Source organism: Microcaecilia unicolor, chromosome 2, assembly GCF_901765095.1.
Source record: "Microcaecilia unicolor chromosome 2, aMicUni1.1, whole genome shotgun sequence".
NCBI lineage: Eukaryota > Metazoa > Chordata > Amphibia > Gymnophiona > Siphonopidae > Microcaecilia > Microcaecilia unicolor.
In genome coordinates this window covers 337,572,540-337,713,807 of record NC_044032.1, presented here as the reverse complement: position 1 = coordinate 337,713,807, position 141,268 = coordinate 337,572,540, and the positions used below count along the sequence as shown (strand labels likewise).

The window sequence follows — 141,268 nt, the reverse complement described above, 5'->3', positions numbered from 1 at the left end:
TCTTTAACTTTTAATGTGCGCTAAAAATGCCAGCACACCTATGTAAAAGACCACCTTAATGTTTTATCAGTTTAATTTATTGATTTATTTTTCAATATGTCACTTTTTATTTTGCTTTTGGCTAGTCATCAATTTAGATAATGTTTTATAATCTTTGTTGGTCACATCATGTTGCAGTTTTAATTATTTATATTTATTTAGTGCATCCATTGTGCATGTTAATGTATAGTTATGTTTACATGCACTGGTCTGTATCCTTTTGGGTGCTATGTTCTTATTTAAGGTTTTACTATCTGTTGATGTATAGTTTTACCTATAGCATTTGTTTTTATTTTTTTAAAAGGATTGTTGACCCTTTAGGCAGGCTCACATGCCAAACATTGCCGTGTCAGGCCCTAAATGGATTGAATCTGTGACTAGGTCCTAGATGTTTTAACCTTAAAATCCTTGTCATTTTTGACCTCACTCTTTTGTTACTATCTACATGTTCGTGAGGTTCTGGATTCTCTTCTCCTTTTCTCTTTTATCCTAAAGTACATCATAGGTCCTAATGTGAGCTACATTCCACAATAGCAACCTAGTGGTTAGTGCAGTGGACTTTGATCCTGGGGAACTGAGTTCGATTCCCACTGCAGCTCCTTGTGACTCTGGGCAAGTCACTTAACCCTCCATTGCCCCTGTAACAAAATAAGTACCTGAATATATGTAAACCGCTTTGAATGTAGTTGCAAAAACCTCAGAAAGGCAGTATATCAAGTCCATTTCCATTGCCCTTTCATGCTGTCGCTCGCACTGTCACTGTCACTAAATACAATCACTGCAGGAAACCCATTATATGATAGTGCAGACCTTTTATTACCTCAAATGTGTGTGTAAGTGGGACTAGAAGTGTAACACAACCCTTGCCGTCATTCCCGCATAGGCTTCTGTGCCCATTCGCAATTTCCTAACCTCTGTGTGTGCCTGAAATTCCCTTACGTCTGCCTCTTCCATGGCATTAAAGACATCTGCGGTAACATCCGTGGTGCAAAGTGCCGCACGCCTTTTGCTGTGCGCTGTCATTTTTAGGCATGCCTACTACACAGCCATTTCTCCACCCATTCACCTGCTACCCATTACACTGGAATCAGTGCACAGTAATGCCAATTGCAGCATGTCTGGATCTACCGTGCAGCTGTGGAGGCATTCCCTTGCGCTAATTCACATGGTAAGCATCTACCGCAGTTTAGTAAAGGGGCTCTTTATTATTATGAGTTATATCCTTTTATTATTTTAAACTAGTAAATAAGGCCAGTTTCTGACACAAATGAAACGGGCGCTAGCAAGGTTTTCCTCGGAGTGTGTATGTTTGAGAGAGTGTGTGTGAGAGTGACTGTGTGAGTGAGAGTGAATGTGCGAGTGTGTGTGTGTGACAGAGAGAGTGAGTCTGGGTGCCGAGTGTGTGAGACTGAGAGTGTGTGTGAGACCGAGAGTGTGTGAGAGTGACTGTGTGACACATAGAGAGTGAATGTGTTACAGTGTGAGACATAGTGTGACTGTATGAGAGTGAGAGACAGAAAGACACTGACTTGTGAGAGAGAGAGAGAGAGTGTGTGTGTGTGTGTGGTGTGTGTGTGTGTGTGTGACAATGAGGCATATTTTCAAAGCACTTAGCCTTCCAAAGTTCCATAAAAACCTATGGAACTTTGGAAGGCTAAGTGCTTTGAAAATGAGCCCCAAAGATACCTCCCCCTCCCTCTGTGGTCTTAGCACCCCCTCCTCTGGTCTCAGGATCCCCTCCCCCCTCTCAGGTCTGAGGACCCCCTCCTCCCCTCTGTAGCAGAAGGTGGATTTTCAGCGTGGCTTAGTTATTGTTTTGTTGGGGAGTGTGTGAATTGCATGAGCAATCAGTGCTGCCATTTTGGAGTTGGGGGTTTGTCGGGGGGGAGGGTACCGTTGTTCCACATAATTGTATGTTTCTGTTGTTTGTGGAGGGATTGGGGGGTCAGAGGGTGTGTGTGGGTGATTGAGGTACATAGGTGTGTGTGTGAGTGTGAGAGAGAGATGCTGTCTGTGCATGGCACAGTGTGTGTTTGTGTTTGTGTGTGTGTGTGTGTGTGTGTGAGTGAGATAGATGCTGATTTTGCAAATTAGATGTTTTTTTGGGGGGCGGGAGGGAGGGAGTCTGGTGGAGCTGGGTAACTTGTCTGCTTTCGCTCTGGGGTCTGTCATTGCAACTCAGCCTCTCCTCCTTTATAGCAAGAAATTTTTTTTGTTCTTTTAAAAAGAAGGGGGCGGGGGGAGGAAGAAGACACTATCAGCTCCTATATTTGCTTGTCATCCATGGTGTAATATTGTAGTTGCTGTTGCACTTAGGCTCCCGAAACTAAGCTGCAACCTGCTGTGCTCTCTCGGGGATGCCGCCTAGCGCTTTACTTGCAACGCAGTCATCGCCCCGGGAGACAGAACCGAGTTCACGTGCACACTGTTGTTAGTGTTGATGACCGGCATCCGGTAACTTCTGTTTCAACTCCACCTCCAACCACTCCTGCTTGCTGCGAAGCTCCGCCTTTCCTAGGCATCTCATTGGTAGCTCTCTGCCCACCGAAGTTGCTGGTGGACCTCTGATTGGGCTGTGGCGAAGTCACTTTCAAGATCTCAAAAAGAAGGGTGGAGTGGGGAGGCGGTCGGTGGTGGGCTCTGACTCCGGATTGGCCCGCGTTGGCAAAATCTTGGGGCTCGTTTTTACAGATTCCTGGGGAGCTTTGTGCTGGGGGGAGGGGCTTGGGTGATGCACTGAGGGGGGGGCACTGACAGCTGATTCCTAGGCAGGGGGAGGAGTAGGGGAAACACTCCTCCCCCTGCCTGGGTTGCGATTTTGTGTGGTGCGTCCGGGCTGGCGACGTCATCCGAGGCTTCACCCGAGGCACAGCCAATCAGAAGCACGACATGGTCGGTGAGTGTCTGCTCCGCCCTCGATGTCATCACGATCTACACCACTACAACTTTAGAACGTTGGGAGACTTGAGGCTTCATTAGAACGTTGGAGGTGCGTTTTAAATAGAGAGATTATATGATTTTATTTATCTATTTATGCTGCAGCTTTAACTCCTGACGCAGCCTTAGGGCGAGTGTGGCCACATCAGGTGTTTCTTCTAATAAACCTCATTATTCTTCAGATTGTTGGTCTGCTTTTTGTTTTGCTGCTGCCCCTATTGTCTCCATCCATATATCCACACTTGGCTCCTCAGCCACGGTGGTAAAGCTGTATTGTAGAAAAGCATTAGCATCATATCTATGTTGTTTGAATGTTCTAATATGTGCTTCTATAGCGTCCCACAGATCAATCCAGAGATGAGTGGGTTGTGTCTCTCTACCAGCAGGTGGAGATAGAGAGAACTTCAGAGTTTTACTATATGTAGACACATGCAGCCATCTTACTCTCAGTATTGTTATTCTCTCTATCTCAGCAGGTGGATGGACACATCCTGTGCAGCTCTCTGGATTGAGTTTGCTCCTAGCCTGTTCCCTCAGGTTTAGCTAGGGGTTCGTGGCCAGGTCGGGCCAGTAAGGGGTACACCTTGTGGTGCCAGGTCCCTCCCTACCCCTACGCTGTCTCCATGCTATGGTGATAACTTGGCTCTGAGTTATGGTTTCCCTAACACTCCTGCCTTCAAAAAAAAAAAAAAACGGGATGCACAGCTGAATGAAGTAGCAAAGATGGTGCTAGCTCTGTGTGGACACAGCAATGGTTGGTATTCCCTCCCTTGGGCTCGTTTTCTCCTTTGCGTAAGGTAAGAGTGTTTTATCCTTCTTTTATAGTGGGGAACTGTTCGTTCGGAGCTTGGGCCTCGCGTAGTCCTGGCGGAGATGGCGAGTTATCAGGGACTATTCAGGATTTAGCGAAGCGGGGGTGATACTCTTTGCTATGATTTTTAGTCCGCGATGTGGTTTTGGCGGGCTTTTTGCCGTCGCGGACGCCATCTTGTGCAGGGCTTTTGGCCTTCGCGGTGGTCAGGCTGCTCTGTTCCCCGGACGTTCTCGGTGTCACAGCAGGGAAAGTGCTCCGAGTGGTAGGATTTTGATCCTACCCGGATTTGGTCGTCGACCGTCTGGGGAGAGGGGAACGTGTGTGGTAACCCCCCTCGCTTCTCTGTTTGTTTTTCTGACTCGGAGAGCGGCCCTGTTTAGCTGGCAATTGCCTTCGCCCGATTGTGGGACAGCCGGGGGGCAGCTCCTCGTTTCTCTCGTGCGCTTCCTGAGATCATGGTTTTCGAGGCTGGTGCAGTGGGGGGAAAGTTCTCTTCTTCCTGCTATTTTTCGATGTCGGATTTTACATGCTCTAGGATCTCTTGGTTTCTTTTGGGCTGTGCACGTTGCTGGCCCTTATTGCGGCGGTCCGGGGCACTTTTGTATATAGTGTATGCTGAGTGGCCTCTGGTTCTTTCTAGGGGTTTTATTTCTTACATGGAGCAGGCAGACAATAAATCCGGTAGTCCAGTCTGCTGTTTTATGCAGTGACGATCCAGGTTCCATGTGCCTGGCTGCTATATTTATTTTCGGTGCACCATGGTACTACAAGGCCTGTTGTTTTCACTGCAGTTGTTTAGATCCTGCAGGTTACCATGGTAATTTTGCCTTTAGGGGCAGAGTGTCTGTTTTCCTCAGCTTTGCTGTCTGGATCTGTTCAGCACAGCCTCAGTGGGTTCTATATTTTTACATGTGTTTCCATGGCACTACCTGGCTTACTTTAGCACAGACTTTGTGTGTTTGAGAATGAGCCATAGATTCTCTAGTCCTTGGTTTTTCCCTCCTGGCTCTGTGGGCTGTTCTGTTTCTTCAGGCTGCTGAAATATTCCGCTAGTTGGATCCTAGGTGTCTGGTGCTTGCTAGCTTCCTTCGTTACCATCCTTATGGGTGGGTTAGTAGGCTGCGCAGGGGAGCTGTCAGTCTGTGTGTCATTGTGTCTGTACTCATTGACTCACAAGTGGCTTTGGTTTCTTCTCATTCTGGGGTGTTGAGTCTTACCCTATCTAGAGGAGTCAGGCTCTGCTCCTGTCTGCTGTAGTCTCACTTTTTAACGGACAGCGCGTTCTGTTGGCGACTTCATGGGATGCTAGTTGTGCAGGAAGGCGGGGAGCATTGATCCGTCTGGGCCTTGTTACAGCTGGAATTGTCGGTTTCCAGTGGAGGCCATCGGGTATTGTTCTGGCTGAGGCCATTGGGCCTTGGTCAGGCTGAGGCCATCGGACCTTGCTCCGGCCGAGGCCCGAGCTTCACCTGGGACTGTCGGGATTAGTTTCAGCTGAGGCAGAACTTCGGCTGGGGCCGTCGGGCCTTGCTTCAGCTAAGACAGTAGGTCCTTGCTTCAACTTTGCTGCGGCTCAGGCTGTTCAGTCTTGCTCTGCCACAGGCATCGAGCATTGCTCAGGCTCAGGCTCAGGCTGTCGAGCCCCTCTTCGGCTCAAGCCATCGAGTCTCTCTTCGGCCCTGGCCGTCGAGACTCGCTCCGGCCCTGGCCGTCGAGACTCGCTCCGGCCCTGGCTGTCGAGACTCGCTCCGACTCTGGCTGTCGAGTCTCGCTTCGGCTCAGGCCGTGGTCCGTTACTCTGGCTCCAGCCGTCGAGTTTGCTGACCTTGCTCCAGCTCAGGCCGTCGAGCTTTGCTCCGGCTCAGGCCGTCGAGCTTCTCTCCGGTTCAGGCCATTGAAGGCTTTAGCTCCGGACGTCGAGCCTGACTCTGGCTCAGGCCGTCCAGACTCGTTCCGGATCAGGCCATCGAACCTTGCTGCGGCTGAAGAAGTTGACATTAACCCGGCTCAGGCCGGCGACCCTGCTCCGGCTCAGACCGGTGACCCGGTTCAGGCCGTTGAGATTTACTTCGGCTCAGGGCCTGGCTCCAACTCAGGCCGTCGAGTCTGGCTACGGCTCACAACGTCGAGCTTTGCTCGGATCAGTCCGTTGAGCCTTACTTCAGCTGAAGCACTTGTCCTTGCTCTGGCTCAGACCGTCCAGCTTGTTCTGCTTGAGGCAAGATTTTCTAAGGGAGTGCTTGCGAAGTTTCTTTGATTTTCGCTTCCGGCATCTGATTCTGATCTTGGGTCCTTCTGGGATTGGTACCTTTACGATTTGGAGGTCTTATCCTGTCAGTTCCGAACTGAAGGAGTCTCTCGCTGGCTACATGTAGCCTGCAGGCTCGGTCTTTTCTCCAAGTCTATTGTTTCTTGCCTGTCAGTCTTATGCGGCTGCTGGTCAGTCCCTTTTCAGGCCGTCTGGTCTTTGATGCTTCTGGCATCTTGCTTGGGACACCCCTGCTATTTGTTTCTTTTTTTGGCAGTAGTTTTCATCCCTGACATAGGGAGGTTCTGATTCGCTTGGGTTCTCTCCCTTAGTTGTTTTCATCACTTCTCTGTTTGCGGCCGGCTTCAGTTTGAGTCTTGGCCTGGCGAGTTGTTTCTTCCTTTCTGTCTTGTGGCTGCATTTTGCTTCCTTGGGTATGAAGATGTTAGTTCAGTGTTACTTTCATATTCCTATGGATCTCGGGAGTATCCACCAGGTCTCTCCTGGCAGCGCCTTCCTTTCTGGCTGTTTTCCGGGTCTGGAGAGCCTTCAGTTCGTGTTTCTCCCACTGGAGGGTCTGGCCCTCGAGTTCAGGTCCCTTCAGCTTGGTGTACAAGTCCTGGGTCAAAACAGCGAAGTTAATGATCCAGATCCGGCAGTATCCAGCTGCTCCTAGTAACGCACGCAATTCTTTCTTATTTGCAGGAATGGGTTGGTTGCGAATAGCTTGGGTACGAGGTGTACCGAGCCTTCGGGTTCCTTCTCGGAGGAGAAATCCCAGATACTCGACTTCGATCTCACATATCTGGGCCTTTTTTCAGCTGGCTCGGTACCCTTGAGCTTCCAAGGTTTTCAAGAGGTATAGGGTAGCTTCTGCACAATACGTGTATGTTTCCCGGGCTACCAACAGGTCGTCCACGTACTGGACGACCGGCCCATACTCGTCCTGGTAGATCTTCAAGTCTTGGGCAAGTTGGTCACCGAAGAGGGTAGGTGAATTCTTGAATCCCTGGGGGAGCCGGGTCCATGTGAATTGCTGCATACTCCCCGTCTGTAAGTCTTCCCACGTGAAGGCAAACAACTGCTGGCTATCGGCAGCAAGAGGGATGGAGAAGAAAGCATCCTTCAGATCTATGACACTATACCACTTGGTTTGGGCTGGCACTTGGGCTAGAATGGAATATGGGTTAGGTACGAGGGCAACTATGTCAGCCACCTGGTTGTTAACCTTCCTCAGGTCCTGGATGGGTCTGTACTCTGATGTTCCTGGCTTCTTAATGGGCAGCAGTGGGGTGTTCCAAGCAGATCTGGCCGGTTTAAGGACCCCTTGTTGAAGGAGTTTCTGTAGATGCGTTTGCATACTGTTTCGGGCTGCATAGGGGATGTGGTACTGTCCTTGGTTGACAATCTGGGCATTTGGTTTGAGTTCGACCCAGATGGGGATGGCGTTGACAGCAAGTCCGCCGGGGTTCACTTCTGCCCACACGCCGGGCACCCCAGCCATGAGAGTTCTTCTCTGCCGTGCGAAAGGGGTATCTTGGCAATAGCGGCAGTTGTCAGGGCCTGCGAATAAGGGCGTGTGCAGTCTCCATTCTTCTTGTACAGGACAGATAAGGGTTACTGGCTGGTTTTCAAACTGGGCTTCTACTTCTCCCGTAGCCTTGAATCTTAAGGTGGCTTGGAGCTTGCACAGTAGGTCCCGGCCAATCAGGGGGACTGGACATTCGGGGATATGTATGAACTGATGAGACACCATCGTCCCTCCGATTTGGACATGGCGTTCCTTGAGGAGCGGGGCAGTGAGGGATTTTCCAGAGGCTCCCACAATCGGTATGGTTTCTTTCGTGGGAGGGGCTATGGCAGTGGTGATGACAGATTGTTGGGCCCCAGTGTCTAATAGGGCCTTCATTAGTTGTGTCCCAACTCGGATTTCCACCAGAGGGTCAGTGGGGACTCTGCCCTCCCGGTCACTTCATGCGGGATAGCCCCGGGCCGCGTCAAGGGCCATTTGCCATTCCTGTTGTTCAATGTGTCCCCGGCCGCGGCCTCAGCCTCGCTGTCCTTGCCTGGGGCCTCGTGGGCGGTCGTCGTCCGCCCCCTCTCGATTCTGGTCTCGTGGCTTCTCCGGGCAGTCCGCCCACCAGTGCCCTTCTTGTCGACAGTTGGCACACTGGTTCCGTCCTATGGGGGACCGCGTTCCTCTGCCCCTTCGGCCCCTTCCTCTGCCGCGCTGTCTTGATCACAGGCGCTCTTCCAACACTGCGGCCAGTACATCCGCATTCTCATGCATTCGTCTGCTTGCCTCTTTTCGAGCCTCGGATTTCTCTTCCTGATCGCGGTATCCGAACACGCGATCGGCTATGGCCTTCAGTTGGCTTATACTCATCCCCTCAAATCCTTCAGTCTTCTGGAGTTTCTTTCTTATGTCCGGTGCTGACTGACTGACAAAGCTCATGACCACTGTGGGGACATTTTTTGGATCCTCGGGATTTATTGGGCTGTGTCTCCTAAACGCTTCCATCAGGCGTTCTAGGAAATCCCCTGGGCTCTCATACTTTTGTTGAACAACGTTGTGAATTTTTCCCATATTAGTAATCTTCTGTTTGCCTTTTTTCAGGGCCGCCAGATAGGCCTGCTGGTATTGACGGGTGCGGGTTTGACCATCCTCCGTCCGATAGTCCCAATCAGGACGTGCGGTGGGCACCTTCCTTCTTAAGCGGTCTTCTATCTGCGCTTTGTCCGGGTGGGCTCTCCGGACCGCCTCCTCCATATTTTGTTGTAGCAGGCGGCGTTCCTCAGTAGTCAGGATGTGGGCACTCAACTGCCTGAGATCACCCCAGGTTGGGTTATAGCTGTATATTATGCCCTCCACCAGTTCTACAAGTTGTTCGGGTTTTTGGTCGTAGGAAGGCCCATGCACCTTCCAGTTATACAAGTCGGCACTAGAGAATGGGACGTGACTGTAGACTGTGGACTCGATGGGCTGGCCTCCCGGGGTCGGAGTGTATGTTGTTGATTGTCGGATCGGAAACAGGTCGGTGACATCCGCCCTCTTACTTGGAGGGAGGGTACTTATCGGGCTCGACTGGGGAAATCGGGTTATCGGCTTAGTGACCCTCTGGCTCTTTCTGGAGGTTCCGGGGCCCGTTGATTCGGGAGTACTTGCCCGGGAAGTTTCTTCCGCGTCCGACTCTGGGCCGGAGGCCTCGGCGTTATTCTGACCCTCTGTCAAGTTCACGAGATTGGGATATATGGGGCTATAAGGGGGGGCGCTGCCTCCTCCTCGTAGGCCTCTACCGTACTGAGTATAGGGGCCGTCGGAGGAACCTTTTCGGGATTCTGGGGGCCCTGAACTTTCCCTCGGATTTCTTTCGGAGGTCTTGGTCTTGGGAGGGTACTGGAAGTACTGGTAGTACGGGGCGTGGCCTCCGTGTTGGTAGTACAGGGCGTGGCTTCAGTGATGGGGGTGTTCCCTACGGCCTTCGCGACGGCAACAGTTGCCGGGTAGTTGAGAATATTGGGCGTGGTATGGGCTTTCAACTTGGTCTTGCGACCCTTCCTTTGGCTTATCACCATAAGGGCGGCCTTTTCCACCTTGTGCTGGGCCCAGACCCGCGGGTTCCGGACTACATCAAGCCACCCCTCCACATATGGGATATCCTCGGGACAGCCTGGATTTCCCTCAACTATAACCACATTCATGACTGCCGCCACTTTTTCATATTCAAATGACCCTTCCGGTGGCCAATCGACAAATCTCCCTAACCCGGGCCACATAAACTGACATCGCTGTATCATCCCAGCTTTACTGCATTGTTCCTGGTCGAACACTTCGCTAAAGTGTTCCGTCATTAAATCTAACGGAGTAGATCCACCCCCGCCCATCCTAACCTGAGTGCCAAAGGATAGGAGACAGACAAAGGGGGAAAGGGATGGTGGAGGAGTAAGGGGTCTCGTTCCACCGGACACAAAAGGGTCAACAGCCAGCCTGACCGGAATGCGGTCGCCCGATCCGAAACTGCAGGCCCACTCACTCAACTTTCATACGCCACAAGAAACCCTCCCATTCGGTTCCTTCGCAGAGCCTAGTGGGTTTCGGGACCTAGTCCGTATTAGCCACTGGCCAAGAGGGTGATCAAGCCTCTTCTTCGACCCTTTACCGGGCCGGTCACTACCCAGAGTATACTTGCCTGTCTGCCATCTTTGGACGTGGCCTGTTGGCGCGCTTCTCTCCGGAGTTCGAAGCAAAAAAGGAAAAAAAAAGAAAAGGTGCCTTGCCGGAACCACACGGCCCCACCGTCAGTCAGCCGGCGTCTATCAGCCCTCCTTCGGGAGATGGACGCTGAAATCAGCAGTGGCCACTTACCACCGTCTCGGAGGGGGGCAGATTACCCGACCCGACCGCGGCGGGGGAGGGGAAAGAATATAATCCGTTTCCCTCTATGTACTCCTGGCTGGCTCGCCAGAAAATGTAACAGAATCTTCGGCTAAGTAAATCAGGAGACAAAAGGCAAATGGTTCCGAAAACGAGGCAGTTTTATTGCTAGCAATGAACAGTACTGAGTTCAGTCTCAGGATACTGCGTCACGAGCGTCATCTGACACTCGTTCTTATACAGATTACTGGTCATGCGCATAAAACGCATCATACGTCACACATACACATGCGCAGTACAGGCACATGCGCAATACATTAGTAGTTTTGTAGTTCTCACAGAGAAAAGATACGTCAGTTTCATAGCTTTCATAGAAATTGTTACTTTGCAAGAAATGTAACTTATTGCAGTGTTCCAGCACATTTACACAATACAGCCTCTATGCATGGATCACGAGACTGCGCTGGCAGAGCCAGCTGCCTTCCCTACAACCCTAAATTGCTGACTACTACAACTTGTTATCTAGCTGCTGGTTAACAAATACATACTACTAGTAAAAGTCCAAACTGCACAGGTTTAGGTCTTAGTCTAGGCTCATATGTAAGCTGAGGTTTTGGTACAAAGCAAAGATGCAAGTGTGAATGCAAAGTCCAAATAGAAAATCCTGTTAGTGCAAAAGTCCACAAAAGTCCACACAAAGTAAACAGTGTGTAATGCTGTTTATCTAATGCGTCTGCATCCTGTCTCAAACAGTTATCTATCTAGCTAGCAGGAGCTGACAGTTAATGGTTAAGGCACAATACAAGAAGATGCAAATGTTCAGTAAACATTCAAGTATAAGGTATGCCACAAAGAAGGCAAAGTCCATAAGTTGTATGCAAAGAGCAAAGTCTATAGGTAGTATGCACAGAGCTTGAGGTTGTCCTGCCAGTCTAGTGATGGCTGCAGGCCGTGTACAGTGTTCGCTTGTCCACTCCTACAAACTCACCACAGACAGTGAGGCCTATTGCTATCAATGCACCCACTTAGGCAAACATGGCTTTCCAGCTCAGGTGATTCTTGCTGCCTTTGTGCAGAAAGGGACTGCCTTGAAAGACTCCCTCCGAATAGAGGAAGACAAGGGAGAAATGGACCCTACTGCTGAGCTGGAGAGAAAACATCCCCTCTTCGGGGCAGGGTCCATCAGAAGAGACAGGCAGGGAACAAGCCAGAAAACTCCAAAGGCTGAACTAAAAAGGAACTGTCAGTTCCCCTACCAGACTTCTGCAACAGATAGGCATACAGAGCAGCAGAATGAGCTCAGGGGAGGGGGGGGGGGTCAGAAATCCCCTGCCCCAGAAAAGCCCCCAGTGGCTGACGTGCATCCTGAAAAAAAAACAAGGCACATCGCAGGACCATCAGATTCCTTCTGGAAAAATTAGCCCTCTAGAACCCATCTGCCCGAGATAAGCATAAAAACTCCCCCAATTATGAAAAGGGCTACAGAGGCCAAGCTCTCTTAAGAAGAAAGGTTCAAATTAAGGGTCCCAGAGCAGAGGACACCCTGCTCAGAAGATATAGAAACAGCTTAAAGTAGTTCTGTTCTTCCCCTGAATCCCCTTGCGTAGTGGGGGCAGTTTGAGAACAATTTGTGCCACTGCCCCAGCTACATGCAAACAGTTTCTGACTCAACAGTGACTTTGGTAAAGGTAACCAAAGGCTGGAGAAAATAAAGGGGAATCCCCTGTACCAGCAGTCTCTAACGGAACACAAAGTCCTTTAGGAGAAGCCGCCCCTCCCCCCTGCCCACATCGAGGCCGCAGGGAGGGAAAGGATCAGAGCTGATATCAGGAGAAAAGAGAGGGCCGCACCAGCAATAAGGCATGCATTCCCGCCATTTTAGTGCGGGGAAAAAGCTGTTCAGGGAAGGGGAACTTCAGCACTTCCCTCCCCAGCGTTCAAACACGCCACCACACAGAGTCCCACTGCGGAGCATCTGCTACCGCAGCAGGAACAGCTTTCAAATGCCAGCGTTGCCCACATTAAAGCACGGTACCCCTGCGCCGAAAAGAGAAAGCAGGACGAGAAGCAGAGTCCCACAGACGCAGCAGCCTGCTGCCTAACTGGCACACAGACAAAGCACAGCACTAACACAGGGAAACCCTGTACTGCCCGGTCCTGTCAGAAATCTTCTGTTTCTGTTTTTTTTTTTTTTTTTTTAAACACCAAATGAATGCCAAGGAGCTCTCTTGGTTTTGTTTTTTCACTGGTGAGGAAGGCTACAGCTCTAAAGACCGGGAGGCAAGGGGGGAAAAGGGTGAAGCAGGGACCCAGAAGACTGAGTATGTCCCCAAAGTTGGCACCACCAGCCAGACACCCCTACATTCAACTGGCCCACAGGACCCAGGAGTATCCCCAACAGACAAATCCAGAATCTGCTGAAGCGCCGTCCACCACCTGCTGGAGAGAGAGATGTACTAAGGTGAAGGAGGAGCTGGCTGACTGGTATCACTGCCTTCAGCTTTGTAATCTCTATCTCCATCTGCTGGTAGATGGACACAACCCACCAGTTCTTGGATTCATCTGCTGCATACGCTAAGGAATTGGGTTTATGATAGGTACTTGTGACCTGGCTTGGCCACTGTTTGTAAACAGTATACTGGGCTATAAGGACCATTGGTCTGACCCAGTATGGTTACTCTTATGTTCTTATGACCCATCCCGCCAATGCGGAAACAGGATGTGATGCCAGAGGAGACGGGATGGGCCAGAGGGAAAGCTTTGGACCAGGCCACAGGCAGTGTATGTGCAACAATGCTTCTGCTGGGGACTAACAAAGATATCACCAAAACAGGGAAGATAGGGTATCCCGATAGCGAGGTTGAAAAGAGACCATAGTAGATAAGGTGTCTTTAAATAAAATCAGAGAAAAGATTGCAAATTAACACTGTCAACTACTGAAATAAATAGGAACAACAAGCATAGTTTGAAATGTCTTTTATGCAAATGCCAGAAGCATAAGAAATAAGATGGGAGAGTTACAATATATTGCACTAAATGAAAAATTAGATATAACAGGCATCTCTGAGACCTGGTGGAAGGAGGATAACCAGTGGGACACTGTCGTACCAGGGTACAAATTATATCGTAATGATAGGGTGGATTGAATTGGTGGAGGGATAGCTTTGTATGTTAAGGAGGGCCTTGAATCAAACAGATTGAAAATTCTGCAGGAAACAAAACACATCTTGGAATTCCTTCTATGTGTAAAGGGGAAAATAATAGTGATAGGAGTGTACTACCGTCCACCTGGTCAGGATGAACAGACGGATGTAGAAATGTTATCAGAAATTACAGAGGTTAACAAATTGGACAACATAATAATCAAGGGTGATTTCAATTACCCAGATATTAACTGGGTAAATGTAACATCAGGGCATATTCCTTGATGAAATCAAGGACTGCTTTGTGGAGCAGCTGGTAGAAGAGTCAACAAGAGAAGGAAAAATTCTAGACTTAGTCCTTAGCAGAGTGCATGATCTGGTGCAGGAGGTAATGGTGCTGGGGCCACTTGATAACAGTGATCATAATATGATCAGATTTGATATCAGCTTTGGAGTAAGTACACACAGGAAATTCAATACATTAGCATTGTAGAATTTGGTCACAACTTGCCTTCAGTGAAATACAGGTCAAGCAGGCTTATGGCTGCAAGATAGGCCTAAAATCATAAACAAGTCTCTGACTGATTTCACTGTATTGCAGCAATAACTGTTGTGACAGGCTACAAGGTTAGTGAAACTTGGCATTGTCTACAAAAGACCTCATCTGATGAAGAAATGCCAACTGGACATTGGCATAAGCAGAACTATGTGGTCATGGTATCTCGCAAGATAAATGAGTAACTAGCCAAGTGCAGGGAAAAACAGAACTGTAATGGGGCTAAGTGAAACAATTGTGGTCAGAAAGGTCAGATGACCGAAAGTAAGACTAATTGTGGTCGAAACTGATCTTGTGTAATCAAGTGTAATCAAGATTTACTGATAAACAGCTGAATGCCAGTAATGTAGGACAAAAGGGTATATAAACTCATGGCTTGGCCAATGTGATGGAGAATTCAGGACCAGTGACATCTGTTTGATTCACTGTCTGACAACTCCCTATGAGAAAACGGCCTTTTTTGTTGTTACCTTTGATCTTGTAGAAACTGTTTGGTATTGTATTAATTGATTTGCTTTAATAAACTTGAGAGCTGATTTCTCATATTCACTATATTTCTCTTGTTTGATATCTCCTGACTTACTCGGAGTGGTGCACAACTCTGATGATTAAGGAGTCTAGATAAGTGAGGTAATACACCTTAAGCAACCTAGGGTGGTGTTCAGTTCTCTCTAGATAGTAGTGGCAGATCCACTGCACTGGGAGGACTAAATACCACCCCAAATGAACAGCATTTAACTTGCAAAAGGGGACTATGATAAAATGAGAAGAACAGTGAAAATAAACTTGGAGGAGCAGCTGCGAAGGTCAAAAATTTACATCAGGCGTGGATGTTCAAAAACACCATCCTGGAAGCCCAGGCCAAATATATTCCGTGTATTAAAAAAGGAGGAAGGAAGATGAAACAACAGCCAGCAAGGTTAAAAAGTGAGGTTAAGGAAGCTATTAGAACTAAAAGAAAATTTTTCACAAAATGGAAGAAGGGCCAACTGATAATAAGAAACAGCATAAGGAATGGCAAGTCAAATGCAAAGTGCTGATAAGGAAGACAAAGAGAGACTTTGGAAAAAAAGATTATGTTGGAGGCAAAAACATATAGTAATTTTTTTTTTTAGGTATCTTAAAAGCAAGAAGCTGGCAAAAGAATCGGTTGGACTGCTAGATGACTGAGGGGTGAAAGGAGCACTCAGGGAAGACAAAGCCATAGCAGAAAGATTAAATTAATTCTTTGTTCGGTCTTCACCGAGGAAGATTTGGAAGATACTGGTGCCAGAAATGGTATTCAAAGCTGACGACTCAGAGAAACTGAATGAAATCTCTATACACCTGGAGGATGTAATGGCATAATCTGACAAATTGAAGAGTAGCAAATCTGCTGGGCTGGATGGTATTCAGAATACTGATAGAATTGAAAAATGAACTTGCGGAACTATTGTTAGTAATATGTAATTTATCTTTTTCTTGAAGAATCTACAGATATCTGTTGTACTAGTTTTTTCTATGTTTGCTGTGAATCATCTCGTTTCTAATACACTGTCCTGGGCTGTAATTATCAATTGCTCATCCTATGGTTAAGAAGAGGCTAATTTAACATTCTGGAAGATTGGAGGGTGGCTAATGAAACACTGATTTTTAAAAAGGTTCCAGAGGAGATCCAGGAAATTATAGACCGGTTTGCCTGACGTCGGTGCCGGGCAAAATGATAGAGACTAAAGAACAAAATTACAGGGCATATTCAAAAGCATGGATTAATGAGACAAAGCCAACATGGATTTAGTGAAGGGAAATCTTGCCTCACCAATCTATTACATTTCTTTGAAGGGGTGAAAAAACACGTGGATAAAGGTGAGCTGGTCAATATTATGTATCTGGATTTTCAAAAGGCATTTGACAAAGTACCTCATGAAAGACTCCAAAGGAAACTGGAGAGTCATGGGATAGGAGGTAGTGTCCTATTTTGGATATTGTGGACTGGTTAAAAGATAGAAAACAAGAGAGTAGGGTTAAATGGTCAGTATTCTCAATGGAAAAGGGTAGGCAGTGGGGTTCCCCAGGGGCCTGTGCTGTGACCGCTGTTTTTAACATATTTATAAATGAACTAGAGATGGGAGTAACTAGTGAGGTAATTAAATTTGCTGATGACACAAAGTTATTCAAAGTTGTTAAATCAGAAGATAATTGTGAAAAATTACAAGAGGACCTTATGAGACTAGGAATTTAAATGGCAGATAACATTTAATGTGAGCAAGTGAAAAGTGATGCATATGGGAAAGAGGAACCCAAATTATAGCTATGTAATGCAAGGTTCCACGTTAGGAGTCACCAACCAAGAAAGGGATCTAGATGTCGTTGTTGATGATAATTTGAAACCCTCTGCTCAGTGCGTGGTGGCAACTAAGAAAGCAAATAGAATATTAGGTATTATTAGGAAAGGAATGGAAAACAAAAATGAGGAAATTATAATGCCTTTGTATCACTCACTCCATGATGCAACCACACCTTGAATATTGCATTCAATTCTGATCACCGCATCTCAAAAAGATATAGTGGAATTAGAAAAGGTACAGAGAAGGGAGACAAAAATGATAAAGGGGATGGGATAACTTCCCTATGAGGAAAGGCTAAAGCGGCTAGGGCTCTTCAGCTTGGAGAAAAGATGGCTGAGGGGAGATATGATAGAGGTCTATAAAGTAATGATTGGAGTGAAAAGGGTAGACGTGAATTGCTTCTTTACTCTTTCCAAAAATACTAGGACTAGGGGGAACGCAATGAAGCTACAAAGTAGTAAATTTAAACGAATCGGAGAAAATATTTCACTGAACATGTAATTAAACTCTGGAATTTGTTGCCAGAGACTGTAGCAAAAGCAGTTAGCTTAGCGAGGTTTAAAAAAGATTTGGATGGCTTCTTAAAGGGAAAGTCTATAGACCATTATTAAACTGGACTTGGGGAAAATCCACTGCTTATTTCTAGAATAAACAGCATAAAATGTACTGTTTAGGATCTTACCAAGTACTTGTGACCTGGATTGGCCACTGTTGGAAACAGGATGCTGGGCTTGATGGACATTCAGTCTGTCCCAGTATGGCAATACTTATGTACTTATATATGCACCTTTAAGGAAGTCCAGCATATGTGAGACATAAGAACATAAAGTAGCCATACTGGATCAGACCAATGGTCCATCTAGCCCAGTATTCTGTTTTCCAAACAGTAGCCAAACCAGGTCACAAGTACCTGGCAGAAACCCAAATCGTAGCAACACTCCATGCTACAAATCCCAGGGCAAACAGTTGCTTCCCATGTCTGTCTCAATAGCAGACTATGGTCTTTTCCTCCAGGAATTTGTCCAAACCTTTTTTAAACCCAGATACACTAACCGCTGTCACCACATTCTCTGACAAAAAGTTCCAGAGCTTAACTATTTGTTGAGTGAAAAAATATTTCCACCTATTTGTTTTAAAAGTATTTCCATGTAACTTCCTCGAGTGTCCCCTCTACTTTTGGAACGAGTAAAAAATTGATTTACTTCTATTCATTCTACATCACTCAGGATTTTGTAGACTTCAGTCATATCTCCCCTCAGCTGTCTCTTTCCAAGCTAAAAGAGACCTAACCTCTTCAGCCTTTCCTCATACAAGAGGAGCTCCATCCCCTTTATAATTTTAGTTCTTCTTTGAACCTTTTCTAATACCGCTATATCTTTTTTGAGATACGGTGATCAGAACTGAATGCAATACTCAAGGTGTGGACGCACCATGAAACGATAGAAAGACATTATAGTATTTTTGGTCTTCATTACCATACTTTTCCTAATAATTCCTAGCATCCGCACACTAAGCAGAAGATTTCAGCATATTATCTACAACACTCCCCAGATCTTTTTCTTGAGCGCTGAACCCAAGGTGGACCCTAGCATTAGGTAACTGTGATTCAGATTATTCATTCCAATGTGCATCACCTTGCATTTGTCCACATTAATTTTCATTTGCCATTTGGATGCTCAGCCTTCCAATTTCCTAAGGTCTTCCTGCAATATTTCAAGTCTGCAACCTTGAATAGTTTTATATCATCTGCAAATCTGATCACCTCACTCGTCGTTCCGATTTCCATATCATTTATAAATATGTTAAAAAGTACTGGTCCCAGTACAGATTCCTGTGGCACTCCATTGTTCACTGTCCTCCATTGAGAGAAATGACCATTTAAGCCTACCCTCTGTTTTCTGGGCAATAACCAATTCCTAATCCACACCAGAACCTTGCCTCCTATTCCACGACTCTTTAATTTTCTCAGGAGTCACTCATGAGGAACTTATCAAACCTCTGAAAATCTAGATACACTACATCAACCGGCTCACCTTTATCTACATGTTTATTCACGCCTTCAAAGAAATGAAGCAAACTGGTGAGGCAAGACTTCCCTCGGCTGAACCCATGCTGACTCTGTCCCATTAAACTACGCTTGTCTACATGATCTATAATTTTATTCTTTATAATGGTTTCCACTATTTTGCCCAGCACTGACGTCAGGCTTACTGGTCTATAATTCCCGGATCACCCCTAGAACCCTTTTTAAAAATTGGTGTCACATTAGCCACCCTTCAATCTTCAGGTACTACAGACGATTTTAATGACAGGTTACATATTACTAACAGCAGATCAGCAATTTCGTGATTGAGTTCTTTGAGTACCCTTGAATGTATGCCATTCGGTCCAGGTGATTTACTACTCTTTAATTTGTCAATTTGGCTCAATACATCTTTCAGGTTCACCATGATTTCTTTCAATTCCTCCGCATCATCACCCTTGAAAACTATTTCCGGTACAGGCAGATCTCTTATATCTTCTTCCATAAAGACAGAAGCAAAGCATTCAGTTTCTCCGCTATGGCCTTGTCCTCCCTGAGCACCCCTTTTGCTCCTTCATGATCCAACGGTCCCACGGATTTCCTTGCAGGCTTTCTGCTTCTGACGTACCTGAAAAAGTTGTTACTGTGAGTTTTGTTTATAATTAGGGGTTTATCCTAGTCTCTTCTGCACTACACAACTCTGATGGACCAGCCATCTTACAGAGAAGTGCTGGAGACCAAGGCTGCAATTAGTAAGACCTCTTAGACTCCTTTTCAACCTGTCAGATATGCACATATCTTCTGCCAGGCTGGAACTTAGTCTGGAGATACTAATATTATAGGTATATTGTGTTTCATAACATCTAATCATATTTCTCTATTGAAAGGGATGACTAAATAACAAGGTTTATGTCCTGATCTAATGGTTTAATGTTGTATACAATTTAGGGGAGTTTTTCTGTCATAAACGTCTGATTCCATTGTCGATGTAGTAGAAGGAAGAATAGAAGACAGTTTCTATTTCTAAGATATAGTTTATTCTTATACTTACTCAAATGGACAACAAGCATAGGCACCCCGTATAAGAGGCTTATCGTGGACTTCCTTGGCTGCTGGCCAAGGTGGGGCGCAAGGGGAGTGGTTGCTCCCCCAAACAGATGACCGGTCTCTGCCTCCCCCCGCCCCCGCCGCAGCTGCTCTCACCCATCCGCGTTCTCCCTCGCTCCGATGCCGCGATTCACATAGAAGCCAGCCTTAATCTGCCTACGTCGGAGCCTCTCCCTCAGACGCGTCCCGCCTCCTGTAATACAACTTCCTGTATTACAGGAGGCGGGAAAGGAGGGTTTGCTGGACATGGGTGGGTGGATGGAGGGGAGGGCAGGGGAGAGGAGGGTTGCTGGATATGGGTGGATGGAGGGGAGGGCAGGGGTTGCTGGACATGGGTGGGTGTATGGGGGGGAGGGGAGGGTTGCTGCGTAAGTGGGTGGATGGAGGGGAGGGCAGGGGAGAGAAGGGTTGCTGGACATGGGTGGGCGGATGGAGAGGAGGGTTGCATTACATGGATGGAGGAGAAGAAAGGGAGAGAGAAGAAGAAATGCTGGACATGGATGGAGGGGGAGGGAGGAGTGAGGAAGGAGATGAGATGAGGGAAAAGGAAGAGAGTAGAAAAACTGCACATGGATGAAGAAAATAGGCAGAAGCTGGATCCACTGGACAGTCAAGTCTGCGGAGGACTCAGCTTTTACTTACGGATGTAGGACAAGAATTGAAGAAGAAAGGCGGAAAGTAAACAAATAAATGGAAAGGAAGCCCTGGAAACGGAGTTAAGAGGACAGATAGCAGCAGAATCGGATACTGGGCCAGCATGATCAGAAAAACAGTCACCAGACAACAAAGGTAGAAAAGATCATTTTATTTTCATTATAGTGTTTGGAATATGTCCACTTTGAGAATCAGGTGCTCAACATTAAATGTTTATATTTATTTACTTATGTATGGCATTTTATCCCACATTAAACATGAATTAGGATGTTTTGTGGCTCTACATGAGAATTGTGATATTATGATCCCTTGTTTCATATTGTTGATGGTCTGCATTTTCCGTATGGGTGGTATATTGGTGTATTAGGTTCTGTCCAGTGTAATATTTATGGTACAGTAAGGTTCTAAGTGTGTTTTTGCACAAAGTTGTGCATAGTGTTTTGGAGTTGAGCGATTGTGGTTAGTATATGCTTTGAGCAACCACTTTATTCTTTGACATATGATACATATCTAATATCTAAATTTAATAAAAGGTATTAATTGTGACTTTTATTTTTGTTTATTTATTTTTTCTGTGTGTTATCAGACAATTATGGATTTAAGCTCCATCCCTGGCCCCACCCGTAACCCCGCCCCTTTTAGCCTCCCCAAACCGTTAGGCCACCGACCGCCTATGACAAGTATCATCGAAGTATGCATTTTCTGGTACAGGGAATCGACTAGCGTGACCTCTTGCTTCAAGGTGTCTCGCATGAATGTGTCCCCTTTAGCTAAAGCTGTCAGCTTTTTTATATTCTCTCGATCCCATTGATTAACATGGGTTTCCATAGACTTCAATATTAACTTGTTTACAAGATACAAGATGGTACATCTAACCTCAAATGTTCTGGAAAAGGGCTTGGCCAAATGTTCCTGTTACTTCTCTGTCCCCTGCAGGTGTTGTTTTTCTCATTCTATTCTTGGTCAGTTTTCGTTTCTTGATCTGCTAATTCTCCTTGTGAGAAATAGAAACTTAACTTTCTGATAAAAACATATTTTCTATTTCACTCAGTACTTGACCTGAATTCTCCAACAGGTTCCTAGGCCCCAGCCATTACGCTGGGCCCCCTCTGGTTGGTTTCAAGTTGTACTATATCTCTACAGTTTTAGCCTCTGCAGCAAGTTTCGCTTCATCTCTTTTAGCCTTCTTATTAATGTTTTACATCTGACTTGTCAGTGCTTATGTTGCTTATTTTCTTCATTTGGGCCCTTTTTTCCATTCTTTGAAGGACAATCTTTTGGCTGTAATGGCCTCTTTTACTTCACCTTTTAACCATGCAGGTTGACATTTTCTCTTCTTTCCACCTTTGCAAATACATGGATTGCATCTGGACTGGGTTTCCAAGATGGTATATTTGAATAATGTCCATGTCTGATGTGGAGGGGCACAATCGAACAAAGTGCCCAAGTTTTCAGGAGGGCGTCCTCGCAGGACAGCCAGCAAAGGGGCAGGGAAACCCATATTATCGAAACAAGATGGGCGTCCATCTTTCGTTTTGATAATATGGTCACGGACACCCAAATCTCAACATTTAGGTCGACCTTAGAGATGGTCGACCTAAATGTTGACATGGTCGACCTTAGAGATGGTTGTCCCCGGTTTTCGGCCATAATGAAAACCGAGGATGCCCATCTCAAAAACAACCAAATCCAAGCCATTTGGTCGTGGAAGGAGCCAGCATTCGTAGTGCACTGGTCCCCCTCACATGCCAGGACACCAACCAGGCACCCTAAGGGGCACTGCAGTGGACTTCATAAATTGCTCCCAGGTGCATAGCTCCCTTACCTTGGGTGCTGAGCCCCCCAAAACCCACTCCCCACAACTGTACACCATTACCATAGCCCTAAGGGGTGAAGGGGGCACCTACATGGGGTACAGTGGGTTTCGGGTGGGTTTTGGAGGGCTCACATTTACCACCACAAGTGTAACAGGTAGGGGAGGATGGGCCTGGGTCTGTCTGGCTGAAGTGCACTGCACCCACTAAAACTGTTCCAGGGACTGGCATACTGCTGTCATGGAGCTGGGTATGACATTTGAGGCTGACAAAAAACTTTTTTAAAGTTTTTTTAAGGGTGAGAGGGGGTTGGTGGACCCCTGGGGGAGTAAGGGGAGGTCAACCCCGATTCCCTCCAGTGGTCATCTGGTCAGTTCGGGCACCTTTTCACGGCTTGGTCGCAAGAAAAAATGGACCAAGTAAAGTCGGCCAAGTGCTTGTCAGGGACGCCCTTCTTTTTTCCATTATCGGCCAAGGATTCCCATCTCGTAATCACGCCCCAGTCCCTCCTTTGCTACGGTGCTGACACCCCCCCGTGAACTTTGGTCATCCCCACGACGGGAAGCAGTTGAGGATGCCCAAAATCAGCTTTCGATTACACCGATTTGGCCGACCCTGAGAGGACGCGCATCTCCCGATTTGCATCGGAAGATGGGCGCCCTTCTCTTTAAAAAATAAGCCTGTTACTGTCCTGACCTTTGCAGCCGATCCTTTTAGTTTCTTTTTAACCATTTTCCTCATTTTATTATAGTCACCCTTTTGAAAATTAAATACAGTTAATTTATTTTGCGGGTTCATCCAAGGGGAGGCAGTGTAAAGATGCTAGATAATGCCAAAGACAGGGATTGGGAGTGGAAAAGAGCAGAAGAGATGTTTGGAGGAGACAGGAGATGCTGCAATGTGATTAATTTTTTAAATCACAATTAACAATTAATGCATTATTTGCACAAATAACTTGTAGCCCTAAATGTAACATGTACGGTCAACCTATCCAGGTATGCTTGAAAAATCCATTTAATCAAGGCTGTGGCACAAAAATATACTTCTGCATTCTTCTGCCACATTTTCTTCTTCTCAGACTGCATTTCTTTGTACTTGAGAATTTTTCATCTTTCAACACAATTCAGAGCAATTGCTTTGGTCTCACTGAATAATGCCATTCTGGTGTTTTTCTCTTTACTACTTCATCCAGTTTCCTTGCATCTAGCATTTTAACAGTTGGAATAGGGATGCCCTAGGCAATCATAACCTCATCGATCTTCAACAATGTTGTAATATTTATAAAGTTTGCAATCTATGAGGCATGCCACTTTATTGTACCTTTCTGTACAGAAACTTTCAGCCATCAGACTTTTGCAGCCAGCCTCAAGATGAGTAACTTTTTCTTGAAGAATCTACAGATATCTGTTGTACTAGGTTATTCTGTTTGCTGTGAATCATCTCGTTTCTAATACACTGTCCTGGGCTGTAATTATCAATTGCTCATCCTATGGTTAAGAAGAGGCTAATTTAAACATTCCGTGTGTCCAGTTTTGTTCTATGAATAGTTGTATTTCTCAGTATACAAATGAATTTGTTATTTGTTTTTTCTTAATGTGGATTCTTTCATGAATTCTGAGAATATTTTTCTGATTGAAGCTTTTTTTTTTGTCTAAGCAAGCATACCTTTATTTAGTAACTTCCTGAAAATAAAGTATATTACAGGGCAAAGAAAGACTAGAACAAAGCACTAAATCAGTTTATAAAGTTCCAACAGTTCTCTGTCTTGATTTCTTGGATCTTGAGCAAGTTTCTTTATTAAAACTCCTCCTTTGGAATCCTCTTCAGGGGCCTTGATTGAACTTCCTCTCTTTTCTCTTCAGGGTCCCAGGCTGTAAAAACCCACTCTCCTCACGCCAAATCCTGCAAAACACTATAACTGGGACAGCTCTTCATAAACATCTGAGTTTATTAGTCTAGATTCTGGATTCTCAATTGGAAAATCTCCAAACCAATTCTCCATAAATATCTCTAATGGAGAGATATGAAAATAGGGAAGCATGTCTCTCCTCCCCCAACAGGGAAAAGTAGAGAAATACCACTTCACAAAAATCCTTCCTAAGTCATGGGATGCACCGGGCACAGGCAGACCAGTCCCCCACAACTACAATAGGCTTCTCAGGTGAATTGTTTGTTTGCTTTTTTTAAGTTGTTATGATTCAACAATTTTTATTGATGATAATTCCAGTTACATATAGCCAATACTGTGAGCAATATAAGCATATAAACAGCTTAACTAGAACAGCAATATCTCACTACTGACTGATGTCATCAAAAGTTTTTCTTTAACAGAACATTAGCCCTCTCCCCATTTCCCTCTCTTTTTTTTTGTTTCCCCCCCCCTCCCTTCCCCCCCCCCCCCCCCCAGACATAAGGAACTTCTGCATAAACACCAGGATTCAAGGTCACCGTCTTGTGTTACATAGTATATCATGTGGGAATGTGAGGGTCCCCAAGTTGATTCACAATGAAGCTTCGGGCATGGGGTGCCAGGGCTTGGATATAATTCTTCCAGACCAGGTAGAACTCTTTTTATTTTTTGAACCTCCGGGAAACATCCTGCAGTTCCATCAACAACAAGGCATGAAGTCTGTTACGCCACTTCCAATATGTAGGAGCTTCTTGTTTAACCCAATTAACCATTATACATTTTTCCCTACTAAGCATGCTTTGTATATCATTAAATTATGGTGGGTAGCACCAGCCCCTAGTATGACGTTTACCCCCCAATAGGGCCTGTTCTGGTCTCAGTGAAATATTGATATGCTCCAGACGTCCTATGAACCCAAGTATTTTTGCCCAAAACTGCTGGATCTCCTGACACTCCCATAGAGCATGGTAAAATGTTCACATTTCCCACAGATAGGAGATTCCGCTCCTCCCATTCTATAGAGCCGCATTTGGGACGTTTATGCCCGAAAAAGCACCCTGCCTTGGCATTCTCTTACTTCTGCACTGACTATGCGTCTGGGAATTTGTCTGAAGTTACTCAACAGCATGTGTGGTGAGACCACCTTTTTAAGGTCTGCCGACCATTTCAGTGTGAGATGGGTCATAGTTTTGTGCGTTTCACTTTGCAAAAGCCTGTGATGTAGGAGTGAGATTGATGGAGCTTCATCAGTAGGCATTTCATACAGTTTGCCATAGCAAAGGAACTGCCTGGGAATCCCTGTTATGTAATGGGAGAGCTGTTGATATGCAAAACATCCATCCCTGATATCTCTCCTATCCCTAATGCATCCAGTCTCCTAAGCTTACCCGATGAATCTACTAGGTCCTGTATAATAGTAAGCCCTTTTTGTCTCCAAGTTCGGAATCTTGAATTATCCATACCTGGGAGAAAGGCTCCATTCCCTATTATGGGCAATAGCCCACTCTGATGTGTGTCAAATGCCCATTGGCGACTTAATTTTTTCCACACCAATCTAAGCGGTTTAATCAGTACATTGTCTTTTATATTCTTCGGTAAAGAGGACTGTGTGGCCTGCACTACGTATTGTAGGCGCATCGGGCTAACCCATAGCTCTTCCGCTTCTCGTGGTGTGCAATAGGTTGTTCCCATCAACCAGTCTCCCAAGTGCCGCATCAAGCAAGCTCTATTGTATCGTAATAAATTCAAAACCCCAAAGCCTCCTCAATCCCAAGTATCTAACATATTTGCCATTTGATTTGCGGGCGTCTCTTATTCCAAAAAAATTTGGAGAGCAAGCCCATCAGTCTCCTCCAATCTTTTTTCAAAAAATATAATGGCAAGATTTGAAAGCAGTAAAGCCACTTGGGAAAGAGGACCATATTAAATAAGGAAATTCGTCCTAACAGTGATAGTGGCAGATTGGACCATCTTTCTAAAAGACACTTTGTAAACTCAAATAATTTAGTTATGTTCATTTTATAGAGCCTTGAAGGATCCCCAGGTAGTTGTATCCCCAGATAGGTGAATGAGTTATCTGTGCGCTTTAGGGGGCAGCTTAATCGAGACCACTCTTCATCAGTCATGTACAGCGGCTGAATTTCTGATTTATCCAAATTAAGACCAAAACCTGAGAAATCACCAAACTCTTTAAAGATCTCCAGGATCACTGGCAGCGATACATCGGGCTGTCTATGGAGGACCAACAAGTCATCCGCAAAAGCGGATATCTTAAAGTGTTCAGAGCCCAAATGTACCCCCTGTATCTCCGGTGAGCCCATTATATCACGAATTAATGGATCTATCACCGACACAAATAAGAGAGGTGACAGAGGACATCCTTGCCTGGTGCCCAGGGCCGGTCAAACCCGGTAAGCGGGGTAAGCGCCGCAGGGGGGTGCCTGCCTTCAAGGGCGCCGCTGCGCCGCCATACCGCGCCACCCTTGGTGCTTTAAATCTTTAATTTACCTCCATTCCAGCAGCCGCATCATTTGAAAGCCCTGCCCCGTCTCTAGCCTTCCCTCCCTTCGTGAGTTCATTCCACAGTCCCGCCTTCTGACGTCCTTTCCACGAGGGCGGGACTGAAGAACGAACTCACGAAGGGAGGGAAGGCTAGAGACGGAGCAAGGCTTTCAAATGACGCGGCTGCTGGAACGGAGGTAAGTTAAAGATTTAATGCACCAAGGGCAGCGAGGGATGGGGCGAAGGAGAATTGCTGGACAGGGGCAGGGTGGGAGAAGAGAGAAAGGAGATGCTGGGGGGGCGGGGGCGCACGGGTGCCGGAGGGGGGGGGCACGCGGGCGCCAACTCATAGTCTGCAGGGGGGGCGCCAGAGAACCTAGGACTGGCCCTGCTGGTGCCTCTTGCTATCTCAAAACATCGGGATGTCACTCCATTTACCATCACCTCCGCCATAGGACCTCAGTATAATGTTTTAATGGTGTCCCCAAAAAACCCGGCAATCCCATATGTCCTCAGCACCTCAAACATAAAATCCCATCGCACTCGGTCAAATGCTTTGTGAGCATCAAAACTAATCAGTACTGATGGGACCTTTCCTAGTTTTAACTGTTCCAGTGCCAGTGAGATTTTTCTCAGATTTTTCGCCACAGAGCGGTCTCGTACAAACCCCACCTGTGGGTCCAGTACCAATTGGGGCAAAAATCTAACCAATCTGTTGGACAGAATCTTAGCAAATAATTTAGCTTCATAAGAGATTAGAGAAATTGGTCAATATGACTCTGCTTGAGTTGGGTCTCTCCTCGGCTTCAACAAGATGATTATTTGTGCCGTCCGCAGCGAATTCGGAAGTTCTCCTTTGGCAACATACATATTAAAGACCTGAGCTACATATGCGCCAATATCTTCCACCAAGATTTTATACAGTTCTGAAGTAAACCCGTCCGTGCCCGGTGTTTGTATAGTGGGCTATCCCGTATACACTACTGAACCTCGACGTCCGTAATAGCCGCGTTTAATATGTCCTGTTGGTGTCGGCTAAGCTGGGGAAGTGTCTGCCCCTCCAAGTATGATGCTGCCTCTAGGCCCTCTTCCTGTGGTTGAGAATACAAGCGGGAATAAAAGGTTTCAAATACTTTATTAATGTCTTCATTGGTGTGGTGTCTAATTCCCTGGTCATCTTGTATTTGTGCCACCCATCTCCTCCCTCCTACTTGGTTAATTAATCTCGCTAAAAGCTTCCCTTGTTTGTTAGCGTGTTTATACAGTTGATATCTGTAGTATACCAGAGATTTTTGTGTGCAAGAGTGAATCAATTGATTTAATTCTGTGTCATCTGTAGTAAGTTTTATGAGCTGTAGATTGTGTTCTACCATAAAGTTGTCTTAGTTTCCTCACTCTCGACTCTAATCTTAGCAATTCAGCCTCCCGCACTTTCTTTTTGTGGGCAGAGTAGGATATGATGTGTCCCCGCAGCACAGATTTAGCTGCTTCCCAGAAAATTATAGGGTTTGACTGAAAACTTTCTCCATTAAATTCTACATACTCCCTCCACTTTTCCTTTACAAATAAGTGAAATTGAGAATCATAATAGAGAGCTCTGGGGAACCTCCATGAGAAAGGTCTCTTAGGTTCGCTGCCCCATTGCAAAGTTACCCATATCATCGCATGATCAGATACTTGGGTTGGGCCTATCTCTGCTGTCTCCAGGATGTTCACCGTACGCTTTGATATTAACAAATAGTCTATGTGCGATTGCGTACCATGAGCACTCGATAAGTGCATATAATCGAGTTCCCCTGGGTGAAACAATCGCCAGGAGTCCAACAACTCCAGTTCCGAGTACACCCAGGGTACTCCTTTAGAGTAGTTCACCGGCCCGATCCGGGATGGACCAGTGCTATCCATCAGAGGGTCAAATACCTGATTAAAATCTCCTCCCATTATCACCAGCATTTGGTCAAAGCTTTGCACGTCTTTGAATCATCTGGAAAAAAATTTTGTCGTATTGATTTGGGCATATATGTTAACCAAGAGCATTGGCTTATTACTCAGTGTAATTTGTTGAATGATGTATCTACCTTGAGGGTCCTGGATTTTACGATGCATCATACATTGTAGCCCTTTCTTGAATAGTATTACCACTCCCGCTTTCTTATTTGATGTAGGACTGTCCACCAGATCCCCTACCCACCATCTGCACAGCTTTTTATGCTCCCCTGCATTCAAATGTGTTTCCTGCAGCATGGCTATGTGCGCTTTTTGCCTATTCAGTGCCTGCAAGATCTTAGAGCGCTTAACTGGTGATGTTATTTTCCCCACATTCCATGATATTATCTTAACCATAGCTGGTTATGTGTGTATTCATTAAACTAGATTTTATGAAAAGCTCTACAATAAGGGAAGGATATCCCAGCTTATCCCTTCTTCAGATTATCAGTTGTGACCTTTTAATTCCCTCCTCCTTGTCTGTATCTCCCAAGTTAAAGACTCTCTGATGTTCCAGTGGCCCGTTCCTCCCTCTCCATCCCTCCCCCAACCCCCATACCCTCCCTCCCCCAATTCTTCTATCTCTATTGTCCCCTTCCCCAGTACCCCCATATAGTTCTATATAGAACCCGGCCTGTATAGGTACCCCACCCCCTCCCTTATTACTTTAGTTAGGGCCCTGTATTTAACAAAATGACTAAATATGATACCTCTCTTATAACATTATACTTTTTATACCCAGTCAGAATGTATAAAGTTGCAGCATCTGTGACGAGAAAAGTCATCTCAGAAGCTTGTCTGGGCTCAATATTCCAGGGTCAGTGTGTAGTCCAACCGTTCCACTCTGCGATGTCTATATAAGTCACAGTTCCAGTTCCGAAGCAGGTCACGTGCCACCTGATTTTTCCAGTGTTCGGAATTCCTGAGAGCTTCCTGTTGCTTCCGCATCGTGCCCCATGCATTCCACAACTTGCTCCTTGATTACATGGCATTGAACTTTTGCTACTTAGAGTAAGGGTGTGCAGTCTCATCCATTCAAAAATAAAACTTGTATCCTTAGCAGCCCGTTATTCCATCCAGGGCTTTTATAGGCAGAGGCTGTCTGCCGTTGAAATGTCTAGTATATCTCCCTTAAGTCCTTGGAGTCTTCCAGTCTCCTGAATATGGTCTTCTTCCACCAGGTTAACTGCCATGTATTAGCTCACTTCATTGTGTTAGGTGGCAACGTTTTCAGAAAATCTTTAGCTTATTCCACAGTCTCGTAAGTTTTTTCCACGCCATCCTGATAAATCTTTAGTTTGGCTGGGTATATCAAGAAGAATTTAATTTTTCAGTCGTATAACTCAGCACATATTGGAGCAAATGCGCGCCTCGCCGCCGCCACGGTGACCGAGTAATCTTGAAAACATAAGATTTTCTTGTTTTCATATTGTAACGCTTGCCCCGCTCGAATGGCCTTTAAAATCGCTTGTTTATGGCCATAATGTAAGATCTTCATAATGATCACTCTAGGCTTGTCTGCTGTTTGTCGACGGGGCCCTATCCTATGGGCTCGCTCAATGCGCAGAGGGTCTTGCAAATTGTTAAGTGCAACGTCTCTGTGAGTCAGCGCTCCAGAAAGGTTACCAGCTCTGCATCTTTCAGGTGTTCAGGTAATCCAACAATGCGCAAATTATTTCTCCTTGCACGATTTTCTAAGTCATCTATTTTTTGCTCCAGATCCTTTACTTTTTTATATAGCGTCTCTCTGGCTCTCCGCCTCTTGCATACGGTCCTCAATATCGCTGACCCATTGTTGCATGTGATCGAGGTCTAGGTGGAAGCCATCCAGCCGTTCGTGTGCTTCTTCCGCTCTGTCATACAGAGCCTGTAATTTTTTATCTAATGCTGCTTCCACTGCAGCCGTTACTTCCACTGTAATTTCTGCGGTCCATGCAGAGCATATCGAGGAGCCTGGCAATGTTGGGCTGTCCGCCATTTTAGGATCTGGGGCCTTGCTCTTCTCTTTGTCTTTCTTCTGAATCCTGGAAGCCATTCCGCTGTGGAGAAGCGATGAGAGTATTTGTCTCACTCGCTCACCGTTCCGGTTTATCCCGAGAGGTTTGCTTTGTTGAAAATATTTGCCCACGTGCCATTTTCGCAGATAATTAAGCAAGGAAGTGTGGGAGCGCCGCTTTTCAGCAACCGCTCTCCACCATGGTACCACGTGACCTCCCTGATTGAAGCTTTTATCACATTCAGAACATTTAAAAGGTTTTTTCCCCAGTGTGGATTATTTCATGAATTCTGAGATGATCTTTTCGATTGAAGCTTTTATCACATTCAGAACATTTAAAAGGTTTTTATCCAGTGTGACTTCTTCCATGAATGTGAGTGTATATTTTTGATTGAAGCTTTTACCACATTCAGGACATTTATTTTGTATTTATTTATTTGTAGCATTTGTATCCCACATTTTCCCACCAATTTGCAGGCTCAATGTGGCTTACATTTGCCGTAGTGGCGATTGCCATTTCCGGTAACAGAATTACATTCGGTATTGCATTAAGGTGCATACATACATGATAAGGAAGAATACATTATGGTGATAGATTGTAATGTAGCATATGTTAGATCATCAATTATAGAGAAATCGTTTCCGATATAAGGATTAAAGTGGTATTGCATTAAAGTGCGTACATACATGATAAAGAAGAATATATTATGGTATTTCACATAGGTTCCAGAGTAGTAGTTTAGCTTGTAACCTTTGTTAGGTCATCAATTATATAAAAATCATTTTCAGCATAAGTATTAAAGTGGTATTGCTTGTTCGTTGATAGTAATGAGGTTGGTCAGTCAAGTGATAAGAGTTCGGTTCTGTCTGGTTCACGATCATTCTTATTATTTTAATAGTTAGGATGGTTATTTATGGTATGCCTTCTTGAACAGGTCAGTTTTCAGTAGTCTTCGGAAGATAGTTAGGTCTTGCGTTGTTTTTATGGCCTTCGGTAGTGCGTTCCATAGTTGCGTGCAAATGTAGGAGAAGCTAGTTGCGTATGTGGATTTGTATTTTAGTCCTTTACAGTTGGGGTAGTGTAGATTGAGGAATGTGCGTGCTGATCTTTTTGCGTTCCTAGTAGGTAGGTCTATAAGGTCTGACATGTAGGTCGGGGCTTCCCCGTGTATGATTTTGTGGACCACGGTGCAAACTTTGAACGCGATTCGTTCTTTTAATGGGAGCCAGTGTAGTTTTTCTCTTAGGGGTTTAGCGCTTTTGTATTTCGCTTTCCCAAATATGAGTCTAGCTGCTGTGTTTTGAGCTGTTTGAAGTTTCATAATGATTTGTTCTTTGCATCCGGCATAGATGACGTTACAGTAGTCTACGTGGCTTAGCACCATTGATTGTACTAGGCTGCGTAATACTTCCCTTGGGAAGAAAGGTTTGATCCTTTTAAGTTTCCACATTGAGTGGAACATTTTCTTTGTTGTATTTTTCGCATGGTCTTCAAGTGTGAGATTTCGGTCAATTGTGACTCCTAGAATTTTCAGACTGTCAGAGACCGGAAGGGTGTAATCTGGGGTGTTTATGGTATTGTGTTTATTTGTGTTATATTGTGAGGATAGGATGAGACATTGTGTCTTTTCTGCGTTTAGCTTTAGTTGGAATGTGTCCCCCCATGAGTTCATTATTTGGAGGCTTTGTTTGATTTCATTTGTGATTTTGGTTAGATCGTGCTTGAACGGGATGTATAACTTGACATCGTCTGCATAGATTTATGGGTTGAGTCCTTGGTTGGATAGTGATTTAGCTAAAGGTGTCATCATTAAATTAAAAAGGGTTGGTGAGAGTGGTGGTCCTTGTGGTACTCCACATGCAGGTTTCCAAGGTGTTGACATTTTTTACTTTGAAATCACTTGATAAGTTCTAGCTGTTAAGAAGCCTTTGAACCATCTTAGTACGTTTCCTCAAATCCCGAAGTAGTCTAGGATGTTCGAGAGTATTTGGTGGCTGACCATGTCGAACGCGCTGGACATGTCAAATTGTAGGAGCAGCACATTGTTTCCGGTTGCAATTAATTGTTTAAATTTGGTAATGAGAGTGGTTGTCACTGTTTCAGTACTATGGTTGGATCGAAATCCTGACTGTGATTCATGTAATATGTGAATTTGTTTAAGTAGTCGGTAAGTTGTTTGGTTACCATACTTTCCATTAGTTTGACTATCAGGGGGATGGATGCTACTGGTCGATAATTGGATGTGTCACTTAATTTTTTCTTTAGGTCTTTGGGTATAGGTGTAAGAAGTATGTTTCCTTTGTCCTTGGGAAGAGTCCATGTTGTAACATGTAATTCAAGTGTGACGTGAGGTCTGTTATGAAGCGTTTGGGGGCGGACCTCATTAGATTGCTGGGGCACATATCCAGTTTGGAGTGGGTTTTAGAGACTTTGTTGATTGCTTGAGTGATGGTTTCTTCAGTTAGTAGGTCGAAGTTAATCCAGATTCGATCTGCTGGGTGTTCCTAGCAGTGTGGATTCTTTCATGAATTCTGAGGTCATTTTTTCGCGAGAAGCTTTCATCGCATTTATAACCAATTTCTTTCTAGTGTGGATTCTTTCATGAATTCTGAGATGATCTTTTCGCTTGAAGCTGTTATCACATTCAGAACATTTAACGGGTTTTCTCTAGTGTTGGTTCTTCATGAACAGTTGAATATATATTTTTGATGGAAGCTTTTATCACATTCAGGACATTTGAATAACTTTGCGCCCTTGAAGTTCATTTTATGTACTTGTTTCTTTCTTGTGTTGATTAATTCATACCTTCTCAGTTCAAATATCTAATGTTTTTATCATGTATAGAACGTGTAAAATATTTTCCATATTCAGTACAATGGAATGGCTTGTGTTCTCTGTGAATTTGTTTTTGCCCTGTCAGGTTTGACTTCCCAATGAACCTTTCCTCGACTACAGTGCTCTGAAGAAATGTCTCTAGATAGATTCTCTGATTTTGCTTCAGATTTTTGCAGTGGGTGGAATTCCACTCTTGTTCAATACATACATTGTACATACATTGGGTCTCTCTCCTTTTGTGGCATTTTCATTCATGCTAGGAGGTATTACTCTACTAGTACCTTCCAGACAATCAATTGAGGGATCTGGATTGGCTTTGTGTTTCCATTCCTCCCTCTGCTGCCCATCGCACACTGTCATTCTCGTATTCTTGTTCTCAAACCCATCATCTATGGGATAAAAATGAAAGTATGTGTATAATTATACAGCTATTGAGTAAAACGTATATAGGCCAAAATCCCCCACAGAAGTCTTTTAAAGGACATTTCCTTGGCTAAGACTCCTTATGTCACATAACTGGAAAAGGTGTTTCATGTAGACAAATGCAAACAACACATGAACAGACAGAAATAGGCAATCCTGATCTTATCTGCTGGCTCTGGACATCACATCCTCACTCGTTTTCTGCCATGATTCCCTTAACTCTAATTACATTTACTCACTAAAAACTCTGAACACCCTGCTGGAGACCCAAAACTCACACCTGGTAGCTTAAGAAAACTGAATTCTAATTACTAAAAAATAAAAATGAAAATCACTAGTAACCATTCCCCATCTATGTGGAAATTAAAGCCCAACCGAACCTGAATCTGCGTCCGAAATTGGCTGCTCTGTTTCGGCCGAAACCAAAGCCAAAAATTAAAATAGCCCTTCCTGTCGGCCACAGCCCCTCTCCCATGCCTACTGCATCGTTGTTGGCTAGAGAGGGCAGAAGGCTAGGAGCACTCCCCACTCGCTCTTTGTCTAACAGCTGCCGGGACTTCATTTGCTCCTGCTTGTGTCTGATAGCCATTCTGATGTAGAAGTCGATGTTGGCAGGAGCAAGTGGGGACCACTCCTGCCCCCACTAGTCACCAACAACATGGCAGGTTTGGGAAGGGGGCTGTGCAGTACCGGCATTTTCGGATGAAACTGAAACAAGGCTGATCACAAATTTCAGGCTCATTTGGCGGCGAAGCAGAAACTGGAACCAAAATATGGTCGCATCTAGTGAAAATACAGAAAATTCTGCACAGCACATAGTAAGGATTTTATTATAAAGGAACTCACTCGGCCTCTGCTGTGCTGTTTGCTTGTAGCCCCAGGAAAGAGTTGGTGGCAGGGGTTTTTTTTTTATAGGGATAGGTTAGGTTTGAAGCATTTGGTTGTGAAAGAGGGGGGGGGATGTTGAATGTTTGGTATTGAAAAATGAATGTTTGGAGGTTTGTGTGTTTTATTGTCCACCTGGAGTGATAAATGTTGATTGTTCAGCTATTATTGATGTTTTGGCATATTTGCCATCTGATTTGAAATATGTTTGTGTGATAAGAGATTTTCTTTTTTTTTCTTTTGATTTACAATTATATAATGACCACCATAATTTTAGACCAAGATACTAAGAAATAAGATTTATCAAGAAATGAACAATATACTAAAAAAACGTAGAGGATCATGCTTGCTGCCAATCATCAGCATTCCAATCAAGTAGGATGATCCAAGGGTTGAGTTCTAGCTTCTTCTTTAACAGAAACAAATTCTTGCGATTTTTTGGGATCAAAGAAAACATAATTAACAGATTCTAGTGACACTATAGATCTACAAGCAAATTTTAAAACAAATGAAGCCCCCCCCCAGAGCCAAAACTCTAGCCCCCCCCCCCCCCCCACATACTAAAGCATGCTAGTTGCTGCTGTGCGCTAATGCTGATACAGCCCATTCACTTTGAATGGGCTGGGCTGTCTTGGCATTGCCGTGCGGCTTAGTAAACCGGGGGCTAGGTTTCAAAGTCAAAAATTCTCGTCTTCTTTTCTGAGTATCTCTAGATAAATAAGGAAACACTTAGACTGTAGAACCCCAAAACTTTGCTTTCATATGATGGAAATATATATACAGAAAATACTCTTCCTGTCAGGTTTCAGAGCAAAAAATTACCAGAAGTGTAGTTGGTTGAGTAATTACATCTAATGAGCTTTCTAAAAATTCTGGAAGATTAAGTCAGGTTGTACCATATCATAATTTATTTATTAGGATTTATTTACCGCCGTTTTGAAGGAATTACTCAAGGCGGTGAACAATAGAATAAATCAAACGAGCAATAGACAATTACAGCAGTAAAAGCATTCAAATAACAATAGAAAGTATGGCATAGAGGGGCATAATCGAAAGGGACGCCCAAGTTTTGCTGAGGATGTCCTGGCAAAACGTCTCGATGGAGGGACGGGGAAACCCGTATTATCGAAACAAGGTGGACGTCCATCTTTCGTTTCAATAATATGGTCGAGGACGCCCAAATCATGAAATTTAGGTCGTCCTTAGAGATGGTCGTCCCTAGTCTTGGTCGTTTCTGATTTTCGGCGATAATGGAAACCAAGGACGCCCATCTCAGAAACAACCAAATGCAAGCCCTTTGGTCGTGGGAGGAGCCAGCATTCGTAGTGCACTGGTCCCCCTGACATGCCAGGACACCAACCGGGCACCCTAGGGGGCACTGCAGTGGACTTCATAAATTGCTCCCAGGTACGTAGCTGCCTTACCTTGTATGCTGAGCCCCCCAAATCCCCCCCAAAACCCACTACCCACAACTGTACACCACTACCATAGCCCTTATGGGTGAAGGGGGCACCTAGATGTGGGTACAGTGGGTTTTGGAGGGCTCACATTTACCACTACAAGTGTAACAGGTGGGGTGGGGAGCACTGCACCCATTAAAACTGCTCCAGGGACCTGCATACTGCTGTGATAGACCTGAGTATGACATTTGAGGATTGCATAGAGGCTGGCAAAAAATATTTTTAAAGATGTTTTTTTAGGGTGGGAGGGGGTTAGTGACCACTGGGGGGAGTAAGGGGAGGTCATCCCCGATTCTCTCCGGTGGTCATGTGATCAGTTCGGGCACCTTTATGTGCCTTGGTCATAAAAAAAAACAGGACCAGGTAAAGTCGTCCAAGTGCTCATCAGGGATGCCCTTTTTTTTCCATTATGGGTCGAGGACGTCCATGTGTTAGGCATGCTCAAGTCCCGCCTTCGCTATGCCTCCGACACCCCCCCCCGTGAACTTTAGTCGTCTCCGCAACGGAAAGCAGTTGGGGACGCCCAAAATCGGCTTTCGATTATACCAATTGGGCGACCCTGTGAGAAGGACGCCCATACTACTTACAATGCCAACACAATACATAATATAACATTTTAATTGACGGTGTAGGGTATAAGCAAAGATGGAACATATAGATAGGTAGGAGAGCAAGAGGAGTTAAAAACTAAGATAACTAATTTAAAGAAAGTTGCACATGAGGTTCGTTGTGTTTAGCCCATTCTTGAATTGATGCTAGACAGGTAGTCAGTTTATTCAGGGCTGTAGGTAAGTCAGGTTCAATGGGTATGAGTAGCTGCACATCAATTGCCTAGAAGTAGAACTAAGTGTCAGCTCAGCTAGTGGCTTGAGGTAGATATTGAACAGAATAGGTGACAGTATCTATCCTTCTGGTACCTCACAAGTCAGTGCCCATGGTGGTGATGAGTTGCTACCAAACATTATGGATTGTTGCATGTCTGACAGATAGGATCTGAACCAAGCAAGTACTGTTCCATTGATACCTGTTTCTCTCAGTCGAGCTAACATGATAACATGATCCACAGTGTCAAAAGCTGCTGAGAAATCTAGCAGTACTAACACCGAGGCGAATCACCTGTCTCAATTTCTATGAAGATATCTAGTAGGGATACGAGGACCGTTTCTGTTCCACAACTGGGTCTGAATCCAGATTGGCATGGATCTAGCCAGTTTCTCTCTTCTAGCCGATCACTGAATTTAACACAGAGTGTTTGTTCTATAAGTTTTTCTAGAAATGGGATATGGGATGTTGGATAGTGGCCGGTAATTTTCAAGATTGTCCTGGTCAAGGTTGTTTTTCTTAGAACTCCTCATAATACCAGACAGATATTGGGCCCTTACTATGGGCAGAAAGCGTTTATTTGGCATCCCCAATACTTCTTGTAAATATTTTTTCAACATATCAATTGCAGGAATCAAAGGAGATTTGGGAAAATTGAGAAATCTTGAGTTATTCTTCCTGACTGCACTGTCCAATATTCAAGTTTGTGAGCTTGAATATTTCTTTCCCTAACAGTTGTAGAAGAAAAGCTATGAATCTGTTTCACCTCTTGTTCCACTTCCCAATTCTAGTTCCTTCCTGCCCCAAATCCTGTAACAGGATCTGACAAGTTCCTCTCAAGGACAAAACTTCTGTTCTAAAAGAATTAGATATTTGGAAAAGGGCAGACTGCAATTGATAGCATCGCACACAGACACCAGTGTCATCACTGCCAGTTTTCCCAAACTTTCCCAAAGATGAGGATGAAGCTATCCCCTCGGGTAGGGCTACTGGAGAAACTCCAGTCTTCCCTGTATCCATAGCCTGTACAATAGGAGAAGAGACGACTAACAGAACCCCTCTCATCGCCGAAAGCCCGGTTACCTCCAATGGCCTCCCCTGTTCCAGTGTCTCCATCACTGTCAAGCTACTTTGAGGTCTGGGAGGGGCAGCCTGTAGAAGAGGGCTCAACGATGCGCCCTCTAAGCTGAGATTCGAGATTGATCCGCCAGACCAGACTGAAGCAGGCACATTCATCTTCTGAACTTGAACGCCAAAATGCTCCAGTGTTGCCTGCTTTGAGGTAAGACCTCCTCCAGAGGGACACCTCGAGCTTCAGCCTTACGTTTTCCCATATACCAAGGGGAAAAAACTCTCAAAAAAAAAAGAGGCAAAACTTTCAGAGCCTCAGGAGCTCAGGCAAACACATCTGCCTCCGAAGCCATCTTGGTCGTGATAGAAGATTTTAATGTTCCTCTCAAATGTTTGTGGAGGGGTGTGGCGTGCAAGATCATGTGTTGTTGGAAGTTTTGCAGGCTTGTTCTTATGACCAGGTGGTTGAAAGACCAACCCATAAGGCGTGGCATGTGCTTGATTTGGTGTTTTTGAATTCAGCTCTTGTAAGTTTCCCAGTGGTGGAAAAAATAGCTTGGTCAAATCATTTAGTGGTCTTTTTTTTTTCGCTTTTGGTATGAGACATAGGGAGAAGTATGTGGTTAAGGTATGTCCTCAGTTTGATGTTAAAGTCTTGAAGGTACAATAGCTATCTGGCCTTCAGCTTGCAGAGGTTATATGTGTTGAGGATGTGGGTAAATTGTGGTATGATATGTTAATGGAATCATTGAATAGGCTGGCACCTATGTGGGAAGTAGTAGTGGATAATAGACAGGTACCTCGTCCTTGATATACTGCCATTTTAGCAGATGTGAGGCGAACAGTGCAAAGGGCAGAACGTAAGTAGTTTTACAGCAGTTGGAGGAATTTGTTGATCGGGCTAATGGATTGGATAATTTCCAGTATGGGTTTTAGGAGAGAGCACAGTGTGGAAACATTATTGTTGTCAACCGTAGATAAGCTAAGGAGAGAAGTAGATAGATATGGGGAAGACTTTTTGTTGTGTATCACTGGATATCTCTTCAGCGTTTAATACGATCGATTTAGGACTGTTGGTGAAGAAACTAGGCAAATTAGGAATTCAGCTTGAATGGTTTTGATCGCATTTACATGGGAGAACTTTGCAGGTATCTAGTGGTGGTGGTATGCTATCTGTTTATTCAGTTATGAGAGGAGTCCGACAAGGGTCTGCCTTGTCTGCTCTATTGTTTAATATCTTTATGTCATCCTTGGGGCAGGTTTTTCCAGAGTTAGGGGTTAGCTACAGGATGTATGCAGATGACATAAATATTTTCGTAGTGTGATCTGAAGGGAGGTAAAGTTGAAGCTACAGTCTTGTATGGCTCAGATTAATGTCTGGATGCGGTCAACACGTTGTTGTTAAATATGGCAAAGATGGAAATATGATTTAGGCAGGCATTCAGCTTTGTTCTCTTTGACAACGTGTGATACGGGTGGGGTAGAGATTCCGGTGAAATCTGCTCTTCAGAGTTTGGTGGTTGTCTTAGACTCCCAGTTGTCTTTTAGTGATCACATTGGACACGTAGTTAAGACTTGTTTTTACTATTTGCATATGCTGTTAAGGTCTAGGTCAATGTTAGTTTTCATTTTCGAATTGTTGCAAAGTCTTTGGTTTTTTCGACTGGACTTTTGTAATGTCTTGTTTTTGAGATTAGTGGCAACTCATAAGGCACTGCAAATGATACAGAACTTTGCGGTGCAATTGATTTTTGGAATTACAAAATGGACGTACGTAATACTATTGTTGAAGTGTGTATATTGGCTGCCTGTTAGATATCGAACTGTATATAAGGTGCTGGTTGTGATCTATCAATTTTTATATGAGGGAGGTCCAAAATATTTGAAGGATTTGATTCAGTTTTATACTCTACTACTACTACTATTACTTATCATTTCTATAGCGCTACTAGACGTATGCAGCGCTGTACACTTGAACATGAAGAGACAGTCCCTGCTCAACAGAGCTTACAATCTAATTAGGACAGACAAACAGGACAAACAAGAGATAAGGGAATATTAAAGTGAGGATGATAAAATAAGGGTTCTGAACAAGTGAATAAGGGTTAGGAGTTAAAAGCAGCATCAAAAAGGTGGGCTTTTAGCTTAGATTTGAAGACGGCGAGAGATGGAGCTTGACGTACCACCTCAGGAAGTCTATTCCAGGCATATGGTGCAGCAAGATAAAAGGAACGGAGTCTGGAGTTAGCAGTGAAGGAGAAGGGTGCAGATAAGAGAGATTTACCCAGTGAACGGAGTTCCCGGGGAGGAGTGTAGGGAGAGATGAGAGTGGAGAGGTACTGAGGAGCTGCAGAGTGAATGCACTTATAGGTCAATAAGAGGAGTTTGAACTGTATGCGGAAATGGATAGGAAGCCAGTGAAGTGACTTGAGGAGAGGGCTAATATGAGCATAACGACACTGGCGGAATATTAGTCATGCAGCAGAATTTTGAACAGATTGAAGAGGAGAGAGATGGCTAAGTGGGAGACCTGTGAGAAGTAAGTTGCAATAGTCTAAGCGAGAGGTGATAAGAGTGTGGATGAGGGTTCTGGTAGTGTGCTCAGAAAGGAAAGGGCGAATTTTGGTGATATTATAGAGAAAGAAACGACAGGTTTTAGAAGTCTGCTGAATATGTGCAGAGAAGGAGAGGGAAGAGTTGAAGATGACCCCAAGGTTACAAGCTGATGAGACAGGAAGGATGAGAGTGTTATCCACAGAAATAGAGAATGGGAGAGGAGAGGTTGGTTGAGGGGGAAAGATAAGAAGCTCAGTCTTGGTCATGTTTAGTTTCACATGGCACTGAGACATCCAGGCAGCAATGTCAGACAGGCAGGCTGATACTTTGGCCTGGATTTCGGCTGAGATTTCTGGTGTGGAGAGATAGATCTGGGAGTCATCAGCGTAAAGAAGATACTGAAAACCATGGGATGAGAACCAAGGGAAGAAGTATAGATGGAGAAAAGAAGAGGTCCCAGGGCAGATCCCTGAGGTACACCAACTGACAGTGGGATAGAAGTAGAGGAGGATCCACTAGAGTATACACTAAAGGTACGCTGGGAGAGATAAGAAGAAAACCAGGAAAGAACAGAGCCCTGAAATCCAAGTGAGGACAGCGTATCAAGGAGCAGGCTGTGATCAACAGTGTCAAAAGCAGCAGATAGATCGAGAAGGATGAGGATAGAATAGAGACCTTTGGATCTGGCCAGGAACAGATCATTGGAGACTTTAGCAAGCGCTATTTCAGTTGAATGAAGGGGGCGAAAGCCAGACTGAAGTGGATCAAGAATAGCTTGAGATGAAAGAAAGTCAAGGCAACGGTGGTGAACAGCACATTCAAGTATCTTGGATAGGAAAAGGAGGAGGGAGATGGGGCGATAGTTGGAAGGACAGGTAGGGTCCAATGAAGGTTTTCTAAGGAGTGGTGTGACTACGGCATGTTTGAAGGCATCAAGAACAGTCGCATTGGACAGTGAAAGATTGAGGATATGACAGATAAACGGGATGACAGTAGGAGAGATAGTGTTAAGTAGATGGGTGGGAATAGGATCAGAGGAACAGGTAGTTAGTTTCGAGGAGGAAAGAAGATGTGTAGTTTCCTCTTCAGTGATTTCAGAAAAGGAGGCAGGGGTTGGAGGGTTGAGAGAATGGACTAAGGGAAGGAGAGGTGGAGGTGACCTGGTTGAGAATTCAAGTTTAATCTTGTGAACCTTATCATGAAAGAACTCAGCCAGAGTCTGGGAGGAAAGTGAAGGGGGGGTTGGAGGTGAAGGCACTTTGAGGAGAGAGTTCAGTGTGGCAAAGAGACGTTGAGGGTTTGAACCAAGAGAATTTGTCAACTGGATGTAATAGTCCTGTTTGGCAAGTAAAAGAGCAGACTGGAAGGAGGTCAGCAAGAATTTGAAATGTATGAAGTCAGCATGGGCATGGGATTTCAGCCAAAGGTGTTCGGCAGAGCGGGCACAGGAACGTAGGTAGTGGATTCTAGAGGTCAGCCAAGGCTGGGGTTTGGTACGTTTTCCAGAACGGGGAATGGGAGGAGCAAGAGTATCCAGAGCAGAGGAGAGAATAGTATTATAGGAAGAGACAGCCTCATTGACAGACTTGGATAACATAGTGGTAGAGAAGAGATTAGAAACATTAGAGGACAGAGTAGAAGGGTTAATAGCCTTGATTCCTAAATGTATTGGTTAGGATTGGACGGGACTAGGGAGGAGGGTGTTTAAGTGTGAAAGTTATCAGATGATGGTCAGAGAGGGGAAGAGTTGAGGCACAGAAACTGGAGAGTGAGCAGTTTGAGGAGAGGATAAGATCAAGACAGTGGCCATTCTGGTGAGTGGGGGCAGTGGATCACAGTTGAGATTGAAAGAGGATGTTAAAGCAAGAAACTGCGAAGCATAACAGTCAGAGGGATCATTAGCATGAATGTTAAAATCCCCAAGAATGAGGGAAGGAGATGAAGGTTCAAGAAAGAAGGAAAGCCAAGCATCAAAGTCAGTGAGAAAGGAAGAAAGGGACTTATCAGGGGGTCGATAAATGACTGCTACTCGGAGAGGCAGAGGAGCAAATAGACAGATGGAGTGGACTTCGAAGGAAGAAAAACAGTGAGACTGAGTTAGAAGAAGAGTTTGAAATCTACAAGAGGGTGAAAGTAGTAGCCCGACACCACCTCCGCGGCCAACCGGGCGAGGAGTATGGGAGAAAAGATAACCTCCATGACATAGGGCTGCGACTAAAGCAGAGTCTTCAGGCTAAAGCCAAGTTTTAGTTAGGGCAAGCAGATGGAGAATATGAGAGATAAAGAGGTCATGGATGTAGGAAAGTTTGTTACAGACAGAGCGGGCATTCCACAGAGCACAAGAGAAAGGCACAGAAGAAGGGGGGAGGAGAAGAACAGAAATTAGACTGAAGATATCACGGTGTGACCTGCACAAATAGGATGAGAGCCAGTGCTTTTTTTGTGCCGGTACGCAACGGTACGGCGTACCGGCAACTTTTTTTTTTGCTCCCCCCGCCCCATGAGTCCATGTCCCGCACGCAGTGCCAGCCCCCATTTCCGGCCGCTGCTGCTTCTCCTGTTGAGCAGCAGCGGCCGCTACACAAAGAAAAAGATTTTTTTTAAAATTCAAACCTGGCTGAAACGCGGCACCCCGGCACTGTAGACAGCCATTAGGCATTGGCTGTTGCCCCGCAGCCGCTCCTCCTCTTGCCTCTACGTCACTGCGCTCCTCCGGGGTCTTCCTCCAGGGGCAGTGACGTAGAGGCAAGAGGAGGAGCGGCTGCGGGGCAACAGCCAATGCCTAATGGCTGTCTACAGTGCCGGGGTGCCGCGTTTCAGCCAGGTTTCAATTTTTTTTAATCTTCTTTTTCTTTGTGTAGCGGCCGCTGCTGCTCAACAGGAGAAGCAGCAGCGGCCGGAAATAGGGGCTGGTGCCGCGTGCGTTGCGACTTCGCGCCGTTCGCGGGAAACTTGGCAGGGAGAGGGAAAACAACAGAGGGAAAGATTGGGGAGAGAGAGAAAGAGGGAAACCAACAGAGGGAAGGATTGGGGAGAGAGAGAGAAAGAGGGAAACCAACAGAGGGAAGGATTGGGGGGAGAGAGAGAAAGAGGGACACCAACAGAGGGAAGGATTGGGGAGAGAGAGAAAGAGGGAAACCAACAGAGGGAAGGATTGGGGAGAGAGAGAGAGAGAGAGGGAAACCAACAGAGGGAAGGATTGGGGAGAGAGAGAGAGAGGGAAAACAACAGAGGGAAGGATTGAGGAGAGAGAAAAAGAGGGAAACCAACAGAGGGAAGGATTGGGGAGAGAGAGAAAGAGGGAAACCAACAGAGGGAAGGATTGGGGGGGAGAGAGAGAGAGGGAAACCAACAGAGGGAAGGATTGGGGAGAGAGAGAAGGAGGGAAACCAACAGAGGGAAGGATTGGGGAGAGAGAGAAAGAGGGAAACCAACAGAGGGAAGGATTGGGGAGAGAGAAAGAGGGAAACCAACAGAGGGAAGGATTGGGGAGAGAGAGAAAGAGGGAAACCAAAAGAGGGAAGGATTGGGGAGAGAGAGAAAGAGGGAAACCAACAGAGGGAAGGATTGGGGAGAGAGAGGAAAACCAACAGAGGGAAGGATTGGGGAGAGAGATAGAGAGAGGGAAACCAACAGAGGGAAGGATTGGGGAGAGAGAGGGAAAACAACAGAGGGAAGGATTGGGGGGAGAGAGAGAGAGAGAGAGAGGGAAAACAACAGAGGGAAGGATTGGGGAGAGAGAGAAAGAGGGAAACCAACAGAGGGAAGGATTGGGGAGAGAGAGAAAGAGGGAAAACAACAGAGGGAAGGATTGGGGAGAGAGAGAGAGGGAAAACAACAGAGGGAAGGATTGGGGAGAGAAAGAGGGAAACCAACAGAGGGAAGGATTGGGGAGAGAGAGAAAGAGGGAAACCAACAGAGGGAAGGATTGGGGAGAGGGAGAAAGAGGGAAAACAACAGAGGGAAGGATTGGGGAGAGAGAGAGAGAGGGAAAACAACAGAGGGAAGGATTGGGGGGAGAGAGAGAGAGGGAAAACAACAGAGGGAAGGATTGGGGAGAGAGAGGGAAACAACAGAGGGAAGGATTGGGGAGAGACAGAGAGAGGGAAAACAACAGAGGGAATGATTGGGGAGAGACAGAGAGAGGGAAAACAACAGAGGGAAGGATTGGGGAGAGAGAGAGAGAGGGAAGGATTGGGGAGAGAGAGAAAGAGGGAAAACAACAGAGGGAAGGAATGGGGAGAGAGAGAAAGAGGGAAAACAACAGAGGGAAGGACTGGGGAGAGAGAGAGAGGGAAAACAACAGAGGGAAGGATTGGGGAGAGAGGGAAAACAACAGAGGGAAGGATTAGGGAGAGAGGGAAAACAACAGGGAAGGATTGGGGAGAGAGAGGGAAAACAACAGAGGGAAGGATTGGGGAGAGAGAGAGAGAGAGGGAAAATAACAGAGGGAAGGATTGGGGAGAGAGAGAAAGAGGGGAAAACAACAGAGGGAAGGATTGGGGAGACAGAGAAAGAGGGAAAACAACAGAGGGAAGGATTGGGGAGAGAGAGGGAAAAACAGATGGAAGGATGGGGAGAGAGAGGGAAAACAACAGAGGGAAGGATTGGGGAGAGAGAGGGAAAAACAGATGGAAGGATGGGGAAAGAGAGAGGGAAAACAGATGGAAGGATGGGGAGAGAGAGAGGGAAAACAGATGGAAGGATGGGGAGAGAGAGAGAGAGAAGACGCTGGATGGAAGAATGCAGAAAGAAATAGGGGAGACACTGGAAGGATGGGGAGAGAAAGCAGAGCTGCTGGATGGAAAGGGGGAATAGAGAAAGACTGGAGAATAAGAGGAAGGGGCATGGGGAGAACAAGGGTGAGGAAAAGATGAAAAGCCACAGGTAGATGAAGGAAATTAAAGAATGGATAGTAAGAATGAATTAAATCTGGACAGAGAGAGAGCCTGAAAAATATTGAAGAAAGCAAAGAAAAAGGAGACAAAAATGACAAATGGCACAGAAGAGTTAAGCGAAAACAAAGGAAAGCAGAATCACAGACTGGGACCAATATGGAAAGAAAACAGTCACCAGACAACAAAGGTAGAAAAAAATCATTTTATTTTCATTTTAGTGTTTGTAATATGTCCAATTTGAGAATTTACATTGGCTGTCTTATTTTGCACTGGGTATACTGGAGCTGTAAGAGCTTACAGAGATTATTCATAATGAAAAAAAATCACGTTATTTTTTTCTCCTATAGTACTATAATATTTTCATTGATGTCTGTTTATATGCGCCATGGCTGGTATAGGGGGTGTGGCTAACCTAGGGGTGGAGCCATATGTGGTGACCCCGCCCATAATGAGTACCAGCACCTTTTTTTCTACAAAAAAAGCACTGATGAGAGCTAATGTGGAGGACCAGGATTGGGATTAATGCCCCCAGCGAAGAGCAGGAGAAGGAGCAAGGGAGTACGGAGAAGAGTAGGAGAGGTACGATGACAGTGATGAAGGCGAGATGTACTACTACTACTACTACTATTTAGCATTTCTATAGCGCTACAAGGCATACGCAGCGCTGCACAAACATAGAAGAAAGACAGTCCCTGCTCAAAGAGCTTACAATCTAATAGACAAAAAATAAATAAAGTAAGCAAATCAAATCAATTAATGTGATCGGGAAGGAAGAAAGGAGGGTAGGTGGAGGCGAGTGGTTACAAGTGGTTACGAGTCAAAAGCAATGTTAAAGAGGTGGGCTTTCAGTCTAGATTTAAAGGTGGCCAAGGATGGGGCAAGACGTAGGGGCTCAGGAAGTTTATTCCAGGTGTAGGGTGCAGCGAGACAGAAGGCGCGAAGTCTGGAGTTGGCAGTAGTGGAGAAGGGAACAGATAAGAAGGATTTCCTCAATAGTAACTTCAGGAAAGGAGGAAAGGGAATGAGGGGAAGGAGAGAGAGGGGAACGGACTAGTGGAGGGAGAGGTGGTGAGGTAGAGAAAGCAAGGTTTATCTTTTGAACCTTGTTGTGAAAGAATTCAGCAAGGGTCTGAGGAGATAATGAAGGGGGAGTTGGGGGAGGGGGCACCTTGAGGAGAGAGTTCAATGTGGTGAAGAGAAGTCGAGGATTAGAGCCAAGAGAGTTGGTCAGTTGGATATAATAATCCTGTTTGGCACGTAAAAGAGCAGATTGGAAGGAGGTCAGCATGAACTTAAAGTGTAAGAAATCAGCAAGGGCCTGAGATTTCCGCCAGAGGCGTTCGGCGGAGCGGGTACAGGGACATAGGTAGCGGATATTAGAAGTCAGCCAAGGTTGGGGTTTGTACGCCTTACAGGTCGGGTCATCAAAGGTGCAAGAGTGTCTAAGGCAGAGGATAGAGTATTGTTGTAAGAAGAAACAGCCTCGTTGACAGACGTGGATGGTGCCACAGTAGAGAGGAGGTTTGAAACATGGGAGGATAGAAATGAAGGGTCAATATCGTGAAGATTCCTAGATAAATTATTTATTTATTTATTTATTTATTTATTGTTTGCATTTGTATCCCACATTTTCCCACCTCTTTGCGGGCTCAGTGTGGCTTACAATAAGATAAGAATAATGAAAATACATTTGTTACAACTTGGTTATGGGTTATATTGTACAAGGTATGCGAGATAATCGAATTATCATTAGGAATATTACAATGGGACATCAACATTGAGACATTGGGAGGAGACAAAGGGAAGCTTAAGGGCAGTGTTAAGACACAAAGGCACATGGTGTACATATTTCTATGAGTGAATGTATGAGTAACGTGGAATTATGGGGGATGGGGGATCATAATTGGATGTATGATGCATTGATGAACAGTGAGTGTGGACTCTATGTGTTTTGGTTCTTTCCATAAATTGTTTCAAATAGATGGGTCTTCAGTAATCTGCGGAAGGATGCTTGTTCGTGGATCGCTCTTAAGTTGCGCGGCAGTGTGTTCCAAAGCTGCATGCTCGTGTGAGAAAAGGTTGATGCGTGTAGCGTCTTGTATTTCACGCCCTTGCAAGTAGGGAAATGGAGGTTGAGGTATGTTCGGGAAGATCTCCTAGCATTTCTGGGTGGCAGGTCAATCAACTCGGACATGTAGGCTGGGGCTTCGCCGTGAATGATCTTGTGGACTAGTGTGCATACCTTAAAAGTGATGCGTTCCTTAAGTGGAAGCCAGTGTAGTTTTTCTCGTAGTGGTGTTGCCCTTTCATACTTTGGTTTTCCGAAGATGAGTCTGGCTGCTGTGTTCTGGGCTGTTTGAAGTTTCCTCAGTGTTTGCTCTTTGCAGCCTGCGTATAATGAGTTGCAGTAATCCATATGGCTGAGGACGAGGGATTGCACTAGATAAGATAGGACAGGACTGGGAGGGAGGAGATTTAAGTGTGAAAGTTATAAGATGGTGATCAGAGGAGGGAAGATCAGAGGCAAGGAAACTAGAGGGTGAACAGTTTGAGGAGAAGATGAGATCAAGACAGTGACCATTTTGATGAGTGGGGGAGGTGGAGCATAGTTGGAGATTAAAGGAGGACGTTAAAGCGAGTAACTTGGAAATATAAGAGTTGGAAGGATCATTAGCAGGAATATTAAAGTCACCAAGGATGAGAGAGGGGGAGGAAGGATCATGGAAGAAGGCAAGCCAGGCATCAAAGTCACTGAGAAAGGATGAAAGGGACTTATCAGGGGGACGATAAATGACCGCTATTCGAAGAGGCAGAGGAGAGAAAAAGCGGATAGAGTGGACTTCAAAGGAGGAAAAACAGTGAGATTGAGGTGGAAGAAGGGGTTGAAATCTGGAGGAGGGAGAGAGAAGTAGTCCAACACTGCCCCCACGGTCAGCAGGGCGAGGAGTATGTGAAAATAGATAACCGCCATGGCACAGGGCTGCGACTGAAGCAGAGTCATCAGGGCAGAGCCAGGTTTCTGTTATGGCGATCAGATGGAGGTGACGCGAGATAAAGAGGTCCTGGATATAGGCGAGTTTGTTACAGATAGAGCGGGCATTCCATAGGGCGCAAGAGAAGGGCAGAGAAGAGGAGGGGAGTAGAGAAATAGAGATGAGGTTAGAGAGGTCGCGGTGAGATCTGTAGAGTTGGGATAATAGTTGGTGAGGGGGGCCAGGATTGGGATTGATGTCACCGGCTGAGAGTAAGAGAAGGAGTAAAAGAGAACGGAGGAGAGTAGAAGAGGTGTGGTCACGAAGGCGAGAGGTATTTAGGTGGCATGGGGAAGGCAAAATGGACGGAAGAACGAGGCGGAGATTAAAAGCCAAGAGGGAGGAAGAGGGTAGGAGAGAAGGTGAGGTGATGAAGTCGATGGATGGGCAGTGAGTTCCTGTGGCGGAGAGAGGTAGGGGGTGAGGGAAAAGATTAGGAAGGGACAGGGCTAGGAAGAGAATGTGAATAGGGGCCATAAATGACTGAGGTACTTTAGCAACTGGGAAGAAGATTAGATGTAAAGAGAAAAATGCCCGGCGCGCAGCACCTAGAGCGAAGGCCCTGAGTGGATCGGAGTGGTCCTGGGTGTCACCCCGGAGAAGGCTGTAAGGATATGCAGATGAGCTGCAAGTCCTCCACAGCACCTGAAAGGCAGCTGGTGGTAGAGCTGGGCACCTCTCAGCTGAGGAAAGGCTTACCAGGGGTTAGGCCGAAGCCAGCATTCCTCCCCCTGAGGGTCGCAAATAGAAAGGAGATGGATGAATGGAAGGAAGGAGATGTTCAAGTTTGAGAGCTGAGAAAAAGGAAGAGGAAAAAAGAGATGGTGAGATGATGAATACAGAGGGTGGACAATGTGTTCCTGCAGTGTACAGTGGTTTAAGATGGAGAAACAAATTAGGAAGGGACAGTAGTACCAAGAAGAAAAAGTGTACTGGAGCCATAAGCAGTAATTGGGAGAAAATAAATGTAAAGAGAAAAATGCCCGGCACCTAGAGCGGAGGCCCTGAGTGGATCGAAGTGGACCTGGGAGTCATCCCGGAGAAGGCAGGATATGCAGATGAGCTGCAAGTCCTCCACAGCACCTGAAAGGCAGCCGGTGGTAGAGCTGGGCACCTCTCAGCTGAGGAAAGTCTTACCAGGGGTTAAGCCGAAGCCAGCATTCCTCCCCCTGAGGGTCGCCTGATTAATACATAATGCAGCCAGGAACATCACACATTCCTGACCACGCAAATACACAATGTCGGTCCTGATCCTGGGCCTACAGTCTATTAAAAGGGAAACCTTTCTGTGGTTTTTCCAACTACATTCAAAGCGGTTTACATAGTATATACAGGTACTTATTTGTACCTGGGACAATGAAGGGTTAAGTGACTTGCCCAGAGTCACAAGGAGCTGCAGTGGGAATCGAACCCAGTTCCCCAGGATCAGAGTCCGCTGCACTAACTACTAGGCTGGTTAGGGGCCAGACATGGATAAAATAAGAGGCAGCTCTCCTTCCCTCCTTCTTTTCTCATAAATCCCTAAGGCCAGATTCCCTCCCTCCCAAGCAATATAAGTTCTTCAAACAGGATATGGCAATCCACTCCTTTACGTTAAAGTCTTCTACCAACATCACTAGGTTACTAACAGAGAAACATGGAAACAGAAGGGAAGGATGGAAGAGCTGCATTTTCCTTTTGCTTATTTGTTTATTTTTATTTGTTACATTTGTATCCCACATTTTCCCACCTATTTGCAGGCTCAATGTGGCTTACATTGTACCGATGAGGCGTTTGCCATCTCCGGTATAGAAACAAATACATGGAGTTACTGTGGTCGGATAAGGATCATCTGTTAGAGACAGATTGGGAATCATAGAGAGGAAGAGTTATGAATAGTCTGTTACAAGCTTTGGTATCGTTGTGTTACAGGGTTTAGGCACTTATGTTGGGTTCATGGGGTATGCCTTTTTGAACAGGTTGGTTTTTAGTGATTTCCAGTAGTTTAGATGGTCGTACATTGTTTTCACGGCTTTTGGTAGTGCGTTCCACAGCTGTGTGCTTATGTAGGAGAAACTGGATGCATAGATTGATTTGTATTTGAGTCCTTTGCAGCTTGGGTAGTGGAGATTTAGATATGTTCGTGATGATCTGATTGTGTTTCTTGTTGGTAGTGTAACCTAGGGGTTAAAATAATCTTAACTGGGCTCCTCCAGAGGGAAAAGAAAAAAAATGTTCTATAGTGACATCACTCTGGAACAACAGCTGAGCAAGCTGAGACCTGGTTGCCTTGGCGACAGCTTGCTGGTCAGTTGAAAGTTGGGCAGAAAAAGATGAAGAGAGTATATGTATTTTTGAGTGTGAGAGTGGCCAGAAGGAGTTGGTATTGCGGTGAGAGAGGTTGTGTGTGGGTGAGGCTAGTGCTGATTTAGGTGGAGAAAGAGATATCTAGGCTGAGATAGAATTGGGAAAGGGGTGATTACATAAGAGTGAGTGTTTGGAAGGGGATATTAAAGGGAAAAGGGGGAATGTATTACTGTTTTTGGGAATAAAGGATTTTTAGGTAATTTATGAAATAAAGGGTGGTTGGGACTGTTTTAATGGTTAATTGAGCTTAAAATGGTGAGTAGTCCAACACCGCCAAATTTGTGTATTAAAATTTTAACTGGTTTTGGGTAAGGAAGGGATTATATAGTATTAATAGAAATTAGGAAGTAACTGTAAGAATAGAATTTAGTGTGAAAGTGTTTTGGGTGTTTGGGTTCCTGTTCTTCTCGAAGCACTCCTTCTTTAGAACAGGGTACACAAAAACAGTGTAAGCTCTAAAAGGAAGGGTGTTTTGGTTATTTTAAGTTTGAGCTAGTTTTGGGCCACAGTGTTGATAATTTAAGTCCTTTTGGTCACCAAAGTGAGGGAAAATTTAATTCAGAAAGGAAGATAGGGTCTTGCTTCCCTTTGTGTTGACTAAGAAAGGTGTAGGGGGAAGACCAGTCCGGACGAGAACTCCTGCAGCGGTACATGTGAAAGGAGCAGCTGGGCCCCTACACAAGAAAGACGGCTCGCGCCAACGGCATTGAAGTCAAGAGTCAGCTAAGTTGCAACGGGTTACAGAACAAGGGGAAACATACTTACCTGAGTTGAGGTTGGGTTCATTGAAGTTCTGTGAGAGGAAGAACAAAAAGGGAACACAAAGTATCAGTTCATTACAGCTAAAATAACTTTGAAAATTTAGAAAAGATTGGAATATTTCTGAATTGCTAAGAGCTGATACTTATCTGATAGCTTTCTGGATAGCGATTGCTGGAAAAGCGATTCTGTAGAGAGAAAGAAAGATAATTAACAACTGTAATATATATGTGGTACCAGACCCAAACATAAAGGTTGTGCTCATATTAGAATGTTATGAAATTATAACATTGGGAAACAAGTATAAAAGTTGAAAGAAATATATATTTATATTGATCATATCTTGGAACAAAATAAACATTATTAAGTTTGGTTTCCGGTTTGGTGTCATTTGAATTCAGGATTTATCCTAATTTAATTTTTTTTCCTCTTCCACTCTCGGAGTGGAAGACAAGGTTAGTGTATTTTGCTGCTCCTCCCCCTGTTCCCGGAGTTAACCCAGGGTAACGGCCAACTACTGATTGAGAGTACTCTGGGTCTCCTGCTATACTACACCTAGTCAGAACGGAACAGAGGGGGGGGGGGGGGGGGGGGGAGTCACAGTAGGTCTATGAGGTCTGTCATGTATGCCGGGGCTTAGCCGTAGATAATTTTATGGACCACGGTGCAGATTTTGAAAGCAACACGCTCTTTGATTGGTAGCCAGTGTAGTTTTTTCAGAGGGGTTTGGCGCTTTCAAATCGCGTTTTTCCAAATATAAGCCTGGCTGCTGTGTTTTGAGCAGTCTGAAGTTTCTTTATGAGTTGTTCTTTGCATCCCGTGTAGATTCCGTTGCAGTAGTCTGCATGGCTTAGTACCATTAATTGTATCAAGCTGCGGAATGTTTCCCTCGGGAAGAATGGTTTCACTCATTTAAGTTTCCACATTGCGTGGAACATTTTCTTAGTTGTAGAGTTAACTTGGCTCTCAAGTGTAAGGTTACGGTCAATAGTAACGCCGAGGATTTTCAGGCTGTCTGAGATTGGGAGGGTGTGGTTTTGAGGTGTTTATACTAGTGGGTTTGTTCAAATTGTATTGGGATGAGAGGATGACACAGTGTGTTTTATCTGTATTGAGTTTCAGTTGGAACGAATTCACCCATGAGTCTATGATTTTTAGGCTGAGTTTGATTTCCTTGGTGATTTCTGTCAGGTCATGTTTGTAAGGTATGTATATTGTGACGTTGTCTGCATAGATGAATGGGGTTGAGGCCTTGGTTGGATAAGGCCTTGGCTAGTGGTGTCATCATGAGGTTGAAGAGGGTCGGTGATAGTGGTGATCCTTGAGGTACTCCGCAGTCGGCCTTCCACGGTGGTGATATGTTTGAATTTGCTTTCACTTGGTATGTCCTAGTGGTTAGGAAGCCCTTGATCCAACTAAGTATGTTTCCTCCATTACCGAAGTAATCTAGGAGCCTTAGTAGTATATTATGGTTTACCATGTCAAATGCACTAGACATGTCGAATTGGAGGAGAAGTATGTTTTTGCCTGCTGCTATTTCTTGCTTGAATTTGGCCAGGAGTGTAATGAGTACTGTTTCAGTGCTATGGAGGGAGCAAAAACCTGATTGTAATTCATGTAAGATTGAGAATTTGTTTATGTAATCACTGAGTTGTTTGGTTACCATGCTTTCCATTAGTTTGACTACTAGTGGGATAGATGTTACTGGGCAGTAGTTGGTGAGTTCACTTGTCTTTTTCTTTGTGTCTTTGGTAATAGGGGTGAGTAGGATGTTGCCATTTTCCTTAGGGAAGAGACCTTGTCGGAGTAAGTAGTTTAAGTGGGATGTAAGGTCTGCTATGAAGCGGTCGGGAGCTTGACATTGTGCTTGATATATCACCACAATGGGTCAAAAACAGACATTATACAGTTTACATAGAATAAATAAAAATCAAAGAGAAGAGAAAGATGGAGTGGGGGGGAAGAAAGGTTTAAGTAGCAGAGAAGCCAAAGACCTCACAGAAAAAGTGGGCTTTAAGGTGATTTTTGAACCCTGGGAGAGTAGGTTCTCAATGTGGAGGAGGCATAGGCAGCGGAATGGGGGGAGCCACAGGTGACTTCGCACTCTCCAAAGGGTTCTTTTACAAAGGCGCGCTGAAAATGGCTTGCGGTAGTGTAGGCGTGGGTTTTGGGTGTGTGTCGATCCATTTTTTAGCGCGCCTGTAAAAAAGGCCTTTTTAAAATTTTACCAAAAATGGACATGGGGCACAATGAAAATTGCCGCGCGTCCATTTTGGGTCTCAGACCTTATCACCAGCCATTGACCTAGCGGTAAAGACTCACATGGTAACCGGGCGGTAATGACCTGCGTGTGCTAATGCCACTTGGAGCGTGTCCGTTACGCGTGCTCAAAATAACAAATATTTTTCAGAAGCACGTATTGGACGCACACCAAAAATGAAATTACCACAAGAGTCATGCGGTAGTTGGGCGGTAACTCCATTCTGGTGCGCGTTGGGCGCATATAGACACTTATGTGGTTTAGTAAAAGGACCCTCAAATTTTTCTTCCCTACCTCTCTTGTCACAAGATGTTTACTCCCTTATCTCACTCCCCTGAGGTGGTGACTGTCATCTGCCTAAGAGACATCTTGTATCTGGTCGGCGGGGAATGGGCCTTGAGCATCTGTGCATGATCAAGACTGGATGGCTTCCATCCCCTTCAAAAAAGGAAGTTTGGAGCGGGCAGAAGATGGCAGACTGTGCAGATGCTCAAGTCCCTGCACCAGCCAGCCAGCCAACCAATGGCTCTTCAGCAGATTAGATAGCGTCGCCACCCTGGGGGAATGAGAAAAGAGAGTAAACATCTCGCACTCGCAGTGCCACACGGTGGTAGAGGAGCAATATGATGACGAGAAGAGGGGAGGGGAATGCAGGACACCATGGGCAGGAGTGGGAAGGAGAGATATGCTGATGAGGGGAGGGAATGTTGGGCTTCATGGGCAGGAGGAAGAAAAAAGGGAAGGGAAGGAGAAAAGGTCAGAGAAACTGAATGACAGAGAAAGAGAAAAATGCTGGACACCATGGGGGAGGACTGTGGAATGGTAGGAAAGAGTTAGGGGTAGAGCTGGGGAGTGGTGCTTGGGCACCCCCAAACAAAATGGCATTCTGCTGCCCCTGGGAGGGGGAGTGAGCTGGGGTTAAGTGTTGATATGCCTGCTTCCACTTCGTGTTCCTCACTGGCCATCTGTTCTCCCTTTTGCAGGGGCTGGCAGAATTTTAATGCAAATTTGCTCAGCATGCTGCAGGCCATTCAAATGTATTTGGCAAACCCAGGAATCCGGACAATGAAAGTGGTTTTTCAGATTCCCAAATGGCCTTTCTATGATTGATCAGGTAGGTATTGTGGTGCGCCCTGTTGAACTTTTCTTCTGCTGGATTCTGTGCTGCCACTATGGGGGTCATCAGCCACCTCCTTGTGCATATTCCCTGTAGCCTTTACTGGCACCCTCTGTGCAAAAGGATAGAGAAGAATTTCTTACCTGATCAGAACCAGGCCAGACATTTCCTTCACAACTGAATTCTGCAGTTGCTGGGATGGATTCAGGCTGAGCTTCTCCTGTTCTTGGAAAGATGAATAAGAAAGGAGCAGAATGGGTTGATTCCTGAGTCTCAGATATATTCCCTTCTCTCTCCCTCTGCAAATCTGGGACTGGACCTTGCAGGTATTTCCAGTTCTGGATAGAAAGTTTTCGGTTTTATTCTGAGTCTTTTCTCTCTTCGTAGCCCTGCAGACACTAGAAGCAGAAAAGTCAGTAGTAGAGCTGCTCAGAGCTCTTCACCCCTCCCGTTTGCTGACATCACTGTTGGCTATCCCACCTCCTTAAGGTGGATCTCTAGAAATAGCTGAAGATAGAGGCAACAGGTTACACAGTGAAAGAAAAGATGAGGAAATGATGTAGTCCTCTTGCATCTAGGGCCTTGTAAGTTCTTCTGGCCTGAATCTGATAATTTTGGAATTCTCACTACGTAATTCTAAATTTATTACTTGTTAGTGTTTATTTAGGCACGTCATTAGAATGTTTATTTGCAAACTGCTTTGTGAAATTGCATAAAATAACATTTGTATTGTAGTGCAGTAATTGTATAGGTGCCACTGCACAGTGTCACAGGATGGCAAGTGCCACCCCAGTTTGCGCTGATCCCTTTTCCCTCCCGCTACTGTGTCTCTGAATTCAGGCCCTCGGCAGCAAGGAAAAACTGCTGGTCATGGACCCAGTGGCGGGCCTGATACTAACTTCAGCAACAAACAGCCTTCCAGCCTATCCACTCATGATGGAGGCCCAGTTGGTACTGTCCCTCTGTCACATGCATGTCAGAGAGGGCTGCAGTATTCTGACCCTCGCTGATGTTAGTACTGGTGCCAGGCCTGGTATGTTCTCCTTGCTGCCAGTGGGGCTAGCATGGGCATGGCAGTGCGGGTGGCAGCAAAGGGAGGGAAGAAGGTTCAAGGAGAAATGCTGGACTCAGGGGAGGAGGAAGGGAGGGAGAGAGAGGGAGCGGGTAATGTTGGATCGAGGGATGTGGGGAGATAGAAAGAGTGGGTGATGCTGGATGGATTGGTGGGAGGAAGGGAAGAGAGCAGGGGAGGTGGATGGAGAGGAAGTGAAAAGAGAAGGAGAAAATGCACATGGATGGAGAGGAAGGAGTTGCACATGGATGGGGCGGAACAGAAGGAAAGAAAGGGAGGAGATGCACATTGATAGAGAGGAGAAGGACAAGGAGATGCACATGAATGGAAGGAAAGAGAGGGATGATATGCTCATGGATGGAGAGGAGGGGAAGGGAAGAGATGGGAAAAGTTGCACATGGATGAAGAAAATAGGCAAAGGCTGGATGTTCCAGATCCACTGGATCCATTCTATACCTCCTTCAGTCAAGTTCACAGAGGATCTGACTTTTAGTTATGTGCTGCCCTGAATCTTCTGCTGCCTAGCACATGGAGTTCCAACTTGCTCTACTTTACCCAAGATTTACTGCTGCCTCCATCTGCCCTGGATGTGTCTTTACCTTTCTTATTATTAAAGTTGGATCCAGAGGAGACCTCTTCCCCCCCCCCCCTCCCCGGAATCAACTTTAATGTTATAAAAAACCTGAGCAGGATGAACCGGGGAGGGGGGGGGGACATTTTCGGGAGTGAACTAGTGGCCTGGAATGTACATATGCTAGAGCTGGTTTAAGACATATGGCAGTGGCCCGCGAGAGAAATCTCACTCATTGGCTTTAAATCTCCAGCTTTGGAATGAGTCACCTTTGGCGTCTCTGTGGATCCCGTCTGGAAAGGAACAACATGACTCTTCCCTTGAACTTGGAGTTTTATATTTCCCTACAAGAGCTTAGGCGTCAATACTATTGGGCCACTTTCTCAGAACAGAATACCCAGTACTCAGATTTGATTGGTACCTTTTTGGAGCAAGGGTCCAGAATATTCTTCCTGTGGCTGTAGAGGAAAGCACATTTTTGGCAGCCTGATGCACTGTCATCACTATCCGGATAGTGGTGATATTGATCCTGCTATCAGAATAGCTAACCAGATAAAGTTAGGACAGTCTTTTTGCTGTCCCAGATTTATCTAGATGGTTATCCAGTTAGCAGATTGACTATCACTGCTAACTGGGTAACTCCTAGCTGTACCAATGGACTGCTCTGGCTCTATGTGGATAGTACCGCCAAATCACCAGATAGGTTTGGCTAAGGGATGTAGCTGGATAACAGCCAGTAGATAAGATGTGTGCCTTTCTGCATACTAACATAGAGGGGCATAATCGAACGGCGCCGGTGAAATAGATCGTCGGCAATCTATTTTGGTGTCGACACAACAGCTGGCCGGAACCGTATTATCGAAAAAGATGGCCGGCCATATTTTCTTTCAATAATACGGTTTGGCCTGGCCAAACGGTCTCTGGTGTCGGCCCTCCCCAGGCGGACCGACACCAGAGACAACTTCCTCCCAGCCGGGACCGCGGTGCGGCTCGGACAACGGCGCTTTCCTCTGCCCCTGACATCACAGGCTGGAGGTGGCGCCCCTCCGCACGTTGGGAGGTGAGCGAACGGCCCGAGCCCTCCTAGCGACCCGATACGAGAAGGGCCGGGCGGGCAGACCTCCAGCGTGTCCAGCACTGCCGCCGCATTCCCCGGCCGGAACGGCCCGGGCACAGCCTCGCTGGCCACGGATCGTGGCGCCCACGCTGCTCGTCCTGCCGCGGCCTGCCCCCCATCGTATGGCTGAGTCCTCGGGATCGGGGCAGTCGTAGTGGGGCATTGCGGATCCCAGCGGGGCAGACTTCTGCGGTGCCTTCACGGTGCTTTTGCTGCTCTGAAGGCAGTGTGTGTAGCTACCCAACTATTCCAGCCTGCACGGTCCACTCGCTCCAGCTTCTCCCTCACTCCAGCTTCTCCCTCGCTCCAGCTTCTCCCTGCTTGCCCGCTCCTGCCTCTCCCTGCTTGCCTGCTCCAGCCTGTTCCAGCTCGTTCCAGCTCTCCTGATCCCTGCTTGTTCCAGTCCGCCTTATCCAGCTTCCCACCTGCTTGTTCCAGTCTATCGGCTCCTGTGTGTCCCAGCCTGATCCCAGGCAAGCAGTCCGCTGATCCAGCTTCTCCCTGCTTGCTCCAGTCCGCTGATCCAGCGTCTCCCTACTTGCTCCAGTCCATCGGCTCCAGCGTGTTCCAGCTTGTTCCAGTCCGCCTGATCCAGTTTTCCCCCTGCTTGTTCCAGTCTATCGGCTCCACTGTGTTCCAGTCCGCCTGATCCAGCTTCTCCCTGTTTGCTCCAGTCCACTGGCTCCAGCATGTTCCAGCTCGTTCCAGTCCGCCTGATCCAGCTTCTCCGTGTTGCTCTCCAGTCCACTGGCTCCAGCATATTCCAGCTCGTTCCAGTCCTCCTGATCCAGCTTGTTCCAGTCCGCCGATCCAACCTTCCCCCTGCATGTTCCAGTCCTCGGCTCCAGTGTGTCCCGGTCCGCCTGATCCAGCTTCTCCCTGCTTGCTCCAGTCAATCCACTCCAGTGTGTTCAAGCTTGTTCCAGTCCTCCTGATCCCAGTTTGTTCCAGTTTGCCTGACCCAGCTTCCCCCGCTTGTTCCAGTCCATCGGCTCCAGCATGTTGCAGCCCGCCTGATCCAGCCAGCGTGTTCCAGCTCGTTCCAGTTCTCCTGAGCCCAGCTTGTTCCAGCCCGCCTGATCCTGTATCGGCTCCAGTGTGTTCCAGTCCACCTGATTCAACTTCTTCCTGCTTGCCCCAGTTCACCAGATCCAGCGTGTCCAGCTAGTTCCAGTCCGCCGATCCAGCCTTCCCCCTGCTGTCCATCGGCTCCAGTGTGTTCCAGCCTACCTGACCCAGCCTCGCCTTGCTTACTCCAGTTCTTCTGCTCCAGCGTGTTCCAGCTCTCTCCAGTCTTCCTGATCCCAGCTCGTTCCAGTCTTCCTGATCCCAGCCTGTCCGTCTGCTCATCCTGACACAGTTCATCTGTTCCTGCTTGTTCCAGCTTGTCCATCTGTTCCTGCCTGTTCCGGCTTGTTCCAGCTTGTTTCAGCTTGTCCCGGCTTGCTCCAATCCATCTGCCTGTTAACACATCGAGTAACCTGCCTGCCTGCCTGCTAGCTTATCAGCCATTGACTTACCTAGTCGCCAACCCAAAACCTAGCTTCAAGCCCTAGCTATCTGCTTAACACCTCAGTCATTACATAGTCACCTATTAACACCTGTTAACTGCTTAACACCTCAGTCACTACATAGTCACCTGTTACACCTCAGTCCACCACCTATGGCCCCTGTCCATGTTCTCTTCCTTGCCCTGTCCCGTCCTAATCTTCTTTCCCCTCCCCCACTCCCACTGTCTACCATTAGAACCCGCTGCCCTCCCACCCTGCCCGCCACCGCAATACCCTATTCACCTCCATCCCTCACCTCACCATCCCTCTTGTCCCCCTCCTTCCTGGCGCTCAACCTTCGGCACTTCCTCCCTGCCATTAACCCATCCCCATTCCTCCTAAGTACACCCCGTCTTCGTCGCCTTCGTCGCCCGACCTCCCCCACCCTCCTCCGCACTCTCTTGCTCCTCCTCCTGCTATCCGCAGGAGACATTAACCCTAATCCAGGTCCCCCTCACCTGTCCCCGTCCTATCCTGGTGAACGATCCCGGGATGTTTCCAATCTCGTCTCTATTCCCCTCCTTCCCCCCTCTCATGCGCCTTGTGGAATGCCCACTCAGTCTGGCAACAAACTGTCTCTCACCCACGATCTCTTTATCCTCTCGCTCCCTTCAAACTGCTCGCCCTAACGAAACCTGGATCTCCCCGGAAGACTGCCTCAGTTGCAGCCCTCTGCCATGGAGGCTATCTCTTCTCCCACACGCCCCGCCAGTTGGCCGCAGCGGAGGCGTTGGGCTACTACTCTCACCCTCCTGTAGTTTCCAACCCCTCCACCTACCGCAGTCTCACTGCTTCTCATCCTTTGAAGCCCATTCCATCCGGCTATTCTACCCGCTACCACTCAGAGTGGCAGTCATTTACCGCCCCCCTGATAAATCCTTCCCTTCCTTCCTCACCGACTTTGATGCTTGGCTCTCCGTCTTTCTTGACCCTTCATCTCCGTCCCTCATTCTCGGAGACTTTAACGTACACGCTGATGACCTATCCGACCCCCATGCTTCTAAGTTCCTCACCTTAACATCCTCCTTCAACTTCCAGCTGTGCTCCACCACCCCTACTCACCGTGACGGCCATTGTCTTGACCTCGTCCTCTCCTCCTCCGGCTCACCCTCCAATTTCCACGTCTCAGCTCTTCCTCTCTTCCGATCATCAACTGATCACATTCACACTTCTTCACCCCCCCCCCCTCCACCCCGTCCAACTTTAACCACCACCTCCAGGAATCTCCAGGCTATTGACCCCTCCACCTTATCATCTACTATCTATAATCTCCTCCCCTCCATCACGTCCTCCGAAACTGTTGACAAAGTGGTCTCCGCTTACAACACTGCTCTCTCCTCTGCTTTGGACACCCTCGCACCATCCATCTCCCGTCCCACAAAGCGCACCAATCCCCAGCCCTGGCTGACTCCTTGCATCCGTTACCTTCGCTCCTGCACCCGATCTGCTGAGCGCCTCTGGAGGAAGTCTGAAAGGGTATGCTATCCTCCCTCCACTCCTCCCTATTCCGTGCAAAACAGGACTATTACACCCATTTGACCAATTCTCTCAGCTCCAACCCTCGTCGTCTCTTCACCACCCTTAACTCCCTCCTAAAAGTGCCCCCGCTCCTACTCCCCCTTCTCTCTCTCCTCAATCACTGGCCGACTATTTCCGCGACAAGTGCAAAAGATCAACCTGAGGTTCACGACAAGCCACCAACTCCTCTTCACCCTTTAACCCTCCCCTCAACCAAACCTACCCAGGCCTCTTTCTCCTCTTTTTCTGAGATCACCGAGAATGAAACTTCCCGCTTCTTTCCTCCTCAAAAATGCACCACCTGTTCCTCTGATCCCATCCCCACCAACCCTACTCAACACCATCTCCCATACTGTCACCCCCCTCCATCTGTCGCATCCTCAACCTTTCTCTCTCCACTGCAACTGTCCCTGACACCTTCAAGCATGCCATTGTCACACCTCTCCTCAAAAAACATTCACTTGACCCTACCTGCCCCTCCAACTACCGGCCCCATCTCTCTTTTACCCTTCCTCTCCAAAATACTTGAGCGCGCCGTTCACAGCCGCTGCCTGATTTCTTTCCTCTCATGCATCCTTCGATCCACTTCAATCCGGTTTCGCCCTCGCACTCGCAGAAAACGGCACTCTCTAAAGTTTGCAACGACCTGCTCCTGGCCAAATCCAGAGGTCACTACTCCATCCTCATCCTCCCTCGATCTTTCCGCCGCGTGTTGACACTGTCAATCATGATTTACTTCTTGCCACGCTGTCCTCTTTTGGGTTCCAAGGCCCTGTCCTCTCCTGGTTCTCCTCTTATCTCTCCCACCGCACCTTCAGGGTACACTCCCATGGATCTTCACTCCACTCCCATCCCACTATCTGTTGGAGTTCCCCGGGATCTGTCCTTGGACCCCTTCTCTCTTCTCAATCTACACACCTCTTCCCTGGGCTCTCTGATCTCGTCTCATGGTTTTCAGTATCATCTTTATGCTGATGACACCCAGCTATACCTCTCCACACCTGACATCACCGCGGAGACCAAGGCCAGGTATCGGCCTGTTATCTGACATTGCGGCATGGATGTCCAAACCGCCACCTGAAGCTGAACATGTCCAAGACCGAGCTCCTCGTCTTTCCTCCTAAACCCACTTCTCCTCTTCCTCCACTCTCCATCTCAGTTGATAACATCCTCATCCCTCCCCGTCCCAATCTGCCCGCAACCTCGGAGTCATCTTCGACTCCTCCCTCTCCTTCGCTGCGCATATCCAACAGATGCCAAGACCTGTCACTTCTTCCTCTTCAACATCAGCAAAATTCGCCCTTTCCTCTCTGAGCACACCACCAGAACTCTCGTCCACGCTCTCATTACCTCTCGCCTTGATTACTGCAAACTTACTCCTCACCGGCCCTCCCACTCAGCCATCTATCCCCCCTTCAATGCTGTTCAGAACGCTGCTGCACGTCTTATATTCCGCCAGAACCGATATACTCATATCACCCCTCTCCTCAAATCACTTCATTGGCTTCCGATCAGATATCGCATACAATTTCAAGCTCCTCCTCCTTACCTACAAATGCACACAGTCTGCGGCTCCTCACTACCTCTCCACCCTCATCTACCCCTATGTTCCCGCCCGTAACCTCCGCTCACAGGACAAAGCCCTTCTCTCAGTACCCTTCTCCACACTGCCAACTCCAGGCTCCGCTCATTCTGCCTTGGCTCCACCTATGCCTGGAACAATCTTCCTTACCTATACGCCTTGCCCCCTCCCTACCCATCTTCAAATCTCTGCTTAAAACTCACCTCTTTAATGCTGCCTTCGGCGCCTAACCGCTTGAGAAATATAGAATGCCCCAATCTATCCACCCTATCAGATTAACTCGTCCTCTAGATTGTGCACTTGTCTTAGATTGTTCTCTTGTCTATTAGATTGTAAGCTCTTTGAGCAGGGACTGTCCTTCTATATTTAAATTGTACAGCTCTACGTAACCCTATAGCGCTTTAGAAATGTTAGTTAGTAGTAGTAGTAGAGTTCGCCGGGTTTTGAGATCACCGGTTTTGTTTTTCAGCGATAATGGAAAAAATGCCGGCCATCTCAAACCCGGCGAAATCCAAGGCATTTGGTTGTGGAAGGAGCCAACATTTGTAGTTGCACTGGTACCCCTTACATGCCAGGACACCAACCGGGCACCCTAGGGGGCACTTCTAAAAATGTTTAAAAAATACACAGATAGCTCCCAGGTGCATAGCTCCCTTACCTTTGGTGCTGAGCCCCCAAATCCCCCCAAACCAACTCCCCACAACAACTCTACACCATTACCATAGCCCTTATGGGTGAAGGGGTGCACCTACATGTGGGTACAGTGGGTTGGGGGGGGGTTAGAGGGCTCAACACTTAGCACCACAAGTGTAACAGTAGGGGGGTGGACCTGGGTCTTGCCTGCCTGAAGTGCACTGCACCATTAAAAAACTGCTCCCAGGGACTTGCATACTGCTGTCAGGGAGCTGGGTATGACATTTGGAGGGTGGAATACAGGCTGGTAAAAAAAGGTTTTTATTTTTTTTAGTGGTGGAGGGGGGTTGGTGACCACTGGGGGAGTATGGGGAGGTCATACCCCATTCCCTCCAGTGGTCATCTGGTCAGTTAGGGCACTTTTTTGAGGCTTGGTCGTGAAAATAAAAGGACCAAGTAAACCTGGCAAAATACTGATTAAAGCCGCTTTTTTTTCCCATTATCCGTGAAAGCCGGCCATCTGGTAGCCATGCCCATGCCCGCCCATGTACCGCCTTCGCTACGCCGCCAACACACCCCTTTGAACTTTCGCCGACGCAGCGACGGGAAAGCAGCGATGGTGTCAAAAAAGCCGCTTCGATTATACTGATTTCGCCGCTTTTGAGAGATCACCAGCCATCTCCCGATTTATGTCGGAAGATCGCCGGCGATCACTTTCGAAAATAAGCCTGCTAGTAACATAGTAGATGACGGCAGAAAAAGACTGGCACGGTCCATCCAGTCTGCCCAACAAGATAAACTCATATGTGCTACTTTTTGTGTATACCTTACCTTGATTTGTATCTGTCATTTTCAGGGCACAGACTGTACAGAAGTCTGCCCAGCACTAGCCTCGCCTCCCAACCACCAGCCCCACCTTCCACCACCGGCTCCGCCTCCCAATCTCGGCTAAGCTTCTGAGGATCCCTTCCTTCTGACCATGTCTACACCATCCACATGGGATAGAAGCTCAATCACCAACTCCTGCATCTTCAGGTCTGTATTTGCTCTTTCTCTTTTCTTAAATCTCTGGCCTGTCCTTCTTTAACCCCATCGCTTCTGCTACCCCTTTAGATTGCTTTAGCTTTCTCAGCACCTTCTTTACAGTGCTCCAGGTCTCTTCTGTATCAGCCTTCCTTCCAGTACTCCTTTTCAGGTTTGTCCGTTCTCTCTCTACCAAATTTAGAAAAAAGCACAAGGAGCCTTGAAAGACAGGTTGGCATCTAAACTTTTTATGAAAGGACCCAACAGGGGCTGTGTTTCAGCAGAACGCCTGCATCAGGGGTCTAATATATTGGGTCTTATAAACTTGAAAACAAGTTCTACCAAGGAAATCTGTTAAAAGCTTTGCATTAATAACCAAAACAGCTAGTAGTCAATGCGTTTTTTTTGCAGCTGAGTATGACTGGTTGATTACTAGCTGTTTTGGTTATTAGCACCTGCTAATGAGTAACACATGCTAAACATTAGAGACAGGAATATATGGGTGTCTGTAGTTTAGCGCATGCCAAAAATGCTAGCGTGCTTTTGTAAAAGGCCCACTGAATCTGTGTGTTAGTATGTGTGACAGAGTGACTGTGATTAAGAGTGTCAGTGTCTCCTTGATAGGCAGTGAGTGTGCTTGACAGAGTGAATGCATGTGTGAGTCAGACAGAATCTGTTTCACTGACATTTTTAAGCAGTCATGATGACTGTCTCTGTTACTCCTTAATGACTTTCCTAAATCCAGCAAAATTACAAGCTGTGATGCAACAGGACTAAAGTGACCTAAACAGGAATAATGGCTAAGTAAATAATGATAAAACAAGTCAAATCTAATAATAAATAATTTTTTTAATATATAAAATGAATTTTAAGAACAATATTTAAAAGCCCAATGTGGCCATGTTTGCACTAAGGCTGCATGGTGTGCATAAACAGTTCTTGGGGAAATCTTACAATAAATACACAGGGGGTAATATTCAGCCAGAGGCTGTCAGTATTTTTAAAATGGCAACTATGATTGGCTAAATTAGGCCCAGATATTCAGGGCCGGTGTGTGAGGAGCACTGTCACTGAATATCAGGGGCTAATTTCAGTGGGGCTGGCTGAATATTGGCTGGGATATACATAACTATTTAAAAGATGCTGGAGCCTTAGGAGCCCCCCCCCCACCCGCTTCTCTTCCCCCTCCCTCCAGCCCACAACAATCAGAAACCCCCAATTCCCCCCTGAATGTCTCCCCCAATCCCCCCTGATTTATATAGGCCTCCCCACCTATTTTCCATGCCTACTCGCTCCTGCCCCTTGCAACTGCTTGCAGATAAAAGCTGCTGCAACCTCTAGAGGCAGCTCACGGTAGGCAGAAAGAAGCTGGGAGGGGGCTCCCAGGGCACCATGCATCTTTGGTCCCAACCAATATTCAGTGCTGGGCCCACATAGCTAAATGACCAAAATTAGGACAGTTTTTTAACTATCCTAATTTTGTCTTCTTAGCTATGCAGGTCTCGTCATTGAATTTTGCGGACAACCACTTTACTGGTTCCTCCCCAATGCTGCCCTCTGTACTGCCCCTGACCTGCCCACTTTTATGAGGGTGGTCAAAACCAATATTCAGTGACACTGCCCGATTAAGTGGATTAGATCGGATTTATTGATTTGCTATACCGCTTAGCACATTCAAATTTTAAAGCAGCTTACAATAAAAATAATAAACCATGAAACAATGTACAAATTATGATTAAACTAAACAAAGTATAAAACTCAAATTAAAAACCATTGAAAGTATTTTTTTTAAATCCAGGTTTTCAAATCCTTGTGAAATCTATGCTGAATATTGGCAGTTGGGCATCCCCAGGTGATTTAAACGGGCAGAATATCAGCCGGCCAAAGCCTTTCCACATGTAATAACAGAACTCGTCCATTTAATGGATCTCTCAATATTTTTATACTCTCCAGTGGCTCCTATGATTCAACAATATGAAATCTCTTCAATCCAGTATGGATTAGGATTCTTTTCTAATTATGTATAATTAATTCTTCCTGCTTTGGTGCTGTATTTGGGATTTACAGGAATTTAACACCTTTTTCTCTAATCTAAAGCAGGGACCTGACTGGTTTCTTCTGCCTGGAACATCCTGTAGCTGCCTGCTATAGATCCAGCTTAAGAGGGTGGCTGGGATTTTCACAGTATGACCTCAGTTGAAGAGTTTGCGCATGCTCAGCTGTTTTTACTTCCTCTACTTGTCTTTATTTGTCTGCAGAGCTGCAAAGAGCAGAAGAGAGTTTTAATTTTTTTTTTATCTCCAGTACCTGGAAACCCTTGTTAGTTCCAGTGCTAAGTCTGCAGAAGGGGAGAAGAGGGACTTTATCTGTGAGATCCTCTCCAGTCATCACAGCCTCCTGCTGTCTTATTCATCTTTCCAGGAACAGTAAAATCTCAGGCCCGCCTGAATCCTTCCCAGCAACTGCAGAATTCAGGAAACAGGAGGGAAATGTCTGCCCTGGTTTCTGATCAGGTAAGAAATTCTTCTGTCTTCTCATGTGCCACTTTCTAATGCACACACACATACACTCATCAATATGCAGAGACGCCAAGGGTGAACCATTCCAATGAGAGAGATTTATCATACAAGGTGTATCAATAGAAATCAAACAAAATAAAACATGGAAAAGAAAATAAGATGATACCTTTTTTATTGGACATAACTTAATACATTTCTTGATTAGCTTTCGAAGGTTGCCCTTCTTCCTGACAAAGAAGGGCAACCTTCGAAAGCTAATCAAGAAATTATTAAGTTATGTCCAATAAAAAAGGTATCATCTTATTTTCTTTTCCATGTTTTATTTTGTTTGATTTCTATTGATAACCTTAAGAGTGGACTAACACGGCTACCACACTTCTCATACAAGGAGTGAAATTGAAGACCGAAGAGTGAGATTTTTCAGACCGTACATCCAGGGTATAAATATAGAATGATTTAAGTGTAGTATTGCTTTGGAAATTAATCAAGGCAGCATTAAATGATATTGGCTTTTCTTTAGAGCCTCTGAAAGAATACAGACAAAGTGGGAAGCAATTTTGGGTAAATGTTTTGAGCTGAAAATTGTCCTCCACCCAGTAGTTAAAACATGCATACAGCCTCGCTTTTACACATCAGTCCTGTATCACACACATAGAGGTGCATTTTAAATATAATGTCTAAATCCAACTTTGGACGTTTTGCTAAAAACGTCCAAAAATCGAAGTGGTGAATATAGTGATTTTCGAAACAGAAAAATGTCTTATCATTTTGTTTTGAAAATGGCCATTTGCTAGATGTTGTTCTCAGTGCGTCTATCTTTTTGGGCCATAAAAAAAAAGTCCAAGTGAAAAATGCACAAAATCAACCATTGGGATGTAGGAGAAGCCAGTATTCTTAGTATACTGGCTACACAGACATCCCAGTAGAGCTGTGGGGCACTCTAGGGGGCACTGCAGTGGAGTTCACATAAAAGGTCCCAGGTACACATCTCACCATTACCCCCTTACATCAGTGGTGTAGCCAGACCTGACATTTTGGATGGGCCCAGAGCTAATATGGGTGGGCACAATGTATACAGGTATGAATAGAGTTTCTTGGGATAGTACAAAATAATTCCTTAGAATGCACTTGATGATGGATTTCTAAGTAGTCTGACAGGCAGCTGCCCTGCATCAATATAAACCACACACATATGTATTTAGGTTAATGGAAATACCTCTTTGAAGTGTCATCAATAAAATGTTGGAACTAATAGATGAAGGGGGGAGTGGTTTAATGTGAAAAATTTGATGACTGTTAATAAGGATGTGTATCTGTGGAGTTCATGTCAAACAAGCTCTTAATGTGTTATAGTAAAGTTGTATTTTCTGATTTGTCATCAATAAAAACTGTTGAAACATAAACCACATACATACTTCATGGAAAAAATGATATTTACATAATAGTTACATTATCCCATATCATAAACTTGACCAGATATAAGTCTACTATTGGAATAATCTCCCTGAGCCCATTCGCCAGGCCCCTTCCCTGCCCATCTTCAAATCCCTGCTAAAAGCCCATCTCTTCAATGTCGCCTTTGGCACCTAACCACTATTCAAGAAATCTAGACTACCCCAATTTGTCATTTCGTCCTTTAGATTGTAAGCTCCTTTGAGCAGGGACTGCCCCTTTTTGTTAAATTGTACAGCGCTGCGTAAACCTAGTAGCGCTATAGAAATGTCAAGTAGTAGTAGTAGTAAATATCTCAACAGGACAGGATCCTGCAATATAATTACATCATAGCATATATCTTTCAAACTTTGCTTTATCACAAATGTAAATGCCTGATTAAGCAAAACAGCTTTCCATAGGAAAAATGTATTCAAATTCTGGTATCACCTCAATAATAGGAACACAAGATCTCTTCATTGCCAGGTACTTTGTGAAGTACCACTAAGTCCTGCAAAAAGGCTTGTTAGAACATATGCTGCAAACCTTAACACCTTAAGAGTACCCTTAAAAGGCAGCAGTGAATATACACAACAGCAATATGTATCCCATTGGAAAAGCCAGACTCATAGATCCCCACACAAACCACATGCCAGCAGAATCTCTCACCTACTCAGTCACCTGCAGAACGCAAACCAACCCTCATCAATTACAGAATAAAGGACCAAAAGTTAGAAATTGTCCTGTAGCCCAGCATCAGCCCTTTCCTTCTCTACCCCCCTCCCCAATCTATCCCTGTAGCTCGGCATCAACCTTTCCCTTCCCTACCCTCCCAACTGTCCCCGTAACCCAGCATCAACCCTTCCCTTCCTTTCCCCACCCCTCACCCCCCATCTATCCATCTCTGTAGCCCGGCATTAGTCTTTCCCTTCCCTACCTACCATCCATCCCCATAGCCCAGTATCAGCCTTTGCCTTCCCTTCCCTACCTCCCATCCATCCCTGTAGCACAGTATCAGACTTTTCCTTCCCTTCCCTACCTCCCATCCATCCCCGTCGCCTTGCATCAGCCTTTCCCTTCCCTTCCCCACCATTCATCCCAGTAGCCCAACATCAGCCCTTCCCTTTCCCACCATCCATCACATAGGTAGGCATCAGCCCTACCCTACCCCCGCCCCTCCCTGTAGCCTAGCGTCAGCCCTGGCCCACCCCCTACCCATCCTGCCATGGTCTGGCATCTCCCCCCCCCCCCCCCCCCCACACACACACCCTGAAGCACGCAAGCATTAAATATAAACCTTTGGTTTTTTTTAATGTCCTGGGTACTCTACCCAAAAACCTGCCTACATTAAGTTTAAAACATTTTTTTTAAACCTGGGCACTGCAGAGACTCTCCTCACCGAAAAACTAACAACATGAAAAATATATATAACATTTTAAAATTTGAACATAGGCACTATTAAATTGTATTGTTGGTGGTTTCTGGGTGGGGGTGGGCTCTTCACTGCCTAGGGGGAAAGGGGAAAGGGAAATGGGACTTGATAGGGGGGATAAAAGGTATATTTAATCATTAATTAAATATACCTTTTCTCCCCTAGGCCTTGACTCCATCCTTCCAGCCCTCGGTCCTTCTACTCCAGCTAGTTCCAGTCCTGCTTGTTTTCAGTCTCGACTCCATCCTTCCTTCCATCAGCTATTGTCCTGATGTTTCAATTGCTGTTTCTACTTATCACCTGAAAGTTCAACTACTGTTCCCACCTAGCACCTGAAAGTACCTCAGATTTTATTATGGCCCCTATACACATTCTCTTCCTAGCCCTATCCCTTCCCAATCTTTTCCCTCATCCCCCACCACTGTCCATTACAGGAACTCACTGCCCATCCATTGTTATCATTACCTCACCTTCTCTTTTACCCCCTTCCTCCTTCTCAGCTTTTAATCTTCATCTTTTTCTTCCCTCCATTATGCCTTCCCCATTCTACCTGTGTACCTCTTCGACGCCTTTGTGGCCACACCTCTCCTACTCAGTGGAGGAGGGTAGTTAGTGGGGTCCCGCAGGGGTCCGTTGCTTTTTAATGTATTTATAAATGACCTAGAGATGGGAATAACTAGTGAGGTAATTAAATTCGCCGATGACACAAAATTATTCAGGGTCGTCAAGTCGCAGGAGGAATGTGAACGATTACAGGAGGACCTTGCGAGACTGGGAGAATGGGCGTGCAAGTGGCAGATGAAGTTCAATGTTGACAAGTGCAAAGTGATGCATGTGGGTAAGAGGAACCCGAATTATAGCTACGTCTTGCAAGGTTCCACGTTAGGAGTTACGGATCAAGAAAGGGATCTGGGTGTCGTCGTCGATGATACGCTGAAACCTTCTGCTCAGTGTGCTGCTGCGGCTAGGAAAGCGAATAGAATGTTGGGTGTTATTAGGAAGGGTATGGAGTCCAGGTGTGCGGATGTTATAATGCCGTTGTATCGCTCCATGGTGCGACCGCACCTGGAGTATTGTGTTCAGTACTGGTCTCCGTATCTCAAAAAAGATATAGTAGAATTGGAAAAGGTACAGCGAAGGGCGACGAAAATGATAGTGGGGATGGGACGACTTTCCTATGAAGAGAGGCTGAGAAGGCTAGGGCTTTTCAGCTTGGAGAAGAGACGGCTGAGGGGAGATATGATAGAAGTGTATAAAATAATGAGTGGAATGGATCGGGTGGATGTGAAGCGACTGTTCACGCTATCCAAAAATACTAGGACTAGAGGGCATGAGTTGAAGCTACAGTGTGGTAAATTTAAAACGAAGCGGAGAAAATTTTTCTTCACCCAACGTGTAATTAGACTCTGGAATTCATTGCCGGAGAACGTGGTACGGGCGGTTAGCTTGACGGAGTTTAAAAAGGGGTTAGATAGATTCCTAAAGGACAAGTCCATAGACCGCTATTAAATGGACTTGGAAAAATTCCGCATTTTTAGGTATAACTTGTCTGGAATGTTTTTACGTTTGGGGAGCGTGCCAGGTGCCCTTGACCTGGATTGGCCACTGTCGGTGACAGGATGCTGGGCTAGATGGACCTTTGGTCTTTCCCAGTATGGCACTACTTATGTACTTATGTACTTATGTACTCTCCTCTGCTCTCTTTTACCTCCTTCTCTTACTCTCAGCTGGTGACATCAATCCCAATCTGGTCCTCCTCTTCTGCCTTCTTCCTACTTATGCAGGCCACATTGTGACATCTCTAATCTCATCTCTATTCCTCTTCTTCCCCCTTACTCCTTACCCTTCTCTTGTGCCCTATGGAAGGCCCGCTCCATCTACAATAAACTTCCCTACATTCACGACCTCTTCATTTCTCGTTCCCTCCATCTACTTGCCTTAACTGAAACTTGGCTCTCCCCTGATGACTACTTCTGTTGCAGCTCTTTTTAACCATGGTGGTTATCTTTTTTCTCATACCCCTCGCCTTGCTGGCCGCGGCGGTGGCGTTTGATTGCTACTCTCTCCCTCCTGCAAATTCCAACCTCTTCTTCCACCCCAATCTCACTGCTTTTTGACCTTTGAAGTCCACTCTATCCGCCTTTTCACTCCTCTGCCTCTCCGACTGGCAGTCATTTATTGACCCCCTGATAAGTCTCTTTCATCCTTTCTCACTGACTTTGACGCCTGGCTTTCCTTCTTTCTTGAACCTACATCCCCCTCCATCATCCTAGGTGACTTTAACATCCACGCTGATGATTCCTCTGACTCTTATGCTTCCCAATTTCTTGCCTTAACATCCTCATTCAATCTTCAGCTGTGCTCCTCTGCACCTACCCACCAAAATGGTCACTGTCTCAACCTTATCCTCTCCTCTAACTGCTTCCCCTCCAGCTTCTGTTCCTCAGCTCTCCCCCTTTCTGACCATCACCTATTAACCTTCACACTTAAGCACCCTCCTCCCCAGTCCCACCCAATCTCAACCCCTACATCTAGGAATCTTCAAGCTATTGACCCCCTTATTCTGTCTTCTTGTGTCTTTAACCTTTTCTCTTCCACCACTCTATCTAAGTCTGTCAATGAAGCCGTTTCTTCCCATGAAACTATTCTCTCCTCTGCTCTGGACACTCTTGCCCCTCCCATGCCCCATCCTACTAGGTGTACCAAACCCCAGCCTTGGCTGACCTCTAAAATCCGCTACTTTCGTTCCTGTGCCCGCTCTGTTGAACATTCTTGGCTTAAATCCCGCACCCTTGCCAACTTCATTCATTTCAAATTCATGCTTAACTCCTTCCAGTCTGCCCTTTCACGGGCCAAACAGGATTACTTCACCCAATTGACAAATTCCCTTGGCTATAACCCTCGACTTCTCTTTGCCACACTGAACTCTCTTCTCAAAGTGCCTCCGTCCCCAATTCCCCCTTCTCTTTCTCCTCAGACCCTAGCTGAGCACTTCCATGATAAAATCCGTAAGATTAACCTTGAACTTTCATCCAAACCCTCCCCACCTCTCTCTCCCTTAGTCCACACCCCCTACTCTCCTTCCTCTCCTTCTTTTTCCTCCTCTGAAGTTTCTACTGAGGAAACTGCCCTTCTTCTTTTCTCCTCCAAATGTACTACCTGTTCATCTGATCCCATCCCCACTTATCTACTTAACACTATCTCTCCTACTATCATCCCTGTCATCTGTCACATCCTTAATCTCTCACTCTCCACTGCAACTGTTCCTATGGCCTTCAAACATGCTGTTGTCACTCCACTCCTTAAAAAACCCTCACTTGGCCCTACCTGTCCCTCCAACTATCGTCCCATCTCCCTTCTTCCTTTCCTCTCCAAATTACTTGAACGCGTCGTGCACCGCAGTTGTCTTGACTTCCTTTCTTCTCAACCTATTCTTGACCAACTCCAATCTGGTTTCCACCTTCTTCACTCTACTGAAACTGCACTTACCAAAGTCTCTAATGACCTGCTACTGGCTAAATCCAGAGGTCTGTATTCTATCCTTATCCTTCTTGACCTATCTGCTGCTTTCGACACTGTTGACCACACCATACTCCTCGATACGTTATCCTCGATTGGATTCCAGGGCTCTGTTCTTGACTGGTTCTCCTCCTACCTCTCACTTCGCACTTTCAGTGTTCACTCTTTCGGTTCCTCTTCAACTTCCATCCTGCTTTCAGTTGGTGTCCCTCAGGGTTCTGTCCCTTGGACCCCCTCCTTTTCTCCATCTATACCTCTTCTCTTGGTACCCTGATTTCATCCCATGGCTTTCAATACATCTTTATGCAGATGACTCTCAGATCTACATCTCCACCCCTGAAATCTCAACCGTAATCCAGGACAAAATTTCATCCTGCTTGTCTGATATTGCTGCTTGGATGTCTCAATTGCCATCTGAAGCTAAACATGACTAAAACTGAACTTCTCATTTTTCCCCCTAAACCCACTTCCCCTCTTCCCCCATTCTCTATCTCCGTTAATGGCTCTAACATCCTCCCTGTCTCCTCGGCTCGTAACCTTGGAGTCATCTTTGATTCCTCTCTCTTCTTCTCTGCGCATATTCAACAGATCGCCAAAACCTGTCATTTCTTATCTACAGCATTAGCAAAATTCGCCCCTTCCTTTCTGAATACACTACCTGAACCCTTATCCAAACCCTTGTCACCTCTCACTTGGATTATTGCAATTTGCTTCTCACTGGTCTTCCACTCAGCCATCTCTCTCCTCTCCAGTCTGTCCAAAATTCTGCAGCACGACTTATTTTCTGCCAAAATCGTTATACCCACACTAGCCCACTCCTCAAGTCACTTCACTGGCTCCCTGTCCGCTTCCGCATACGGTTCAAACTTCTCTTACTGACCTTTAAATGCATCCATTCTGCAGCCCCCCAGTACCTCTCCATTCTCATCTCTCCCTACATTCCTCCCCGTGAACTCCGCTCACTGGACAAATCTCTCTTGTCGTCGCCCTTCTCCTCCACTGCTAACTCCATACTTCGTTCCTTTCCCTCGCGGCACCTTATGCCTGGAATAGACTTCCTGAGCCTGTACGTCTAGCTCCATCTCTACCTGTTTTCAAATCTATGCTGAAAAACCCACCTTTTCACCACTGCTTTTGGCTCCTAGCCACTACTCAATTGCCCTCCCCTTGTTCCTTCTCACCCAGTACTTCCTTGCCCTTAATTGTCTTGTCTGTCTGTATTTTTAGATTGTAAGCTCTATTGAGCAGGGACTGCTCTCTCTGTGTCAGGTGTTCAGCGCTGCATGCGTCTGGGTAGCGCTATACAAATGCTAATAATAATAATAATTGAAGAGCCCACCGCCAGCAAGCATTACACTGTAGTACTGTAGTACACACTAAAAAATATGTATTTACCTGGGCTTAGACAGCTGGGCTTGCAGGGTGGTGGAGACTGAGCACTGTGCTCCGTGTATGCTGGCTCCTCTGGGGCCACGGGGGAGTGCTGAGGTCTGGGGGGATCACAAAAGGCTGATCCTGATCCAGTGACAGCACTGTAGAGGAGCTGCAACACTGGCAGCAGCCGGCAGGCTTTCCCGTGCACCACTGAGGTGCCTTTGTGTGCACGGGGGAGGGGGGGGGGCAGGCAGAGTGAAACCGGATGGTCTGACTTGGAGGAAGGGCAGTAGTGGTGTGGGTTGGGCATGTGGCGCCGTGCTAGAATGGCCGACGCATGACGGGCATCTGGATCAGAACCCATACTTCGGCACACTAAAAAAAAAAGGCTGGTACTGTAGGAGGAGGATCAGAGGAGAGGTTCCGGCTGCAATGTGGGCTGCCTAATAGCATGTGGTTGAGGTGCGGCAGAAAAATTGTGTACTCCCACTGATAACCTGCGCCTATCAGGATAAATTTGGCAGGCCAGAGCCCAGGCCCACCCGTAGCTACGCCCCTGCCTTAGTATGGTGAGCCCTCCAAAACAATTCTGTTCCCAACTGTACACCACTACAGTAGCCCTTATGTCTGCAGGTGTCACCTATATGTGGGTACAGCAGGTTTTCTGGTGAGTTGTTTGGAGGTCTCACACTTTCCATCACAAGTGTATCAGGTAAGTGGGATATGGACCTGGGTCCCCTTCTTACAGTGCACTGCACCAACCATTAGACTATTCCAGGGACCTGCTTGCAGCTGTAATAGGACAGGCAATAACATCTGAAGCGGTCATAGAGGTTGGTATGTACTGTATCTTTCACATCTTTGGGGGGGAGGGGGTCAGTGACCACTGGGAGGTCATCTGGTCATTTAAGGCACCTTTTTGTGACTTAGTTGTAATAAAACAGGTCTAGATCAAAACGTCTAAATTGTACTCCTTGGTGTTTTTGTTTTGTTCCATTATGGTAGAAAAACACCAAGTGTTAGGAATGCACAAATCCTACTCCCCCTTGTGATTTGACATACTGCTGATGAACTCTGCGTAGAAAAATGTCTACAAATGGGTTTTGAAAATAGCAATTTGGACGTTTTGGAAGAAAAAACTTCCAAATGCCACTTGTGCTGCTTTTGGACATTTTTCTGTTTCGAAAATGAGCCCAATAATCACTCTGGAGCCCTTTTACTAAAGTGTGGTAGGTTTTGCCCTTACCATATGTTAACAGCAAAAATTAATGTGTGGCATTTACAATGCAGGCAGACGGTTAGTGCACAGACACCACATTATCCCTCAGATTCTATAAAAGTTGCCCAAATTTGCATGCCAAAATTTGAACATGATCCTGAGATGCACACGCAGCTTATTTGGTTAACGAGCCAATTAACAGTAATAATTGAGTGCTAATAATTGGCACCAATTAGGATTTCCATGTGCTTCTGCCTGCATGTTATTCTATAACACTAGGCGCTCAAATCTCATGTTGTGTAAACCAAAAAGGGGCGTGGCCATGGGAGGCACACGAGAGGGTCAAGGGTGTTCCAACAATTTGCATGCAGTGTTAGAGAATACAGCAGATGCATGCCCAAATTGGAACTATACCTGATTTCAGCAGGCGTAAGTCCAGGCACCCAAATCTGGGCTTTAGAATTGGCAATGCGAGGTATTCTATAAAAGGCCACTCAACCCGGAGCACCAATAGCCTTGAGCGTTGATTTTTTTCCAGCGCCGAGTTTGAGCACTATTTACTGAATCCAGCCCTATGTGCCTGGGCCAATAAAGTGGGACAATATTGGGGGGGGGGGGGGGGTGAGAATTGAGACCAGGGGGGTGTTGTGGGAGCACCTCCACACCTATCATGACAACAGCTGCTCTAATGGACTTCAGATAGTGCAGCTGTGCTTATTGCCTCCTCTTGTGGTAGTGGTAACAACGGCCACTCTATCAGCGGTCATGACAGCTGTCACATATAATATGATACATGCACTAGCGTCATAACTGATCACTCTTCCCTCCGCCTATGTCATGTCCAGCTCCCACCCACTAAGCTTAGTGAAAAGGTCCCTCTGTGTTATATATACTTTTTTCCTGAAAAATGAACCCCAGCACTCTCCTCACTGAATCTTTAGATACCAACCCACCAGTCTATCAGTTTCATCTGCTACATTCCCCTTCATTCATACTGCACAGACCACTCCAGACTCATCCCACCCTCACATGCTTATGCTTCCTCTTCCTCTTAACCATTGAATCAGTCAGCTCTGAGGCTTCCAGTTTTTCTCTGGAAACCAGGCAGTATCTACAAAATACTGAGCTCTCTTCATGCTATAACCTAGTGGAGAATTAATCTCACTGGTAGGGACTAGATAATAGACAGTAGGTTTTTGCAGATACATTATAATGAAGGTGGAGGGAGGGCATTGAGGGTGTTCTATTTGCATTTAATTATACTTATTACAGATGTCAATCACTACATATTTTTAAGATTTTGGTTTTTTAGCAAAAATCTTTTCTGTAAGAAGTTGAGAATTATAATATATATTTTATAGGCAGGGCCACTTTAACCACTTAAGGGGCCCTGGGCAAACTTTTATGAATGGGCCTCCCCCCCCCACCAGGCCAGCCAAACAGGCTCCTACTGACAACAAGTGCAGTATAAAGGTGCAGAGCCACTGTCTAGGTTACACTGTTAACTGGTTCTGCAACTTTAAAAACAGGAAGTCTATGACAGAAGAGGCTAGGATAAGCAGAGCCTCAGCTTTGTGGCCTAGACAGCAGCTCCACACCTATACTACTTGCTATTTTTTTTCTGGCAGTAGAGGGGAGGGGGGGGGGGGGGAGGAAGTTGCCAGAGCAGAAAAGAGGGGGGAAAAGATGGATCAGAGTGCAGAGATGCCAAGGATGGCCTATCCTAAACAGTGAGATTAAAGGCCAATGACCGACGATGTTTTTCCTGGTGCATATGAGGTATAAATTTGGCACAGTGTGAAGGGATTCAGTGGTGTAGCCAAGGGTGGGCCTTGGTGGGCCCAGGCCCACCCACTTTGGGCTCAGGCCCCACCCAAGTAGCACCACACCTATGATGTGGCTGGCAGAGATCCCCAAGCCCCACCAGCCGAAAACTCCCAACAACTGTCCCACTTGCATACCTTGTAAATAGCAGATCTTCGTCTGCAGCAAGCAATGACTGGATACTGCTCACACCAGCCCCCACAGCCTTCCCTCTGATGTATTCCTGCCTAGGCGGAAACAGGAAGTTGCATCAGAGGGAAGACTGTGGGGCCAACATGAGCAGTGTGTATTAGTTGCGTGCTCATTGCTGGTGAAAATCTGCTATTTAAAAGGTATGTGGGGGAGGTGGATGTTTGAGAGACTATATGGCATGCAGGCAAAAGAGGGAGAGACCAAATCACTTGTGGGATGACACGGGGTTCTTCTGCCCACCCATCTTGGGCCCAGGCCCACCCAAAATTGGGAGTCTGGCTACGCCCCTGAAGGGATTGCAGCCTGAGGAAGGGATGCTGGCTACTTTTATTGACAATGCCTTCATGCGAACGCTAAAATGGATTTTTGTATGGATTTCTGTATGACATGTTACATATTTTAAATTCAATTATTTCAAGCACTTATTTATTTTATTTTATTTGTTACGTTTGTTTCCCACATTTCCACCTATTTGCAGGCTCAATGTGGCTTACATAGTACCGTAAGGCATTCGCCAAGTCCGGTAAAGAAACAAATACAAGGTGAAATTGTGGTCCGAATAAAGGTACATGTGTATAATGGTACAATGGGGGTTGAGGAGACAAAAGGTTATATAGTGGTCCATTATGAGCTTTGGTTTTGCTGTGTTGCAGAGTGTAGGTATTAACGGCATTATCCAAAGTCCTGCAATGACCTGCTCCTCGCCAAAATCCAAAGGTCATTACTCCATCCTCAATTCTTCTTGACCTATCCGCCGCTTTTGACCACTGTCAATCACAACTTACTTCTCAACACATTGTCCTCTTTGGGTTCCAGGGCTCTGTCCTCTCCTGGTTCTCCTCTTATCTCTCCCATCGTACCTTCAGAGTACACTCTCATGGTTCTTCCTCCACCCCTATCCCGCTCTCTGTTGGTGTCCCTCAGGGTTCTGTCCTTGGACCCCTTCTTTTCCTCAATCTACACCTCTTCCCTGGGCTCCCTGATCTTCGTCTCATGGCTTCCACTATCATCTTTATTGCTGACGACACCCAGCTTTATCTCTCCACTCCAGACATCACTGCGGAAACCCAGGCCAAAGTATCGGCCTGCTTATCCGACATTGCTGCTTGGATGTCCAACCGCCACCTGAATCTGAACATGGCCCAAGACTGAACTTCTTGTCTTCCCACCCAAACCCACTTCTCCTCTACCTCCACTCTCTATCTCGGTTGATAACACCCTCATCGTCCCTGTCTCATCTGCCTGCAACCTCGGTGTCATCTTCGACTCTTCCCTCTCCTTCTCTGCGCATATCCAGCAGATAGCCAAGACCTGTCGCTTCTTCCTCTATAACATTAACAAAATTCGCCCTTCCTCTCTGAGCACTCCACCCGAACTCTCATCCACTCTCTCATTACCTCTCGCCTTGACTACTGTAAACCTACTCCTCACTGGTCTCCCCTTAGCCACCTATCCCCCCTTCAGTCCATTCAGAACTCTGCTGCACGTCTTATCTTCCGCCTGAACTGATACACTCATATCACCCCTCTCCCTCAAGTCACTTCATTGGCTTCCGATCAGGTACTGCATTCAGTTCAAGCTTCTCCTACTAACCTACAAATGCACTCGATCTGCAGCCCCTCCTTACCTCTCAACCTCATCTCCCCTTACGTTCCTACCCGTAACCTCCGCTCTCAAGACAAATCCCTCCTTTCAGTACCCTTCTCCAACCACTGCCAACTCCAGGCTCCGGCCCTTTCTGCCTCGCCTCACCCCATGCATGGAACAAACTCCCCGAGCCCATACGACAGGCCCCCTCCCTGCCCATCTTCAAAATCACTGCTTAAAGCCCATCTCTTCAATGTCACCTTCCGGCACCTAAACCACTACACCTCTACTCAGGAAATCCAGACTGCCCCAACTTGACATTTCGTTCTTTAGATTGTAGTTCCTTTGGCAGGGACCGTCCTTCTTTGTTAATTTGTACAGCGCTGCGTAACCCTAGTAGCGCTCTAGAAATGTTAAGTAGTAGTAGTAGTAGGTATCTATGTTGGGTCGGTGGGGTATGCTTTTTTTAGTAGGTAGGCTTTCAATGATTTCCTGGTTAGGTGGTCATAGGGTTGTTTCACAGCTTTTGGCAGTGCGTTCCATAATTGTGTGCTTATATAGAGAAGCTGGATGCGTAGGTTACTTTGTATTTGAGTCCTTTGCAGTTTGGGTAGTGGAGGTTTAGGTATGTTTGAGATGAACTAGATATGTTTCTGATTGGTAGGTAAATGAGGTTTGTCATATATCCTGGGACTTGGGCCGTAGATAATTTTGTGATTGGAAGCCAGTGCAGTTTTGCCCGGAGGGGTTTGGCACTTTCGAATCGCAATTTACCAAATATCAACCTGGCTGCTCTGTTTGAACATGATGCCCTGGAGGAAAGGAGAAACAGGGTGATATGATACAGACATTCAAATTTTGAAAGGGATTAATCCGCAAACGAACCTTTTCCGGAGATGGAAGGCAGTAGAACTAGAGGACATGAAATGAGATGAAGGGGGGCAGACTCAAGAAAAATGTCAGGAAGTATTTTTCAACGGAGAGAGTTGTAGATTGCTTGGAATGCCCTCCCACGGGAGGTGGTGGAGATGAAAATGATAACGGAATTAAAAAATGCGTGGGATAAACATAAAGGAATCCTGTTCAGATAGCAATGGATACTCAGAAGCTTAGCGGACATTGGGTGGCAGAGCCGGGGGGGGGGGGGGGGGGGGTCGGGGCTGGTGTTTGGGAGGCGGGGCTAGTGCTGGGCAGACTTCTGCAGTCCTGTGCTGTGAAAATGGCAGATACTAATCAAGGTCAGGTATACACAAAAAGTAGCACATATGAGTTATCTTGTTGGGCAGACTGATGGACCGTGCAGGTCTTTCTCTGCTGTCATCTACTATGTTTAGTCACGTTACTGTGTTTTGAGCAGTCTGGAGTTTCTTTGTCAGTTGTTCTTTGCATCCCGCATAGATCCCATTGCAATAGTCTGTATGGCTTAGTACCATTGATTGTACAAGGTTGCGAATATTTCCCTCGGGAAGAAAAGGTTTTACTCGTTTAAGTTTCCACATTGAGTGGAACATTTTCTTTGTTATGGAGTTCACTTGGCTCTCGAATGTGGGGTTGCGGTCGATTGTAACGCCAAGTATTTTCAGACTGTCTGACATAGGGAGGGTGTGGTCTGGGGTGATTAAGGTGTGGGGTTTGTACGTGTTGTGTTGAGATGAGAGGATGAGGCAGTGTGTTTTTTCAGTGTTCAGTTTCAGTTGAAAAGAATTTGCCCATGAGTCCATGGTGTTCAAACCGAGTTTGATTTCCATTGTTGATTTCTGTTAGATCATGTCTGAAGGGAATGTATATTGTGACATCGTCTGCGTAGATGAATGGGTTGAGGCCTTGCTTTGATAAGGACTTGGCCAGTGGGATCATCATTATGTTGAAAAGTGTTGGTGGTAATGGTGATCCTTGAGGTACTCCACAGTCTGCTTTCCAAGGAGGAGATATGTTTAGTTTGATTTCACTTGGTATGTTCTGGTGGTTAGAAAACCCTTGATCCAGCTAAGTATATTTCCACCAATCCCGAAGTAGTCTAAGAGTCTAGTAGTATGTTGTGGTTTACCATGTCGAAAGCGCTCGACATATCGAATTGGAGGAGAAGTATGTTCTTGCCTGTAGCTATTTCCTGCTTGAATTTGGCCAGGAGAGTGATTAGCACAGTTTTGGTACTATGGAGGGGGGCGGAATCCCGATTCTGATTCATGTAGTAATGAGAACTTGTCCATGTAGTCAGTAATCTGTTTGGTCACCATGCTTTCCATCAGTTTGACTGCTAGTGGGATAGATGCAACTGGGCGATAGTTGGCGAGTTCGGTTGTTTTTTCTTGGTATCTTTTGGGATTGGGGTGAGTAGGATGTTGCCATATTCCTCAAGGAAAAGACCTTGTTGGAACATGTAATTTAGGTGGGATGTGAGGTCTGTTATGAAGCGGTCAGGGGCGAATTTTAGTAGGTAGCTGGGGCAGGTATCCAGTTTGCATGGGTTCTGGAGAACCTTTTGATCGCCTGGTCTGTCTGTAATTTGTGCTTGTGACCAAGGTGCAGTATTCTGCAAGCATGCCATTTCTGTGTAGAGATCCGTAGCAGTCCTGTTCTTTTTTTCCCCACTAGGCAGTCTATTGAAATTCTAGGGACTGGTGTAATATTGATAGTGCTGCCATTTCATGGATAAATTTGTTCTTTGAGTCCTGGGAGTTAGTACTGTTATGGTATCTGAGTGTGTTTTTGCACAAGTTTTTACATAGTGTTTTGTAATGGAGGGATGTTGCATTGGCCTTACTGAGATTGCATCAAAACATTAATAATTTAGTTTGTTATAATATGAGACAGGGCTTTAGAACATGTTGCAGAATCTGTTGTGTGCTGAGGTGCTTGTCTTATAGCAGACTTTTGTCTGATCAGCAGATAAGACTCTGCCTCTTGAGGGGTTTTTAAATCTCTAGATATGAAGGCAAAAAAAACAAACAAACCCTGGAACCTCAAATCAGACTGTACGTGTATAGCCAACAGCAGAAATTCAAACTCAATTGCAAGGTATCAGAGATATGCATTTCCAAAACCTGTCTTATTCCAATTACTATGAAATTCAAATAAAATGCTTTTTTTGTTTCAACCTTTGTTGTTTGAACAATTTGTTATTCCATTTCCTTTGGTCCCAGTGTCTCTTTTCTGTTTCATCTGTTTTTGTGGGGTCTCCTGTCCATCTAATATTTCTTCTCTCTCCATGTCTACCATCCTTCTGTCTGCACTCTTAGTTGTCCTATCATCTCCATTCTGTGTCTCTGTCCCTTATCCTACCCTTGAATTCAGTATCTGCCCTCCCAGTGTCCCCATCTCCCCCCTTTTCCAGCATTCTGTCGATTGTCCACCTTCTCCCCACCTTTTGGCATTATCCCCTATGTCCCTATCTTACCCTTCTTAACAGCATTTTATCCCATCCCTTCCTTTCCAGTAGTGACCCTATCTCTCCCACCCCCTCCTTTCTAGTAGTGTCCTTATCCCCCCTTTCAGTAGTTCCCCTTTCTCTCCTCCCCCCTTTCCAATAGTGTCCCTACTCCCTCCTTTACAGCATTGCCTCTGTGTTCCATTGTCCCCACCCTCTCCCTCAAGGAGATTTGATTAATCAAACTTCCTTTCTCTCCCTGTCCACCATTGACCCCTCTGCATCCCTGTCCCTCCATGCCCAGCATTTATTTTTTATGGCCTTATTTGGCCCCATGTTCAGTTTCTCCCCCCACCACCACCACCACTGAGTCCTGCATCTCTCTCTTCCTCCCATCCACTCTCTCCTGTCCTGCAGTGATCACACTGCTCCAACACAGACGATTAAGAAATTTAAACCTTCTACCGGCGTCGGGGCCTCTTCTCAGGCACATCCTGCCTACTCTGGTGCAATTTCCTGTTTTCTGTGTAGGCGGGACACATCTGAGAAGATGCTGGTAGAAAGTTGATTTTCTTAATCACGGGTGCTGGAGCAGTATGATGACCACAGGACGGGAGAGAGTGGGTGGAAGGAAGAGAGAGATGCAGGACTCGGACGGGACAGAGAAGGGAGAGAGACATACTCAGATTCAAGGACAAATTTACCAATGTGCAATGGGGCAGCTGGTCCCCCTATATGTAGGGGGCCTGGGAGCAGCTGCTGTCTTTGCCCATTGGTAAAAGTGGACCTGCTTATAGGCCCCTTATTGATGGAAAATTGGAGACTGGCCAAACTCAATGGGAGATTACTTCCTGGAATTTCATGTGCAAGGGGAATAAAAGACATTATGACAAGAATAACAATAAAAGTCCTGAATTTATAGTATTTCAGTCTTTGCCTCTCAAATATAGAGTGCTTTCCAGGTGTTCAGTTGATCTGGCTTCACATGTCAAATTTCACTGATCCAGTGATAACGTGTAACTGATTCTTCCAAGTCTGCCCAGGCTTGTCTCATCAGAGAGCAGAATCAGAAGCTTCTGGATTGCAGAAAGCATGTGTTAGGGCCTGGCACCGATGATTTAGAGCAGTTGGACCCTAATCAGGGAGACCACAGCAGACACATGCGTATAGGTCACATGCCAAATGCAACTAGTGATGATGATGCGTTGAAACCCTCTGCTCAGTGTGCTGCGGCGGCTAAGAAAGCAAATAGAATGTTAGGTATTATTAGGAAAGGAATGGAAAACAAAAATGAGGATGTTATAATGCCTTTGTATCAGTCCATGGTACGACCGCACCTCAAATATTGTGTTCAATTCTGGTCACCGCAACTCAAAAAAGGTATAGTGGAATTAGAAAAGGTACAGAGAAGGGCAATGAAAATGATAAAGGGGATGGGATGACTTCCTTATGAGGAAAGGCTGAAGCGGCTAGGGCTCTTCAGCTTGGAGAAGACGGCTGAGGGGGGGATATGATAGAGGGCTATAAAATACTGAGTGGAGTGGAACAGGTAGAAGTGAATTATTTGTTTACTCTTTCCAAAAATACTAGGACTAGGGGGCATACGATGAAGATATAAAGTAGTAAAGTTAAAATGAATCAGAGAAAATGTTTATTCACTCAACGTGTAACTAAACTTTGGAACTCTTTGCTGGAGAATATGGTAAAGGCGGTTAGCTTAGCGGGGTTTAAAAAAGGCCTGGACAGCTTCCTAAAGGAAAAGTCCATAGACCATCATTAAATTGACTTGGGAAAATCCACTGCTTATTTCTGGGATAAGCAGCATAAAATGTTTTGAACTTTTTTGGGATTTTGCCAGGAATTTGTGACCTGGATTGGCCACTGTTGGAAACAGGATGCTGGGCTTGAAGGACCTTTGGTCTATCCCAGTGCGGCAATACTTATGTAGTTATTTGTATGTATTATGCGCATGTCTGATCAGAAAAATGTATCGATACACATCTGTGCATGTGCCAGGAAGTGATTCTGTCCATAACATCATTTCAATGCCGACATTTATACGCAGAAAAGCATTTTTGAAGCTGTACAGATGTGTATGATTCAATTTTTTCTTCTAAGACCTATGCACAGTTGTAGCTAACCTGAACTGTCACTTCCTCCATTCCATCTTATTTTTTTGACCCATGCTCCTCATGGAGGCCACAGAAAGGTGTCATACACTTGTAGGAAAAAGAAAAGTGGGCATTACATTCATTCAGATACTACAATAGAAGAACAATCTAACCCTTTTTTATGCTTCCTGAGATGTGGCATTAAAGCTCCTGTGTTGTGCTCAGCCTTCAAGTGTGCCATGCACGTCTCTGCATTGGGGGCGAATAATTTAATTACCAATGATTTTAATATGCTATGCTGATTTTAATATGCTGTGCACTGGTGTCTGATGCACGGCTTTACACAGGTTTATCTTCTGCACAAACCCCTTTTCTATATCATGAACTGTCAACATTATGCATAGACACTGTGCTAACCTTATGTCAATGTGCAAGCTTTTTGCATTTGCCCCTTTGTTCTAAATCTATGGGTATACAAATCTGTGCAGTTTGCAGCTTCTTCTGGCTTTTCTTGGCCTCTATATGAATGCTGTGGAACATTTTGCACTCGGATCTTCAATCTTCAGTCAGAAAAGGATTACAACTTGAGCTATAGAAGAATATGACACAAACAGGAATAATCTAAACTAACTCCCCTAATTTTTTATATCTTTACCAGACCTCAGTCACATTCAGTGATGTTGCTGCTTATTTTTTGGAAGCGGAGTGGGACATTCTGGGAGAATGGCAGAAGGAACTGTACAAGAAAGTCATCAAGGAGATTCACAGCTTCCTGATGTCACAAGGTAAATATTAGGGATGGGCTGTTGGTGACAAATGTCGTTCGCTAATAAAAGCACACACTCATCCTCAAGAGTACTCACTACTCTCCTGATTCTATGACAAGTCACCTAAAGTTAGGCGTCAAAGGCCAGGTTCAGTAAAGGGGTGCTGGGAAAATTCAGCATTCAGCACTATTCTATAAAGGGTGCTCCAGATTGAGTGCCTTACGCCTGCTGAAACCAGGACAGGGCATAGGAGAATCGTTGGACATGGATGAGAGGGGAGGGCAGGGCAGGGGAGAGAGGAGACATACTGGACAGTGATGGGAGGGGAGGTCAGCGAAGAGAGATTCGTTGGGCATGGATGGAAGGAGAGGGCAGGGTAGAGAGGAGAATCATTGGACATGGATGAGAGGGGAGAGAGGAGAATCGCTGGACATGGATGGCAGGGGAGGACAGGGGATAGAGGAGAATTGCTGGACATGGGAGGGGAGGGCAGGGGAGAGAGGAGACATGCTGGACATGGACAGAGAGGAGAGCAGGAGATAGAGGAGAATTGCTGGACATGGATGGATGGAGGAGTTGGCAGGGAGAGAGGAGAAATGCTGGACTTGGATGGAGGAGAAGGGAGAGAGAATTATTGCTTTATATGGCTACAGGGGAGGGAACAGAGAGGAGAAATGCTGGACATGGATGGAGGAGAGAGGAGAAGCGCTAGACATGGATGGAGGGGAGGAAAGAAAAAAGAAGAAGATGCACATGGATGGAGATGAGGGAAAGGGAAAAGAGGAGAAAAACTGCACATGGATGGAGAAAATAGGCAAAAGCTGGATCTACATTATACCTCCTCCAGTCAATTCCACAGAGGAGGACCCAGCTTTTACTATTGGATGTAGGGCAAGAAATGAAGAAGAAAGGAGGAAAGTAAAGACATATATGGAAAGGAAGCCCTGGAAACGGAGTTAAGAGAACAGATAGAGAGCAGCAGAATCAGAGACTGGGACCAATATGGATAGAAAAACAAAGTCACCAGACAACAAAGGTAGAAAAAATCATTTTAATTTTAGTGTTTGAAATATGTCCAATTTGAGAATTTACATCTGCTGTCTTATTTTGCACTGGGTATACTGAAGCTGTAACAGCTTACAGAAATTATTTATAATGAAAAAAAAAAATCAAATTTTTTTCTCCTATACTAGTATAATATTTTCAATGATGCCTGTTTATATGCACCATGGCTGGTATAAGAGGTGTGGCTAATGTGGGGTGTGGCTATCATAGGAGTGGAGCCATATGTGGTGCCCCCCCGCCCATAATGAGTACCGGCACCTTTTTTCTACAAAAAAAGCACTGTGTGGTCTGACTCAGCCTAGCTTTTTCTTGTGTTTTAAGGATTAGGATCTAAACCTGAATTTTACAGCAATGGTTTCTGCAGTATTTTTTTTTTCAGTATTGTTGGCAGCACATCAGTTCTAAGGGACGCATAATTTATAATATAATGGGTACTGCCATTTTATCAGGGCTAGAAAAATCCCAGATGAGAGGTTCTTAAAATTTAGAACTTGAGTTCTGATATTATCTATCCCTAGTGCATCATGAGCTCCTGTGACTCTATAGGACCCTGTGAAAGACACCACTGCTGCAGGTTTGGCAAAAGATGCTGCTCTATGTTAAATTAGAGCAGTAGTTCCCACTTCCAGTCCTCAAGGGCCACCAACAGTTGAGGTTTTCAGGACATCTCTAATGAATATGCATGAAAGGGATTTGCATGCCTAATACCTCCATTGTATGCAAATGTCTCCCATGCATATTCATTATACTATAACATGACTAATAAACACTATATCATACAGTATCAAAAAATGTATTTATATAATATCTAACATCATAAAAACTCAGTGCTCATATAAGAAATACTCAAAATCTCCCCTAAAGCCCCTCTGGAACGTACCAATGGATACAGTAAGTCTGGCACACCGTGTACTAATCTAAACATTAAAGATTACTCAACTATATTAAAGACAACCTAATCTTTGCTGTCCCATGGGTGCCTAGTCAAAAATCTTCCACTGCTGTTACTTGAAAGCTAGTTCATGTCATGAGGACGCCTAGGTGTCCCAATTGATTTTAGAAGCTTTTGCTTGACGTTGGAAGTATGGTCTCCTGACGAAGAGAAAATGAAACACAGCTAGTGTTGAGATCTGGAGAACGGTTTTGAAAAAGTGTGTGATATATTGCAATTATATGGAAGAGAGAAGGGCTCTATAATAATTGGACATGAACTAGCTTTCGATTAACAGCAGTGAATACTGGATCTCGCAGATTGTTTCTATTTTTTAAACTGTCACAGAAATACCAACATAGTTTGGAAAAATTCATCGGTACAGATTTAATGAAGCAATGTGCTGCGGAGACTTTGTTGCAAGCTATTGGTGCAATGCTTTGTCAGCTTTAATTGGAAAGCGTCAACTTGGAGGAGTGTTATCCATTTCAAATTACAGTTTGACTTGCTTTGATAGAACCTGGGACATCTTATGGAAGATTTTTGACTAGGCACCCATGGGACAGCAAAGATAAGCTGTCTTTAATATAATTGAGTAATCTTTAATGTTTAGATTAGTATATGATGTACCAGACCTATTGTATCTATTCGTATGTTCCAGAGGGGCTTTAGGGGAGATGCTGAGTCTTTGTTATATGAGCACTGAGTTCTTATGATGTTAGGTATTGTGGCAAATGGTGAATTTTCCAGCATGTGAATTATAAGAATATTTCATGAATATTTCTCTAGTTTGGCCAGCAGGTAGTGCATGTTTATGTTTAAAGCTGTTACAGAGAAATGACTGTTCCTTCTTTAGTTTAACACAAAGAGGAAGTAACCTGCAGCATAGGAGCCAACTCTGTGAGTGCTTGAGCACCCCCGATATTGAGAAAATTCCATGTATGTGTCCAAGGAAGGGTTATTTCCACTGGGTTTAGCACCCCCAATAATTTTGAAAAGTTGTCTCCTATGTCCTGCAGTGATGTAGCCAACTACTTTTTAAAAATGTTGTTCTGGGCTTTGATTGGTCCAGGAGTTCAATTTCAGTCTGGAAATACTGGATTTTTCTCCTGTCTCAGTTTGGAAGTAGAGAGAGAAAGACTTCTTCACTGAGACCCTGTGAGCAGTTATTTATTTATTAGGATTTATTTGCCGCCTTTTTGAAGGAATTCACTCAAAGCGGTGTACAGTAAGAATAAATCAAACATGAGCAATAGACAATTACAATAGTAAAATTATTCAAATAACAATACAAATTATGGCGTGCGGGGCATAATCAAAAGTGGCGCCCAAGTTTTTCTGCGATCGTCCTCGCAGGACGTCCCGGCGAAGGGGCGGGGAAACCCATATTATCGAAACAAGATGGGCGTCCATCTTTTGTTTCGATAATATGGTCGGGGATGCCCAAATTGTGAAATTTAGGTCGACCTTAGAGATGGTCATCCCCGATTTTCGGCCATAATGGAAACCGAGGACGCCCATCTCAGAAACGACCAAATCCAAGCCATTTGGTCGTGGGAGGAGCCAGCATTCGTAGTGCACTGGTCCCCCTGACATGCCAGGACACCAACCGGGCACCCTAGGGGGCACTGCAGTGGACTTCATAAATTGTTCCCAGGAGCATAGCTCCCTTACCTTGTGTGTTGAGCCCCCCAACCCCCCCCCCAAACCCATTCCCCACAACTGTACAGCACTACCATAGCCCTAAGGGGTGAAGGGGGGCACCTACATGTGGGTACAGTGGGTTTCTGGTGGGTTTTGAAGGGCTCGTATTTACCACCACAAGTGTAACAGGTGGGGGGGGGGGGGATAAGCCTGGCTCCGCCTGCCTGAAGTGCACTGCACCCACTAAAATTGCTCCAGGGACCTGCATACTGCTGTCATGGAGTTGGGTGTGACATTTGAGGCTGGCAAAAATATTTAGAAAGTTTTTTTTTAGGGTGGGAGGGGGTTGGTGACCACTGGGGGAGTAAGGGGAGGTTATCCCCGATTCCCTCTGGTGGTCATCTGATCAGTTCGGGCACCTTTTTGAGGCTTGTTCGTAAAAAAAAATGGACCAAGTAAAGTCGCTCAAGTGCTCGTCAGGGATGCCCTTCTTTTTTCCATTATGGGTCGAGGACACCCATGTGTTCGACACGCCCAAGTCCCGCCTTCGCTACGCTTCCGACCCCCCCCCCCCCATGAACTTTGGTCGTTCCCGCAATGGAAAGCAGTTGAGGACGTCCAAAATCGGCTTTCGATTATGCCGATTTGGGCGACCCTGGGAGAGGGACGCCCATCTCCCGATTTGTGTTGAATGATGGGTGCCGTTCTCTTTCGAAAATAAGCCTGCTAGTATACTACTTAAAATATCAACACAATATGTAATAGAACATTTTAATTGACAGTGTACGGTATAAGCAAAGATGGAACATATAGATAGGTAAAAAAGTAAGAGGAGTTAGAAAATAAGGTGATTAATTTAAAGAACGTTGCACATGAGATCAGAGAGATGGTTAAATATTATCTCAGCTAGGGTAGGAATGGATAAACATGTCCTGCTGCAGTATGTGCAGCCCATGTCAGTCCTTGTGTGTGTGAGTTACAGAGTTGCACAGGGACAGAAATGCAAACCCATCCCCGCCGGAATCAAACCCGTCCCCGCTCATCCCCGCCAGAATCTAATCCGTCCCCACCCGTCCCCGTGAGTAATTTCCGTCCCCGCCTGTCCCCCTGAGCGATTTCCTCCATCCCCGCCCGTCCCCTACTGAATCTTAGAAAAAGGGCAATAAATAAATAAACTGAAGTTTTTTCCACACTAAAATAGAGAGAATTGGTCACCCAAACAGCACAATGCCCTCAACAAAAGAAACAAGTGGGTATGCTTTAGCTGCAGTAAAACAGCTCACAAACAGCCAGTTCCCACCATGAGAGAAATAAACTGCCTATACATATAAAAAATAAAAGTAGTCAGCTGAGCTGACTCACCTCTGTGCAGTTCTCTTCTGTGGATGACTCAGTCACTCACTCACAGTCACTAGTACTCACTGCCCCTCCTCTTCTCTTCTGGTCTGGCTCTGGTCACAGTACCACAGCTGCTGAACTCCTGCTGCCTTCCAGTTCTCTCTCCTTCAGTGCCACAGTTGCTCCGTCCTGCTGCCTCCCTCTCTCCTCTGTGCCACAGCTGATCTGCTCCTGCTACCTCTGAGAGGAGTCCTTTCCTCCTGCTCCGCTTGTGCCTGGTGCTGCTTCTTTCTCTTTTCCCTGCCACAGCTGCTCAGCAGCTCCTGCTGCCTCTGAGAGGCGTCCTCCTCCTTTCCTCCTGCAGTGCTCCTCATGCTGCTGCTGTCCTCCTCTCTCTGTCCTCTCCTCCTACAGTACTGCTGCTGTGCTGCCCATGTGCTTGATCCAAACCTTAGCTGCTTCCTCCTCTGAGATGATTGATGAGTCTGACTCTCTGACCTCAGTGCCTTTGTTCACTGGTAGTGGACCTGGCTGGAGCCTGCTGTTCTCACTCAGCAGTATGACATCATTTTCTTTGAGTCCTACCCTGGCATACAATTAAGGAGAGATGAGAGAATTTTAAATTAACGAAGTCCAACTGTAAAGTTGGATGGGAAGGAAAAAAGAAACCCAAATCTCACACGCATAGAGCACACGTTCATTCAAGTAAATCAGTTACATGCAGGCAGTGCAATCGGCAGGAAATTCTAGAGAGAACAGAATCAGATAAATATTTGGGCTTTACAGTTAGTGCCAGTGTTTGTGTTTGATACTGAGGTCTGGCTCACAGAAGTGCATGGAAGACTCAATGCATACAACTTGAGCAAATCTCCTGCACGTGTTGAACTTGAGTTGAGACAGAGAGAGACCTGGGTGAAAACGTGCAAGTGCTCGTCATGGACGTCCTTTTTTTTTTTTTTTAAATTATGGATGAAGGATGGCTAAATGTTAGGCGCTCAAGTCCCACCTTCGCTATGCCTCCAACACCCCTTTGAAATTTGGCAGTCCCTGCGACAGGGCAGTTGAGGACACCCAAAATGTGGACGTTTCTCTGAGAAGGACATCCACGCCTTCGCAATGCCCGACAACCCCCCTTGAAATTTGGCCGTTGAGGACGTCCATCTTCCGATTTAAAGATGGGCGTCCTTCTTTTCCCACTGGTCTCCTTTGATTTTGTTCACAGCGAGCTTTTTACTAGGGTCTGGCTGGCAAAAGACTGATAGTAAGACGAGAAAGTTTCCACCATTCTCCTGCTCTCTGAGTGACGCGTCATTGGAGGAGAGCTTGGTGTCTCCGCCCACTAAAAGAAGAAGGGACGATTGGCAAACCAGCAGCATGATTGATGTGATAAGGGCACAGATCGGCAGAAAAGCAGTGGGCTTTCAAACAAAGGTATGTGTGCGTCCCCACGGGAATCCCGCCAGAACATCCTCCATCCCCACGGGAATCCCGCATGTCTATTTCCGTCCCCACTGCACTCCCACTGACCCGGAGGGGATTCCCGTGGGGTTCCCGCAAACCCCGTTCCAGTGCAGACCTCTAGTGTGAGTGAGACTAACAAGTTAGTTACTTCCATTAAAGGCCTGGTTGAAGAACCAAACTTTAACCTGCTTCCTGATGTAGAGATAGTCTTGTGTTAAACGGAATTATATTCCATAACCTGTGAGTAGCTATATTTCCTGTACTTCCCAGGCACTATCCAGGTAGTGACTAAATGTTTAGATAGATACAGTAATTGATCCTTATTCAGTTACCTGTTATTTGCCTATTTTCCATCTGTTTTTATAGTTCACTGTTCAATATTTTTTATGACAATAAATCTTTTTTAGTTTACTGACTCTGCTTGTCTGGTCTGACTAAGAATCAGGGATAACTTGAGATTGGGAGACTCGCCCAGATGCGATTGGGACCCAGTCAGTGAGAGGAGGGTTCTAGTGTAGAGCACATGCCCAGGTGCAGGCGGACCTCAGCTGTGCTGGGGATAGGCCCTCTAAGTGACCGCAGGGTTAGCCCCAGGTGAGTTGCTAGGTGTTTAGTGACAGGTATTATATAAATAAAAAAATGTTTTTTGATACTGTATGTTATATTTATTTTACTTATTTATTTGTTTGTTTGTAGCATTTGTATCCCACATTTTCCCACCTATTTGCAGGCTCAATGTGGCTTACATTACGCCGTGATGGCGATCGCCATTTCCGGGTTCAGAATTTCAAATGGTAATACATTTAGTTGTATACACACATGGTAAAGAGGAATACATTGTGGTATTACATACAAATGATTTTGCATCAAGGTGCATACATACATGGTACAGAGGAATGCATTATGGCATTGCATAGAGGTTTCTAAGTGATAAAATGAGTTGCAGCACAAGTTAGGTCGTCGGCTATAGAGATTTCATCTTCAATTTAGGAAATAGATTGGTAGTGCGTATTGTGTAGCTTTCTTTAATAGCAGTGAGGTTAAACAGCCAAGTGACAAGAGTTTGGTTTTGTCTAGTTCGTGTAAAGTCTATTTATTTTGTATATAAGATGGAACATTATGGTAAGCCTTCTTGAACAGGTTCGTTTTCAGTAGTCTACGTTATGTTATGGTATTATGTTTAGAGTTAACTAATGTTAATTAAGACATCCCATGTGAAACTTCCGGTTGGGCTATGGAGGAGTGAGGCAGTGGAGACTCGCTGCTCTGCGGTACCTGTGTAATCAGCAGAAAAAACCAGCATAGCTTTCCCCCGAAATGCAGTCTTACACGTGTGGGAAGAGCGTGGGACATCAGATAGTAGGTGGAGAGGTTGAACCGGAGTGAATGGCTGCCAAATCAGCGAAGAAAGAGAGTCGGGAGAAGAGCCGGATAGCGAAGCCCAAGATGGCGGAAAAAGGTTCGCCGCCTTCCCCGATGCCAAGTTCGCAATGGGCGGCAGTAGAACAAATAATGGATTCAAAGCTCCAGAAGATTTTGGACAAGTTGAAGAGCATGGAGGAGCGGTACGTAGCCATCGCAACAGATACGCAGGCAATGCAGGACTGCGTGGGTCAAGTGGAGGAGGAACTGCATCAGTTTACTATGAAGCAGCCCAAATTCTCAAAGCGCTTGCTAGAGATTGAAGAAAAATTAGAGGACCTAGAAAATCGGTCCCATAGGACTAACCTACGGCTGGTAGGTCTCCCGGAGACTTTGTTAGAAAAGGATATGCAGAAGTTCCTGGAAGCCTGGCTCCCTGAGGCAGCAGCTATACCTGAAATAGCGGGAGATTTTCGGGTGGAACAGGCGCATAGATTGGGCCAACGCACAACAGAAAGAGACCGCCCAAGAGTCACTATACTTCGGGTGTTAAATTATACTCACAAAATGTGAATCCTGCAAGCGCTGCAAGGAGGGAAGCAACTACAATATCAAAATAAAAAAATCCTCTCCTTTCAAGATTATTCTGTAAAGGTGGCAGCAGCTAGACGAGCCTTTGTTCCGGTATGCTCAAGATTGTTCAAGCTCAAGTGCCGCTTTAATCTGCTTTACCCTGCACGTCTGCGGGTGCTGGACAACGGGCGGGTGCTGTATTTTGATCAAGTGGAGCAGGAAGACTTTTTGCTGACAAGATGGCGGCTGCCGGTTCGTCGCCCGCACGTGGCACAGAGTAATAGCCAAGAAGACCCGACAGAATTGAGCCTGACAAGGGAGGTCTGATCGTTCGTCAGATGAAGTGGAGGATTGCTACTGTATGCTCAAACTCAGCAGTATATAGGGAGCGTCACCGAACAGTTTGATTATTTGTTTACAAGAGTTCCTGGATATGGACCATTTTGGAGCGGAATGGTTTTGGGATTGAGGAACGGATACATGGGGGGGGAAGGGGGGGAAGAGGGGGGGGAAGGGATCGAGGGGTGGGTGGGTGGGTGGGGGAGGGATAGATCACTGCTTGAGGATTGGGGGGGAAAAGGAAAGGGGAGTGGATTGGGGCTATGGCTGCTCTTCAAGACGGGAGGGCACAGGCTGGGACGCCTTTCCATTCAGATAGTAACTTTACGCGCAACAGTCCCAGGAGTCCGTAAAGGGGTAGGGTAAGCTGAAGGGCTTAATAATAACTACATGGAATGTAGGGGGTGTCCACTCACCAATTAAACGACATAAAATATTAAAGACGCTCAGGGATAGGGGGACTTCTGTCGCTTTTTTACAGGAGACCCATCTGCCGGCAGAAGAACATGCTAAACTAAAAAAGTGGTGGGTGGGTGACTATCTGGAGGCCCCAGCGGTGGGCGGGAGAGGGGGTGTGGTAATCCTGTTCAAGAAGGGGATGCAGCTTGAAGTTAAGAAGGTGGAGGCAGACCCGGATGGTAGATTTGTGTTGGCCTCCGTGATCCTAGAACATTAGTCGCTATTATTTTATTTTTTTTGTTACATTTGTACCCCGCGCTTTCCCACTCATGGCAGGCTCTATGCGGCAGGCAATGGAGGGTTAAGTGACTTGCCCAGAGTCACAAGGAGCTGCCTGTGCCGGGAATTGAACTCAGTTCCTCAGTTCCCCAGGACCAAAGTCCACCACCCTAACCACTAGGCCACTCCTCCACACATATTATTATGTAACATCTATGCCCCCAATGTATTTGATCGTGGATTTTATGAGAGGGTAATTCGCAAGATTCTAGATTTTGGAGAGATACTGATCATATTGGGGGGAGATTTAAATGATGTGGCAGACCGTAGGCTAGATAGATCTAAGCTGACAGACAGGGAATTGGCTAGGACAATAAGAGGGGTGAGTCAGGTGAGTAGTGCCTTGGGCATCGTGGATGTGTGGAGAACGCTAAATCCGCTGGAGAAAGACTTCACGCATATGTCTAGGGCACACTCTACGATGTCCCGGTTGGATTATTTGTTGATTTCTAGAGAACTTTTAACCCAAGTGGGATCGATTAAGATTGGGCCGATCATGATCTCCGATCACGCATGGGTAGAGATGGCCATGAGGGAAGATGATACAAGTCCTCGAAGGAGTACATGGAGGTTCCCTTTGCAGCTATTCAAAGACAGTCATTTTCTGCCGTATCTGGTAGCTAAGTGGCAGCAGTATCGGGAGACCAGTGCACAGCATAGAGATGATCCTAGTCTATATTGGGAGACCGCTAAAGCGGTCCTTAGGGGGGAGATTATATCTTACATCAGTTTCCAGAAGAAAGTGAGAACAAGGGAAATCCTCCACTTGGAAAAGAGGGTGACTACCCTTAGGCAGCAATACGGCAGGGCTCACTCCCTGAGGGTCCGTACACAACTTTTGAAAGCACAGCAAGCATTGAACGAGTTGCTGCAGGTAGGGGCCCAGAAGTCGTGGGCATATTATACATTTCAGCTCTATAAATACACAAATAAGGGCAGCCATTTAATGGCGAGGCTAGCAAAAGGAGGACTGGGCAGATCAAAAATTTCAACGCTGGTGGATTCTAAGGGGGCCAGGTAGAATGAAGATAAAGCAATTAACAGGGTACTCCAGGAGTTTTTTGCCAAATTGTATAGACCTCACGAACCACCTTTGTTGGACAGTGAGACTTATCTGTCCAGTATGGCGTTACCAAGAATCGAGACAGCGGAGCTAGCAAAGTTGAATGCACCGATAGGAGCTGATGAGATTGAATGGGTAATCAAGCAAAGTGGTTTAGGCAAATCACCAGGCCCGGATGGATTCCTTAATGAGTTCTATAAATTGCTGCAGATGGAGGTAAGCCCGGTCCTGGCTGATGTCTTTAATGGCTATGTCCAACAAAAGAAACTTCCAGAACACTTGAACGCAGCCAGGATAATAGTGTTGTTAAAACCGGGGAAAGCAACTGATTGTCCCGAGTCGTATTGACCAATATCACTGATTAATACGGAGGTAAAGCTCCTTGCAAAAATACTGGCTAATCGGCTGGCAAGAATTATCCCCACTCTGTTGCTTGACCCTCAAGTGGGGTTTACAAGAGGCAGGGTAATAGCAAAAAATATGAGAAGAATCTTGGCTGCATTAGAGACTATTCGATTGGAAAGAAAGCAGGCCTTGCTCATTAGCTTTGACGCAGAAAAAGCGTTTGACCGAGTGGACTGGGGGTTTATGTTTGGGGTCTTGCAGACCTATGGAATAGAAGGGTGGTTCTATCAGGCGTTGAGTGTGCTATATGCAGATCCTAAGGCTCAGGTCTACGCTAATGAGATAGCCTCAGAATGGTTCCCGATTAGAGGGACACGACAAGGGTGTCCATTGTCCCCCTTATTTTTTGTGTTGACCTTGGATCCGTTGCTGCGGGAGATACAGAATAATTCTGACATTAAGGAGGTGGCAATCGGAGAATACTCATTTAAATCGGCTGCTTTCGCAGATGACTTACTCCTCCTAGTCACAGAGCCGCAGCAATCCCTACCGTCACTCATGGAAAGCTTGACGGAGTATGGAGACTTCTCTGGTTTTGGCTTGAACCTTATGAAGTCGGAAGCTCAGGCAAGTTCGGACCAATTAAAGTGGTTCTGGGGGAGGGATTCCCTTTGCGCTGGGCCGATGAGTCGTTCAGATATTTAGGGATCAGGTTACCCATTGATACCACACGGCTCTATGAGCTCAACATTATCAATTTACTGCGGGAGACGAAAGAGAAATTGACACACTGGTCGGCACTGCCTTTAACCCTTTTAGGCCGCATACATCTTTACCGAATGATGATTTTCCCCAAATGGTTGTATTTGTTTCAGACTCTGCCTCTGTGGTTGCTTAGGAAAGATCTGCTGGCGCTGCAGAGGTTAGTGGGGAAATTTTGTTGGGGGAGAAGGAAACCAAAGTTGAGGTGGCCCTACTTGGTGGGGGCACAGAAAAGAGGAGGATTGGGGCTCCCAGATATCCGGCGATATAATCAAGCATGCTTGTTTTGTCACTTGAGGGACTGGATTCTGGGTTCGACCATTTATACGGATCTAGGTCTGGAAAAGGCCTTTTTTTGGCCCTGGCAGCCAGTAGCGCTGCTTCGGTTTCAAGGGGAGACATACCTGAGCATTACCACGGCAGTCTTCTGCTTCACCCACTTTGGTGCTTATGGAGAGCGGTGCTCCCAATGTGGGGGCAAAACTCGGGCAGTAGTGTGTGGCTTCCCTTACAAGGGAATGTACAATTTAGGCCGGGAGATGAGAATGGGACTTTTCATGCTTTGGCTGTAAAGGGAGTAAACAATCTAGAAAGTCTAGTACAAGAGGATGGGACTTTAATGACTTATGTAGAATTTGAAAGACAATGTGGGCAAGGCCTTTCCACATGGTTGGCTTACAGACAACTAGCGCTTTAGGTAAAATCGTTACCGGCGAGCAGTTTGCGGCTGAGGTTTGGTAGGCAACTGAGAGAGTTACTAGAAGGAGAAGCTGCAGGGCAAATTTCGGTCTCATGGTTCCATGGGGCCTTAAATAGGCTAGATCACGAAAAGGATCTGATGAAGGTAGCAGAAAAGTGGAGTGCAGAGTCCGGCAGATGTATTCCAGCGAAGTTGCTGATAGCAGCGCTCCGAACCGGCCCGCAGTTGTTATACAGTGCGGAGTTGCAGGAGTGCAACTATCGGACAGTGTACAGGGCATACTTCTCTCAGAGACAAGCCTTCCTTGCTGGGGCAACCGGGACATTGAATTGTAGGAAATGTAGAAGGGCAGAGGCTACGCTTTACCATGGATTTTGGTCCTGTAGGTAGATCCATTCGTTCTGGATGCGGATTGCTCAATATCTTAGCGAGGTGGTGGGGGTCAGGGTAGTCCTAACCTTTGAGGCGGCTATGTTCAGTACTTTGGGCCAGTGGTCTGTTGGATCTAAGGGTGCTAAACAGTTTTTGAGTAAGGTATGCATATTAGGTAGGAAATATATCTTACTTTATTGGACGCAGGATCACCCGCCTTCCTTCTGCCATTGGAGAAAAAATTACATGAGCTGGTGACATGGGAAGCTAGAGGAGCAGGTGGGTCTCCGGGAAGGCAGCGGAGGTTCTTAGCAGTTTGGGGGCCCTACATAGACACAATTTCTCCTTGGGCGCACAGCCAAATTCTGAACAAATGGCCCAGGGGTAGATAGTCCCCCAATTCCACAGGCAGTGCTTGGGGAAGGGGGGAGGTTTGGGTAGGAGGGGGGGAGCAGGGGTTTGGGCCGGGGAGGGTGGGGAGGGGAGGAACGATGTTATTCAGCTGTTACTGCATGACATAGGGAATTCTAGGTTCTGTAGTGCTATGGCTGTTGCCGTTTATGACCATTGAGGTCTCCGTAATTGGGACCCCTGAAAGGGTTCTAAAATGTTGTCATAGACATAGGAATAGAAGTTGTTCATACACTTCATAGTGTTCAAGGAGATGTAGGTATAGATATAGGAGAACGAACGCTGTTTATATGTTAGTCTTACATATATATTCTTGGTATAGCCAAAATGTATACTGTTTAAGGGAATGCTTTACTGGGACCGTTGATACTAATCTGGTTGACATAGCGGGAATCACAAATAAAGGGGGAAGGGGGAGGGTTAGAGGGGAAGGAAGGCAAAATATTTTTTTAAAAAAAGGATGATGATGGCTTTTGTCATAAAGTTATGCTTTGAATGTTCTGCTGGTGGTCTTTGTGTTTCAAATGGACACTGATGTATTACCATAATCTGTCATCAATAAAAATGTTGAAAATTTAAGACATCCCATGTATGTGATTAGGATGCATATTCATTAGAGATGCCCTGAAACCTGATCTGTTGGTGGCCCTTGAGGACGAAGTGGGAACCAATGAACTAGAGGCTTTATACGTGACCAGCCAGAGGCTGTCTCTGTTTTACCTATGACAAAACTGTCATGGGGTAGAGAAGGGGTGAGTTACCTCTTTGATCCCTACTTGAGACCTGCAACATCTGTGTAAAGGCATCATCATTGCCTTGGTGGTGAATCGCTTCACAAAGGGGGGTTAATAAATCCCAGTTAATCAATCAATAAGTCAGATCTGTACTATAAACATGTTAGACCTCCAGGTAACCAGATGCTCTGATCAAATATTTTCTCTCTCTCTTTCATGTTCTCTAGCTAGAGTTATCTTTAAATCCCAGGATCTGATTTTTCTTTTTTGAATGCTCTTAACATGAAGCTGAGACTCCATCTCCCCAAGAGGTGCATGTTTGCTGAGAATATTGGCACCTACAATGCCCCAATCATGAATAGAAATCACCATACCAGAAACCCTCCAAGGTTTAATCTTAATCAAGTACCAGGCTGCAGTCAGTTATTCTCACTAAGCTTCATCAAAAAAATACACATCCACATGCAAACACTACCTCATCAGAACAAGAAAGAGGTAAAATCCCCAGGGACTTCTACTAATGTAATTTAAAATGTAAATTTCCTACTTGTTATTGACAGGCTATTCAATTCTTAATCCTGATGTTATATTCAAGATTAAAAAGGAAGACGAGAAATATTTCATACAACACTGTGAATGGGAGGGAAAAGAAAACATGAATGACCCAAGCATAAGTAAGTGAATATTTTATTTTCAGATCACAGGAGGTGGGTCTTTAACATCAAAGATGTGGAAACTTAAAAGCTGCTTCCTAATGTAATATTATAAGGCCCTTACAGCCATTTTACTAAGCTGCGTAGGTGCATATGCACACCCAACGCGCACTAATTCAGAGTTACCGCTCGGCTACCATGTGGCCCGTGCGGTAATTTCATTTTTTATGCACGTCTGCTAAGCGCACCAGAAAATATATTTTCTGGCTTGCAGTGAAAATTGGGCGGTAATTCTGGCTTGACGCGCATAGGCGATTACTACACGGTTAACACGAGAGACCTTACCGCGAAGTCAGTGGCTGGTGGTAAGGTCTCAGACCCAAAATGGACATGCGGCAATTTTTATTTTGCTGCACGTACATTCTTGGCAAAAAATTTTAAAAGGTATTTTTTGCAGGTGTGCTGAAAAATGGATCTGCGCACGCCCAAAACCTGCGCCTACACTACTGCAGGCCATTTTTCAGTGCACCTTAGTAAAAGGACCCCTTGGTGAACACTGCTAGACATGTTTGTTTTCTCATCACAGACCTTCCAGTTGTAACGTCTGTGTTCTCACTGTGCATTAAACAAGAGGAAGATCTCCCCTTCATGGATCAGCCTGAATCAGAGACATCTGAACAGATTCACCCACCTATAACAGGCAAGTATAAAATTTACTTTTAATTTACTTATTATTCATATTAATAAAACTGCCTTATGGACTTCAAACAAATGATAGAACAGAGACCATGAAATATAAATAATATTTAACAAGTACAGTCTAGTAAAGACAATAATGGGGGGAAGTTATAAATGTGGGCTACTGTCAAAATGGGTTATTTTACCAGGAGTCATGTTATTTTAGCACAGGGTCTCATTGCTTAAAATGGGACCCTGTGCTAAAATAGCATGACTTGTGTTAAAATAACATGTTTTAATGGTAGCCCACGTTGATAACTCCCCTCTAAATAGCCACCAGACCAAAAAAGATAAATAAAATTGTAATGAAATTTAAGTTCAGTAACATAGTAACATAGTAGATGACGGCAGAAAAAGACCTGCACGGTCCATCCAGTCTGCCCAACAAGACAACTCATGTGTGCTACTTTTGTGTATACCCTACTTTGATTTGTACCTGTGCTCTTCAGGGCACAGACCGTATAAGTCTGCCCAGCACTAGCCCCGCCTCCCAACCACCGGCTCTGGCACAGACCGTATAAGTCTGCCCAGCGCTATCCCTGCCTCCCAGCCTCCAGTCCCGCCTCCCACCACTGGCTCTGGCACAGACCGTATAAGTCTGCCCGCACTATCCCCGCCTCCCAACCTCCAGCCCCGCCTCCCACTACCGGCTCTGCTATCCAATCTCGGTTAAGCTCCTGAGGATCCTTTCCTTCTGAACAGAATTCCTTTATGTTTATCCCACGCATGTTTGAATTCCGTTACCGTTTTCCTCTCCACCACCTCCCGCGGGAGGGCATTCCAAGCATCCACCACTCTCTCCGTGAAGAAATACTTCCTGACATTTTTCTTGAGTCTGCCCCCCTTCAATCTCATTTCATGTCCTCTCGTTCTACCGCCTTCGTATCTCCGGAAAAGGTTCGTTTGCGGATTAATACCTTTCAAATATTTGAACGTCTGTATCATATCACCCCTGTTTCTCCTTTCCTCCAGGGTATACATGTTCAGGGCAGCAAGTCTCTCCTCATACGTCTTGTTACGCAAATCCCATACCATTCTCGTAGCTTTTCTTTGCACCGCTTCGATTCTTTTTACATCCTTAGCAAGTTCAAGACCATATAACAGATACTAGATGAAAATAAAACCCTAAACATTTTAAAACTGATTCAATGGAAACAATTAAAATAAATTCCATACAGTGAAGGCAGATGAGAGTAATCAAGGCTTACAGAGAGAACTTTTTACTCTGGTGTAGTAAGTTTTTCCATTTACTGTGGCTCAACAGCAAATATTAACATATGACAGTGCAAAGGCTGTGTGGTAACTGTTTGGGGTGAGCCCAGCATTGCCTTTCCAGTTACTGCATTGAAAAGTTCTTTATCGCACATTAGGGTCAAGTTGTATAAAGGGTCAGCTAACAGAAGTCTGAAGCCAGAGCACTTAAGCCAGCCATAACATTGGGGTAAATGCGCGTGCCTAAATTCCAGAGATCCAGCAGTAACTTGTAGAATTCCATAAGTTACATGCGAAATTGTGTGCCCCTGCTCAGGCTCTGTTACACCTATCAAAGATATGCATGTACTTCAGAATAGTGTGTATATGGTGGTATTCTGGTCATGTACGTGTGTTTTCAAGCTTTTAGCTTCAAAAGAACCTCTCTATCTTTACCGTTTGCTACTTCTGTACTCTCCATTACGTTCTCAGGAACAAAACTTACTTATTGTTCCAACCTATAAACAAATTCGCCATGAACACATTCATATTTCAATATTTTCGGCTCAAGGCCCACATTTCTGGAATCTCTTACCCACTTCTCTGCTACATCAGAATTCACTATTAACCTTTAAGTCTGAATTTAAGATGTTTCTCGTTCAAGAGGCTTTAAGTTAGATTTTCTGTTCGCAGACCACCCTGTTGTTGTTCCAGAATTACCAAAAGCATCTCTACCGTTTGTTCCTTTCCCCTCTTTTACTTGAAAATATGGAATTCCTTCCCCCTTTCCCCACTCTCAATTTGTCTGTCTATATGCACATTTTATTGTTTTCTTATATTTGAAGGAGTTGTAAGCAGCCTAGATAGTACTCCCAGCTGGTGGATTAGTAAAGTTAAATAAACTTGAAACATAAATGTCGGTGCCTTCATTATAGAATTACCCTGATTATGACTATTTGCAATTGGTGTGGACTCACTTAATGCCTCCTCTTAACAATTCTGTAAATACACTCGTGTTAAGTGCATGAGTGACAGTGTATGGTAAGCAGTGGCATAGCTACAAGGGCAAAGGGGGCCTGGGCCCCCCATATTGGCTCTGGGGCCCCTTGTTTGGCTGGCAGGGGTCCTCAACCCCCACCAGCTGAAGCGTTTGTCCAGCACTGGTCTCCGGCTGTCCACTGCATTGCCTGCCCTGCACTTCCCCTCATGTTGCGTGCATGCTCAATTTCATTAAAACGTGTGTGTACGCTGCCGCAGACCACTCGCTGCTGCTGCCACTTCAGAATGGCTGGTGAGAGTTGCAGCAGCAGCCAATGAGACTTCCTCATGAAGGCATGAAATAATGAAAGATGGAAAATCTAAGAAGCTGCTAACAGCTCTAATTCTGTGAAGGGCACAAAAACCTGCTCTAAGCACTGAAGAAATTTGGGAAGAAAAACTGAGTCTAGAGTCAAGGATGACACCAAGATATTTGAATTGATTGACTGGTTGTATTGCCAGACCAAATAGCGTAGGGGTAATTGCAGGAGAAGTAGCACAGCCAGAAATCCAACAGGCTGTAGTCTTTTGGGGGTTAAGAATCAAATGATGAATCTTTAACCATGAAGCAACTTGATCTAGGCCTGGCTGAAGCAGTAAAATATCGAGATTATCTAGGGTAGTAAAATGGACCAGGAAAATATCATCTGTGTATGAATAAGTACTTATACCTGAAGACTGGATTAACAAAGCAAGAGGGGTCAGAAATAAGTTAAAGTGAGTGGGAGAAAATGTAGAACCTTGAGGAATACCGCATGACACCGAATAAAGTTGAGATTGGTTATCTGATAGTGAAACTCGAAATGTATGATCTGTTAAGAAAGAGGAAAACCATTCAAGTATGGTTCCTGACAAACCATTGACTCTAAGATAAACATAGTAACATAGTAGATGACGGCAGAAAAAGACCTGCACGGTCCATCCAGTCTGCCCAACAAGATAAACTCATATGTGTATACCTTACCTTGATTTGTACCTGCCTTTTTCAGGGCACAGACCGTACAAGTCTGCCCAGCAGTATTTCCCGCCTCCCAAGCACCAGTCCCTCCTCCCGTCTCCGGCTCTGGCAGACCGTATAAGTCTGCCCTCCACTATCCTCGCCTCCCAACTACCAACCTCTCTTCCCCCACCTGCTCCGCCACCCAATTTTGGCTAAGCTTCTGAGGATCCATTCCTACTGCACAGGATTCCTTTATGCACATCCCACGCATGTTTGAATTCCGTTACCGTTTTCATCTCCACCACCTCCCGCGGGAGGGCATTCCAAGCATCCACCACCCTCTCCGTGAAAAAATACTTCCTGACATCTTTTTTGAGTCTGCCTCATTTCATGTCCTCTCGTTCTACCGCCTTCCCATCTCCGGAAAAGATTTTTTTGCGGATTAATACCTTTCAAGTATTTGAACGTCTGTATCATATCACCCCTGTTCCTCCTTTCCTCCAGGGTATACATGTTCAGGTCAGCAAGTCTCTGCTCATATGTCTTGGAACGCAAATCCCATACCATTCTCGTAGCTTTTCTTTGCACCGCTTCCATTTTTTTAACATCCTTCGCGAGGTACGGCCTCCAAAACTGAACACAATACTCCAGGTGGGGCCTCACCAACGACTTGTACAGGGGCATCAACACTTCCTTTCTTCTGCTGATCACACCTCTCTCTATACAGCCTAGCAACCTTCTCGCTACAGCCACCGCCTTGTCACACTGTTTCGTCGCCTTCAGATCCTCGGATACTATCACCCCAAGATCCCTCTCCCCTCAGTACCTATCAGACTCTCCCCGCCTAACACATAAGGCTCTCATGGGTTTCTACTCCCTAAATGCATCACTTTGCATTTCTTCGCATTGAATTTCAATTGCCAAACCTTAGACCATTCTTCTAGCTTCCTCAGATCCCTTTTCATGCTTTCCACTCCCTCCCGGGTGTCCACTCTGTTGCAAATCTTAGTATCATCCGCAAATAGGCAAACTTTACCTTCTAACCCTTCGGCAATGTCACTCACAAATATATTGAACAGAATCGGCCCCAGCACCGATCCCTGAGGCACTCCACTACTCACCTTTCCCTCCTCCGAACGAACTCCATTTACCACCACCCTCTGTCGTCTGTCCGTCAACCAGTTCCTAATCCAGTTCACCACTTCGGGACCTATCTTCAGCCCATCTAGTTTATTTAAGAGCCTCCTGTGGGGAACCATGTCAAAAGCTTTGCTAAAATCTAAGTAGATTACGTCTATAGCACGTCGATGATTCAATTCTCCAGTTACCCAATCAAAGAATTCAATGAGATTCGTTTAGCACGATTTCCCTCTGGTAAAACCATGTTGTCTCGGATCTTGCAACTTATTGGTTTCTAGGAAATTCACTATCCTTTCCTTCAGCATCGCTTCCATTACTTTTCCAATAACCAAAGTGAGGCTTACCAGCCTGTAGTTTCCAGCTTCTTCCCTATCACCACTTTTGTGAAGAGGGACCACCTCCGCCGTTCTCCAGTCCCTCGGAACCTCTCCCGTCTCCAAGGATTTATTAAACAAATCTTTAAGAGGACCCGCCAGAACCTCTCTGAGCTCCCTCAATATTCTGGGATGGATCCCGTCCGGTCCCATGGCTTTGTCCACCTTTAGCTTTCCAAGTTGTTGATACATACTCTCTTCCATGAATGGTGCTATATCCATTCCATTCTCAGGTGTACTTTTGCCAGTCCCTCGCGGTCCTTCTCCAGGATTTTCTTCAGTGAAAACCGAACAAAAGTATCTTTCTAGCAAATTGGCTTTTTCTTCATCATTATCTACATAGTGGTTCGCTGTATCTTTTAGTCTCACAATTCCCTTTTTAGTCCTTCTTCTTTCACATATATCTGAAGAAATTTTTGTCGCCCCTCCTTACATTTCTAGCCATTTGTTCTTCCGCTTGCGCCTTCGCCAGACGTACCTCTCTCTTGGCTTCTTTCAGTTTCATCCGGTATTCCTCCCCGTGTTCCTCTTGAGATTTTCTATATTTCTGGAACGCTAACTCTTTAGCCTTTATTTTCTCAGCCACTTGCTTGGAGAACCATATCGGTTTCCTTTTTCTCTTGCTTTTATTTACTCTCCTTACATAAAGGTCTGTGGCCCTATTTATTACTTCTTTCAGCCTGGACCACTGCCCTTCCACTTCATGTACATCCTCCCAGCCCATCATCTCCTTCCTCAGGTATTCCCCCATTTTACTAAAGTCAGCACGCTTGAAATCCAGGACTTTGAGTTTAGAGTGGCTGCCCTCCACTTCAGCCATTATATCAAACCAAACCGTTTGATGGTCACTGCTTCCCAGGTGTGCACCCACTCGGACATTTGACTCACTATCCCCATTTGTGAGCACCAGATCCAGCATCGCTCCCTCCCTCGTGTGTTCTGTCACCATCTGTTTGAGCAGAGCACTTTGGAAAGCATCCACGATCTCTCTACTTCTTTCCGATTTGGCAGACGGAACCTTCCAATCTACATACGGCAGATTGAAATCTCCCATCAACAGAACCTCTTTTTTCTTTCCTAATTTTTGAATATCTGCGATCAGATCTTTATCTAGTTCCTCTAATTGTGTCAGGAGTCTGTAGACAACACCCACTTGGACCGAGGTTCTATCCTCTCTTTTTAAGGTGATCCATATCGCTTCTTCTTTTCCCCAGGTCCCTGTCATTTCAGTTGCCATGATATCATTCTTCACATACAGAGCTACTCCTCCACCTTTACGACCCTCTCTATCCTTCCTAAATAGATTATAGCCTGGTATGCTTGTATCCCATTCCTGGGAACCGTTGAGCCATGTCTCTGTGATTGCAACAACATCTAAGTCTGCCTCCAACATCAGGGCTTGAAGGTCATGAACTTTATTGCTTAGACTACGAGCATTTGTGGCCATCGCTTTCCATCTATATTTCTTGGTATGTGTTTCAGCATTAGTGATTTGGGGGTGTCTTATCACTTTGGGTACCTTCATGTCTTTTTGTTCCAACTCTATTGCTTTTTCCTCTGCCTCAGTTCTATTTTCAGGAGCATTACAGTGCTGTAATGGAGCAAAAGAATTCTTTAGTGGCAACACTTGTGCGGGCGGATGCTTCTGTGTCACATGACGAAGTCTGCCTGAGCCTACTGTGAACCATCTGTTCTTATGTGGTTTTATTCTTTGAGGGAGTGGTGAGAAGCTATTTTTCTGTGCAGTCCTAGAAGCTGCTTTAATTGTATCCAATTCTCGCATTACTTTACTGAGCTCTTTTTGTAAACTAGATAGCTGAAGACAGATAGGACAAGCTTTAAGTCTCCAGATGATTGGCCTTGAAACTAAAGCACCACAATTATTGCAGAGAATAAAAGTCATCCTGGTTGGTTGAAATGGGTATGAACAGGTGTACTATGTTGGGTTAACAGTCTGCAAGACTGCCTTTGTATGATTGAGTAAGGTAATGAGGTTTGGTGTGTCTATAAATGAGTGGAAAACCCTGGGGTGGGTGGGATGTGGGGAGGGTGGGTGGGATTATAAGTCTCAAAGTGTCAGCTAACTACTGTTGTTCTCAAGGCAATTCTCTAGATGGGGACCAGAATTGGTACAGTCTAATCAAAGAATTTTCAGTTGATTTAACTTTCAAAATTGCCCTAGAATATAAAACTTTCCTTCTTGTGATATAAATCTAAATATTCCCAATATTTATGTTTAATAATTTTTATTGATGACATCGCACAAACAGGAAATAATACAATCTTCTAATCCAAGTACAATGTATATAGCAGTAACCACCTTGAACCAAATCTACACTTGTCTGTGCATCATCTCATTTAACATTTTCCGAAACTACCCACCTCCCTCCCCTTCCCCAACTTATTAGCAAAATATGATGTCCTTATATAGAAATACATCTTGACCTTGAAATTTGTACAAGCAATAAGTCGTATTTCCCATGTGATTGTCCCCCCCTACCCCCCTCCCCTTCCCCTTGTGAGCTGCTTAGATGTTCAAGATATAGCTGCGGCCTCTGGAAGGCAAGGTCAGCCACAACGGTTCCCATTGTATGCGAAATTTCTCACCCGATTCAGTATCCAGTGAGTGGACCCCGCATCTCTCAAGTTTCATCTGATAAAGTAACTGTGTTCTCCAGTAGACCAATGGAGGCTTCGAGTCGGACAGCCAAAACTTCAAAATGGTGGAGATCCCATATAATGTCGCCAAATACACAAAACGCTTGAACCCCTGTGGTGGCAATCCCGAAAATTTGTATTTATAAAACAATAGGAGGGGATCACAGACCACGGTGCACCCCCACATTTGTTGTAATGCTTGAGTGATCTCACCCCAGAACTCCATTACTAAGGGGCACAACCAAAACATGTGACCTATACTTGCCTCCCCTCTACCACACCTAGGACAGGTCCCATCACAGGACTCTATCATACTTGCAGCCCTCTTAGGAGGTATATATGTTCTTAATAAAAATCTGTATAGTCTCTCACACTGTATGACCGACACTTGCAACCTATATAGTTTTTTAATAAAATCCTTGCATATGTCGGTCGTGATTGCAGCTTCCAAATCTGTTGACCACTCTCGGGCCAAGTGCACATAATCTATTTCAGAGGTGGAATCCTTTAATTGCTGGTGATGAAACCTGAGGGGAACTGATAACTGAGCACCCAGTGAGTATGTCTCTGTCAGAGTGTCTATTACATCCTCTGTTAGGTCGGTCCACAACAGGGATGTTATGTAATGTTTCAACTGAAAATGTTCAAAGTAATGTCCCCCCTGTATACCGAATTCCTCCACCAGTGTCTGAAGGGGTTTTATTTTCCCTTCTTCATTAACTACATGTGACAAATAAAGGATACCTCGCGCTGCCCATTGTCTGAAGATGCTGTTACCCTGTCCCGGTGGAAAATCAGGATTATTAATAATAGGTAGCAAAGGAGTGGTTTTTGCCGTAAAGTAATGTTTCCTACACACCCACCGCCATGTATTTCTAAGTGATTGCAACAGGGGGTGCTTCTGAAACGTTAATGTAGGTAATCGGTTGCCTGAGTGTAATAAATAACTGAAATGTATCTCCGGAAAGATAGAAGTCTCAACTTCAGTGACAGAGAACTCCTGGGTACCCCGATACCAATCATTGATATGACGCATCGCACTGGCAATTGATAAATTCCGCACACTCAGGAGTCCCATCCCCCCTTGTTCCCTCGGGGTTGTGATCACTGTCATCGGCAGTCTAGGGCGCTTCCCTTTCCACAAAAACCCCTGAATCTGTCTATCTAGGGCTTTTTCATCCTTTCCTTTCAAGTACAGAGGTAATTGCTGAAAAAGATAAAGCCATCTCGGGGCGATAAGCATATTAAAGACAGCAATACGCCCCCATAGAGATAATGGCAAGGTCTGCCACAAGGATAATCTGTGTTTCGTACTTTCCATCAGTGGACCTACATTAATTCTATACAGGGAGGTCATGTCCCGTGGGATCATTATTCCTAAATACTTTAAAGCCTGATCTGCCCATTGCAGCGGAAAGGTTCCCTGCCACCTCTCACGTACAACGTCATCTACTGCTAAGGCACAAGACTTCTGTAGGTTTAAAGAAAATCCCGATAGTTCACCATATTCTTTCAGAATGTCTAGGGCACTTTGCAGTGAGGGCCGGGGGTCACGCAAAACCAGAAGGATATCATCCGCGTAAGCTAAGGTTTTGACCTCCTCCCCGCCCACCTGTACCCCCTTAATCTCCCCAGACCCATTCAAAAGCCGTATTAGGGGCTCCAACGAGAGATCAAAGAGGAACGGGGACAGAGGACACCCCTGCCTCGTTCCTCGCTTGACGGGGAACCACTCCGATCGATTTCCATTTGCTATGATCTGTGCCCCCAGTCCTGCATAAAGCACCCGAATAATCTGCATGGCCTCTCCCGGGAGTCCCACCCATTCCAGTAACTGTAGCAGGTATCCCCAATTAACATGATCAAATGCCTTTGAGGCGTCTAAACTCACTAGCATAAGGGGGTCATTATTACTTTTGCAGTGTGCCATGGCAAGGAGGATCCTTCGAACGTGTGAAACCGAATGACGTTTGGGTACGAATCCCACTTGTGCGGGGCCTACCAAGACTGGAATATGTTCTGCCAGTCTGTTGGCCAAAATCTTGGCAAGTAGTTTGATATCTACATTGATGAGCGATATTGGGCGGTAGGAATCAGGGTCTGACGCCACTTTCCCAGGCTTTAGTAGCATCGTGATTAGGGCCGTATTTTCATGTTTCGGGAACTCCCCTCTCTCTGTCACTTCCTGAAAGTAATCTAACAAAGTCGGAATCAGAGGCAATTGTAATGCTTTATAAAACTCTCCAGAAAAACCGTCAATCCCCGGCGCCGAATTATGCTTCAAGCCACCAATAGCCCTCTGGAGCTCTCTCGGTTGTATAGCCTGAGCTAATTGCTCCCGAGCCTCTGGTGTGAACTTTGGCATCCCTGTCCTAATTAAGAGTGCCTCTACTGCTTGCTGTGGGGGCGAACTAGTTGAATTATAAAGGTCCCGAAAATGTGTCTGTACAATTTGCAAAATGTCAATTGTTTTATTCCTTAGCTCTCCCTCTTTATTCCTCAGGGCCGTGATGGTACGGTTCCCCGCCCATGGCCGGACTAACTTTGCCAATACACTCCCTTGTCTATTGCCGTATTTGTGTAATCTGTACTTTTGATATATTAGGCCTCTTTGGGTCTGCTCGTGTATTAATGAATTTAAGGTGGCCTGGAGAGCCTCATAATTGTCTCTGTTAACTTGAGTCGGGGAATTTAAGTATGTGCGCCTGGCCCCCCCCAGCCGATCTGACAAGTTAATAATGCTAGCTGCTACTTTCCGTCGTCTCGCTGCTACATAGGAGATAACTTCCCCCCTCATCACAGCTTTTGCTGTGCACCAAAACAAAGTCGGGTCAGATTTATGCTGTTGATTGTGTAATGAGAATTCCTCCCATTTTTGGTGCAAGAACTTCACAAAAGCCACATCTTTAATTAAGTAATTAGGGAATCTCCATGTCCTAGCTGCCCGACTTTCTGTTTGGTCTGCCAACTGGAACCACACTGGGGAGTGGTCTGAAATCAGCTCTTGCTCTATGCCAGCTGCTGTTACATTTGAGAAAAGCGGGCCTGATATAAACAGATAGTCTAAACGGGCCCAGGTCCCATGGGCCCGCAATCGGTGAGTGTAGTCCCTTACCTCTGGAAACAGGGACCTCCAAACATCCACCATCCCGAGATCCGTGGTGAACGATGGAAGGATCCCTCGGTCCCCGTAACCCTCAGCCCCCACGTTCCGACTGTGCAGTCTATGTTTGGGTTCATCAGTGTGTTCATATCCCCAGTAATTATTAAACTCTTATCCCTATAAGGTAACAGGACCCGCAATAGCTCTGAAAAGAAATCTGAAGTAGAGGGGGTGGGTGCATATACAGATAGCAAGAATATTTCAGACCCCTGCAGATTTAGTTTGACTAACAGATAGCGCCCATTATCATCCCGCATTATAACCTCAGATGTACAGGCCAGGTGTTTGCGGTATAAGATCGCTACTCCCCCCTTTCTCTTACCAGATGACACATAGTCCACTTGCCCCACCCAGGCTCTCTGTAACTTCTGATGCTCTGCATCAGAGAGCCTGGTCTCTTGTATGCAGGCTATGTCCACTCCCATCCTCTTCAAATGTGTTAGGATCTTCCTCCGTTTTATTGGGGAGGAAATTCCCCCCACATTCCATGTAACTATTTTATAGTTAGAAGAGCCAACACACAAAATGTTCCATCAGTAGAACCCTAATTGTGTATAAGTCAGTGCCAGGGCCCCAGCCCTTCCCCGGCACCCAATTGTTCCTTTTTACTGTTGTCTTAGGAAACCTGTCTCTTCCCCACCAAGTTAAGATTTCGCAGCTTGTCGCCCCATATTCATAAGTGTAGCAGCCCACAATCCCACCCAACCCACCGCCCGCCCCAAACCCTTTTCCCTGTCTCAACGTAACTTGTTCTGAACACTTGTTATCCCCCCCCCCCTTATGTCCCTTATCGTAGCTACGAGAGAGTGACGCCAATTTGTCGTCACCTAGGTCACCTCTCTGCAAGGGTCCCCGCTCCCCTTTAACCCCATTACTTACTGCAACTTTCAAAACTCAATATTAAACCGCTTTCCAAATGTCCATATTTAGTATTCATTTCCACCTGTTATTTAGAACACTTTGTCCCAACAGATAAAATCCAGTTAATCTCATACCAGATCATAGTTCATGGGACCGCCTCTTGTTGGCCCAGCTCTCTGTTTATATAGTCCATGGCCAATTTCTCAGAGGTAAAGGAGCTCCACTTCCCGTCTTTCTGGATTTTAAGAATCGCTGGGTATGTCAGGGCAAAACGAATTTTCTTCTCCGCCAGCGCCGAACATGCTGGATGAAACCGCCGTCTCTTTTCCTGCAGGCCTGCAGAGTAATCAGGGAAAATTAAAATCCGCCTTCCATTGTATTGTAGAGTGTCCCTTTTTGATTTAAATCCTTGCATGATCTCTTCTTTGTGGATGTAGTTATGGATTTTAATGATGACCACACGGGGTTTTTGCTTCTCTACTTGTAATCTCCCCAGCCTGTGGGCTCTCTCAATGCAAAAACCCCCACTGCTATCCGAGAGAGCGAATTCTTGCTGCAACCATTTTTCCAGGAGGGGACCCAGACTTTTCTCGGCAATCGATTCGGGGATACCGACCAGCCTCAGGTTCGAGCGTCGCGCTCTATTTTCAAGATCTTCCATTTTCTCGGCCTGCGACCTGAGCTGTTGTTCCATTTCCACCATTCGTGGCTGGTGACCGTTGCACATGTCCTCCATAGTCGATACCCTTTGTTCTAGTTCGTGGGTTCGTTTTGATAGCTCCGCCATGTTCGCGTCCATTTTCCCCAGCTGATTTGCCAGCGATTGGAATCTCGGTTCCAGAGCCGCCACTACCGCCGTGGTCAACTGAGTGAGCTGCCGTTCTGAAAATTCATCACGTACTTCCCGCCCGCCATCCGCCATCTTGGGCTTCGCGGGAGAGGGTGATAGCTTCCTCTTCTCCACCTTTACACTTCGTTTGGACATTCCAGCCGGCATGGGGAGCAAGAAATGTTCCATGCACACTCCGAAAGTCTGGGTCTTACTTTGGAGTCCGGTTTTGCTGCTGTATTCAGGTATTTATCGTGAAATAAGAGGAGCGGGGACCCAGAGCTCAGCCTCTATGCTGTTACCGCTCCCAGCGCATCACGTGACCCGCCATTCCCAATATTTATAATAGCAGTTTCAGCAATGTAAAATGCAACTTCAGAGCCTCAATTGAGTGCTATGCAGTTTAAAACAGCCTCTCCTCTCTATCAGAGCTTGGCAGGAAAAGAAAGAAAAAGTTACACAGGGCAAATTAATTAATTAAGCAATAAGCATTAAATTAAAGAGAATATCAGGTATATCACCTATAGCCAGAAAGTTGAGAAGTTTGGAATTTAAAGGTCAGAATTTACTTTACTGTGCAAGAGTTAGGTTCAGGGGTCCAGTACCTATAGCCAGAAAGTTGAGAAGTTTGGAATTTAAAGGTCAGAATTTACTTTACTGTGCAAGATGTTGCAATAGAAGTGAGTGGTTGATAACATCAAACACTGCTGATGGGTCTAAAGACATTCCAGGGCTATGAATCCATTGCCAAGCTTATGGTATAGTTCACTTAATAAAGCGGTTCAAATGGTTTCTGTAGTAAATCCTGGTCTAAAGTCTGACTGACAGGGACGTAGAGCTAGGAAAGCTTCAGCATGGGATTGACGTTGCATTAAAAACCATCTTCTCTAACTTTCGCTAAGAAAGGCAGATTTGAAATTGGACAATAATTAGCTGGTATAGAAGAATCTAACTGGGGTTGTTTCAGAATCGGTCACACTATAACTGGTTTGAGGGATCCCAGTAGGACTCCCTCAGATAAACTTCGTACTGAAAGTTGATGTATAAATGGTAACAAACCCAAGGAACTTTTAACTAAGATGATGTTATAGGGTCTAACGAACAAGTAGTTGGACAAACAGCTCAGAACAATTTGGAAAAGGCCTTGAAAGATGGTAAGTTAAAAGACGATCAAAGAGAAGTAGAGCCTTCACTCTGTAATACTAAATCCGTAGATACCACAGGGTCTGCTAATAGAGGAAAATAGGCTTGCACTGTCTTATTTGTAGTCTCTTGATATCCCTAATTGAAATCAGCACTTCGGGTCTCATAATGTATCAGGATAGGGTTGCAGAAATCCAAGACTGACTCAGAATTTCCCTCCTGGGACTGGGTAACTTGGCAGGTCTTCATCTCTACCCTTTAAGCTTCTCCATTCAAAGCATGTGCTTGCATAATCTCCATACTCACTCACAGACTATTACTGTTATCACACCCACAGCTAGGCTCTGCACTTTCCTCTAGTACTTCTGGAGAGGTGAAATGATGGTGGGGGGGGGGGGGGGGGTCCCTGGTAGGTGGCCTAGAAATATATGTTTGGTGAAACTAGAGGACATGAATTGAGGTTGTGGGGTGGTAGACATAGGAATAATGCCAGAAAATTCTTTTTCACAGAGAGGGTGGTGGATGCCTGAAATGACCTCCCAAGGGTGGTGGTGGAAAAAAAACTGTGGCAGAATTCAAAAAGGCGTGGTATGAACACAGAGGATCTCTAATTAGAAAATGTGGTAGCCGTGTTAGGGGAATTGGGACTTGATATACCGCCTTTCTGAGGTTTTTGCAACTACATTCAAAGCGGTTAGTCCACTCTCAAGGTTATCAATAGAAATCAAACAAAATAAAACATGGAAAAGAAAATAAGATGGTACCTTTTTTATTGGACATAACTTAATACATTTCTTGATTAGCTTCGAAAGCTAATCAAGAAATGTATTAAGTTATGTCCAATAAAAAAGGTATCATCTTATTTTCTTTTCCATGTTTTATGTTGTTTGATTTCTAAATTAGAAAATTAATGATATAAATAGCAAAACTTAAAGGGTAACATATGTGTTTGCATGTCAGGTGGTGCTTAGATGCAGGGCCGCCGAGAGGGGGGGGCAGGGGGGACAAAATTCCCCGGGCCTCCAAGGGGGCCCGGCGCCGCAGTCCCCGATCTCACCCGCCACCGGGCTGGGCCCCCCGCATTGAAACCATCACAGTGCTTCACCTGTCACCTCGCTCCGTGACTGAAAGCGCAGCCAGCAGCAGCAGATCGGATTTACCTCCCTTCAAGCCTTCCTTCCCTGTGTCCCGCCCTTGTCTAATGTAACTGCTGCTGCTGCGCTTTCAGTCACGGAGCGAGGTGACAGGTGAGGCGCTGTGATGATTTCAATGCAGAGGGCCCGGCCCGGTGGCAGACGGAGGGGGGGCGGGTGGGGACTGCAGCGCTGCGGTCTGGGGCGGTGGCAGTGACGACCTCGGGGGCGGGGCCCTGCTTAGATGGCAACTCTGGCTGCATCAACTAAAGCCGGTTCTGGGCTGGCTTGTACTGTCTGAGTCCCGCATACGGCGATCCGGTTTAATTTTTCAGAGCATATAGTCCTTGCATTCAGTGACATCAGTATGCTGTTTTATTCTGTAAAGTGCATCTGGCTGCTATAATGTCCACCGTGTAGACCAATGTCTGGACTCCTTTACCCAATTTTAGTAAGAATCTGTATCATGCTTGTCCTTAATCAGTTTTATAACTAAATACAAAACAGGAAACTTCTCAATGCTATTTTCTCTCGTTACTTGTGCTCAGTGTCAGGTTCTCAAGGGTAGTCTGGAATCGTGAGCCCTTGGGCTGCTGATGAGGAGCGGCAGCAGCAGGCAAAACCCTCCAACCAGGACTGGACCAACAGGACTGGAGTAGAAGCTGTAGGCAAGCGAGGCAGGAATAAGCAGAACCGGAATGGACTTGGCTTGGCAGGGACCAGAATCAGGAAACACAAGCAGGATTCAGGAACTAGCGTGAATGGAACAGGACTTCACCTGCGCTTGACCGCCGTTCCCTAGGGGTTGAGCCCCTAGGTGCGGGCAGCAGACAGGATTTACTGGACCAAGTTGGGAGAAACAAGCTAGACTAGACAGGGTTCAAGATACAGGGTCTCAAACAGACAAGGATACATACACAAGTTTGGCTAGAACAGGATTCAAGGTACAGGGTCTCAAACAGACAGGAATACAAGGTTCACAAACAAAAGGGAAAGGAAGCCAAAAGCAGACAGGGAAGGAGCAATCAGGGCTGGATTCAAGACAGGATTCAGGAGACTCAAACAGGCAAGAAGCACAGACTAGGAACACTAACTAAAAAACAAGGCAAGACAAGGCAGAAGTGCTAACTGCACAACACCAACCTGGACCTTTGGTGTTGCAAAGGCAAAGTAGAAAGTTTCCAGGTGGTTAATAAGGCCCATCAGCAGCTGAGGCTCAGCTGCAGCAATCTCAAGGCAGCTAAGGGTGAGGCTAGCTGCCAAACTTCAGTCTGGAGGGCTAGAATATCTGGACTGGACCAGAAAGAAAGTCTGGAATGTATAGGGAGATAGCAAGACAGTCTATGGCAGCCACCGGTTCTGGCCACCAGAGGGCGAGGCGAGCACAGCCAAGGAAAACAGTCACAATCGTGACACTCAGTTGGGGTAAGAATAAAAAGCTGATAACCATGATTTTTTTAAAATACGTTCTCACAAAGTTCCTGTGTCAGTGGATATTTAACTACATTTTCATTGAGAACCTAAACATGACAGACTTGTTGAAAAGTCCTTGTTAAAATGGCTGTCCCAGTTGTCAGCCTGTGCTTGCATTCCTGAACTGGAGGGTAATAATCTCCTGTGGGTTTAGCAGAGGGCTGCCAACTGCAAGCTCTGACTATCCCCAGTTGACCTCATTGGTTCAGATTCACACAACCAATCTTTAGTTTACAGCTTTAGTTTTGGCCGAAAGTGTTTAGACAGTTTTGGTAGTATTTTCAGTTTCAGCCAAAACTGAACCCCCCCCCCCCCCCCCCCCCGTTTCAGTTGGCCTTTAAACATTCACAAATAGAACAGTAAAAATAAAATATAAACGGAAACGTGTCAAAGAACACTCCTTGGTGTGATCATCTCAAACACAAGGATCCCAGTTTTTCCCAAATTCTCTGCAGCTCCCCATCTCCCTCCCCATCCTAGTCTTCCCTTACACTATTACAAAAAAGTTGGATATTCAAGAAATATGTCCAGGATACAATTGTAAGAATCTATGCCAAAGGGTTTGATATTTTTTCTTCTATGCAGCTGTGGTTTGATAACTCATTTTACCCACCCATTCAGCTATCTCACACATCACATTCAGCCATGCGATAGTAGATGGGATATCAGCTGCTATCCCGACTTGAAGAATGCATTTCTTCACTAATAAGGTAGCCAGAAGTGCAAATCTACAAGAAGCTTCCTCAAGGCCTTCCTGGTGCAAGGGGGCCCCATCACCCACCATCAGAGCCTTGTATGACCATTCAATATGTGTTTGTGTAACAGATTTTGTCTATTAGATTGTAAGCTCTTTGAGCAGGGACTGTCTTTCTTCTATGTTTGTGCAGCGCTGCGTACGCTTTGTAGCGCTATAGAAATGCTAAATAGTAGTAGTAGTAGATTCATAACTGAAATTGCTTGGACCAAATAGGCAGTAATGTGTGACACTCTAGAAAGAAATGCAAAAATGTCCCAAGATGTAGTTTATACTTATTGCAGATATTGTCCTTCCACATCCCTTAATGCTTCCCTTTCTGCCTAGTTATGAACACCCTATGTAATATTTTATATTGAGTCTCTTGCAGAAGGGTATTTGGGGTCAGCATTGATAATTCTCCATATATTCATTACAAATCAGTGGTTGTCAATTTCTCAGGTCTGCCTCCCATGCCACTAGGACAACTTGTTGGTAGGAAGGTGCAAAAAGATCAAATCTGTCTTGGTGAATCTGACAGTCTGTTTAGATTTTTGCACTAGCATGGAATAATAATGACGGACTTGTAGGAACTGTAGTAAGTGATTGTTGGGGAGATCACAGCATGTCTTAACTTGCTCAACGATGGAAAATTATCATCCCCTAAATCTGTGAGAAGTCCCAAGAAATGGCACCCTTTTAAGTCACAAACCTGAAATATCAACCTCCCCATGCCTGCTGGAAAATCGTTTCCCACTAAAGACAAGAGTGGATCTGCCCCACTTGCACCCCCCATGTGTTGCTGCCACCAGGTCTATGCATGGCACAAAGCTTGTAAATATGTATTTGTCCCAACTTCCCCCAGGCTACCCCCCCCCCATATTGGCCTGAAGAATATTAAATGTCTCATACAGAGAACATCAGTTGGCCCAGAACCTAAGTGGACCATATACAGCCTGTCCTATATGGTATTTATGGAACCATCGCAGTAGTGAAGCCATATTATAAAGGTGGAAGTCAGGCAACCTAATCCCCCCCCCCCCCCCATCGAGTGATCAAAGGTGAGTTTCTGAAACCCAATCCTTAGAGCTTTATTTCTCCAAATAAATGTGCTGACCAAGCTTTTGTAGTGCCCCTCGTCCTTACTTTGCACCCAAAAGGGAAGCATTTGTAGTGGGTACAAGCTTTGGGGGAGGAAGACCATTTTGACCAGTGCCACTCTTCTTAAAAAAACAGACTGGCAGGTCTTGACATCTGACACATAGGTAACGCATAATCTCAAATTTCTTTGTTATATTTTTCCTATATACCCACTCAATGTCAGCACTTAGGTAGACCCCCAAATCTTTCATTGCAGTAGCAGCCCATATGAGTTGAAAAATTGACATTGTTTTGCAGGCACAGTTTGGGAGACAGCCAAGGCTTCTGATTTTGCATAATTGAGTTGTAGTCCTGCGAATGACCCAAAGATTGTAATGCAGGCCATCACTTTCCCCAGTGTATTTGTTGCATTGTTGATAAAAAGAAACATATCGTCCTCAAATAAGTTAATATGATATTTGTATCTTCGTTCCTTGACCCCTTGAAAGCAAAGGATCCTGCCGTATCTTTGCCGCTAGAGGTTCCAGGGATAATACAAAAAGTAAGGGGGAAAGAAGGCATCCCTAGCAAAGTTGTGGTCAGGGAACCATTGAGCGATAATTGGGCCATGGGATCTCTGTAAAGCGCTTGAATCCAATCTGCAAAGTCCCCGGTAATCCCGTAATGACCAAGTATCCAAAATAAGTAATCCCATATCACTTTGTTGTGCGCTTTTTCTGCTTCTAAGCATGCCATAATTATGTCACCTGGATAATGCTTACCCTCCTGATGGAGTCTAATCACTTTTAATATGTTAGCGGATTCATACCGGCTTGACACAAACCCAACACAGAGGCAAATATTTTAGGTCCCCTTTTATCAAGCCACATGGCAATGCTGACAGAGCTCATTCAAATCTTTTGGTATACTAGGCAAATTTGCAGAGGGTGCATGTAAGTACTGCAGTGAACAGGCAGCTCCTTGTGACTCTGGGCAAGTCACTTAACCCTCGATTGCCTGCCGCATTGAGCCTGCCATGAGTGGGAAAAAGTGCGGGGTACAAATAAAAAAAAAAAAAAATTCTCCAAGTTCACAGATTCCAGCAATGTATAGGTAAAATATTCTGATTTCCAGAATTGGTCGTTAATGTGCCACATTCCGCAGCTAATGGTAAGGTAGCGCAGGCTGAGGAGCCCCACTCTCCCCGTTTCTGAGGCAAAACTATCTTGATGGGGAGCCTGGGATGCCTCCCCTGCCTTAAGTATTTCTACAGGGTATAGCATTCAATATCTTTTCTTTCTTAGCCCTCAAGTCTGCAATTTGGACTTGGTATCAGTTAATAGAGGACCCACATTTAGTGTCTATAAACGAGACAGATCAGCTGGAATATGTGTCCCCAAATACATAATGCTGCCATCTGCCCACCGCAAGGGAAAGGGTCCTCTCCAGTCTGAGCAAACCTATGAAAGAGCCAGCAAAGTGAAACAGAAGAAGCCAGACAAAAAGCTGTACTCCTCCATCTTTTCAATCACTACTGGTAGGGATTGCTGGGGATTAGTTAAAATAAGCAACAGGTTATCGGCGAAGGCCAGGGTTTTCAGGGTAGTGGAACCCAAGGCCAATCCCTTCACCCATACAGAGGTAATGGATCCACGGATAGGACAAACAAAAGAAGGGAGAGGGGGCAGCCCTGTCTCGTGCATCGCTCTATAGGAAATGCTTGTGTATTGTGAGAAGGAAGAGGCTGTCCTACCCTGGTTAGGCCCCTAGAGGGCGCTGTTCCCCTAAAATGTCCAGGGAGAAGGGCTGGGTGAGTCACTAAAGGGAGCCAGTAAGGGGTGTATAGCAGGAGGTCGCTAGGACCGAGGAGAGTCCTGGGGATAGAAACAGGTGCAGCAGGTTATGGGCTGGGTCCTGTTTGGTCATTAACCACTTAATACCCCACCTGAGTGGTGAGGGAGAGGAGAGCTAGCTGCTGCAGAAGAATCCCCATGAGAAGTACTGGCTGTGCCCTAAAGACTGTGTGTCTAGAATAAGAACTGTGTGTTCAAAGAGGTACTGTGTGTCCAAGATGAAAAGACTGTGTGTCTAGAGCTGTGTGCTACAAGGAGGGACTGTGGGTCCAAGATGAAAAGACTGTGTGTCTAGAGCTGGGTGCTACAAGGAGGGACTGTGTGTCCAGGACTGAGTTAGTACTGAGCCCAAATGTCTGTGTGAGAGGGCTCAGGGGGAAGAAATCTGTTGGGTTTGAACTGTGCAAGAAGAAGTGTTTTAAGCTAAAAGAAGTGTGCCCCAGAGGCAGGAATAAAGATTTGTATGAGAAAAATCCTGTTGATAAGACCTGACTATGTTTGCCTGTTTGAGAACCAGGTCACCCCGAGTAGAAAGGGGTAGGATACTAATTTGCATAAAATCTGCATACTGAGAACCAGCTCACCCTGAGTGAAAGAGGGACCTGGGATCCTGAGGTGGGAGCTTCCTCTTCACAATACCCTTATCATCTTCACAGTATGTATTCAATTGACCAACAAGGATGCTTGGAGGTGTGCGTAAAGGGCCTTAACTGCTTGAAGATTCCAACACAATATTCCGACATGTATCATTGCACAAAAAATGAAGAGCCAACTGACTGTCAAATGCCTTGGCAGTGTCCAAACTATCAGTGAAAGCAGGAACAGAATGATGCTTGCAATGTGCCAGGACCAGTAACATCTTGCGCACATTATGAACTGATTGTCAACCCAACACAAATCCAGTTTGGTTGTCTCCCACTACCAACGATAAAAAGTCTGATAGCTAATCTGCTAAAATATGTGATAACTTGACATCCACATTAATCAAGAAAATAGGGCAAATGAGCCTGGATCATCCCCAGGCTTGCCCGGTTTTAGGAGCAATGCAACCAAGGCCTCATTTGCATGTCGGAGCAAAGCGCCCACCTCCACTACCTTCTGATAATAAGCCTACAGAGAAGCAGTCAGCCCCAGGCCCATCAATTTATAAAACTTGCTAGAATAACCATCAGTACCAGGAGCAGTTCCATTTTCAACCATGCTATCGCCACCTGAAATTTCTTGGCCTGTAATGGCCTATTAAGATGGGCAGTGGCCTCTTCAGCTAGACCTTACATACCAGACTGCCTAAAGTAGTCCTTAAGCCTTGTACATGTTAGCATAGTAGTCTACAAATGTACGAGCAATTTCTTCTGTCTGGGAATTACGTGTACCATCTGCCCTCTTTAACATGAGTGCTGGTTGTCTACTCTGCCAAAACTTAAGCAAACGGGCGAGCAACTTACTCGGTTTGTTCCAAAGCAGTAAAAATGATATTTATATCCTAGCAGCAGGTTTTGAGATCTAGAATGGAGCAGAGAATTACGGGCCACCTGGTTGGCTAAATATGTGCCACAGTAGGATTCTGTGCATATGCTAGTCTTTCCTTACAAAGAGCTTTTTCCAAGGTGACAATATTCCAGGAGAACTTCCTATTCCAGGTGCAGGTGAAAGCGATAATATCCCCATGAAGCATCGCCTTAGCAGTTTCCAAAAACAGAATTGGATCATTTCTGTATTTTATTTATTTATTTATTTAGAACATTTATACCCCACTTTTTGCCACTGAGAGCAGCCCCAAAGCTGTTTACAATGAACTGAGAAAACAATTACAATGACAGGAGAGGAGGAACAGAGAAGAAGGGAAGGGAAAAGAGTCCCAAATATATCTGAAACTCCTTATCTTGCACTAAGAAGGAAGGGAATCTCTAGGACAGCGCGCTCTGATAATAGGGTGCTGTCTCAGTCTCCAACACAATGGGAGCATGGTTCATACTTGTGATGGTACCAATTTCAGCTCCAACCACAGAGGAGAAATATGAGGTTGACATTACTATGTAATCAATACAGGAAAAGGAGCCATGGGCATGAGGCAGATGGGTGTAATCATGGGAGTCCGGATGGAGCAGCCACCAGGGTCTACCAAGTCCAATGCTTGACAAAAGGAAGACAGCCTTCGTTTCCTCTCCCCCAAAGGAATGCATGGTGGTGCAGATCTGACTATTAAAGGGTTCAATACAAGATTAAAATCTTCCACTACCAGCAAGGATTGTCCCACATAGGAGGCACAAAGGTGTATCAACAGAGAAAAAAATATATGCATCATAATTACTGGGGCCATGCAAAACTAATGGGATAACCTCTCAGCCCTGTAAATTTAACATAAGAAGCAGATACTGACCCATGGTTTTGCTAACCAACACCGAGGCTGTATACACTAAGGATATACAAAACAAAATAGCTACCCCACCACGCCTTCCCCCAGAGGATGAGCAAAAGACCTCTCCCACTCAGTAGCAACTGTTACAGAGAAATGGATGCAGTTTTCTTGAGTTTAACACAAACAGGAAGCAAAATACAAGATGCAGTATATCTTTGAAATGTTGTGTTGTGGGCTCTGATTGGCCTGGAGTTTGAAGCTAACTAGCAGTTACTGGTTTTGAATCCAGTCTTAGCAAGGAAGAAAAGAGTGCAGGATCTCTTTGCTGAGGCTCAGTAAACAAACAGTTATATGTCCTGATCTTCCCAAGTACTGTTTAGCCAGTATACAAATGTTTAGTTAGTTTTCTAATTGTTCCATTTTTCAGTTACTTGTTACTGTTTGCTGATTGCACTTTTTCTGTCCACTGTTCAATATAAAACACAATTGTTTGTTCGCCCTGTTTGTCTGGACTGATAAAGAATCCCGGTGGTTTATGTGTTGGGTCTGTGAGTGCATTCTGGGAACTGTGGGACCACTGGGAGTGTGTCTCCAGTAACCTAGAAATCATTGGGGATAATTTGAGAGCAGGAGACTTACCCAAAGTCAGTTGTTACCCAGTCGGTGGGAGAAGGGTGCTAGTGTTGAATACAAGCAGCAGGTGCAGACGAACCTGAGCTGTGCTGGGGATAGACCCTCTAAATGACCACGGATAACCGCAGGCAGGTGGCTAGGTGTTTCATGACAGTAAGTATCTTAGTTTGCTTAACTGGGGACGTGATGCCCCACACATTCCAGGAGACAAACCCACCTCATACTAGATGTCATCCAACAGACAAGTAAAATAAGGTGGCCATAGCACTTATAGTAGAATATAAGCGGGTCCTGTGAGCCCGGCCTCCCCCAGGAGCCGTGCAGAACCCACAATTAACCATACTCACCCTGCAAACCCTTGCCCTCAGCAAATAACATCCCACACCAGTATCCCCAAAACAGGCAAGATAGAATATACATCCAAGAAAAATAACACAAGAATAATCTAAAGGTTGGCCTATCCCATTCCCAAGACCTCCCCATTCTCCACACTCCTCCAACTACCCCTAGATCTCCTTTCATTATACCTGGCAAACCAGTATGCCACTCCCATAGTTGGACCCCAGCGGGTACCTGACAACCATCTGTACCTCCTCATTCCTCCCCAAACTAAGATAGCAATCCCCTCCCCATCCTGCTCCCTTATAACAGTACACAGATTTTTCACAATCCGCATGTGTTTAAACAATTTTTGAATAGTTTTGTGTCATCTGAAAATGTAATCACCTCACTTGTTCCGATTTCCAGATAATTAATATGTTAAATAGCACCAGTCCAATACAGATCCTTGGGGCACTCCACTATTTACCTTCCTCCACTGAGAGAATTCCCATGACATTTTAATTTTCTAAGAGTCTGTCATGACGGACTTTGTCAAATGCTTTCTGAAAATGTAGATACACACATCAAGAAGCTTACCTTGATCCACATGTTTATTCACGCATTCAAAGAAATGAAGCAAATTGGTGATCCAAGACTTCCCTTGTCTGAATCCTTGTTGACTCTGACCCATTAAACTATGTTTATCTATGAGTTCCATAATTTTATTCTTTATAATAGTTTCCACAATTTTGTCTGGCACTGATGTCAGGCTTACTGGTCTGTAATTTCCTGGATCTACCCTGAATCCCTTTTTAAAAATAGACGTTACATTGGCCATCCTCCAATCTTCAGGAACTACAGACAAATTTAACGACATGTTACAGATCACTAACAGCAGATCTACAATTTCTTATTTGAGTTCTTTTAGTACCCTAGAGTGTATACCATCTGGCCCAGGTGATTTACAACTCCTTAATTTGCTAATTTGCCTAAGTACATCGTCCAGATTTACCAAGATTTCTTTCAGTTCCTCTGCACCATCACCCTTGAATACCACCTCTGGTACAAGTAGATCTCTTACATCTTCTTCAGTATCACCAAGGCAAAGAATTCATTCAGCCTCTCTGGTATGGCCCTGTCCTCCCTGAGTGCCCCTTTTACTTCTTGATGATCTAACGGTCCCACGGATACCCTCACAGGCTTTCTGCTTTTGAACTGAGGTTTCCTTTGACTATCAGCTGTGCTCTACACTGATGCTATGGTAAATTGTAGAATAGTCCCTTAACTGCTAGCCTATGGAACTGTAAATGCTAAATAAACAAACAAAAAATAGACCCTATTCCATAAACTGCCTTTGCTAAATAAGCAGAATAACTTAAAAATAGACATCCTGCTTTGGGAAGTTCAAATAGTCCTGAAACAACAATAATTTCTGTTCTTCATACTGCTTCATACTCATGTTGCCTATACAAGGCCATAAATTTTGCTTTGTCAGTGAAATTCAAGAGCCAGGCAATTACAGTGCGTAGTTGGGCCTCTCCTACTTGTCATACTCCCATTTGGTGAGCTGTTTACCGAGATTGATCTCTCTGTTATTGCCAGTCCCATTTATTCAGGTGTCCAGTCTTCAACTATATACATCAGTTTTTTATCAGTTACTATCTTGGGGATGCCAACTATCCTTATGTTGTTCTGTCTGCCACTATTATCTTCAACCAGTTCATGTATAGGGTTGCTAACTCTTGGTTTTCAGTGCTTGAATCTGGGCCTCTGCTCTTTCCATGCAATCTTCCTGCCATAAGAGCCTCTCCTCTGCTTCTACATCTGCATGGCCTAGTTCTCCAGACCTCTTCTTCCCATTGATTGAGGACTGCAACATAGAGAGCTTAACATCTAGAGTGCCATCAGAATCCTGGTAATCACTCTGATCACTTCATCTTCCAGCATAAATACATGCACTCCCAGCTGCATCTTGTCTAGTGCATATAAGGTCCTATCTTTGGCTGCTTGCAGCATTTTATTTGCCATTTAGGGGTTGTTACTCCTCAAAATTGCTATTTACTTTGTGACTTGCCACTTAAATGTATTCACCCATCTTGAGTAATTTACACTGTCTTGACATTGCTTATATGTGCCATTTTTGGCAGTTTTATCTGGTGGTGGTTGGTTAGGCATCATGTCAGTACCCCATCACCATGTCACCATCAGCTTAGGTGGAGTTACAGCTGAGCTAGGGAGGAGGGGAAACTCCTAGGCTATACTTATAGCAAACAAATATTGCCATTATACAGATAGCACACAGCAGTGAATATGTTTATTTCGTGCCCTTGATTATCAGTACAGTGGCACTTAATATACTGTATGGGGCCGATATTGAGACCGCAGGAGAGAGCTCGGCTAACTACTGCAGTCGGCGGTCAGCCTGGATATTTAATTCCGGGCCATTTCAGGTGACCAACATTGAATATCTGGTTTATTTTTGGCCGGTTTAGACTTAACCGGCTAAGTTAATATTAAGACAGAGCCAGTTAAGTTTAAACCGGCCAAAGATATTCCAGCTATTTATGTGGCCCGATGTGGCCGCTAGCCAGCTATATGCTGACTATTCGTGGATAGCCAGCTATATCTCGCAATATATCCAGTTATCTCCTAGCCGCTAACCAGGAATATTCAGTGGGGGATAACTGGCTATCCTCCAATGAATATTGTTGGATAGCCGGTTAAGTGCCATTTAATTGTCCAGGTGCCGTTCCTAGCCGGTTAATATTGGGGGTATGTGTTTATTTAAATGTATGTTCAGCATTTAAAAAATCACGCTGACCACAGCTTTGAAAATGGACCCAGTTATAGCTATGTTTTTCTATAACAGGTTCCTCCAATGTCAAGCCTGATATCTTAATCCGATTTAAGGAACAAGGATTCAGGATTGAGCCCCAGGGATCTAAAGAAAGAGGAGACCTTCCTAATATGGGCACAAGCGAAGACCGTCATGAAATAGGTGATGTAGCTTGGATTGAATGGGTCTCCAGCAGGGTGCGGCAGAAATTTTGGTTAATGACTGTAACTGGAGCGAAGGGAAACATGGCAGAGACAAGAGGTGCACAGAACAAGCAGGATGGGATCGGATATGGTCTGTCTACCTCTGTTGATATGCCATTATCCAGTTGCTCCTACCTACAACAGCACAGATTCCTGTAATTTGGAATGTTAATAAGGCAATGTCTTCTGTAAATAATTACATGGGGGTAGCTGCTTATATATGTCCTCCAAAGATGTATAATAAATGATCATACTCTCATTTTTATCTAACAGATCATGGATTTAGGAATAATAGTAAGAAAATAAGATTGTGCAACGGACAGCAGAGGGAGGAATGGAAACAGAGAAACCCCTCCAGAAATAGTCCAGATCATTCAGCTGAGTGTGAAGACAATATCAACAGCATAACATCACCCAGGGTGAAAGATATAGCTGAAAACGTAGAAATAACAATAGCACAAGAAAGAAATTCCAACTGCTACCAAAGTCTTCTACAAATTCAGGGACTCAAAGAAGGTGAAAGACCTTTTAAATATGTTGATACTCAGGAAAACGTATCCACAGACTGTCATTTTGTTGAGCAAGATGTGCCCTTTAAGCCTGAGGTTTATTACTCTCTTAGTATATGCAGACCTAAAACAATTGTAGACACTGCCACCCAAGGAAAACCATTTAAATGCTCTAAATGTGATAAATGTTTCAGTCAAAAAGGCACCTTGCAACGGCATCAAATGACTCACTCGGGACACAAACCTTTTAAATGTTTAGAATGTGACAAATGTTTCAGGCAAAAAGGCCACCTGAATCAGCATATATTTACTCATACGGGATATAAACCATTTAAATGTTCTAAATGTGATAAATGTTTCAGTCAAAGAGGCAACCTACAAAAGCATATACTGGCTCACACTGAACATAAACCATTTATATGTTCTGAATGTGGTAAATGTTTCAAATATAAACCCAACCAGCAAAAGCATGAAAGGGCTCACATGGGACACAAGACATTTAAATGTTCTGAATGTGAGAAATGTTTCAGTGAAACAGGCACCTTGCAACGGCATAAAATGAATCACATGGGAAACAAACCATTCAAATGTTTAGAATGTAACAAATGTTTCAGTCGAAAAAGTCATCTACATCAGCATATAATGATTCACACAGGATATAAACCATTTAAATGTTTTAAATGTGATAAATGTTTCAGTCAAAAAGGCACCTTACAACAGCATAAAATGACTCACACTGGCCAAAAACCATTTAAATGCTCTGAATGTGATAAATGTTTCAGTCAAAAAGGCACCCTGCAACTTCATAAAATGAATCACACTGGACAAAAACCATTTAAATGTTCTGAATGTGATAAATGTTTCAATTGTAGTGCCAAACTAAAACAGCATATAATGACTCATATGGGACACAAACCATTTAAATGTTCTGAATGTGATAAATGTTTCAGTCAAAAAGGTACATTGCAAAGGCATAAAATGACTCATACTGGACACAAGCCATTTAAATGTTCTGATTGTGATAAATGTTTCAATTGTAAAACCAAATTAAAACAGCATATAATGACACACACTGGACACAAACCATTTAAATGTTCTGAATGTGATAAATGTTTCAATTGTAAAACCAAACTAAAACAGCATATAATGACTCACCTCGGACACAAACCATTTAAATGTTCTGAATGTGATAAATGTTTCAGTCAAAAAGGCACCTTGCAACGGCATGAAATGACTCACACTGGACTTAAACCATTTAAATGTTCTGAATGTGATAAATGTTTCACTTGTAAAACCAAACTAAAACAGCATATAATGGCTCACATGGGACAAAAACCATTTAAATGTCCTGAATGTGATAAATGTTTCAGTCAAAAAGGTACCTTGCAACAGCATAAAATGATTCACACTGGACTTAAACCATTTAAATGTTCTGAATGTGATAAATGTTTCAGTCAAAAAGGCACCTTGCAAAGGCATAAAATGACTCACACAGGACACAAATACAAGTAGTATAGCAAGTATTAGCAATAAGTTTGAGAGGCTGAGATCATACTCCACTCCTTAGGAATGAGGTTCATTCTCATCATGGTATGCAAAAAAATAACCCCCTTAGAGAAATTGCCCCCATACAAACCATTTAAATGTTCTGAATGTGATAAATGTTTCAGCTGAAAAAGTCACTTGCATCAGCATATAATGACTCGCACGGGATATAAAAATGTTTTGAATGTGATAAATGTTTCAGATGAATCAACAAGAGCATAAAATGACTCACATGGGACACAAATTTAGAATTTAGAGCAAGTAAAATTTACCCCAATGTAATGGCCTGAATTAATGACAGAATAGTTAGAAAAGAGATTTAAAAGGCCCTCAAATTGAAGAGTCATGGCCCAGACAGTGTGACCATTTTTTGGCTCAAATATTTAATTGCTCTCCAAATTGCAAAAATTAATTGATCAGGTAGCCAAATTTGACACCACATTGGCTAATAACAAGCAGAACAATTCTTCTTCCAAAGGGAGATCCAAGTATTGTTCCTAAAAATTATAGACTAATCATTTGTTTACCTACAGTCTATAAACTGTTCACTGTAATAGATGTCAATAGAATATACTATGATATAGACTGTAATAACATCATGGTAATAGGGCAGAAGGGCATTAAGAGAGGAGCATATGGAATGAAAGACCAGTTAATGTTGAATAATGCCATCATGGCCAGTGCGAAAAAAAGCAAAAATCTTAGCATGTATTGACTATATGAAAGCCTTTGATAGTGTCCCACGTGCCTAGATAATAAATTGTCTTGAAATGTACAAGATAAACATTGAATTGATTGAATGTCTCAAGTCCACTATGAAAATGTGGCAAACCACACTTCACCTGCAATAGCAGATGAACAATTTGCCATTCCTAACATCAAGATCCAGCCAGGCATATTTCATGGACACTCCCTATACCCACTTCTGTTTTGTTTGGTACTTAATCCACTGAGTACTCTTAATTCCTTGGGCTTTGGGCTAAACTAGGCCGTGCTGTGTCTGCTAGAGGCTATCTGTTAATGCTGTGGTACAAAGTTCAAGTTTTAATACTAGGGGGGAAAGGGTATGGAGACTAGTTGATAAAGTTTGCTTTTTTTTATTCTGTCTATCAATAACCTACAATTCCTCCTTTAAACCCAATCTTTAAGTTCCCAAAGCACAGAGCAAAATAATGTTCACTTGCCAGAGAAAAGTCCTTGTCTCTCAGAATTTCTCAGAAAGAAAGTGAAACCTTTCTTCTCTATATAGTTTTAAATCTAAAGGGAATGCTTCAAACAGACCCTTTCAAGCTAACTCAGTAATCAGATTGCCCTTAATATCCTTTGCAAATATTCTACTTCCTCACATCTTTAATTAACACCTAATTCTGGTCAGTAGCAATGCTACCTCTCGAGCAGCCAAAAACAGAAAATAACTGTCTTTTAGAACAAAATTTGAGCCTTGCTACTGTCCTTTTTAATGTTCTTTGGCTGTTAAGTTTCTACCTCTAGAGAAAGTTTCAGTTTAAAACCATGGGGAAAAGGTTCTACACTATGGAAACTTGTTAATAATGATTGCTTCTCTCTCTCCCCCCCCCCCCCCCCCCCCCCCAATACTGAATTAGGCCCTGCTTTGCCTGCTAGAGGCTATCTGTTAATGCTGTGGTACAAAGTTCAAGTTTTAATACTAGGGGGGAAAGGATATGGAGACTAGTTGATAAAGTTTGCCTTTTTTTTAATTCTGCCTATCAATAACCTACAATTCCTTCTTTAAACCCCAATCTTTGAGTTCCAAAAGCACAGAGCAAAATAATGTTCGCTTAATAGAGAAATGTCCTCTTCTCTCAGAACTTCTCAGAAAGTTCCATAGTCTCAATGTGTGGTTCAGACGCTGGTGCAAAGATGAGAGATTTAGATTTGTTAGAAATTGGGCAGCATTCTGGGTAATGGGGAGCCTGTTCTGAAAGGATGGTCTCCACCTTAACCGGAATGGAACCAGGCTGCTGGCACTAACTTTTAAAAAAGAGATAGAGCAGCTTTTAAACTAGAATGAGGAGGAACGTCGACACTTGCCCAGGAGCATATGATTCGGTATGGAGAATCCTCAAAGGATACTATTGAAACAGGATCTATAGGGAATCCTGATAGAGAGGTTTCAATAATGGTGAAAGAGAGCCAGGAGTGTTTAATGGGAGAACAGAGTAAAAGATGCAAATTATCACCATCAGCTTCAAAGCAGCTTGTCGATGCTAGGAAGAAACACAGTTTGAAGTGTCTATATACAAATGCTAGAAGCCTAAAAAATAAGATGAGAGAGTTGGAGTATATAGCACTAAATGATGAGCTAGATATAATAGATGAAGAGCTAGATATAATAGGAATCTCAGAGACCTGGTGGAAGGAGGACAATCAATGGGACACTGTTATCAGGGTACGAATTATATGCAATGATAGAGATAGCAGTGTGGAATCCTTGTGGATAGAAATTCCATGTGTGAAGGGAAAGAGTAAGCAGATAGGGCTGTATCACCGTCCGCCAGGATAGAACAAACAGACAGATGAGGAAATGTTTACAGAATTTAGGAAAGCTGGTAAATTGGACAACATTATAATAATGGGTGATTTCATTTACTCCAATATTGACTGGATAAATGCTACATCAGGGAGCGCTAGGGAAGTAAAATTCTTAGATGTAATGAATGACTGCTTCTTGGAACTACTGGTCCAAGAACCGACAAGAGGGGAAGCTATTTTAGATTTAGTCCTTAGTGGAAAGCAGGACATAATACGAAAGGTAACAGTGTTGGATCCACTGGGAAGCAATGATCATAACTTGATCAAATTTGAGCTGATATGTGGAGTGAAGCCACTAAAGAAATCCACTGTAGCAGCATTTCATTTTTGAAAGGCTGACAAAATGAGGAAAATAGTTTAAAAGAATCTAAAAGGGTCAGCCGCAAAGGTTAGGACTTTAAATCAGGCGTGGACATTGTTTAAAAATACCATTGTGGAAGCCCATACCAGATGTATTCCACATGTTAACAAAGGTGGAAAAAAGGACAAATGGCAACCAGCGTGGTTAAAAGGTGAAGACACCGGTACATAGGGGGAGCATGCTGTGACCGTGGTTGAGCTCTCTCGAGGAAGTTGCAATTAAACAATATTCCCCATTAATAAAATGCCTCATACAAAGCGAAAGGGTATGGTCAAAACCGGTACCTTGATGGCAAGGACCTCCTCACCAATGCAACAAACCATCGAGAGGTTCACTGTGAGAATGCCTGACCAGTTTACTGGGAGGAATCCCGCTGTCTCGTTGGAAGGAGAACCACGCAACTTGGGACTAGATGTTACCCTTTCTCCCCTGGTACTCAACCCACCACCTCTTCCCTTAGGCCTCCACTCCCAGCAGAGGTCACTTGAATCGGAAGTCGGTGAGGGAGGACCCCTGGCTCGAGGTTCTGAGGAGTTGGGAACCAACGGAGGTTTGAGGCCTTTGGGCCATCAAACAGAGCGGAAAGCTCTACTATCAAAACCAGAGACGGTGACTTTGGAGAGCAAATGGGAAGCTCTCCAAAAATTGGATGATACACTGACCAACTCGACAGAAGAAATAGCGGCATTAGTGAGTACAGTTGAAACACTTTCTAAATCTGTGGAAGCTATTAAAACAGACTCGAATACTCAAATTTCCGTACTTAAAGAAGATGTAAAGAAATTACAAGAATTCTCAATAGTAACAATTAAAAAAAATAAATTTGATAAGTAGGAAAATTGAACAGATTGAGAACTACAATTGTAGGTTGAATTTGCGTTTTTTAAATTTTTCTAGAACTCTGGGGTTGGAAGCACTTAAGAAATGCTTGATTGAAATTTTGAATTATGCACCAGATTTTATTCCTCCAATCAATCGGATTTACTATATACAGCCATAAAAGAACCCAGAGGACTTTTTGGAAAAGGACCTTCAAGAACATTTAAAAGATAAAAATGAAAACCTGAATTTAACTGACATATTAGAATCATCTATTTCAGAAGATTCTGAAGGAATGACATTATTAGTTTCATTTATATTTGAACAGGATTTAGAAGTGGTTAAGTGTTTATACTTCAAGAAAGCACATACTATGTTTTATGGTAAAAAGATATGGATGTACGCAGACGTTACAAAACAAATTCAAGAAAGAAGAAAAGCCTTTTTGGCCCTGAGAAGAGAGACTCTAGCAATTGGGGCCTCTTTCTATCTTAATTATCCATGTAAATGTGTAATTAAATATTCAGGGTTAAAATATGTGTTTTTCCAACCAGAACAATTAAGTGCTTTTGTTGGTCTAAAAAAGTTGGAATCAGTCTGATATCCTTAAAATAAGGTTGGGAATATAATTTGTAATACGGTACAGGTTTAATGCATGTTAAGCTATATCTAATATAATAAAACGCACCGTGAACGTTCTAATGAGGACAACGTTCTGAAGTCACTAAAACACTCCCTGAAGGGTTCGTGGCGTTCGTGGTGTGAAGCCACCCAGCCGTCTCTGCCCCGCCCTCGCGTCAAACGTCATGACGTCGAAGGCGGGGAAAACACACGGATCGCGAGGGCAGAAAAAAAAACAAACTGATCGCACCCACGCACGGTGCGTTTTAGTATATTAGATTTACCTCTGTGGTGGCGGTTCCGGCAGCGCAGCGTCAGGGAAGGAGGCGGCGCTCCCGACGTCTCTAGCCTTCCCTTCGCTGTGTTCCGCCTTCTTCTGACGTCAATGATGATGTCAGAAGAAGGCGGAACACAGCGAAGTGAAGGCTAGACGTCGGAAACGCCGCCTCCTTCCCTGACGCTGCGCTGCCGGAACCGCCACCATGGAGGTAAATTAAAAAAACAAAACAAAAGAAAAGGGATGTTGGGGGGATAGAAGAGGGTGGGCAGCAGTGTTGCCAGGTGGGCGGTTTTACCGCCCAATTGGGCGGTTTTCCGTGACGGCGGGTTGCGGTTTTTTGGGCTGCTTTTTGGGCTTCAGGGCGGTTTTTTGGGCGGCTTTTTTGGCCGCGGGGGGCGGGGCTAGTGACGTTTTTGGGCGGGGTTAGTGACGTTTTGGGCGGGGTTAGTGACGTGGGAGGCGGGGCCGATGACGTGGGAGGCGGAGCCGGTGATGGCGGGGGCGGGGTTGATGACAGCGGGGGCGGGGAGAGAGGGAAATTGCTGGAAAGGGATGAATGGAGGGGGCAGGGGACAGACGAGCATGGATGGGCATGGATTGGGAGGGCAGGGCTCAGGGAGAGAGGGGAATTGCTGGATAGGGAAAAATGGAGGGGCCAGGTGACAGATGAGCATGGATGGGCATGGATTGGAAGGGAGAGGGAAATTGCTGGATAGGGATGAATGGAGGGGACAGATGGGCATGGATGGATATGGATTGCAAGGCAGGCCTCAGGCAGAGAGGGCAGGGCTCAGGGAGAGAGGGGAATTGCTGGATAGGGAAAAATGGAGGGGCCAGGTGACAGATGAGCATGGATGGGCATGGATTGGAAGGGAGAGGGAAATTGCTGGATAGGGATGAATGGAGGGGACAGATGGGCATGGATGGATATGGATTGCAGGGCAGGCCTCAGGCAGAGAGGGGAAATGCTGGATAGGGAAAAATGGAGGGGCCAGGTGACAGAGGAGCATGGATGGACATGGATTGGAAGGGCAGGACTCAGGGAGAGGGGAATTGCTGGATAGGGATGAATGGAGGGGACAGATGGGCATGGATGGATATGGATTGCAGGGCAGGCCTCAGGCAGAGAGGGGAAATGCTGGATAGGGATGAATGGAGGGGGCAGGTGACAGAGAAACATGGATGGCCATGGATTGGGAGGGCAGGGCTCAGGGAGATAGGGGAATTGCTGGAAAAGGATGAATGGAGGGGGCAGGGGACAGATGGCCATGGATTGGGAGGGCACGGCTCACACTCTCTCTCTCATATACAATGTCTTTCTGACTCTCACTCTCACACACTCTGTCTCACACTGTATCACATTCACTCTCTATGTGCCACACAGTCACTCACACACTCGCATGGTCTCATACACTCACTCTCACAGAGAATCTGTGTCTCATACACACTCTCTCTCTCGCCCACACACACACACTCTCTCTCACACTGTGTCTCACATACACACTTGCACACACTCATTCTCACACACACACTCTCTCACAAACACACTCACACCCAGACTCACTCTCTCTCTCACACACTCACACTTTCACTCTGACTCTCAAACAGTCACTCTCACATACACTCTCCCAAACATACACACTCCAAGGAAAACCTTGCTAGCGCCCGTTTCATTTGTGTCAGAAACGGGCCTTTTTTACTAGTACTTTATAATTTTTTTCCTCATTTGGTTTTCTCCAAAACAATCTATGAATACGCTCCACTAATAATAGTGGTCTAAATAGGACAGATATAAGTTCCTTTTGTTTTGTTTTTTCTTCTTTATCTCCAATTTATTTGTATTTCAATAAACAGGGAATTTAATCTGTTTTTTTCTTAATCAAGTTTCACTTGTAATAATATTTGGTAAATAATAAAAAAAAAGGTGAAGTCAAAGAGGCTATTAGAGCCAAGAGAGCATCCTTCGAAGAATGGAAAAAGGATCCAAATGAAAAAAATAAGAAGCAACATAAGCACTACCAAGCTAGATGCAAAGCATTGATCATGAAGGCTAAAAGAGAATATGAAGAAAAACTTGCCGTGGAGACAAAAACTCATAATACCAACTTTTTCAGATACATCAGAAGCAGAAAGCCTGTGAGGGAATCTGTGGGAACGTTAGATCATGAAGGAGCAAAAGGGGCACTCAAGAAGGACAAAGCCATAGTGGAGAAATTGAATGAATTCTTTGCTTCGGTCTTTATGGAAGAAGATGTAAGAGATCTATCTGTACTGGAAATGGTTTTCAAGGGTGACAATGCAGAGGAACTGAAAGAATTCTCTGTGAACCTGGAAGATGTACTGAGCCAAATAGACAAGTTGAAGAGTGATAAATCACCTGATTACTGAAAGAACTCCTCCTCCTCCTCCTACTACTACTTATCATTTCTATAGCACTACTAGACGTACGCAGCGCTGAACACTTGAACATGAAGAGACAGTCCCTGCTTGACAGAGCTTACAATCTAATTAGGACAGACAAACAGGACAAACAAGAGATAAGGGAATATTAAAGTGAGGGTGATAAAATAAGGGTTCTGAACAAGTGAATAATGGTTAGGAGTTAAAAGCAGCATCAGAAAGGTGGGCTTTTAGCTTAGATTTCAAAAATGAAATTGCTGATCTGCTATTAGTGATTTGTAACCTGTCATTAAAATGATCTGTAGTACTGAAGATTGCAGGGTGGACAATGTAACATAACGCTGATGTTTAAAAAGGGTTCCAGGGGTGATCCTGGAAATTGCAGACTGTAAGCTTGACTTCAGTGCCAAGAAAAATAGTAGAAACTACTATAAAGAATAAAATTACAGAATACATAGACAAACATGGTTTAATGGGACAGAGTCAGCATGGGTTCAGAAACTTCTGAGAGAAAGAAATCAGTCAAGAATATTATAGGAGACTAAAATTGATATTGAAGAGTGCATTAACATCATAGAATAAGATACTGGCTATTAATAACTAGCACTTCCTGCACTCTTATTTAGCTTTGGTTTTGTAGACTGACCTCTTAAAGACCTTGAAAAACTGGTTATACAAATTAGAAAATGCCTTCACGCCCATGAGGTCATCTATAAGAATCAGCGTACATCAAGACTGTACATTTCTAGAGCTGAAGGAGGAATGGATCTCGTAATATATTATACCTATTGAGCTACTATCATAGGCCTCCAGGCTTACTTGAAGGCATCATTAGATCCAAATGTGCAAAAAGTACTAAAGTTTGAGAGCAAGCCTCCAGAATATAGTTCCATCATTAAGCTTGGTCAGGCATTCTATGAGCAGAAGGAATGAGTGAGAATGCACCTGTAAGTACACGGATTGTATCAACAGAATATACAAAGCAGGAGAAAAAGCTTTTTAAAGAAGTAGATCTGCAAACACGGAAAAAGAAATGACAAATGCAGTGGTAAATATAGAGGGTTACTCCAGGAACCATATGTGGATCAAGCCAAGACACATGAATGGTTTTGAAGAGGAGAAATGAAACCTAAAGATAAGAGACTGATACTTGCAGATCAGGACAGTGGATTATGGATGAAATGGTTCTCGGTGAGCATAGAAAAATCTGGTACAACCAACATATGTAGATTCTTTAATAAAGAGCTGGAAATGGTCACTTATCTAATAGTTGGTTGCAAAGTTCTGAGGGCAGAAAAGATTTATACAGAAAGGCACAACAAGGTGGCAAGTCTCATCCATTGGAAAGATAGACATTCCAACAACACTGTACTAGAAGAACACTGGGACCATGAATTGAGAGAGATGATCATACGGGACATCCCCATTCTGACTGTTTAAAAAGCTGGATGTAAGGAAACTGGACATATTTGGATAAGAGAAAACCAGTAGAACGGCATGAACTATAGAGGTGTAAGTCCCAAGCAATTACTCTGAATTGTGTCAAGAGAGAGGAGATCCTCAAGTATCAAAAAAAATGTAGTCTGAGACCAAGAAAACGTAGCAGAAAGATACATAAATATTTCTTATCATTTTGGGTGCCACAGGATTGATTAAAAAAAATTTCCAAGCATACTTGGATAGGTTGCCTATACATATAACGTCTTATGAACCTTAGAAAGAAGCTCTATTTGGCACAGTGCAAGCAGTATGGTAAGCATTATCAATAAATTTGATAGACTGAGATCTTACTCAATATGCCCTGGTTGAGAACTGAGGTTCCTTGCTGACATGACATCTACTAACCCATTTGGAGTGATTACCCCGCCCTCAAGAGAAACCATTTAAGGTTCTGAATGTGATAAATGTTTCTGTCAAAAAAGGTTATCAATAGAAATCAAACAAAATAAAACATGGAAAAGAAAATAAGATGATACCTTTTTTATTGGACATAACTTAATACATTTCTTGATTAGCTTTCGAAGGTTGCCCTTCTTCGTCAGATCGGAAATACATTTGCTTATTTCCGATCTGACGAAGAAGGGCAACCTTCGAAAGCTAATCAAGAAATGTATTATGTCCAATAAAAAAGGTATCATCTTATTTTCTTTTCCATGTTTTATTTTGTTTGATTTCTATTGATAACCTTAAGAGTGGACTAACACGGCTACCACACTCCTCTGTCAAAAAAGGCAAACTGCAATAGCATAAAATGACTCACTTAATCCACTGATTACTCTTATTAACTCATTGGGTTATGGCTTTGCCTTAAAACTAAAGATGGAAACAGGGCAGAGGTTACATTACACTTACTATGTGTAGATTACTTGAAGCTCTACAGTTCCAGTGATAAAGAGAAGAACTCCATTTAGTGAAAAACTTCTCAGATGACATCAGAATGACTTTTGGACTGTATCAATATGCTAGAGCAACTTTCCATTAAGGAAAACTGATCAAGACTGAAAACCTCTCTCTGACAGTCAACTGTGGAGTAGGAAACAAAAATCAAGCATAAATCACTGAGAGAAAAGTTAAATATAGAATATTGTAGAAAACTAAAATTAATATTATGATTTATTAAACTGACTATATAGCAAAGCAGTGTACAAGCTAAATAAGAAACAGAAAGGAACACCACTCTGGATAGGAAAAAAAAGAAAGCCAATAAAAACAGCACATTCATATTGACACAAGTATGGCAGTCAACCTGGTTAGTTATTCAAATCAGAGAGAGCAAACCACTCATGTCAGCCTAATAATAGTCAGAAATACTCTACTTGCTTTGCCTAATAATAGTAGCAATAGTATCAGCAAGGATCAGTGTACTTGTGAGGCTGTATTGAGCCTTTAGAGCTACCCAGAACATTTCTATACAGAAAGGCACAACAAACTGGTATGCCACATCCATTGAAAACATTACAACATCACTCTACTGATAAAACACTGGGATCATGACCCTAAGAGAATTATGGAGAATGGTTATGATCACATGGAACATCCCCAGCCATCCTGATCAATTAAAATGCTAGATGCAAGAAAACCAGATAAATTGGTAAAAGAGAAAAACACCAGAACAGCACTGATTATAGAGGTGTCAGTTCTATTCTGTAAATTACGTAGAGATGTAGAAAGAGAAAAGACCCTCAAGCACCAAGAAATGCAGTCCAAGACCAAGAAAATGTGGCAGAAGGATACATAAATGTTTCCTATCAATTTGGGTACCACAGGCATGTTTAAATCACTTCCCATAATCATTGGAATTCCCTCATGCTGAGCCAGGGCGTGAACCAGCAACTTAAAAAATGCCTGACTATATACGTTGGGCGCATAAATGTTAGTCAGCAAAAATGGCTGCTGATTAATTAGCACTTTGGCTATAACATATCTCCCGTCTTCCCCTTGCCAACTATTTTTAATTTGAACATCCAATGTTTTCCTGAATAATATCATTACCCCTGCCTTACAGTGTTGAGCTGGGGCCTCTATCAGTGACCCAACCCACCATCTTTTGAATTTAGCATGTTCCACTGACGTAAGGTATGTCTCCTGCAAAAAGGTGACATCTGCTTTTTGTCTGTTTAATAATTGTAGACTTTTTTGGTGTTTTATCGGTGATTTTACTCCTCCCACATTCCAGGATATAAATTCCAACGGGTTCATCCTTCCCCTTTCAAATTCCATTTTATCTCAACTGTCAATTTCCCCACTTTCAGGAGAGTCGACCCAGCCTCCAACTCTCCCTCCTTATCTCCATAAACTTCCAGTATATTGTCTTGCGTGATGTCCGGTTCCCTCCCAGGGAAGCGCAGAGCCACTCCCACCCTCTCTTCCCCTCTTTGAGATCCCCCCTTCCATTTATCTTCCCCTCAGTACCCCATAGTTCTGTAAACCACCTCTTTAGAGGTGTGCCCGTCCACAGCAATTCCGTGGTTGGCATCTCCTATCTGATCACGCTCAGAGAGGAGCTCCCCCCTCCAGAACAGCCTACCCACTGACAGTCAGTTTTTTACATTTTCTAACCTGACAAATAATAACATGTAGCTCACTTTGCTATCCACCCTCGTCTGTGTCAGTATTTCAGGTCAGCTAGTGTGATATACCCTTCCTTAGTACATGTAATTAACCAAGCACTATATAGCTAAATCTCCATCAAATCAAATATTACAGTGGAACTTTTCATTCTTCTTCATTCATTCACAGCATAGCATACATCCATCATCCCCATGTAGTTCACCACTGATCTCCCCTGACTCTCCTTTCATTTACATGTTCTGTTAAGTCCACCATTCTGCTCTGCCATGTATCGCTCCCCGCTTCGCATCCATATAGCCAATAGGTCCCCCAGTGCGACAGCGGGCTCTCCAATTCTGCTGATTTAACAAGTTATTATTGATTTCAAATCCAATACAGTCGGCAGGAAGGGAATAATTTTTAAATTATGTTCAAATCGCATCCCCCTCCCTGCCGACATGTTTGTCTATCCTCTCGCTACCTCTGTGTGAACTAGGAGGTGGGGTGTAAAATGAGTCTCTCCAATCCCCGATCTTTCACCACTATTCCCCTGGGGACCACTGGACCTTTTCGGGTCTCTCGCTGTGTATATGTCAATCCATAAAATTCCATGCTTACCAAATTGGCTTAGTGTCCTGGTCCATCTCACAGCAGCCAGATGCATTCCAAATTTCCAAAATAAACATAATTTGTCTCCATTAAGTTGTTATTATCCAAAAGTCATCACCTCTCTCGTCCTCATGCTTGCATTGCTCGTGGTCTCAGGGCACTACTGTTTTTCAGCTCTCTCTCATTGCTGCAAAGCATGATGATTCAGAAACGCCTGCGCTGCTTCAGGAGTCTCCAAGAAGGTCACTTTTCCGTCTGTAAAAACTTTCAAGCGAGCTGGATATAACAATGCAAATTGCACTTGTCGCTGATGTAAGGCTGAGCATATGGGTGAGTACGCCTTCCGTAGCTGCAATACTCTAGTGGAAAAGTCTTGGAAACATAAAACTGACTTATTCTCATACTGCAGCAGGCCTTTTGCCCGAATTGCTTTTAGAAGTTCCATCTTGTGAGCATAGTTCAGCAGCTTAAGAATAACCACTCTGGGTTTAGCATCACCGTTCCGTTTCGGGCCTAACCTATGGGCCCGTTCGATCCTGAGCGGTCCGTTTGCTGACTGTGTATGGAGCTTGGTCCACAGCCACTCCTCCAGGAACGGGTGCAACTCTGCATCTGTGATGATTTCAGGTATGCCCACTAACCGGAGGTTTGCTCTTCTAGACCTATTCTCTAAATCATCTAATTTATTCTCTAGGTCTGTGAGCTTTGCAGTAATCGCCCCGTTGTCAGTATCAATTTTCTGTACGCGGTCTTCAAGGTCGGAAATTCGTTGTCACAAAGCTGTGAATTCGCCCATGAGCGCTTCCATTTTCTCATCAAGCTTTTCAAGTTTGTCTGATAACTTCTGAAATTTTGAATCCAGCAATGTATTTAGGGCCTGGGTGACTTCTGTGATGATTTCGGCCACCCACGTGGAACTGACTGAACTCGAGCTTTCCTCTTCTACAGCCGCCATTTTATGGACCTCTGCTGCCTTCAGCTTCTCTCCTTGTTTCCTTGGCGTTTTTGCTGCCATTTGCACTTTGTGT

The 141,268-nt window shown here is 45.0% G+C and overlaps 1 protein-coding gene across 1 annotated transcript; it reads left to right on the top strand.

The window, feature by feature from the left end:
• Positions 1 to 66,204: 66,204 nt before the first annotated feature.
• LOC115463665 (zinc finger protein 184-like) lies at positions 66,205 to 129,326 on the top strand. Its single transcript, XM_030194372.1, has 7 exons — positions 66,205 to 66,474; positions 85,195 to 85,321; positions 99,702 to 99,815; positions 100,381 to 100,494; positions 126,324 to 126,452; positions 126,767 to 128,504; positions 128,637 to 129,326. Exons 1-7 carry the CDS (start codon positions 66,451 to 66,453, stop codon positions 128,674 to 128,676), a joined length of 2,286 nt encoding a protein of 761 aa, XP_030050232.1. The 5' UTR covers positions 66,205 to 66,450; the 3' UTR covers positions 128,677 to 129,326.
• The last annotated feature ends 11,942 nt before the right edge of the window (positions 129,327 to 141,268 follow it).

Bases quoted from the DNA above. Each gene is read 5' to 3' on its own strand.
- LOC115463665 (XM_030194372.1), top strand. From the start codon at position 66,451: ATGTCTGCCCTGGTTTCTGATCAG. The intron at 99,816-100,380 runs GTAAGTGAATAT...TTCTCATCACAG, and splicing joins CATGAATGACCCAAGCATAA to ACCTTCCAGTTGTAACGTCT. The intron at 100,495-126,323 runs GCAAGTATAAAA...TTTCTATAACAG, and splicing joins GATTCACCCACCTATAACAG to GTTCCTCCAATGTCAAGCCT.